Below are 144,179 nucleotides of genomic sequence, written 5' to 3'. Positions count from 1 at the left end.
GTCAGGCTATGCATAGACTACAGGAAACTGAACCTCCAAACAGTAAAGGACTCATACGCCCTGCCCAACCTGGAGGATTCCTTTTCAGCACTGACTGGGTCCAAATGGTTCTCAGTGCTAGATCTCAAATCTGGTTATTACCAGATCGAAATGGAAGAAAAGGACAAGCACAAGACAGCATTTGTCTGCCCGCTGGGGTTCTTTGAGTTCAATAGGATGCCTCAAGGAATAACAAATGCGCCAGGCACATTCCAGCGGCTTATGGAGAGGTGCGTGGGAGAGTTGAACTTGAAGCAAACCCTCGTCTTCCTGGACGATCTGATCGTTTTCTCTTCAACGCTGGAGGAACACGAGGCGCGACTCATGCGAGTCCTGAGCAAGCTGAACGAGTATGGGCTAAAACTATCACCCGAAAAGTGCAAATTCTTCCAGACCTCCGTAAGGTATCTAGGCCACATAGTGTCTGAGAAAGGAGTCGAAACGGACCCAGAAAAGACAACCGCACTCACCACCTGGCCAAAGCCAACCAAGCTAAAAGAACTGAGAGCATTTCTAGGATTCTGCGGGTACTACCGTAAATTCGTCAAAGACTATTCCAAGATAGTGAAACCCCTCAACGCACTTACTGCCGGATACCCTCCCATGAAGAAGCATGGGAAAGCTACAGTGACCGCCGAGAAGTATTACGACCCTAAAGCTCCCTTCCATGACAGATGGACCCCAGCGTGCCAGACAGCTTTCGACGCTATCATAGAAAAGCTGACAACTACCCCTGTTCTCGGTTTCGCCGACCCCGAAAAGCCGTACATATTGCACACAGATGCAAGCGCACTAGGTCTCGGCGCCGCCCTTTACCAGGAGCAGCAAGGACAGAAGCGTGTCATCGCGTATGCAAGCCGCGGATTGTCAAAATGTGAAACCAGATATCCTGCCCATAAATTGGAGTTCCTTGCCTTAAAATGGTCGGTAACTGAGAAGTTCCAGGATTACCTCTACGGACGACCATTTGTTGCTGTCACTGATAGTAACCCCCTGACGTATGTCCTTACCACGGCTAAGCTTGATGCCGCAAGCTACAGATGGTTATCCGATCTATCTACCTTCGACTTCCAGCTGCAATACAGAGCTGGGAACCAGAATCAAGACGCTGATGGGCTGTCCCGGCGACCACACAGCACACCAGAGGATGACGCAAAATCGATAAAAGAGATGGAAAGAATACAACAGTTTGCGAAAAGACACCTCCCGGAACCAGAACACACAAACATGAGTGAAGACATCATTATAGCCATCTGCGACAGACACTTAGTTCGCGAAGTGATCGACAACGGTTCTACAGAGACACCATCGAGCCGTGCATCGGTGGGATCACTTGCCCTCCACCCAAGTGCAATCCCAGACAGCTTCCAAGGAGAGGATCAGCTGGGTGGCCTACCCGTCGTTCCGCTGATAACTCCTGCCGAAATGAGAGAAAAGCAAAGAGCCGACACCTGTATCAGTCAAGTACTACAGCTAGTGGAGGCAGGGGAGAAACCTCCTCCACCGACACTCAGAAAGGAAATCCCAGAACTTTACCTTCTACTAAGAGAGTGGAATCGGTTAGAAGTATTGGACGGGGTCCTGTACAGGAAGAGGCAAGAAGGCGCACAGACCCACCATCAACTGGTGCTGCCGGAAGACATGAGACCTATGGTCTTAAAAAGCCTTCACGATGACATGGGCCACATGGGCGTGGACCGAACCCTAGACCTCGTCCGGAAGCGATTCTATTGGCCCAAAATGGCAGCTGAAATAGAGACAAAGATCAGGACCTGCAACCGATGTGTACGGCGTAAGGTACCACAAGAGAGAGCTGCCCCGTTGGTGAACATCACGGCCACACGACCACTAGAGTTGCTGTGCATGGACTTTCTCAGCCTGGAACCAGACTCCAGTAACACAAAGGACATCTTGGTCATTACGGACCACTTCACGAAATACGCAGTAGCGATCCCTACCGCCAATCAAAAAGCGCGGACAGTCGCTAAATGCCTGTGGGACAACTTCATTGTCCACTATGGTATCCCGGAGAAGCTCCACAGCGACCAAGGTGCGGATTTCCAATCCCGCACAATTAGAGAGCTGTGTGAGCTGGCCGGCATCAAAAAGATACGAACTACCCCGTACCATCCAAGGGGAAACCCAGTAGAACGCTTCAACCGGACCCTGCTTAATATGCTGGGCACCCTGGAGAATAAGAAGAAGAGCCATTGGCGAGACTACGTCAAACCCCTAGTACACGCCTACAACTGTACTAAGAACGACACTACTGGATTCACCCCGTATGAACTGATGTTCGGGCGACAGCCAAGATTGCCTGTGGACATAGCCTTCAACTTACCTGTCAACTACAAGCCAGGCTCACACTCGCAGTACGTCCGCAGTTTGAGATCGCACCTTGAAGCAAGTTACAGAGTAGCTACAGAAAATGCGCAGAAGACGGCGGACCGCAACAAAGCCAGGTTCGACAAACGAGTTGTTGAGTCTACCCTGCAGGAAGGGGACAGGGTTCTCGTCAGGAACGTCCGCCTCAGAGGAAAGCACAAGCTAGCAGACCGGTGGGAAGCAGATATCTATATTGTAGTGAAACACACTGGACATGTCCCAGTCTATGTAGTGCGACCTGAAACCAGAGATGGCCCACTACGAACGCTCCACAGAGACCTACTGCTACCTTGCGGCTTCCTTCCTACTACCCCTGTGGAAGATGGACCTCCTGTAAAGGTCAAAGCTAAGCGACCAAGAACTCGACAGAACCCAAGAGAAGAAAGCTTGAATGAATCGGAGGGAGAGGACCCAGATGATGACTATCTTGATCTCCCTTATCACTATGACCAGGGAGGTCTAGTGGTGGAAACACGACTCTTTCCAGTGTCCACAGTCGAGCAAGACCCCTCAGACGGAGTCATTATTCCAGAGGGAGCGCCAGATACAGCGGATCTGGAAACTCCCTTACCTGATATGGATCCGGAAGAGGACAACCTACCCGACCAGACCTTACCAGTTATGAGTTCAGAGGAGAACAATACTAGCATGAATGAACTGGAGACCGAACCCGATGGACCGGGGAATGTCCACAACGATGTGGAAAGAGAAACCGAAAGAGAGGTCATAGATGAACAGCCAAGAAGGTCGACAAGACATAGGGAACCTCCAAAAACCCTGACTTATCACCGACTAGGAAACCCAATAGTGACGATAATCCAGTCAATATTACAGAGTCTAAGCTCAGTAATCGCAGACTCTTTAGGTGACTCTGACTCCACAGAACCCCATAGGATTGTGATGATGTAGTCCTGGGGTAATATGCACAGGGACGTGCATTAGGATAGAAGGGGAGAATGTAACCTCGGGTTCAGATTCATAACTAGCATAGGAACATAAATAGTTAATGTTAGTAGGTAAGAACTTTCTAGACAGTAAAACATTCTAGGCCCAGACTCCCCAAAACCCCATAGGATTGTGATAATGTAGTCCTGGGATAATATGCACAGGGACGTGCATTAGGATAGAAGGGGAGAATGTAACCCCAGGTTCAGATTCATAATTATCAGTTACATAAATAGTTCCTGTTTACCATGAGGTCCCACTTCCTGTATATAGCGTATGATGTCATGATTTGAAGGTTCTGGAACCTTTGTGATGTCATCCTATGATGTCATATAGAACATTCCGGAACCTCTTGGTTTCCTATATATTCAGCCAGCTCTCAAGCAGCCAGCCTCTTTCTCCTCAACCACTGGACCCGCAACATCACCCAGACGGACCGGACTAACCAACCGACTGGAAGCCGCAAGTCTCCACCAGCACCCCGGAGCAGTCCAGACCACCCCTCACCAAGCGTGCTCAGCTGGATAGATACCCGATGGCGAGCCAACCCCGGAACATTTGATAAGACTAATGGCAGCCTGCTGTGAATACCCATGAGGCTCACCTAGTGCTCAACTATTGCTACACCACTAGTCCGGTAGGATTGAACTGAACGAGACTACAAGGACTTCCAAGGGAGGCAATCCCGTTCACCTTATGTTGTGATATTGTATTTTGTATTTGAATTGATTTAACTGGATATGTGGATATAGATATTCTGCCATTGTATGATGTTATAATAGAACCTTCTAGAACATAGAACCTTCTAGAACCGGTTGTGGTGATGTCATAATAGACCTCGATTATCGCCGAATCACTTCCTGGTTTAAAGAGTTAACGGGCCAATTCACCTAATAAGGTATTTGCATTCCCTGATAAACTAATATAGAGTTACCGATGATAACCTCAGAGACGTCTGAATGAACCCCAATGTGTTGATCCAATCGACCTAGGCCTTGATATCGACCTAACCCTCCCGCAAGGAAAGGTTACTGACCTAATCTAAAAGGGATACTTCCAAGCATAAGTTGTACTTTACGTACGTATATATTATTACTGTTTATCTAGCGCGCTTTTAATTAAAACACCGGTTATTGTTATAACTCTGCCTCTGGTCTACAATTCTTTTAATTGTGTATATTACTCCTTGTCGCATTCGAACCTAGAACTGTGCCCGTGGCAAACAGCTGTTACTGGTATTAACACAAGTGCTACACATGCACAACATACATGACATCATGACATTTATGGCATAGGGACATACAGGTATATATTACTGTTACATTTGTGACATATATGATATGAAAATATACAGTACTGTTACCCATAGATCCTAACACACATATATATATATATATATACACATACATATGATGGGGAGGAGACTGTACATTAGGAGGGGGTAGGTGGGTGGTAGAAAATAAATACATAGGGTGGGGTGAAGCTCTCACTCTCATCGAACATCAACACAAACGTGTCCTTGTTTACATCCGTGAAGAGATTTTTTGGATGTAAGAAGCCAATCAATAAATAAAGCCAATTTTTTTTTTTTTTTTATGTCCGTCGGTTAGTGCACTTTTTAATTACTGAATAGAGAGCCTATTAGGATGCTAGATCCTAATGTGAAACACTATGCTGTTAGTAGAACCAGGTTAACTGTGTCCTGGCTGTAGTAGAACCAGGTTAACTGTGTCCTGGCTGTTAGTAGAACCAGGTTAACTGTGTCCTGGCTGTAGCATTGTAGAACCAGGTTAACTGTGTCCTGGCTGTTGTAGAACCAGGTTAACTGTGTCCTGGCTGTAGTAGAACCAGGTTAACTGTGTCCTGGCTGTTAGTAGAACCAGGTTAACTGTGTCCTGGCTGTAGCAGTTTGGTTTGTTAGAACAGACTGTAATCTTATGCTTATGGCAGATCAATCAGCATGGATTGTCTGTAAACTTTAATACATGGCAGTTTGGTTTGTTAGAACAGACTGTAATCTTCACTTGCTTATGGCAGATCAATCAGCATGGATTGTCTGTAAACTTTCACTTGCTTATGGCAGATCAATCAGCATGGATTGTCTGTAAACTTTATGCATTGTTGTCACTTGCCATATCTTGCTATGCTCGCTCATGCCTGTATTTTGTATGTCCGTTCTATTTTATAATTTTTATTTTATTTTATTTAATTTTTATTTTACTATTTTTAAACTGAATCATTTTAAACTATTTGTGTTACTGAAAACTGTAAGCGGAGAGCCTATTGGGATGCTAGATCCTAATGTGAAACACTGTGATTCTACCTGTCTATCTTTTTATGCTCGCTTATGCCTGTATTTTTTACTGTTGTGAAGCACTTTGAACTGCAACCTCTGTATGAAAAGTGCTATACAAATAAAGTTATTATTATTATTAATCCAAACCTGGCTATGTAGGACGTTTTGTCTTTGGCGCATGTTAATGTCTTAGCGATTTCCGAGTCAGGGAACATAGCACGGAATACCTCTCCTAGTCCATCAGCCAGTGTAGGACTGGTGCTTTGCGACTGTTGAGAAACCACAGTACCTCAGCTTCAAGCGTTGGCGTGGAGCCGAATGTAGCAGAGTGCCGAGTGCAGATGATATAATTGGTGTTGCAGGTGGTAGTCCTACCTGAGATGGCACAGCTGATGCGGAGGCAGGGGCCGAAAAGAAATGCGAAATACTAGTTTGCAGGCGGGTTTTGCAGAGGTATCGGTATGCTTAACGCTCAGCATGTGCGACTCGACTGCTTTTTTTTTTTTGCAGCGGGCCTCGTAATGGTCTTTGACTGGCACAAACAGTGGATTGTCGAGCCAGTTCTCGTTAAATTGGCACTTTCCCATATTAACGAGCAAATGCTAAACTAAACGTAACGTTAGCGTTATCGCTTCCGCTTCGCCTTGCTAACGTTAGCTAGACTCCGTTGCTGAAATAGTTCCCGGCCAACATAAGGACCTCTGTTGGTTCCGCCCCATTCCGGTCTGCGTGATGCTACAACACGGTAAATAAAAAGTCCCGACTTTATCTCCCGTTAACCGTTTTTCCCCAGATTTCATAATAAAACATAAGATGACATGGCATTTTCCTGTCTATGGCATTTTTAAGACCTCTGAAAATGGATTTAAGACATTTTAAGACAAACTAAGGCCTTAATTATTGATAAACAAATTTAAGACTTTTTAAGACTTTTTAAGGATCCGCGGACACCCTGTGTATTGTACCCATTCTGCATCTGGTAAAAAAATTTCAATCAATCATTCCAATAATACACAGTTGGATGTGTTAGTTGGTTGGATGCACTTCAAGCTGCTTCCACATGAGGCAACTTCTCTCAATCATTCCAATAATACACAGTTGGATGTGTTAGTTTGGTTGGATGCACTTCAAGCTGCTTCCACATGGAGGCAACTTGTCTTTTTTGTAGTTGTGGGAACTACTTTTTCTGGCGGATGGTTTTTTCAATAAATCTTCAATTAATGTGTGTTTATTGTATAGAAATAAGGTTGGATGAATCTGGCAGTTGTATAAAAGCTTTACACCACTTGTAGTCGTGATTTGTGACCAATAAACCATGCCTAGGGGGGTCTAACGACCCTCGGCTGCGCCTCGGGCCTAACGACCACCCCTAGGCATGGTTTATTGGTCACAAACCACTCCTGCGCGTGATGTAATGCTTAATTAAATGTGACCTAACCAGACAACAGAAACAAAAGCTAAGACAACAGTTTTGACTGATAAAGTGACCATATTTATTTTTCCAAATGAAAATTCACAATCGGTCAACAGCTTGTGGTGCATCCAACCTAAGACGCTCAAAGCTTTTTGTTCTTCTTTTTTCAAAGCGGAGCCTTGAAAAAGAGGCTTTGAGTGGACACATCACCACCACAACAAGTCACCTGCGGCATCACCACTGCACCACCTCACATCACCACCACAACAACGGGTCACCTGCGGCATCACCACCTCACATCACCACCACAACAACGGGTCACCTGCGGCATCACCACCGCCACGGTGTTGGGGGCCCGCGACGACGGCGCGAGCACGCTTGTACCTATTGACGAGTTGTTTGCTAAATTAAAGAAGTTTGACAAATGACCCAAGGGCTCAAGCCGCTAGCTTTTAAGCAGTCCTTGGTGGTGCAAATTAACCTGGCTACTATGGAGGAATAAGTGACTGCGTATTCAACCAAGGGTTGCGTCACAGCCACGAAAGGGGCTAGCTTTGCTTAGCTCCTCGCGTCGTCGTGGGCTTCTAAGTTAACACAATAACACACCGTCGTGGCTGTGGTGATGCCGCAGGTGAACCGTCGGGCTGGATGTATTGCAAGTTGTTGCCCTTTTCCCTCCTTGTGGAACTTCTGCATTGCATTTATTACAAATAGCAAGCGATCTTTTTCCTCTGAAACTCCGAGTACCGACGCGGCCATCTTTGTTGTTAACGTTAACTTGCGTGGCTACGTCACAGCCAAGAAAGGGAGCGCTGGATTTGTGTAAAACGCCCTGTTCCTAAACCACACGCTGTCAGTCGTAGCACAGTACTGACAAAACGGGAGGAGCCTACAGTCAAAACAAACGCACTTCATTCCAATTCACCCACACCGCATTTTTTTTTTACCAAAAGATATATTATATTATCGGAGCTATTAATAACGTTATCGGGTTTATCGAGATGACGTCATAATTGCTGATATCGGCCCGATAATTATCGGCCCGATAATTATCGTGCATCCCTAATTATATCAGACAATGCACCTACAAAAGCAGATGATTACAATTAAATTAGCCAACTTGGTAACACATTAGTCATAGCAGCATAGGCATAGCCTTATTAATGTTTTGTGTGGCGTCGCCGTCATGTACAACGATACTTACGTTTTTTAGGTGATTTGACAAAGTTGTTGTAGAGTTGTGATATGCCATTTTCTTCTGGCATATCTGGCACTCTGCTTTTTGGGCATTGTCTTTGCATATTTTAAAGTGTAACCACACGTCTGATGACTTCTTCGTCGACATGTCTGCTGCACATGTCCTTGTTGTTTTCAACACAGATAATCTCTAATAATTCTTTTTTTATGTTCGAAGCTCGTGCCATCAAACGAAGCTTCGAAGTATTTAATACTTACCTACTAATCTGCCCGTCGTTTATCAATGACTTGTTACTTTGCAGTCAACATTGTCAAAACGGATTTTTTTTTTTTTTAATCGCTTCATTTGCGTTTTATAGCATTTTGAAAAGCCCTCGTTTTCAAGGAAAATATATAGATTCCGTGATAAACAGCATTTACTGGAATATTCTGGCATACACAAAAAACGTTTTTCGGCCTATTTATGAATCATTTTCAAATAAACGCTAGATTATCGATAGTATATGTGTACTTATGCACGCTATAGAAGCGGGCTGAAATAGCGATTCTCTCATTTCCTGATTGCGCACACAGCCACACACACACACACAGGGCAAACGCTTATATCTCTGTGAAAATACTCTGATTATCCTAAGACTGGTAAAATAAATTCCTTACCTCAGATCCGATGTTATCCAAAAAGATTATTCCAATTCCTGATCGCCATTCCAAATATCGATTGCGTTTATTGATTCAGCATTGGTCGATCACATGGATTCTTCAGTTGGCTTGACGGCAAAGTAAAATGAGGAAACTGGCCCGCCCCCCCCCATCAGTCTATAGTAATGGGGTGCAGTTACACAGGGAGAGACGATAGGGGGCGGTATCTTCCCAATTGAGCTCAGAGAGAGTCTGCAACACTAACCTGAGGCTCGATTGATGAAATATGAATTCAAATCGCCAATAAAAATAAAAATATGACAAACAAACGCTATATAGCGTTGGCGGGCACTCAGCGGTCGGCATGAACTAACGACAAAACGCGTGGCTGGCACTCAAAGTGTTAATAAACCAGCTAACGTTAGCTAGCAATCTTTCTTTATCACAATATCATTTTATGTTCTTTACCTGTAACGTTATTTCACACTCCCGTTTTTTTTCATCAGTCTCTTGTTGTGAAACTGAACTACGATTTAAAATTATTCTAATCTAGTTGACGTGGTCATGATTTAACACTTTGAGAGCCGGCCGTGTTTTCCTATTTACCCCCTTGAATGCCACCACCCACTTCAATGATAGCGCTCTCATATTTGCAAACGCATAAACAATGTCTTAAATTATGGCTATGTGTCTAATCTGGCCGTCGCTTATCAATGACTTGTTTGCAGTCAACATTGTCGAAACGGATTGTTTTTTTTTAATCGGTTAATTTCCGTTTTATACCATTTTGAAAAGGGCTCGTTTCTTGAAACTTCCAGAAGATTTCAGAAGATTCTGTGATGAACGTCCTTTACTGTAATACACAAAACACGTTGTCATTTTTCGGCCTATTTATGAATAGTTTTCAAATAAATGCTAGATTATCGATAGTATATGTGTACTTATGCACGTGATATAGGCGGGCTGAAAAAGCTATTCTCTTATTTCCTGATCTCGCACACACACACACATATGGCACACGTTGATATCTCTGTGAAAACAGCTCCGGACTTCCGGTTTTGAGATGGGTGGATCAGGGTTTCCGTTAGAAAAAATTGTTACCGGCCTCAGTGTCCGGTAGATTTCAATCTACCGGTCAAATGAGAGAAATTCCGGTCAGAGTTTATTGAGCTTAAAAACAATTGATAGGCAAAAAAGAATGACAACAAAACAAAAGAATGACATCATCAAGGCATGTAGATTTATAATATTTTTACTTAAAACTAGGCTACTTTTGCGTATAAAGTCATTATATTCCAAATAAAATAAGTCCCGAGACTCGTGCTGCTGCCGACTTTAAATCAAATAGGTGTCTGTGGGCAGTCGCCCGACATTAATAAACAACAGTCTGTTATAATCACATTTTTATGAGCTAACGAATTCCGTTATATTGGACATTTGTATTAATTATATCAAGCGAAGAACTGAGAAATTTGGCAGAGAGAGACGGCAACATTATCGTGGGTTTGCGTGACGACTCTCTCTCTCTCCACCTCCCAATGACTTATTTGCGAGAGTACGTCGATGCAGAGCAGCAGATTCAGCTGTTATTGGCTCTTTTCTGGGGACCGCACAGCAGCGCCCCCCACCCAACATTGAATTGAAAATGGCTGAATTGGAGTACTGCTGGAGTCAGCGTTTCCGTTAGCCGTTAATTACCGGTATTTGACCGGCAAAATCTGTTGAAGTCCGACATATTTAATCTCTCCGGTCATAATGTCCGGTGAAAATAATTCCCTCTAAACACAATTAGATTATTTGAATTGTATTAAAATAGGCTAAAATTAAATAGCCTATGCGATTAACGAAACAATCATTACATTTGTCGTTGCTTCACCAAGCAGCCGGTCTAATAATGACATCCTTTTGTCAGCGCGAGCTGGCTGCTGATATATTTACGTGAAGCATGGCTTGGCAGGGTGCAGTACTCCAATTCAGCCATTGGCAATTCAGCTGTTGGGTGGGGGCGCTGCTTGACACCGCTGCTCTGCTTTGCCTGCTCCATGCTTCACGTAAATATATCAGCAGCCAGCTTGCGCTGACAAAAGGATGTCATTATTAGACCGGCTGCTTGGTGAAGCAACGACAAATGTAATGATTGTTTCGTTCATCGCATAGGCTATTTAATTTTAGCCTATTTTAATACAATTCAAATAATCAAATTGTGCTTAGAGGGAATTATTTTCACCGGACATTATGAGCAGCACCAAGTCGTTGGGAGGTGGAGATATACATCACGGCGCAAACCCACGATAATGTTGCCGTCTCTCTCTGCCAAATTTCTCAGTTCTTCGCTTGATATAATTAATACAAATGTCCAATATAACGGAATTCGTTAGCTCATAAAAATGTGATTATAACAGACTGCTGTTTATTAAGGTCGGGCAGACTGCCCACCGACACCTCAAGTCGGCAGCAGCACGAAGTCTCGAGGGACTTATTTTATTTGGAATATATTAATGACTGTATACGCAAAAGTAGCCTAGTTTTAAGTTAAAATATTATAAATGCCTTGATGATGTCATTCTTTATATAGGCCTATCAATTGTTTTTAAGCTCAATAAACTCTGACCGGAATTTATCCCATTTGTCCGGTAGATTGAAATCTACCGGACACTCAGACCTGCAAAAAAAAATTCTAACGGAAACCCTGGCTGGAGTACTGCATTGTGCTGCTGCTGCTCCGGCTCTGCAGCTTCACAAAAGTTCACACACCCAGCACTAAGCTCTCGCTGACAACGTCGTTGTCATTATTAGAAGCAACGATGAAACAAATGTAATGATTGTTTCGTTCATCGCATAGGCTATTTAATTTTAGCCTATTTTAATACAATTCAAATAATCAAATTGTGCTTAGACTCAGGGAATTATTTTCACCGGACATTAAGACCGGAGAGATTAAATATGTCGGACTTCAACAGATTTTGCCGGTCATATACCGGTAATTACCGGCTAACGGAAACGCTGGGGTGGATAGGAGACCATTGAAAGAGCTCCCGGTCAAAAAATATCGAGAAAGGGAAGTAAAACCGTCTAAAACAAAATAAAAGGTGACAATTCAAAGATATAAGAGAAAAGGAAAGATGTCCACGAGAAAAAGTGAGAGAAATAAGACCCCAGAAGACGTACAAACACCGGAGGAAAGATCTAGACACGAGGAAATGATGGAAGAAATAGCTCAGGCGAGCGTGACGCAGGTAGGCAGGGACGGAGACCCCGTGGAGCCCGCCTGGTTAGCGAGAATACAAGCGATCATACTGATGGCCAGGAGCTACAAGCTAAGGCTAACCAAGAGCTACTAGCTAATGTGCAAGCTAACGCAAAAGCTATCCAAGCTATGATAGATAGCGTACAAGCTGACACGAGGAACATACAAGCTGGCGCAATGGCTAACCAGGCGAACACGCAAAATATTCAAGACAGCATTGATGGATCAAGGGCCGGCATCCAAGCTGAAATGCAGAGCGCGTTGGCTAGCCAACAGGCTAGCGCAGTAGCTAACCAGGAGCTACAAGCTAGCAAACAGGCTAACGCAATGGATATCCAAGCTAACACGCAGAACATCCAGGCAGGGCTGTACGCTAAGCTTTTTCACTAGGGGCACACTTGCCCCTAAATGAGAAATTTAGGGGCAAAGAATATTTTTTAGGGGCACATTTTTAAATAACTATTTTACCATTATAGTAGGGCTGGGCGATACGGCCTCTAAATGATATCGCGATATTTTGACATGCATCAAAAATGCTTGATTTAACCCTTTGATGCATACAGTCAAAAAAATATGACAAAAAGACGAGATCTCTCGTCGCTGGCACTCAACGGTCGGCATGAACAAACGAGTTATGCCGTCGTTCGCACTAAAAGTGTTAAGAATGGTTGTTGTTTTTGTTGTTGCTGCTGCTACTGCTGCTGGGGATGTGAACGGAGGGGCTTGTCTCGCTTCGCCAGTTTCTGAAAAAAATTCGTCAAATTGGTTACTAATGTGAAAGATCGGATCGGGAAAGATCGGTATCGACAGATACTCAAATCACATGATCGGGCTCGGATTGGGAGCAAAAAAACGCGATCGGGACATCCCTAGTATCGGCAGTGTATCGGCCGATATGACTCATAGACGATCGGTATCGGTGGCAAAAAAGCGTGATCTGGGCATCCCTAATTCTCACTAAATATAATAACCTAAATATACAGCTAAGCCCCATTGTATTCTGAAATGTAGACGTTAACAGTGTATGCAACTAAGCAAATAGAAATAAGGTATAACTTATGAGTGCTTTGGCTCCTATAAATACAGTACAGCTCAATACACACAATTGTTAAGGGGATGCAGACCAGAGAAAGACTTTCGTCTTGTCTACATCAGGGTCCCCCATTTTCAATTCATCATTACATATGACATACATGACATACAGGTTCCATCCAGACATTTAAGACATACCAGATCTACAGAAATACAGCACTGTTTAAGAGTACAAAGCCTGGCACATAGACCCTGGCGTTGGAAACTGTTTAAGAGACAGAGTTTCTAAAAAGTATATACATTTGAGGGGGAAGAAACTGTACATTGGAGGGGGTTGGGTAGGTGGGGTGGGGACTGGTGGTTACGGTAACATCAGTTTAACAAGCTAATAATCACCCATTTTGTCTCTGCAGTTTAGATGAGAAGAAAGGGCTGCCGATGGGGGACACATACGCAATCTCTTTTTGGCTGGTAAAAAATCAGTTTGGCTGGTAAAAGAAAAATCATCTACCCGCCAGTTGGCTGGTAAGCCAAAAAGTTAGTTTCCTCCCCTGATCGTCAACATACACCTCATCCCAGTTGTAGTTTGTAAGGTCCATCTTTAAGGCCTCCATTCTTTCTGGTGTCCTAATTCTTACACATTTACAAGAAGGTTCACTTACATCAACTGAACATTTTACCTTTAAATTATGTAATATCACAAAAATAGGAAGATGATATCACTTAAAAACAAACCACTTGTTGCTTGGCCATGAACATTCGTAAAGATGTTATCAATAATCATTTGATTATTTTTTATTATTTACGTTTTAAAACTGTTCGGAGTCACAGATATCGCAGGCGCAATAGAACGGGAGCGGCCGGGGATTCAGGTCCTATTTGTCGAGTTTTGGGCAGAAGGACACCATCTTTTCAGGCCTTATATGGAAGACCTACCACTACCAGCACACCAAGTATTAGTCCGCAGGCCTTCTGGTCATATTTTCCACTCAAAAAGCTTGTTTCGGAAGTACTGTGGTGAAGTAAGAATTTCCCCCAGGAAGCCCTGCTTTGTTTTGAGGTAAGGTTAGCTGCGAGCTAACGCTTCACTAACGTGAACACAATTGACGTATTTATTTCGCAAATGCAGTGTTTTCAAATAGCCACATTGCTGTATTTAGTGTATTCATTAGTGGGTCATATTCGTATATATAACATATTTCATTTTATCAACCTAGAATTGATAGAGCTGAGAGCCAGGGAGAGCCACGGTACTTCTCTACCCAGGAAAGATGCTTCTACAGCGGCATAGAGTATGGAGGAAGACCCTTTTTATCTTCCGAATTTAATTTCAACAAGTTCAAGTGCAACTACATATGAACCATAATAATACAAATTATGATGATAATCATACACTTATTTTATATAATTTATATCATCAAGCCCTAGTTGTTAGCTTCAAAATGGTACCAAATGTGAGGTACTTTGAAATACCCAGTAACTAATAATCTATCACAAACCAATGCAAGTTCATGTTCAGGGATTTCCTAAATGGACCAGAGGACTCCATAGTTAAGTTAACGACAAAAAAAGCCAGCGGTGGACCGACATAACAAACGCTGTCACTGTTTACTTGTGTAAGGACATGGTTCCTTTTCAAACTGTCGATCGAAAGGGCTTTAAAGACATGGTCAAAGCACTGAATCCAAGATACGCGTTACCTGCCCACAGACACTTGAGAAAAGGTTTTGCATTTTTCGATTGCAGTTTTGCACAATAAATGTTCTTAAAAAAATACCTCTGTACTAGGGGTGGGAATCATCAGTTTCATCACGATACGATACGATATCGATTCTTTGGACAACGATACGATATTTGCCGATATCACAAAGTCTGCCACGATACGATACGATACGATTCAATTCAGGTGCCTGCGATCGATATGAGGCGATATTATGTGCCCATTTAACACAATCAGTCACATTTAGATCAACTAAAAAAAGGCTACGGAAATATCAATTGATGTATTTATTTTTGAGCTCTTCCAGACATTTAAATGAAAAACAATCTATTGTTTTTAATACAAATAGACCTCCTGTTCACTTTTGTTTTTATATATTGAGCTTTAACACACACACAGACACACACAGACACACACACACACACAGTCCCCCACAGCCCCCACCCCTCCTCCTTCCAAGTCCCCTCTTCACTCTCCTGTTCTCTCTCACGGTTAGCTGCTTAGCTTTTAAGCAGCCAACGCGACGTTCATTTAGATATTTAACGCGACGTTGGCATAAAGGAATGGCGACGATGCAACGCCTGTTATATGCATTTGACCCGTTGCGGGGAAAAAACTGCACAGACTTATATCGGCTCGCAAAATAGACGCTCTGTAGTGCTTTACAGCAGACGCAAACACTGCTGTCTACACGGAGTTTCACAATACTGGGCGCCGGCGGATATGACTCGCAGGGATTTTCAAAATAAGAGTATCGCAATATGAATCGATCTTTTTACGTTGCGTCGATCCTATTTGATTATTGATAATAGATCGATATATCGATCTGGATCGATGTATTGTCCCACCCCTACTCTGTACTATGTGAAATATGTCCTAGTAATACCAAGAGTATAGTAATAGCTGCCATTAGGGCTGGGCGATATGGAAAAAAATCATATCGCGATAACGATATGATAATGTTATCATATTTCTCGATGATGATTAAGTATTATAAAAAAAATAAAAATAAAAAAAATTATAAACAACAGATGTATGTTTATTTTGCAGCAATTCTTTGTCGTTGCCGCCATATTTAGTGTTACATCCCCTCACACTCCAGTTCTCAGGCTGCAGCTGGTTTAAAAGCGAAAGTAAACCGGCTTCTCTGCTGGCTGTGGCTCCAGGGGAGTTGAACAGTTCTGGCTCTGCTAGTTTCTTTTCGATCTTTTGGCGCTTTTTTGGTGGACAAACCACCGCACATGTGCACCGTGACTGGAGTCTAGTTCTGCTAGCACACATAGCCTACTGTGTACAGACGGTTTCAAACTGTATTTTAAATTAGAAAGCAAACAAAATAAATGGACAAGAGAAAAAAAAATCTCAATTTGGTCAGTATTGTCATTTGGACAAGCAAAGCCATTACTTTAAGTTGCAGGCAAGAAAGACAAGTCTGTCCACTGTCTCTGGTTTTAAAACTGCCCTGTTGCAGGTCACAAAAAAAATATGGTCTCTATTGATCGATTTATGATAAAGAAAAGCAGATTGCAGAATGGGTACAATACAGTAAGGCTGGACGGTATGGTCTAAAACAGCGGTTCTCAACAGGGGTTCCGCGGCACACAGGGGTGCCGCAGAGAGCTGCCAGGGGTGCCGCGAGATGCCTGGCAATGTTTCTTTAAAAATATAGAATGACAACAGTCTTATTGTGAAAATCCTATAGCGGGTCTCATTCTTCGTCAAGGACGCCACAGCGTTAGCGATCTATTGTTGTGCATGTTTTTCCATTGGGTTTATCTTATCGGGGGGGGAAACCCTTGCGAGCACGGGGAGAACAGACGATCGCATCGCCAGGCGACGTCGGTCGCTCGCCGTGTGCAGACCACTTTATGGCCCCCAAGATGCCTCATGCTCTTGATTTGATTTGATTAATTATTTAAGGCTGTTACCTCTCTGTTGTTCAGGCTGTTACATCTGTTTAATTGAATTTAACCAAATCTTTAAAGATATTTTACTTGTCCGAAAGCTAAACTATTAATAAAACCGACAAGAGATTTGGACAATTATTATGATTTAATAACTTATACACAGTGCGTGTGCATTTGTGTGTGTGTGGGGTATATACTCAGGGTTCGAAATTAACGGGGGCTTGGGGCAAAATGCCCTCGAAAATTGACCAAATGCCCTCGAAAATCAGTTAAGGGGGGCAATAAAAGCCCCCGACAGTTTACTAATTATATAATTATATATATGCTCTACAGTGCAAGCATTTCCCCCGTATTTGCCCCTAATAATATGTGTGTGTGCGAACCGGAAAAATCATTTACTTGCAGAGTGAAGATTACAAAACAGCTCCGCTGTTAATAGTTAAGAAACTGAACTGAAATCAAGTTTTTGGGTGGAATGCTAGGAGGGAGGGAGGGAGGCGGGGCCCGCTGCGTGTTACATGGTGCTTGAGAGGTGCGAACACAGACAGACAGAGAGCTCTGCTCTGCTTGAGGACAGAGCGTATGCGGCCGCATGCTGCTGCCTATAGGAAATGCGCTGCAGTCGGCTTCTTTTTCCAGCGCCTTTCAGTTTTTTTGTGCAGCAGCACCCAGCGTTTAAAGTTGAAACTTTCTGAACTTTTCAGAGCGATGCACTGAGCGCATTTTCACACAACCAATCACAGCCTATCATATCTACCACTCTGTTTGTAACCCGACACCGGAGTTGCCTGCCTGTCTACCCACAAGAGACGGCACAAATACACTAATAACTACACGAATACACTAATAAAAAGCTAATAAAAAGCAGAGGGTGAACTGTGGTGTCAGGCAATAACTATATAATTAATATACAATAAAGTGTATTAAAATATGCTATATGTGCAAAACCGCGGCAGTAAAATACGATAAAAAGATGGCTGTCGCTAGATTTCTTTCTCTCTGTCATCTTGCTACAAGATGCGCTTCATCCCAGCACTACCGGCGCACTGCCAGCGTTTTTCAGCTGGAAATGTGAGCTAGGTGGACGCATGCCCTAAGCGAGCACTCAGAAGACGCTCAACGTTTGTCCGTGACAAGTAATATTGACGTACAGAGATTGAGAGTTTCCAGTGTGACACTGAGACAGGCACTTTCTGATCAGATGGAATAACGTTACTATTCGTTTGGGGAATATTTATATATATATATTTTTTTTTACTCGTCCAGTCGGACGAGTTAAATTGTATTATGCTTGTCCGGCAATTTTTTTTTACTTGTCCCGGACAATAGGACAAGCCATAACCTCTTCCACCGGAGCCTATTTTCTGAAAATCAGCCTAAAATATATACCTAGGTAAATGGAGTATTGCTCCACTTCTACAAGGTCCATTTGCATATTCTTGGTATCTAGGGACATCTACGGATCTCAGGGAATGTATTCACAGTGTCAGAAATATTGTGTCTATTACTAGGCTTGCTTAAATTGTGATGAAACAAAGGAGAATATGAATTATGATTTTTCTTTGCATCTTTGACACCATGCTAATAATGACCAAACATTAAAAACTGCAACTGATCTCGTTCAGTACCTTCTTGAGAGCATGTGTACAAGAAGTACACAGAAAATAGTACACACTATAGTACACATGCAGAGAGCCCTAACCTACTGCAGTACACACTATAGTACACACTCCAGTACACATGCAGAGCCCTAACCTACTGCAGTACACACTATAGTACACACTTCAGTACACATGCAGAGCCCTAACCTACTGCAGTACACACTATAGTACACACTACAGTACACATGCAGAGCCCTAACCTACTGCAGTACACACTATAGTACACACTACAGTACACATGCAGAGAGCCCTAACCTACTGCAGTACACAATATAGTACACACTACAGTACACATGCAGAGAGCCCTAACCTACTGCAGTACACACTATAGTACACTACAGTACACATGCAGAGAGCCCTAACCTACTGCAGTACACACTATAGTACACACTATAGTACACACGCAGAGAGCCCTAACCTACTGCAGTACACACTATAGTACACACTACAGTACACATGCAGAGAGCCCTAACCTACTGCAGTACACAATATAGTACACACAACAGTACACATGCAGAGAGCCCTAACCTACTGCAGTACACAATATAGTACACACTACAGTACACATGCAGAGAGCCCTAACCTACTGCTGTACACAATATAGTACACACTACAGTACACATGCAGAGAGCCCTAACCTACTGCAGTACACAATATAGTACACACTACAGTACACATGCAGAGAGCCCTAACCTACTGCAGTACACAATATAGTACACACAACAGTACACATGCAGAGAGCCCTAACCTACTGCAGTACACAATATAGTACACACTACAGTACACATGCAGAGAGCCCTAACCTACTGCAGTACACACTATAGTACACACTACAGTACACGCAGACAGCGCTTACCTACTGCTGTACACACTATAGTACACACTACAGTACACACACTACAGTACCAATCGCAATTTTAATGTGTGCAGTTTGGCAACTTGAGAGAGAGGGAGAGAGAGAGAGGCATTGTATGAATAAAAGGGGCAAAAGCTAAAGTTAAGTGAAGTGACTGTTACTTTTGTAGCAGTAGTTCAATGGCACTGCCTTTTTTGTTAGACCTAGTTGTTGGCTACAACTTTGCCACAGTAGGCATTAATCACAGTTAATACATAAAATGTCTGAAATCTCAAATCTGGCACTTTTTGGGAATAAAATATCCTGTTAACTTAAAGCTTGGTGTATTGTTTTTATTGACCTATAGTCCATTCATGCTGAGTGAATCAGTTCCCCCAGCCACATTTGTATAAAAAAAAATTGGGGGAATTAACTGATCGAAAATTAATCTAATCGAATCGAAATCGTGGTCAAATGAAGAGATTTCATGATGCATTGAATCGTTGCCTGAAGAATCGTAATCGAATCGTTGTGGGGTCAAATATTTACACCACTAGTACACATGCAGAGACCCCTAACCTACTACAGTACACTATCCCACTACACACTGCTACACATGCAAAGACCCCTAACCTACTACAGTACACACACTATTAATTGATTGAAAACTGTATTAACAGATTGCAGAATGGGTACAGTACAGCTCAATATACAATTGTTAAGGGAATGCAGACCAGAGAAAGACTTGTCTTGTTTACATCAGGGTCCCCCATTTTCAATTCATCATAAAGAATTGATCCCACTACACACTACAGTACACACTATCCCACTACACACTGCTACACATGCAAAGACCTAACCTACTGCAGTACACACTATCCCACTACACACTGCTACACACTATCCCACTACACACTGCTACACATGCAGACACCCCTAACCTACTGTAGTACACACTATCCCACTAGTTTCACTGTGAAATACACCAGAGATTCACTCTGAAATACACCAGAGATTCACTCTGAAATATACTGTGAAATACACCAGAGATTCAATCTGAAATACACCATAGCTTCACTCTGATCACTTTAGAATAGTGTGAACACTGAGAGATACAGTGGATGCTTCACATTCTTGGGGCACTCTTTGTACCTCTGGTGCACCAACACTTAGTGAACCAGGGAGGAGGAGGGACTGGGAAAACGTCAGTAAGCCTGAACAAATCGGTTAGATACATGAAGAATGTGGTCCCCCCCGCAACTTATTCCGGTCTATTGACATGGCTGAGAAAGGAACAGAATTAGAGGAAGGAGAGGACAGGAGATCTGGGAAGTACTTTGAACTGGTCTAACGTTACAGATTTTCACTGTACACACAAGACTGGGGTCACAATAAATAAAATAGTCTCTCTGCATTATGGAGAGGCGTATTTCGTTTAATCTTCAAATGCTGTAAACTGGATTGTATACTGAAGATATGAAGCAATGGGGTCACGGCTTGGCTCAGAGATAATCATTTAAGGCTTAGCCTTGATTGATTGAAAACTTTAAACAGATTGCAGAATGGGTACAATACAGTACGGCTCAATACAAAACAACTGCTAAGAGGATGCAGACCAGAAAAAGACTTTTGTCTTGTTTACATCGGGGTCCCCCATTTTCAATGCATCAGGACATTTATGACATACAGATATACAGAACTGTGTAGTAAAAATATCATTAAAAATATATACATCCGAAGCGGTAGAAACTGTACATTGGTGGGGGGGGGTTTGGACATTTACAGGGGCCAGTTTCTAATTGCAGCCACTAGTAGGTGCTCTTTGAGAGCGGTTTTGAAGGAGGGTAGGGATTCACATTCCTTCACGGTTGTGGGGCGTTCCACATTATTTTACACAGGTATCCTTCTGTTGTTTGCTAGCTGACCAAAATGACAAGAAGGGGTCACGGCTCCCCCTCCCACCCACCCCCTCCTATGTACAGTTTCCTCCCCCTCGTATGTATTTTCTGTTAGGATCTCTGTTTAACAGTACTGTATATTTGAATATCCTGTGTATCACAAATGTAACAGTACTGCATATCTGTATGTTGCGTATGTCATTATGAATTGAAGATGGGGGACCCTGATGTAAACAAGACGAAAGTCTTTCTCTGGTCTGCATCCCTTTAAACTATTGTGTGTATTGAGCCGTACTGTATGTACTGATTCTGCAATCTGTTAATAAAGTTTTCAATCAATCAAGGAACGATCACAATAAAATGTAGAGCGATGGAATGTGTCCCCCTGTGTGGGCGGGACCTATCTGCACCTCAGGCCCCATTTAGACGAGCGTTTTGTGAATAGAAACCGCAAAAGTCATCTTGCAGTTTCACTTTTAATTTTACGTTTAGACGAGCGTTTTGGGATGGAATTCTGCGTGCAGACGACGCTGTAACGACTCGAGACGACGGAGCCCCACTGTCACACGATTGGCGCATATGTCACATGACGTGCTGTGAAGACCCGCCCTACTCTGCCTCTGATTCGCAGACTGTGGATGGGGAATGTGATTGCACCAAAGCAGAGTCACTCACAGACAGTGGGTCCACTCACGCCGCGGGACAGATTCTTGTGTATTTAACCCTTTCACTGCCACACGACAGCCGGTTGTGTGATAGTAAAGGGTTAACCTTCTGTCGTGTGGCAGTGAAAGGGTTAAGTACTGCCAATGTAGCCTTCAGGTGATCTCCGTTGATATAAGTCAGACATACTTGCTTTGTTTACGTCTCGGCTACTGGCGCATACCTGCTACCTGTGATGTAAGCAGTATGCGCGACCAGAGCCGTGACAACCCTTTCGTCATCGTTTTATCAGATTTATACGTTTTAACAGTTTAGACGAGAGCGCAAAGCTTTTGCGTTTCTAGGAATTCCACCCTGGAAGGTAGTCTCACTTTTTTGCGGTTTCACCCCATAAAAACGCTGTTTCCGTATAAACGAAAAGGCACATCCAAAAAAATATTTTTGCGGATTCACCTGCTAGCGTTTCCGTCTAAACGGGGCAGTCTCTGGCCTTTCAGCCCCAGAACCCCCCCCCCCCCCGCTTCCATGCTCTCACCCCCTAGAGGTGCTTGGCTTATCATTCTAAACACCTCCGCCACCATGCAGACCATAATAAACCATCCCCCTCACCAACCATCCCCCTGTAATCAGCACAAGCTGAACAATGGCGGCAGACAAAAGACTGCTGGCTGTGATTCAGGCTGGTCGGGATGAGATGAGCATTTCACCATCATCATGAGTTATTCTGCTGTTCAGGAGAAACGTTGTTCAATGATGCACCTCTATGGTTTTCATATCACACCATGAAGCGTTGGGTAACTGGGTCTAGTTCATAGACTTGGCCAGGATCCTTAAGATATGAATGTTGTGTCTCAAAGAGGTCAAGTAGCACTTTTATTTGTATACAAGTTGTGACTAACTTACACATCTACTAGCTGGCTAACGTTGGTAACAATACTTCCAGTGAAACGTGAACATGTGATCACACTCTTCAATGAGTGCAGATGAAACATAACTAATAACTAGCTGCTCCGCTCGTCTTTGTTCCAAACCTCAGAGACAAACAACAACTCAGGACAAGAAGCTAGCAGCCGTTAGCCGCACAGCGTTAGCTCGTTAGCTAACAGAACGTTATCTACAAGGAATATTGCTACAGTCTCACCTTGAATGCCTTGGTTGAATCCGCAAACAACGTTTAATAATCCCCACAGAAATGTCCAACAGAACACACTTGTTTACTTCTTGTATTTCGCACCTCGTCTTCAACTGGACTGGCGTCACTGATGCGAAGAGGAACTCTGGCGGAGTGAACGAGTACCGACTAGTAGGGTATATCTGCAGAGCCACAGAGGATTAGGGTATATCTGCAGAGCCACAGAGCCCAACGTCTGGGCGGGGCTTCGTGGGATGGACGGGTTTGAGGCGGGGCTTCGCGACCAAGATACCCATGTACATGTCAAAATACTTCCCAAAGGTCAGTGAATACCACCATAGATATATATAGAACACTAGATAGCTTACCCGCGCTGCCGGCCAATGGAGAGCGACGTCACTGAACCGCCGCCATCTTACCCCAGTCAGCCTTGAGTGAGAGTGAGTGAGCTGCACAGACAAAATTACTCATAACTCCCTGAAATATTGACGGATTTACAAACGGTTTGGTTTATTACAAGCATTATTAACGTGGCTATGATTCAAGCGGTTTGTAAAAAAAAAAAAACTTAAAAAAAAAACATTTTTATAAGTATGCAGTATCATAACTACATATTTGATGTTTATTGCAAACCAAACCGTTTGTAAATCCGTCAATATTTCAGCGAGTTATGAGTATTTTTGTCTGTGCAGCTCACTCACTCTCACTCAAGGCTGACTGGTGCAAGATGGCGGCGGTTCAGTGACGCTGGTGACTCCGCCTTAAGCTATCTAGTGTTCTATAGATATCTATGAATACCACGATCACAACACCAGAGGGAGTTCCACAAATCATGTAAAACCCAGATTCGGCTCAAACAAGGGACTAAACACGTTTAGCAATTATGCCACATCAATGTGGAACGCCCTACCCAAAGGAATCACTACCCACTTTCAAAAACACTCTCAAAGAACACCTACGGGAGACTGCAATTCGAAACTGGCCCCTACAAATATCCTAACCAAGTTGTACAATAAAGACCAAGCATGGCTTTGTCAGTATTCCAATGTACAGTGCCCCCCCCCTACCCCCCCCCCCACCTCCAATGTACAGCCCCACCCAACACCACCCCACCTACCTACCCAACCTCCTCCAATGTACAGTTTCTATGTCAAATGTATGTCAGTATTCCAATGTACAGTGGTGGTGCCAGGAAAACAGCCTCTCCCTGAACGTCAGCAAAACAAAGGAGATGATTGTGGACTTCAGGAGGTCGGGGGTCAAGGACTACAGCCCCCTCAGCATCGACGGGGCACCGGTTGAGAGAGTCAACAGCTTCAAGTACCTCGGAGCCTACATATCCGAGGACTTGACATGGACCACACACATTAACAGTGTGGTGAAGAAGGCACGACAACGCCTCTACTTCCTCAGGCGCCTAAGGAAGTTCCAAGTCAGCCAGAAGATCCTTAAGAACTTCTACTCATGTACAATAGAGAGCATCTTGACCGGCAACATCACCTCCTGGTTTGGGAATAGCACTGCAAAAGACCAAAGCAGACTACAAAGAGTGACACGTTCAGCCGAACGCACAATTGGAGGGGGGCTCCCCACCCTCCAGAACATTTACTACAAGCGTTGCAAGGGCAAGGCTAAGAGAATCATTAAAGACTCCAGTCACCCGAACAACTGCCTCTTCGAACTGCTGCGGTCAGGCAAGCGATACAGGAGTCTCAAGGCGAGCACAGAAAGACTCAGAAGTAGCTTCTATCCCCAGGCCATCAGGCTGCTAAACGAACAATGAATGAACACTACACAACAACAACCACCAAACGCACATAGCACACACATCCACACGCACACACTCACTTTAAACAAACACACTGTAGCACCCACTCCACACACTTTATAGCACACACCCACTTTAAACAAACACACTGTAGCACCCACTCCCCACACTTTATATTTATGGATGAAGGATTGCACTACAACTCGTACACCTTACTGTAAATTGTACCTAAAATTGTACCTCATCCCATTTCTGCTTTGCACTAGATAGTACTGTACATTAGTACACTGCATAGTATTGTGTATTGTATATTATATGGTAACTCAGAACATTGTACATATGTCTATACCGAACACTGTGACCTCATTTTCTTCTTCTAAATTCATGCTATATTATGTTATTATGTTATTTGATACTATCTTGTCTAGCACAGTCTCTGGAGCGTAACAGTAAGAAGCATTTTGTATGAAAGTATTCTGTACTTCTGTATGACAACTATTAAAGAACTTGAACTTGAACTTGATATGGGATAAAAACCATTTCTCCCATAAGCAGTTTATGAAACTTCCATGGTTGTACTTAGTACTTCTTAGACTACCTGTACAAATTATATGAAATATTTTTACTGTGTACTTTTTGAGTAATTTGAGTTTCAAAGTCCCCAGAATCAGCATTTTCAACTAACTTTGATGTGGGATAAAAAAAGATTTTCCCATAAGCACTTTATGAAACTGCAATGGTTGTACTTAGTACCTCTTAGACTACTTGTACAAATTATATGAAATATTTTTACTGTGTACTTTTTGAGTAATTTGAGTTTCAAAGTCCTCAGAATCAGCATTTTCGACTAACTTTGATGTGGGATAAAAAAAGATTTTACCATAAGCAGTTTATGAAACTGCCATGGTTGTACTTAGTACCTCTTAGACTACTTGTACAAATTATATGAAATATTTTTACTGTGTACTTTTTGAGTAATTTGAGTTTCAAAGTCCCCAGAATCAGCATTTTCGACTAACTTTGATGTGGGATAAAAAAAAGATTTTCCCATAAGCACTTTATGAAACTGCCATGGTTGTACTTAGTACCTCTTAGACTACTTGTACAAATTATATGAAATATTTTTACTGTGTACTTTTTGAGTAATTTGAGTTTCAAAGTCCTCAGAATCAGCATTTTCGACTAACTTTGATGTGGGATAAAAAAAGATTTTCCCATAAGCACTTTATGAAACTGCCATGGTTGTACTTAGTACCTCTTAGACTACTTGTACAAATTATATGAAATATTTTTACTGTGTACTTTTTGAGTAATTTCAGTTTTAAAGTCCTCAGAATCAGCATTTTCGACTAACTTTGATGTGGGATAAAAAAAGATTTTCCCATAAGCACTTTATGAAACTGCCATGGTTGTACTTAGTACCTCTTAGACTACTTGTACAAATTATATGAAATATTTTTACTGTGTACTTTTTGAGTAATTTGAGTTTCAAAGTCCTCAGAATCAGCATTTTCGACTAACTTTGATGTGGGATAGTAAAAATATTTCATATAATTTGTACAAGTAGTCTAAGAGGTACTAAGTACAACCATGGCAGTTTCATAAAGTGCTTATGGGAAAATCTTTTTTTATCCCACATCAAAGTTAGTCGAAAATGCTGATTCTGGGGACTTTGAAACTCAAATTACTCAAAAAGTACACAGTAAAAATATTTCATATAATTTGTACAAGTAGTCTAAGAGGTACTAAGTACAACCATGGCAGTTTCATAAAGTGCTTATGGGAAAATCTTTTTTTTATCCCACATCAAAGTTAGTCGAAAATGCTGATTCTGGGGACTTTGAAACTCAAATTACTCAAAGTACACAGTAAAAATATTTCATATAATTTGTACAAGTAGTCTAAGAGGTACTAAGTACAACCATGGCAGTTTCATAAAGTGCTTATGGGAAAATCTTTTTTTATCCCACATCAAAGTTAGTCGAAAATGCTGATTCTGGGGACTTTGAAACTCAAATTACTCAAAAAGTACACAGTAAAAATATTTCATATAATTTGTACAGGTAGTCTAAGAAGTACTAAGTACAACCATGGAAGTTTCATAAACTGCTTATGGGAGAAATGGTTTTTATCCCACATCAAAGTTAGTCGAAAATACTCATTGTTCTATAAAAAGGACTTTGAAACTCAAATTACTCAAAGTACACAGTAAAAGTAGTTAATATTATTTGTGCAAGTAGTCTTGAGAAGTATTAAGTACAAACATGGCAGTGTAATAAACTACTTATGAAATAATAGAAATGAACCACATGCCATCCTTTACTTTGAAATCCTCACCGGAAGTGTTCCTCAGTGGAATTGTCTGTAGCTTTAGTGGTCGAATATACTGCGCGTCCTATTGATTCGATGTTCAATAATACTGCACATACGAAACGTCCTATTGATTCGACTAAACGTCCTATTGATTCGATGCGCATTCAATGTCATATTAAGTATTTCTGTAAGATCTACTTGTGAGACTGTGTTCAAAAGTCACGTCGGTTCATTACAACAGCGTCCCAGGGTTGTTTGAATGCATTACCGTAAACCTGGAACTAATCGCGCACTCGAAAAACAAGAGCGGCTGATTTGACCACGCAAAAGCAAAAGACGGCTCACTTGACCGCAGTAACAAGATCGGGAGGCTAATTTGAGACGTGTCTGGAGGTCACTCCGGGCTCCTTAAGGTGACGGTTTCCGCCTCCTCATGTCTTCATTCCGTGAAACTCTTCTCTGTTCTTCAGCTCAGAACGCTGTTAAAGTACAATAACACACTCCCTCCTGAAGAGAAACGTTATGCAGCATGAATGTAGTGAGTATTGATAACTGATGTTAGTATTTTATATAGTATGAATGTGCATAGCGGCATGGCAGGAGCACTCATACAAGGGTACTACGACTATGCTTGCACCTCATGGTACCAAAGCACCTCAAAGGCGCTAAAAATAAAATTACAAACATCTCAAAACAAACTGGTCAGACTACTGCTTGACCTTACTCCTAGAACCCACCTCACCCCTGCCCACTTTGACAACCTAGGATGGCTTAGAGTAGACCAGGGGTTCCCAAACTTTTCAGGCCAGGGCCCAGAAAATAAGGCGTCAGAGAGCCGCGGCCCATTGTACCGGATCTCCTCTCTGGTAAACAAGAATACCCTGAGGACTCTGGCAGGAGCACTCATTCAAGGGTACTATGACTATGCGTGCACCTCATGGTACCAAAGCACCTCAAAGGCGCTTAAAACAAAATTACAAACATCACAAAACAAACTGGTCAGACTACTACTTGACCTGAACCCCAGAACCCACCTCACCCCTGCCCACTTTGCCAACCTAGGATGGCTTAGAGTAGACGACAGAGTACAGCAACTTGCAATGGGCCTGGTCTACAAGATACACTATACGACCGGGGTGCCCATGTACATGTCAAAATACTTCCCAAAGGTCAGTGAATACCACAACCACTACACCAGAGGAAGCTCAACAAATCATGTTAAACCCAGATTCGGCTCAAACAAGGGACTAAACACGTTTCGCAATTATGCCACAACAATGTGGAACGCCCTACCCAAAGCTGTAAAGGAATGTGAATCCCTGCCCACATTCAAAACCGCCCTTAAAGAGCACCTACGGGAGGCTGCAATTCGAAACTGGCCACCGTAAATGCCCAAAACCCCCACCACCTCCTAATAGACAGTCTCCTCCCCACCGCATGTATATATTCCCTCCCCGCCGTATGTATATTCCCCTCCCACCCACCCACCCCCTCCTAATGTACAGTCCCCTCCCCATCATATGTATATACTCTGTCAGGATCTAGGGGTAACAGTACTGTATATTTGAATACCGCCTATGTCACAAATGTATCAGTACTAAATACCTATATGTCCCTATGCCATAAATGTCATGTATGTTATGTATGTCATAAATGTCTATATGAATTGAAAATGGGGGACCCTGATGGAAACAAGACAAACGTCTTTCTCAGGTCTGCATCCCCTTAACAATTGTATGTATTGAGCCGTACTGTATTGTACCCATTCTGCAATCTGTTAAATAAAGTTTTCATTCATTCATTCATTCATTGCACATCGTCAGGCTTTTTTTTTTTTTCTTTTTTTGCCAGGTGACCGATTTTTTAAGCCAAATATCACTTCAATCCTATTAAATTAGTTCAAGTTAGTTATTCATTTATATGTGCTATTTATGAGAGGGCTAACTTGTTGCAAAATAATAATGATAATAATAATAGCCTCATTAAAATACTATTGTTGCTTCGGTTGTTTTCAGTGTTTTATGTGCATAATCTGTTATTTAGTTTGAAATGTTCGTTGAAATAAGTAGATTTTTCGTTTTTGTTTATTTATTAAGTTAATATAAAACCATATAGTCACATTTTAGAATACAATAGAATAGAATTTTAGAATACAACTAGAAACACTGTCCTGGCCTGCTTCTAAGTTCAGTGGTCTGACAAAAAATAAATAAAAAATAAAATAATTTTTTTTTTTTTTTTTTTTTTAATCATCTCGCGGCCCACCCGTGGCTGCTCGCGGCCCACCTTTGGGTCGCGACCCCGACTTTGGGAACCACTGGAGTAGACGACAGAGTACAACAACTTGCAATGGGCCTGGTCTACAAGATACACTACACGACCAAGGTACCCATGTACATGTCAAAATACTTCCCAAAGGTCAGTGAATACCACGATCACAACACCAGAGGGAGCTCCACAAATCATGTTAAACCCAGATTCGGCTCAAACAAGGGACTAAACACGTTTCGCAATTATGCCACATCAATGTGGAACGCCCTACCCACAGCTGTAAAGGAATGTGAATCACTACCCAATTTCAAAAACACTCTCAAAGAACACCTATGGGAGACTGCAATTCGAAACTGGCCCATGTAAATGTCCTAACCCAACCCCCTCTAATGTACAGTAAATGACCAAGTATGGTTGTCAATATTCCAATATACAGTTTTGCTTGTACAGTTGTACAGTGTTCCCCCACCCACCGAACCACCTCCAATGTACAGCCCCACCCCACCTACCCAACCTCCCCCAATGTACAGTTTTTATGTCAAATGATACTCTTTTCTGGACTCTTTTTGTATCACAAACAGTACTGTATTTGCAAATCTGGTATGTCATAAATGTATAGATGTAGCAGTACTGTATATCTGTATGTCATGTATGTCATATATGTCCTGATGAATTGAAAATGGGGGACCCTGATGTAAACAAGACGAAAGTCTTTCTCTGGTCTGCATCCCCTTAACAATTGTGTGTATTGAGCTGTACTGTACTGTACCCATTCTGCAATCTGTTAATAAAGTTTTCAATCAATCAATCAATCAATCAATCAACAATGGACATTGAAAAGAGACACTAATGCAGTAGCCGGTAGGGAAAATGTGACTATGATTTATATGTTTTGGAAAAACTACCAAGAGGAATTTTGGAAAGAGAAATGAACGATTAGTGTCGATTATTAATTTCAATATAGAATATTCGTTGACAGCCCTACAAGTACAATTAGTTACTGTACACTACATCACCCCTGAGTGGTGAACTTTCCTCCACTGTACCGAAAACCCGTACCGAACCTTGACTTCAAAACCGAGATACGTACGTGATTGTACAAAGTGATGTCTTCCAAGATGATCAGAGAGGAAATATCAGTTTGATGGAGGAGGTGTCTATTGTTGTTCTGATTGGCCAATCAGTTCCAAGCAGCTAAATGCTCAACTCTTGTCTCTCTTGTATAAGAACAGGGCTGTTTTCCAGACTGAAGAACTCATTCAACCATAAAGACGGGATAGTCTGCTGGTTGACTTGAACGCCTCTCTGTGGCAGAACACATTGTCTACTGGACCAAGACTTTCTACTGGAAACCATCTGGATCAAAACCTGCTTCTGAAAACAGATCAGACTGTGGACACCACAATATCTGTAAGTACAATTATTTATTAGATTGTTTTCATGTCATTGTAGAGCCCAGGGGTGCAGTGGTCATGCCACGCGGTACCACGCCGTCCCAGCACTTTTCTGAGCAGAAGTACGCGCACAGATGTGCACGTGCGCGCACAATGTTTCACAATTTTCACTTGACTCGTCGTCCGTGCGCCAAGTACCGGTACTCAGCTATCACCTAGTCTTTGCATAACAATAGCATAGCAATAGCATAACAAAGAACGAGAAGAGCAAAACCAAAATACAAGCCCTGTACCAATTGGTGGGGGATGCTTGAGCTGTGGAACAAATGGTCCCGACTGGAAGGATCATTAAGTTGTGCTTCAGAAGGAAACTGTCCTTCTGTAAACTGTAAGTTAGTTACATTGTTAATTTAGTTTGTATTTACTTTTCTAGTTTAAGTTAATTCAATTAAAGAAATTGTAACTACAATATTGTATCTATCTACAATTACATTTAAAACATTGTTTGTTTTTCAACCATATCTGTTGACAATATAATTTCTTTATATATTGAAGGCTACATCCTGCTACCTTTTTTCAGCTTCTCTATTTCAAGGCAATATTTACAAAAACTAAACTAAAACTAGTAATTTCCTATACAAACATGTTTCCTACTATTTATGCATAATAATCATCTGTTCTGTGCGCACGCGAGGGAACATGTATGCGTGGCGTCATTTAAACGCATACAGGCACTTCTGATATTACGACTGCACCCCTGGTTGTCTAACATCATTGCAGTGTGTGTAAATTGACCGTCGGTCATCATAGCTAACCGGTGTGGTGTTATGTTATATATATATTATATTTATATTAACCCGTGTGGTGTTATGATATATATTATATTATATTATATATATTAACCGGTGTGGTGTTATGTTATATATTATATTATATTAACCGGTGTGGTGTTATGATATATATATATTATATTATATATATTAACCGGTGTGGTGTTATGTTATATATATATATTATATATATATTAACCGGTGTGGTGTTGTGTTCATGTGTGTGTGTGTGTGTGTGTGTTAATATGACACAGTAGTCCTACAGGCCACCGTACTGGGGGTCACGGACGCCTGTAGCTGTTCCCCAACCGTTCCTACTTCCGGGGTAGGCCTGATTGGCCCCGACAGGCACGTGACCCGCCGCGGCCACGCCCTGCGGCAGCCCCAGGAGCAAGCGCGCTACTGCTGGAGTTCGCTTCGCCTTTCACATCGCTGCCGTTGGCGAAAGCAGGATGAGAGGCGAGAGCGTAGATTTCGCTGTGTATCATTTAATCATTTAACATTTGAAAGGCATACATTGTTGTCATACAGAAGTACAGAATACTTTTATCCAAAATGCTTCTTACTGTTACACTGTTAGAGACTGTGCAGTGCACGGCTTTAGTCTCACTCGAGTGAGGAAGACCGCTGGTTCTCCAACATACAGCGGTGTGCTCTTCAGAATGTACCGGGAGAAACGTTTACTGTACCCCGCAGACATAATAAGCATATAAGCAGTGCTTACTAACGTTATTAGTTACGTTATTTCTGACCGAATTAGTCATTAATTTGTCTGCTTTCGCCAACGGCAGCGATGAGAAAGTCGAAGCGAACTCCAGCAGTAGCGCGCTTGCTCCTGGGGCTGCCGCGGGGCGTGGCCGCAGCGGGTCACGTGCCTGTCGGGGCCAATCAGGCCTACCCCGGAAGTAGGAACGGTTGGGGAACAGCTACAGGCGTCACGGACAGGTACCGGGGTCAGGGGTCAGCAGAGTAGTAGACCCGTGTTGGAGCTACGCAGCTAACGACATAAATATACTCACAACAAATGCAGAGGACTCACTGTATTTATACTTGTGGAATAACACCACAACCGGTAGACCCTCCTCTATATTATGGCCAGTCCTGTCTTACACTACCAGACATCTTACTCTACCCTTCAGTGTAATGCAGCGCAGGTTGGGCTAATGCTTGGTAGAATTAGGTATTTAGTAGGGATGGGTACCGAATTCGGTACTTTTGAGGTACCGAACCGAAACACGTCGGTACTACCGAGTATCGAATCAAGTGAGAAACCGAAAAAAAAATTAAAAAAATTAAATTTTTTTTTTTTATTAATTTCCTTTTTTTACCTTTTTTTTTTTTTTTTTTTTTTTTACTTTTTTCTTTTCATGTCAACGTTCACAGCACAATATATGCTTACCTAGGATTTTACTTGATTCAACAACAAAGAAGTCGGAGCAATGACAAGCCAAAAACTGTCGAAATTGTAGTTATTTGAAGTTTGGATTTTTTTTTACGACTGAGGTAGGTAAATTACATTTCTTGAGACTAAAGTACCGAAAAAAGGTACCGTTGGGTACCGGTATCGATTCACAGGTACCGGTACCGGTATCTGTTCAAATGTGAAAGGTACCCATCCCTAGTATTTAGCTAACATTACTTGTAATATTAGATGGCTAGCTAAGATCAATGTGTTGTAGCCAGGGGAGCAGCAAGCTAACGCCAAAAGCGGACGTTGACTTTCTGACTGTTTACACTTTAGGGTCACGTACACAACATGCAGACAGACAAGCAGCTGAATGAATGAATGAAAACTTTATTTAATTGTATTAACAGATTGCAGAATGGGTACAATACAGTACGGCTCAATACACACAATTGTTAAGGGGATGCAGATCAGAGAAAGACGTTTGTCTTGTTTACATCAGGGTCCCCCATTTTCAATTCATAGTGACATTTATGACATACACAACATACATGACATCATGACATTTATGGCATAGGAACATACATGACATACAGGTATATAGTACTGTTACATTTGTGACATATACGATATGCAAATATACAGTACTGTTACCCATAGATCCTAACAGAGATTATATACATATGATGGGGAGGAGACTGTACATTAGGACGGGGTGGGTGGGTGGGAGGGAGGACAAATATATACATCCGGTGGGGAGAAAATATATATATACGTGGGGAGGAGACTGTCTATTTGGGGGGGGGGGTTGGACCTTTACGGTGGCCAGTTTCGAATTGCAGCCTCCCGTAGGTGCTCTTTAAGAGCGGTTTTGAATGTGGGTAGGGATTCACATCTTTTTACGGCTGTGGGTAGGGCGTTCCACATTGTTGTGGCATAATTGCTAAATGTGTTTAGTCCCTTGTTTGTGCCAAATCTGGGTTGCACATGATTTGTGGAACTCCCTCTGGTGTTGTGGGCGTGGTATTCACTGACCTTTGGGAAGTATTTCGACATGTACATGGGTACCTGTGTGGTCGTGTAGTGTATCTTGTAGACCAGGCCCATTGCAAGTTGCTGTACTCTGTCGTCTACTCTAAGCCATCCTAGGTAGTCAAAGTGGGCAGGGGTGAGGTGGGTTTTAGGAGTAAGGTCAAGCAGTAGTCGGACCAGTTTGTTTTGTGATGTTTGTAATCTTGTTTTTAGCGCCTTTGAGGTGCTTTGGTACCATGAGGTGCAAGCATAGTCGTAGTACCCTTGAATGAGTGCTCCTGCCAGAGTCTTCAGGGTATTCTTGTTTACCAGAGAGGAGATCCGGTACAAGAATGTAGTTTGTTGGTTGACTTTTTTGATTACATTGGATGCCATGCCATGCTAAGGAGGCAGCGCTAGAAAGCAGTAGTTTGTTTACAAAGATGTGTAAGAGAGGAGCATAAAACGTATTCGAGGGATTCCTATAAAGGGAAGAGGAGAGACGGCAAACTGAAATGACCGGATCTGTAGTGGGGCTTTCAAGTCCACTCCAGTTCAGGCTCTTCAGGTGGCGATGGGGAGATGCCCTTGGAGATTAGGAGAAGGCAGTTAATGGCAAATTATTGGGCGAGTCTGCAGGGACATGGGGACTCTCACCCGACTAAGGGGGTTCTGAGGGACTGCTGGGAGAATGGGAAGGGTAAGAAGGAACATTTTGGCCGGGTGGGGCCGGGTGGGGCAGGGAGTGGCGGTGGAGTTTGGAGTGGGGGGTCTTAATATAAGCCCCTCGGTGGTATATCCAGCCGTGGCTCCGTGGATGTTAGAGTGGCCTGAGGTGGATTGGAGGATGATGGAAGTGAAGAGGTCAGGGGAGAGGGTGGAGGTGGTTAGTGCTTGTGAGGGATTGATGCGTGAATCGTATGGGGACTTTACAGCGGTATATACAGATGGTCGAAGGATCCGGAGACTGGGGTGACAGGGTTTGGAGTGGTGGTCCCAGGGAGGGGCGTGGCGGTAAGCAGGAGGACTACGAACGGTCTGGGTGTGTACACGGTTGAGATGGTGGCTGTGCTGGTGGCGCTGAGGTGGGTGGAGCAGGCTCGGGTGGGGAGGGTGGTGATATGTAGTGATTCAGCTTCGGTGTTGGCTAGCCTGAGGTCTTTTCGATCCAGTAGCCGGCAGGATTTGCTGTATGAGGTTTTGATGAGTGTGACTAGGTGTGTGAGCCGAGGGAAAGAGGTGAGATTTTTGTGGGTCCCGGCGCATGTAGGAGTGAGGGGAAATGAGGATGCGGATGATTTGGCAAAGGGGGCCTTGAGGAAGGGGGCGGTGGAAATGCAGGTCAGGGTCAGTAAGGCTGAAGCGAAGGGGATGATTTGGGAGAGGGCAGTTCAGATGTGGCAGGAGAGATGGGAGGGGGGGGTAAAAGGGCGTCACTTCTTTCAGGTCCAACGCAGTGTTAGGGGTCGGGAGGGGGGTAGTTTGAGAGATAGGAGGGAGGAAATAGTGTGGATGAGGTTGAGGCTGGGGCACTGTGGGTTTAATAAAAACCTGAAGCTGGTGGGGAAGCATCAGAGTGGGCTCTGTGAGGGGTGTGAGGAGGAGGAGGAATCAGTGGGGCATGTACTGTTGGAGTGTAGGGCTTATACGGTGCGGAGGAGAGAGATGGAGGGAAGATTGAGGGAGATGGGGGTTAGGGAGTTGGGGATATCGGAAATACTGAGTGGGGGAGGGGGAGATAAGGCGAGGGTGGTGATGGGTTTTTTGAGAAATGTGGGGGTGTATGATAGGGTTTGATGGAAAGGGTCAGAGTTGGAAGTTAGATAGAAAGTTGAATTATACGTGATTCAGAGAGTGGGGTATATAGTATAATGTAGATGGAGGTTGACAGGGATGGTGAACAGTGTGGTTGTAGGAAGTTGTTTTGTAGGTTAGGTAGTTAGACTAGGGGTTAGAGAGGGGAGACTGGATGACTGGCCTGATCTCCGGGTCGGTAGGTGCCGGTAAATGCCCGAATTATGGTGGCCGTCCGCCGTAAAACTCCAAAAAGAAGAAGAGAAGAAGAACAGATCTAGAATGTAGAGATTGTGTAAAGAATGGACTAATGCTAACTTGTGATTCTGAACATAATATAATACATACACTATATACTATATAGAATGTAGAGATTGTGTAAAGAACGGACTAACTGCAGCTGCTGGAGAGATATGTGAAGTATTTGAATGGACTAAGGAGCAGTATGAACTAGAGTAGAGTTTGGTCGCCACCTTGAATGTTCCGACGTCTGAACGTGAGATGAAGAAACACTAAGTAAGTTTGTTAAATCACCAGAAGGTATTTTGGACTATATTCTTACACCACTTATCAACAGGGATATGCTTTGAGGTTACATTATTTCACACTTTTCTACCATTTCTATTTCCATTCTTACACAAACTTGTTAAGGGGATGCAGACCAGAGAAAGACGTTTGTCTTGTTTACATCAGGGTCCCCCATTTTCAATTCATAGTGACATTTATGACATACACAACATACATGACATACAGGTATATAGTACTGTTACATTTGTGACATATATCATATGCAAATATACAGTACTGTTACCCATAGATCCTGACAGAGATTATATACATATGATGAGGAGGAGACTGTACATTAGGAGGGGGGGGGGGGGGGGGGGGGGGGACATTTACAGGAAGGCTTCAGCACAATTCCTATATCTTGGGGTGAGAGGTCAAGGGACCAGTAAATGCCAGTTTATCCCCTCACCAAAGTTTTGCCTAACTTGGGAACATTATTTAGCCCCCTTCCCTCATGCTTGGTACCAATGGATTCCTTAGGTGGTCTCGTCTCATATGATGCCAGTAGCATTGGCGCCCCACAGGTTTCTTGAGGGTTAAACTGTTCACAACAATTTAGGATCATATCTGTTCTTGCATGAGGCCCAATGATTTGTGTGAAACGTATTTGCAACCAAATATTAAATATGATGACTTTATTTAGATAAAGTTAATTTATCCAATTACTTTTAGTCTCCTAAAACGGGGGGACTACTGTATGTATAAAAAGGGGCTACAATTCCAACAAGGTTCACCTGATATGGATGTGAACTTTGGATGATGTCTGCACTTTAACCTCAAGGTCATTGTTCCATTTAAAATCCAATGTGCTGGAGTACAGAGACAAAACAGCTAAATGTTTCACTGGACTGAGACTTACTGACATCATATGGCATCATATGAGTGTGTTGTTGATGACGGTATTGTAAAAACCATACCTTTCAAGATGTTACTGAGTTGCAACTAGGGGGTGGTCCTGAGGGGCAGTGCAAATAAAAGCAAAAAAGCCATTTGCTGTAATTTCCTGCAACTTAAAAACATAATTTCAATAAGTTCAGTAATTTCCAAAGTAGTTATTTAGTTGTATAAGGTTGCACAATAGTTTAACACGACACACGAAAGCGCACGCACACACAGTGGAACCAGATGACTGAGCAAATCACATAATAGACAATGATGCGTGTTATGGAAAATATTAAAGGACAAAAGATGAGCCGTTTTGTAATCATTCTGAGTCGTTATTAAAAAATAGACGTTTATTTCACTGTGGCCACAATGAAAGGACAGTTTACAGACAGATACATCATGTTCACACACTAGCGTCTGACCATAAAGTGACAAAGAGCTCTGGTCAGAACGTACATTATACACAGAAATAGACGTAACATTATACATCAGATATGATGATGAATAGTAAATAAAAATGGTTCCCAGTTACGGGAAGTAATAGCACAACCTTGCTTTGGCTGGCTGGGAAGATAACCTTGGTACTATAATAATAATAATAATGCAGGACCTGTTCAGAGGTCTTTAATTGGCATGCAATTATCCTCAATGTTAGCGGTTAGCACACACGGTTAGCACACACACACACCGGAACACACACGCATGCATTGTTTTTTGTAGGATCGCCGATGTGATTCGTCTCTGCACTTAACCCACTTTCTGACCTTTTAAAGAGACACACACACATTATACTAGCTGGCCATATTGAACCAGTCAAGCTGTACAAAGATAAAATGATAACACAGATCTATAATGACATGATCATATTTCCTACGACATGCGTCTGTTTCTAAGCTGGCCCGAAGCTTTCACGGCAGATTTCTTATTTGTATTCATTTCTTTAACACATGGTGGCGCTGGTGCACTGTCATAGTGGTGCTGCACCCCTATACCTTGTTTAGGGAAAGCACTGCCTTTGCATGGATCCATGACCAGCGTAAAGTCGTAAACCTTAGAAAACTGAATGCTCCAGCCCTACTTTCTTGGTTCTAGCTTAGAGGAGAAATCTATTCTAGACCCATTTGTCCAGGACCATAGAAATAACATCTATTTCACGATATTCATTCCTAATTTAGACCCATTTTATATCCCATACCTACTAAAGTTTCAAGTTTTGTTTAATTTGTCACATATAGGTAGGCCTACAGTATACACATTATAGTGAAATGCTTGGTTCTGTATGACCCTCCTGAGATTGTGCTTCATACAGTAATACAGTAAGTGTAAAAGAGTAAGGATCAACTCTATAGGCTACATATACCACTGGCCAAGCATGGCTTAGTTACTATATTTATACCAGCAAGACTTATTACCATAGTATACAGTATTTATCAAGCATGGCTTACTACCAATTATTTATACAAGCATGACTTACTACCATAGTATATATTTATACCAGCATGACTTACTACCATAGTATATTTTTACCAGCAAGAATTACTACCATATAGTATATTTATACAAGCATGACTTACTAGTTACTACCATACTATATTTATATCTGTTCCACCTTTTATACCTTTATCACTCTATAGCATAATTATACTGTACATACATCAGTCTCTAGCATATATTACCAGTAGCTTGTTATATATTTATATCACATTTAATCACTTGTACATTGTATATTGTTAATGCACTTTACTGTTACATTTGCACTCTGGTTAGATTCTTGCCATTGACTTGTGCTGTGACAGTACATTTGAATCTAATCAAATCTAATTTGTCCAAGATCATAAAAATAACATCTATTACAGGATTTTAATTTGAACCACTTCTTTATATGTTCGGATTAATGTAAAATGAACTGACGGTTCCTCTTATCGTCCCCAGAGATTCCTGTGAATATGGCCTCCCCTTGTCACCCCTCACACCTCGGTTTGAGAGAACCATCTAGCAGCCTCTCTGACTCCTCCAGAACACAAAAACACAGCCATGCAAGTGTTGATGTCAAGCTGGAAGAGGATGAGGAAGATGCAGACTACTTTGATACAACATCACAAAAATACAGCCATGCAAGTGTTGATGTCAAGCTGGATGAGGAAGATGCAGACTACTTTGATACAACATCACAAAAACACAGTGATGCAAGTGTTGACGTTAAATTGGAGGAAGATGGTGAGAATGCAAACTACTTTGATACAACATCAGGGCTGTGTGAGGAGAACACTTCACAGCCTTTCTGACTGCATAACAACCCCATACTCTTTGATGCAGATGACAAAGTGGTTCCACATGCAGATGAAGATGACGAGGATCATGGCCATGGGACAGCAACACCAAAGCTAGGTTATGGAAGTAAGTGGATGAATGGATTGCTTGATTGATTGATTCATTACAAACAGATTGATTCATCCGAAACAGATAATCGACGCTTCTTCCAGTCCCCTCAGTCAATGCAATAGTATCCAGTAGAGATGTTCCGATACCATTTTTTCCATTCCGGTGCCTGAGATTCCGATGCCTGAGATTTGGGTATCGGCCGATACCGAGTACTGATCCGATACCAGTGCATAAAAAAAAAATATATATATATATATATATATATTATATGAATTATAATAACTGTATTTGTATAGCACTTTTCATACAGAGGTTGCAGTTCAAAGTGCTTCACAACAGTAAAAAATACAGGCATAAGCGAGCATACAAATAATACATTTAAATACAAAGAGATGGAGAGGTAGCAAATCACAGTTCTTCAGTAATTATAAAACTTTTATTAAATTATTTTTACAGATACTGTTTTACATATACTGTTTTTTTTGTAATAACTAGAAAGTAATGGTATTTATTCAACAACAGGTGATTGTATAGATTTGTATCATTAATTGACAACTGTGCTCAATGAGTTAGGGCATTTGCCATGTTGTATGGCAAAACACATCATGGGAATACTATGACTAGCTTGTGGTGATTAGACATAATTCTGTTGTTGGGACATCCGGGTTGTACAGTAGGTAGCGGTATGCGCCTTTCTGTGGTTGCGACCCGCCATTAATCCCCATAGAAGAAGAAGAAGATGTTGTTGGGACATTGTACGTTGTTGCTATCCTGAAGGCACTGGTTCAGTTAGCGAGTAACGAGACGGGTGTATGTTGTGAATTTAGATGCACAATAAATATTCAACATTCTCTTTTGAGACTCCGCCTCAGACTCTTATCCTTTGGCACTTGGAACTTGCTGTACATTGCTTGCAGTTCTGCAGCCATTATTGCTGGATTATGAATAGCCCCAACTTTAGCCAAGGCACCGTTATCAAGCTAAGCTAGCTGACCTAGCTCGTCTTCCCCGCAAGGTTTTCACATTGATATTTGATCACGTTAGTCAGCTAACGTTAGTCAGTAGCTACTTGGCTTGAATATGATTCACCGTGGGTGCATTATTGTTGATAGACGGCCAGTGTCAGGTCCTGGAGAAAGGACAGGGGATCATCTGATTTGATGTAACGTTAAAGCGGATGTTGTTCCAACTAGCTAGCTTTTCAGCGAATGCTATAATAACACCGGCAAGTAGGGCTGACCTTCGAAGCTTGTTTTGGCAATCGAAGCTTCAGGGCCGAGCTTCGATTTTAATTCGATGCTTTGAAAAATAATTATAATAATATTAATTATAATATTTTATTTTTTTTATCTTATGTTGTGGGACTTGTACAGCACTTTGGTAAACTTTGTTGTTTTTAAATGTGCGCTATAAATAAAGTGGATTGGATTAATTAATTAAGTAGCCCCTTTCGTGACTGTGACGCAGCCAACAAGGTTTCACTTGACTGCGCTGCCTGGGTGCAGTGGGGCTGCTCTCACAGCCAACGACATGACATTACATAATTATGTTGCAACCTTCGTCTATCAAGCAAACAATTATATTATATTTAATTTATAATTTATAATTTGTAATTATATCAGACAATGCACCTACAAAAGCAGATGATTACAATTAAATTAGCCAACTTGGTAACACATTAGTCATAGCAGCATAGGCATAGCCTTATTAATGTTTTGTGTGGCGTCGCCGTCATGTACAACGATACTTACGTTTTTTAGGTGATTTGACAAAGTTGTTGTAGAGTTGTGATATGCCATTTTCTTCTGGCATATCTGGCACTCTGCTTTTTGGGCATTGTCTTTGCATATTTTAAAGTGTAACCACACGTCTGATGACTTCTTCGTCGACATGTCTGCTGCACATGTCTTGTTGTTTTCAACACAGATAATCTCCACATGCTTGTTGTAGAGAGGTGGAGTCTAGGCGCCGCTTACTTTTGTTTCATTGGAATGGAGGCGCAAGATTTGAGGCAAATTTAAAAAATAAATGTATGTTCGAAGCTTGTGCCATCGAACGAAGCTTCGAAGTATTTAAGACAGCCCTACCGGCAAGCAAAACACATCCGAGCTCCCCGTCACACCGCTCTGTCGGCACAATGGAATTTAAGAAAGTGTATCTGCTGTTTAAATGACAAAACAGCATTGACACTCTCATTCACGGTCGATTAAAAAAAATATTAATTTTATAATCCTCACTCTCCGCAGGAGATAAAATTACGTCATATGGGATCGGAAGCTAGACTTGACGCATACTCACCGATACCGATACCAGAATTTTAGGCTGTATCGGAGGCATTTCCGATACTGGTATCGGTATCGGAACAACTCTAGTATCCAGATGCATGCCCCAGAAGTAAAACGTGGACCGGAGTTATTTTTTCCATGCACTTTTTCAGCCAATCCAATCCAATGATGTGCAATACCATCCGGGAGACGATAGGGGCCGGTATTTGCCCTTTTCGAGCTCAGAGCCATTCCCAATGATAACGTTAGGCTGGATGGATGAAAAATGAATGGATATTGCTAATAAAAGAAATAACGATAAAATAATGAGGACTCGTCATTGGCACTCAACGCATGGTGAGTTAAGATGAGAAATCTCGTCGTTGGCACTCAATGTGTTAACATAAAAAAAAATTATTGGACCTTTGTTTAAAAAATTATTCTCATTGAGATCTTTTTTTTTTTACAAGAGCGCCCTGGCCAAGACAGGCAACAGCACAATTAACAGTAGGGATGCCCCGATCACGTTTTTTGCCACCGATACCGATCACCGATTGTCGTGAGCCATATCGGCCGATACCGATCCGATACCGATCGTTTTTGATTAAAAAGAAATAAAAAATTATTTTATATAAAAAGTTTTTTTTTTTTTTTTTTTATAAAATATATATATTATATAATTAGACTTGTACTTGTATTATCTGCGAGACATCGCCACCACGCAACAAGTCAAAATGCTCGCTATCTGCAAACAGCTCCACTGTCTGTGTGTACTCTAGTAGCCTCCAGCTCCAAAAAGGATTCTCCGGCGCTGCAGCGGGACCCTATTGGTAACGTTATGCTTTGGTCATTTCACATTCAGCAAGCCCTCAGCTCGAATACGCATTCAATCAATGTTATAAGACATTGATATCAGGAGCTATCTGTAGCTACTGCTAGCCGGCTAGATGACGTTAAGACAACTATTTAGTTCAATCGGACATTTCGTTTTGAACTGTGAACTAACGTCAGCTAACGCAAGCTAACGCAAGCTAACGGAGATATCAACATGGACTACTAGATTTCCTGGGGCATTTGTTGATATCCGGAGCTATCAGTAGCTAGCCGGCTAAATACCGTTAGACAATGCCTACTAAAAGTGAATAGTTGACTGGGTAATTTTGTTTAAACAGTAACGATAGCTAGGTAGCTAACGTTAGCTCAGGTCGAATGCACTATCTAGACTCAGCAGAGGAGGTCCGCCTCCTCTGTGTTTACAAACTCTACACGGGTACGGGCGGGGCTAGGGAGGAGGAGCAGTTTGCAGGTCCTGTGCGTCTGAGACAAGCGAGTGAGATATCCACTTGATCAGTTTCCGCGATCGGCGAATATGACTAATTATCGGAATTCCCCGATCGCATATTTATACTGATTATCGGCCGATACCGATCGGTGGCCGATCGATCGGGGCATCCCTAATTAACAGGGTTGCAGATATTTCATTTCAACCTTTATTTAAAAATCGTAAGATTCTGAGGTTTCCCTCATTTACAGAAATGATGATCGTACAAATGTAAACAGTACATAATAGAAAGCAATATTCACAGAAAATGAAACACAAGAGTAATAATAATAATAAAAGATATTTTTTTTTTTTTAAATCAGCTAAAACAGTTACAGGTAGTCAGGCAATGGTCTGAACACATGTTTAAACATACTAAGAGAAGGGAGAACCACCAAATTCAGAGAGAGATGGAGGACCTTTCAAGAGTTAAGAGGCATCAAAGGAAAAAGCTGATTTCCCTAGATCAGAACAAACTTGAGGGACCCTAAGAACCATCCAATCATTAGATTGAATAGGTTCCAATATTCCAATCTAGCCTTGAAGAGATATAAACAGGGTGGTGCTTACCAATATAAATATTTATTTATTTCAAAATAAATAAATACCAGTGTCTTTTCTTTTGCGCCTTTCTGCAAGAGAAGGCCAACCCACCCTATCAGGACACAATGGTCAGTATCATATCTGTCACCATTAATAAACCTAAGACCTGAGTGATATGCAGAATCCAGAGGTTTAAGAGCTGATGCCGCAGCATGCCTATAAATTACATCAACATATTCCAAAACTGATAAGAACAACAATTCTTTTATCAAGATTATCCACATGGAACTTAAATGTAAATTTCTCGTCGAGCCACAGGCCAAGATATTTATACTCTGTGACTCTCTCTATACAAGAGCCACTGACTGTAGATACATGCACATTATCAAAGTCAATATGTCTGGCTCTTGAAAACATTTCCCATTTCGCTGGTCGCCCTCCGGCTTTGTTTACCTAGGAGTATTTGTGACACCCACCTATGATGCATTGTTTAAGGCCAACTCCCCCCCCCTCTTAGACACCATAAGGGCAGACTTGGTTAGATGGGCCCCCTTACCAATCTCCTGGCTGAGTAGGATAGCACTCGTCAAAATGAACGTACTCCCCAGACTATACCCTCTCCAAATGATCCCAGTGCTGTTGACAAACAAGGTTATCAAGGTGCTAGAAGGCTGGCTAAGCTCATTCATTTGGGCCAAATTACAGATGGATAGTGAAGATGGGGGTCTAGACCAGGGGTCAGCAACCTTTTTGACATGGAGTGCCTGTTTGAAATATAGTTGTAAGTAACTAGTGTGCCTCAACAATATTCCATGCATCGTAATTTTTTTTCTCATAATCAGGTATTTTTTATGATATTTTTTACATTATTACATCATTATTGTTATTGTTATTATTAACAATATTATTATGATGGTTGTATCAACCCTAAATCTGAGTTGGGGCGGGGGGGAATGCAATGCAGACAAACGGCTGCATACAGTGCAACCATTTCACTCACATTTGCCCATACATTTTTGGACACATCACACACCATCGGTGTGTGTACTGTACGTGTGCTGTCATAGCTCCACCTACAGGCCTAAGGGAGAACACCAGGAGAACACCAGGATGTGAATGGAGGGTGAATGTGAGGTATATCGTGTAAATAAGTTTTGATTGATCGCAAGACTACACTGTAAAAAAATGTATTATAATAAGTTACCAGAACTTAAAAATATTGAGTTCAGTTACTGTGCATTAAGGTTTTCAGTTTTCAATCCATAATAAGTAGGGATGTCCGATATTATCGGCCTACCGATATTATCGGCCGATATCGGCATTAAAATGTGATATCGGAAAATATCGGTATCGGTTTTCATTTTTTTTTTTTTTTTACATTTCTATAGAAATGATGTCCGATATTATCGGCCTACCGATATTATCGGCCTACCGATATCGGCATTCAAATGTGATATCGGTTGATATCGGTATCGGAAATTAAGAGTTGGACAATATCGGTATATCGGTATCGGTAAAAAAGCCAATATCGAGCATCCCTAATAATAAGTTAACAGAAAAATACCTAATAAAACTATGTTTATTGTCATTGTTTTAAGAATACAATTTGACTTGGTAATACTCAAATCTTTAGTAAAAAAATGGCTTTTAACACTTTGATCGCCATGGTTAAATTCATAATTTATCATTCCTCGTCAGCTCTATTTGTCTATGGAGAAGTTCCCCTTCTTTGCAGGGCTATAACTTTTTAAATTGTATTGCTAAATTGACATTATTATGGCCCATTCAATGTCCTATATATATTGTTCAGTGTGTAGCAACGTTATACTTTTTCATTCACATATTCATACTAAAATACGGTCTAAAGTATAAGTATGTTTTTATCGTTTTCTGTAGCTTTCTTCAGAACGTGATTTATAGCCCCAAATGCATTATATGGATGATGAAATACAGTTTGATAGCGATCGGTGCCAGATATAAAATTTCAACTGGAGGTGGTTCTAGAAGTTACTACTTATCATCTGATGTTGACCGGATGGGCGGGGGGTCGTTTATAATTCCGTGGGAAACGTTAGATGATTCAACTAGTGTGGGTCATATGATCACCAGAGCAGTTTATATCGAACACGGTAATAATACACGCTAAAACTTACCCCAGTCTCCTCGGGCCGTTGGGCGATCAGCTTGGAGTAGACAGTTTTTGATTATGGGATGTTGATCCAGATGAACCATTTCCAGGTTGTATAATACTATATACGTCCAAATAACGTTGTTTATTGAGTTAGGGCGAGCGATTGATTATCCAGTGTGTCGAGATAGAGTCCTGCTAACGATCGCGAGTGCCCGAACGAAATATGGATGAGCACTTCCTGTTTGGCGAGTCACTTCCTGTTGGCGATCTGCCGATCGGCCACCAGATGGCGCTCTTGAACCGCTAGAGAGTTGAGTGGAGCTCACCAGTATATCTCAGGTCCCCGGAGGAGAAATATGATTTCGATCACAGATTTTTGAAATATTGATATCAAAGACGAGTTACGGCGTCTTCGGCAGAATGAGCATGGCTAGGAAAGACGTCCTACGGCGTTTTCGGCGACCATAGTGTTAACATGTGCAATGTTTAATGAAATAGAAAAATAAATAATAAAATTTGTTGATTAATTCCACTGGTCCCAATGGTGACCGTAATAATGTTTTTGTTATAAGGCTCTGCAAATGTTACTGAATGATGTAGCAATGTATTTCCAGCTAAATTGAAATAATAAACAAATAAAGGGTCTCAATTAAATATGTGGTAGTAAAAATAACCTGTGGGAGATTTTCAACAAGATAAATGCGACAACAGTGCAAAATATTTCACTATAATATTTCAAAGCAAAAAAATTATATATATATATATATATATATATATATATATATATATATATATATATATATATATTTTTAATATTTTTTACTTCTGCCCCCTGTGCCTATGAAAATTCCCCCGCGTAGGGTTGCCTACCCCTGGTCTAGACCTACCTAATATTAGACATTACCAACTAGCAGCACATAGGGTACTTGTCGACTGGTTCAGATCAGACCCACTGTCAATCTGGCTGGACATTGAATCCTCACAGTCTTAAGTCCCTCCTATGGAACCTACTATTTATCAAAGACTTTAAGTCTGTTGGGAAAATATGCTCCAACCCCATCACACTATGCTCCGTCAAGGCCTGGAAGACTGTCCGTAAGGTGGAGGGCCGAGCCAAGCTGACCTCCCCTCTTACCCCGATCCTGACTTTAAGCCAGACCAAATTTGCGGCGGCTTCAAGGCCTGGCATAAGCAGGGCATAACTGATCTTGTCCACCTGTTTGATGGCCAGACCCTAATGTCCTTTACACAGCTGCAGCAGCGGTATGGCCTATTGAAAGCGGAATTTTTTAGATACCTACAAATTAAGCAGTTTATCACCAAGGACACCTCACTTTTAACTAACAGCTCCACCTCGCAGGTGGAGAAAGCCCTCTCCTTGCAGATCCCCAAAAAACAAATATCTATCTTCTAGGGGTGGGACGATACATCGATCCAGATCGATCTATTATCAATAATCAAATAGGATCGATGCAACGTAAAAAAATCGATTCATATTGCGATACTCTTATTTTGAAAATCCCGCGAGTCATATCCGCCGGCGCCCAGTATTGTGAAACTCCGTGTAGACATTACAGCAGTGTTTGCGTCTGCTGTAAAGCACTACAGAGCGTCTATTTTGCGAGCCGATATAAGTCTGTGCAGTTTTTTCCCCGCAACGGGTCAAATGCATCTAACATGCGTTGCATCGTCGCCATTCCTTTATGCCCACATCACGTTAAATATCTAAATGAACGTCGCGTTGGCTGCTTAAGCCAAGCAGCTAACCGTGAGAGAGAACAGGAGAGGGGAGAGGGGACTTGGGAAGCAGGAGGGGTGGGGGCAGTGGGGGACTGTGGGGGAGTGTGTGTGTGTGTGTGTGTGTGTGTGTGTGTGTGTGTGTGTGTGTGTGTGTGTGTGTGTGTGTGTGTTACTGAGGATGGACAGATAATGTTGATATTTAAACATGAATACATAATAAATGTATTCATGATCATCATGCAACATAAAACAATTGTAGGAAGTTTAGGAGAGGAAGGGGTTTTAGCTTGCGTGTTGTGAGTTCCAAAACATTTTACTTAAAGTTTAAAGCTCAATATATAAAAAGTGAACAGACTGTTCAATCTGCTGACATTTGCTGCTAGGAAGAACATCCTGTTGTTTTGGATCAAGGACGAGGTCCCATCAAAGAGGTCATGGCACAATATCATAATGGATGCATTCCCTGTGAATATATCACGTGCATGCTGCATTCCAAGTTGGATACTTTTTATGAAATATGGGACCCTTATCTGTCACATATTGGACCTGCGCTGTCCACCACTGTACTCGCCGGATTTCCCCCTTACCCATAACCTCCCAATAGACCAATGCTGCCTTGTTTTGTCTGATTGTGCTGGCATTGTTGACAAGGGAACCGTAACTGATGCGAAGGTGCTTACATATACACGTACACATGCACACGCTCACGGCCACACATATACGCATGCACACACATAGAACACACGTCACTCACACACATGCAACATGCAAGCGTAAATTACACAGGCATATCCAACATTCACACATAAAACACGCACATAGGTAAGGCACACGCACACATGGGTAGGTAGAACACACATATATATAGCACACATAGATAATGCACACACATAAGAGCCACATTTATTATTATTTTTTTTATTTAATTTTTATTATTTTACTTTCTTGTTTGCCTGTCGTGTGCTGTTATTATTGTTGTCGTCGTTGTTGTTATTGTTACTATTATTATTATTGTTAATGTTATTGTATTGTGATGTCTTGTTCTATGTTGAAAAATGGAAAATAAAAACATTTATAAAAAATTAAAAAAACAATACATTGGACCATGTCTACACCAACATATATACTTCCTGTGTATCACTTGTGTATCACAATTTAAATCAGAAAATGTTCCATGTTGACTATTTCTGACTATTGACAAGTTTTTTTCCATTAACTAAAAATAGACAAAAATTTCATCCGTTTTCGTTGACTAAATCTAGACTAAACGAAAAATAAATGAAGATGACTAAATATGATGAAAACGAAAAAGGAGCACTTGACACATGACTAAGACTAAAACTAAAATGAAAATAGCTGCCAAAATTAACACTGCTGGGCAGTGATCTCTGATTCCCAACTCAAATACTCTGCAAGCTGAATTATTATTACATCTATTTTAGAAAATCGGATCAATTGAGGTGGATTTAGCCATGTTTTTCAGGTATGGCCTGGTGGGTTCAGTAACCAGCTGGGAAAGATATACATTACCTCTAATCTCCTTAAAGTAGTTAGAGGCATTACTTAACCAATTAACATTAAAATCACCAAAGACAATCATCTCAACGTCTGAATAATGGAAAGTAACTCTGCTAGTTTATCAATGGAGCTGATGTCAGGTGATTCAGTTAACACTAAAATATCAGAATCAATCTGAGGGACCAGAATCTTCAGATGATCCATATTTTGTTGTTTTACCAGACTCCTTACATTTAAATTAATTAGTCCCAGGCTTTTCCTATGTTTAAAAGAGTGTGGACTAATAAGGCTGATTCAGGTGATAACACAGTGGCATGAAGGAGGGGGAGGGGTCCGCGCGTAGGGCGTGGGATGTAAACAGTCAATCACGTGACTGGACAGCGTGCTGTAAGTTAGCCACTAGCATACGGCTGCTGTTTATCTGCGTTTATCTGATCATCTTCAATAATAAAACATATCATCTTTCAGAGGTTTATTCAAAAGTGAACAACAAACAGGAAAATAATAAGTTGCAATGGGGAAATTATACATTGCACCAGGCAGAATATACAGTAGCGTGGAGACGCCAAGACATTCTGCCCAGAACAGAGAAAACAAGCGGCTTATCGTCACTAAGCCAATGAAATGGCTTTTCAGAAAATAGTATCAGACCAAACAAGGACAGGCTTTTATTTAAAAAAAATTATAGCAGACTTAAAAGAGGGTCTAGAATTTCAACAGTTCTTTGTTTTTAGAACACAGACTCATCTCCTGCCACAACTGTCCATATGAATTCGATGACATTCCCTATTTGAGCACAAATAGAATAGCCTTTTGTTAGCAAAAAGAGCCAAAGTCTCACACTAGCCAGTCTGTTTGGATGGACTCTTGTCAGTTCTAAAAAGCGAGGAACATTCCCAAAACAGATTCAAATGTCAATGAAAGCCATGTTCTGAGCACTGGAGCCAGGTGTGAAGACTGAGGATTCTACTCAACAGGCCAGTGTGGGAATGGGACCAGAGATAAAAACAGACTTTCCACATTAACTTAAAAAGTTAAGAAGAACAATATTTGGTCAGCTCAGATTGCTGGCGAGCTAGCATAGACTGTAAACATAACGAGCATAGACTGTAAAAGATGAGATACTCATGTACATGTCTTACTTTATAGCCTTATGTAATAGAAATGTCAAACCTTTGGCCAATATCTCATCAAGTGGAATCAGATCCATTCTGGAGGAAAGCTGGAAACCTTTTCCTTCTCCTCTGATGTTACTGGAGGAGGAAGCTTTATGACAACTTGGTAATAGATCTGACCAACTGTAGTCGATACAGATCAATCAAATGTAGCTAGTATCACCCTGATAGCGATATTGGGTATATGATCTGTGCATCCCTATATAGGCCTATTTGTTCAACATGTTACTTACCTGGCAAGAGTGTAGTGTTTGTTACTTTCAAAAGTAATGGTTACAACAAATTACATTTAAATTCTTCTTCTTTCTAGACTCTGTTGCCTTACAACTGTTTATCTGTGAAGAGGAGGTTCCCCCTGAGCAGCAGGAGAGGAGCCCCAGTCTGGACCAGGAGGAGCCAGAGCCCCTACAGATGAAAGAGGAACAGGAGGAACTCTGGACCAGTCAGGAGGGAGAGCAGCTCCAAGGTCTGCAGGAGGCTGATATCATGAAGGTCACATTCAATCCTGTCTCTGTGAAGAGTGAACATGATGAAGAGAAACCTCAGTCCTCGTGGTTTAACCAAATCAAGGACCCAGATCCCCTACAGATTAAAGAGGAACAGGAGGAACTATGTCAAGATCTAGAGGAGTCTGATCGGTGCAAGATGATCTTACTTCCTGTGAAATATGAAAACTATAGTGAGAATACTCTGTCCTCACAACTCAGCCAAACCCAGGACCCAGAGCTACAGATTAAAGTTGAACTACATCCAGGGCTGGAAGAAGCTGATCGCTCCAAGATCACAGTAGACCCAGTGAAATGTGAAGATGGTGAAAAGAATGATCAGCCTCTTCAAACCCAAAGGGAGAGAAACGGAGAAGCATACTCTTTACCCAGCACTTCAACTGAACAGATGAAAACAGAACCTGATGCTGAGGACTGTGGAGTATCAGAACCAGCCACTAACCTAGATCCAGCTGGTGATTTAGAACCAACTAGAGATGGCCAGCTCCTCTCTTCAGACTGTTCTGGAAATGAGACTGATGACAGTGATGACAGTTCTGAAACTGAGACTGATGACCGTGATGATGACAGTTCTGAAACTGAGACTGATGACAGTGATGGTGACAGTTCTGAAACTGAGACCAATGACCGGGATGATGACAGTTCTGAAACTGAGACTGATGACAGTGATGATGACAGTTCTGAAACTGAGACCAATGAGCGGGATGATGACAGTTCTGAAACTGAGACTGATGACAGTTCTGAAACTGAGACCAATGACGGTGATGAATGGAAGGAGACTGCAGGGCCAGGTTTGATGACTCTGAAACCAAAGAAGACACAGAAAATACAAAGTTTGTCTAACAGCAGTCCTGGGTTCAGAAAGAAGGGAGATCTGAAGATGCATATAAATAAGCATATTGGAGAGAAACCATTTAGTTGTTCAGTTTGTGGGAAAGGGTTCAGTATGAAGGGAGATGTGGAGAGACACATGATAACTCATACAGGAGAGAAACCATTTAGTTGTTCAGTTTGTGGGAAAGGGTTCCGTAGAAAAGATGTTCTGAAGGCACACATGATAACTCATACAGGAGAGAAACCATTTAGTTGTTCAGTTTGTGGGAAAGGGTTCAGTAGAAAAGAAAGTCTGAAGGCACACATGAGAACTCATACAGGAGAGAAACCATGTAGTTGTTTAGTTTGTGGGAAAGGGTTCAGTATGAAGCACGATCTGAAGAGACACATGATGACTCATACAGGAGAGAAACCATTTAGTTGTTCAGTTTGTGGGAACGTGTTCAGTCAGAAAGGATCTCTGAAGATGCACGCAATAACTCATACAAGAGAGAAACCATTTAGTTGTTCAGTTTGTGGGAGAGGGTTCAGTAGAAAAGAAAGTCTGAAGGCACACATGAGAACTCATACTGAAAAAAAAAACATTAGTTCAGTTTAAGCTCAGAGTAGATACAAGATACAAGAGTTTTATTTGTCACGGCATACAGGTATACAGTGAAATGCGGGGGGTCTCGCCCGCAACGATGTGCATAATACAAGTAATAATAATAAGAGTCCAACCAATAGAGCGACATAGTGCAATAAACAAGTAAACAAAGGCATATCGGTATCTGTACATGAGCTATTTACAGAGCATGGTAGGACATGCTAGTTCCTGTGGCAGTGCAGTACACTGTTAGCTACGAATGAGGCATTGGGTCTTTATGTACACTGCTATACAATGCTATATTATACAATCTCAAGCTATACTATTCTTAAAGTGACCTTTCCTTCTGTAAAGTGTCCATAGTGTGAGCGTGTGCAGCGTGATGACAGTTTACGCCCCCGAAGCAAGATGGCGCCTGTGTCGGCTAGTCTCCTGCTTGTTATTACTCTGCTTCTATGTATCTTCTGCCGGGACGTCTCCACTCTATTGGTTTATGATCGACAAGCTCTTTTAAACTTAAGAGCCTTCAGCGAAACGCTTTCATCACATTGTTTGGGCGAGAAAGTGACAAGTCTCCCCCCGTTCTCCTGAACATCCCTGCTCACCTACGACGCCCTCCCTGTGCCTCCTTACGTAAAAAACGTTACAGGAGAAGGGGAAAACGAGGCGGTGTACACGTCAAAATCAAGGCCTACCTGCTGGCCTCCTCGTCCATGATCAACGTCGGTCCCCTCTATGATGGATGTTATCTCCCTGCAGCCCAACGCTCTTTGCTCCCCAGAGACCGCTGGCTCTGTGCTGTTTCCCCCGAGCCCCTGCTGCCACTTTCGGGACCGGGACTGTCTGCCGTCGCCCCCTCGCCTGGCCCTGCTCCTCTTGGGCCGACGCGGGACCCCCCGCATCATCGCTGTATTCCACGGGCCCGCAGGCCGAGCGGTGGTGTGTGTTTTGATGTCCTTCGGCGGCTGGAGCGCGCCCCACCGCCGGCTAGCCCAGAGCTAAACTTCCACTTAGCCCTGTTGAATGCTAGGTTGATAGCCAACAAGACGTTCATTATAAACGATTTCTTCACCTCCCGTGGCCTGGATTTCATGTTCATTACCGAGACGTGGCTCCAAGTTGGCGAGCTACTGCCGCTCTCCGAACTTCTCCCCCCCGACTGCACTTTTTTCAACACCCCTCGCCCCTCGGGCAGAGGGGGTGGAATAGCCTCGGTGTTCAAATCCACTCTCCACTGCTGCCTCTCACAGCCGGCAGCGAAATACGCTAGTTTCGAAGTTCAATCTTTTGAACTAAGCTTGTCATCCGTCGTGTTCTGTGCCGTCATATACCGCCCGCCTAAATACAATAAGGACTTTTTAAATGACTTCATGGACTTCCTCTCCGGACTGATGGTTAGATACGATCACATTCTCCTATGCGGCGATTTTAATATCCATGTGTGTTGCCAATCACATCCCCTGTCGCGAGATTTCCTAAATCTCATTGACTCTTTCAATCTCACCCAATCTGTCACAGCACCAACGCATGAAAAAGGACACACACTTGATCTCGTCCTGTCATTTGGACTATCTATCAATATAATTGATATATGTGCTGCTGCTTTTTCTGACCACTCGCCTATTGTTTTCTCCACTAAAATCCCTTGCTCTGCTATTTCCCCTCATGTACCTACAAAAAAATCCTGCACGTTTACCTCTGACACTGCTGCCCACTTTTCTGATGCCTTCTCCAGCTCCCCAATATGTGTCTTAAATGCAAACAGTATCCCAAATATCGATGACTATCTCTCCATGTTCAACGAGTCATGCACCGATATTTTAAATACTGTAGCACCTTTTAAAACTAAACGCATAAAACCCCTCCCCACACCCTGGCTAAATGAATCCACGCGTACTCTTAGATGTGCATGTAGACGTGCCGAGAGGAAATGGAGGAAGGACAGTTTGCATGTCTCCTTCCAAATCCTACACAGCGCTCTGTCCATCTACCAAACGGCTGTCAAAATTGCAAAAACAACTTACATTTCTAACCTAGTCACAACAAATTCAAATAAACCCCAGGCCTTCAAAGTCCTAAACTCCCTCATCAACCCCTGTGCCACTCCCTCTGTCGTACCTTCATTAGCTCTATGTGAAGGCTTCCAACACTTTTTCATCAGTAAAGTCTCTGCCCTTAGATCTCTCTCCCCCCTGCCCCCCTGGTCCAGCCCTGGATGAAGAAGCCCAACCTCGATCCCTCTGTCTTTGCCAATTTTAGACCCATCTCACAATTACCATTTTTATCAAAAATCCTGGAGCGCATAGTCTACATACAGCTACAATCATTCCTTGAACACAACAACATCCATGATAAATTCCAATCTGGCTTTAAACCACGACACAGCACTGAAAAGGCCCTCCTCCGTGTCTTAAACAACCTGATTTCAGCTGCTGATGCAGGTAACTCATCCCTACTACTACTCCTTGACCTCACAGCCGCCTTTGATACGGTAGATCACCACATCCTCTTAGCTCGCCTCGAGCATTGCGTAGGCCTTAGGGGCCCCGTCTTAGACTGGTTCCGGTCCTACTGGTCAGACTACTGCTTGACCTTACTCCTAGAACCCACCTCACCCCTGCCCACTTTGACAACCTAGGATGGCTTAGAGTAGACGACAGAGTACAGCAACTTGCAATGGGCCTGGTCTACAAGATACACTACATGACCAAGGTACCAATGTACATGTCAAAATACTTCCCAAAGGTCAGTGAATACCACGATCACAACACCAGAGGGAGCTCCACAAATCATGTTAAACCCAGATTCGGCTCAAACAAGGGACTAAACACGTTTCGCAATTATGCCACATCAATGTGGAACGCCCTACCCAAAGCTGTAAAGGAATGTGAATCACTACCCACTTTCAAAAACACTCAAAAAACACCTACGGGAGAATGCAATTCGAAACTGGCCCCTGTAAATGTCCTAACACAACCCCCTCCAATGTACAGTAAAAATGACCAAGTATGGTCTTGTCAATATTCCAATGTACAGTTTTGCTTGTACAGTTGTACAGTGTCCCCCACCCACCTCTCCTACCCAACCTCCCCCCCCACTCCTACCCAACCCTCCCCCCCCCCCACCCACCCAACCACCTCCAATGTACAGTACCCCCCCCCCCCCCACCTACCCAACCTCCTCCAATGTACAGTTTCTACGTCAAATGTATATACTCTTTTTTTCTGGACTCTTTTCGTATCACAAACTACTGTATTTGCAAATCTGGTATGTCATAAATGTATAGATGTAGCAGTACTGTCTATCTGTATGTCATGTATGTCATATATGTTACGATGAATTGAAAATGGGGGACCCTGATGTAAACAAGACGAAAGTCTTTCTCTGGTCTGCATCCCCTTAACAATTGTATGTATTGAGCTGTACTGTACTGTACCCATTCTGCAATCTGTTAATAAAGTTTTCAATCAATCAATCAAAACTTAAGTAATAGGACCTTCTCTGTCCAACTTGGTGACTTCACTTCCTCTGTGGCCCCCCTCACCTGCGGGGTGCCCCAAGGCTCGATATTGGGTCCCACTCTCTTCCTCCTATATATACTCCCCCTAGGCCAGATCTTGGCAAAACATAACATCTCATTCCATTGCTTCGCCGATGACGTGCAGGTCTACCTCCCCTTAAAACCCACCCAAGGGAAAACATCAATAACACCACTACTTGACTGCCTGGCAAAAATCAAGTGCTGGATGTCTGAAACCCTGACATTAAATGAAGGGAAAACCGAGGTAATTGTTTTTAATAGTGCCCCCCCGACCCCCCTCATTGACGCATTTGGTCCCCTGGGTCCAAACCTCTCCACCTCTGTCAGGAACCTCGGGGTCATCTTCGACAGCAATTTTAAATTTGACAAACAGGTCAGCGCCGTAGTCAAAAACTGTTTTTACCACCTTAGACTCCTGGCGAAGACAAAGGCATACTTCTCCCAAAGTAACCTAGAGACGGTGATACATCCCTTTGTCACCACTCGCCTTGACTACTGCAATGCCCTTTACACAGGCATCGACAAATCCTTGCTTCGCCGCCTACAACTGGTGCAGAATGCAGCCGCGCGCCTCCTCACCAAAACAAAAAAACATATCATATATATAAGAACATATCAGCCCAGTTTTGGCCTCGCTCCACTGACTGCCTGTCCGCTTTAGGATCGATTTTAAATTAGCCCTAAATGTTTTTAAATCACTAAATGGCACGGCTCCTCCCTATCTGTCCGAACTCCTGCACCGCCACACCCCCCACGATCCCTCAGATCAGCTGACCAGCTGCTACTGGTGGTGCCTAGAACTAGGCTCAAGACTAGGGGAGACAGAGCTTTCTCCACCGCAGCGCCTAGACTGTGGAACAGCCTCCCCCTCAGCATACGGACCACCCAGGCTTTTAAATCACTTTTAAAAACCTACCTGTTCTCCTTGGCCTCCCCCCCCCATTTAATCACCACTAGACCCCTGGCCCTTCTATCCTCTTTGTTTTACTGTGTCCTACCTGTTTTTATTACTTTCATTGCTTTACTATGTTTTTAATCTTATATCTTGCATCATATTATTTTGTTTTTATTACTTTCATTGCTTTATTATGTTTTTAATCTTATATCTTGCATCACATTATTTTGTTTTTATCAACTTGCCTGTGAAGCACTTTGGTGCCAGCTGCCGCTGCCTGGAAATGTGCTATATAAATAAAATTGACTTGACTTGACTTGACATGAGTGTGTCATGTGTGCTCATGTTAAAGTGGCTGCTAGTGTGTGAGCGTGTACAGTGTGTGTGTTGTGTGTGTGCTCATGTGTGCTTGTGCGTGGAGAGTTCAGTGTTCATAGTTAGGGAATTTTAGCAAGATGTTTGGACCATCTGTGAAAAAATTTATTACCAATAGCTTTCTTCACCAAAGTGTTCCTATAGGTGTCTACTAACACCTCTCAATTTATTCAAACCCAAATCCTCTGGGACAATTCTGGAGAGCCAATCAAAGTTAAGGAGCCCAGGGGGCTTGGGCGAAAAAAATGTAAATCAAATATTAACGTGTGGGGTGACTAACTAGGGGTTTTCAGGGGTGCTGAATCTATTCCAACCATTAGTTTTGAGTAAGAATGGCTCCCTGGCCATAAAATATTGGTATTTTATATATATAGTATAATATATTTTAAGCTATAATGTACAGCAAAAAGGGTATAATCAACGGTATGGGACTGAGGTGTTGTTGGTTTGATTCACGCGCATATATGTTCCCTCGTTGCGCACAGAACAGATGATACAACTTGTCTCATCCTTCCAGTCGGGAGATCAAGCAACCCCCCACCTACAGGGCTTGTATTTGGTTGTCGGTATCCTATTATTATGCAAAGTCTAGGTGATAAGTGCCGGCGGCCGGGGTATACGGGCCGACGAGTCATTTTTGTGTCGTCGCGCCGTATACCGTGGCCGGCACTTACCACCTAGACTTTGCATAATAATAGGATGCGCATACTTCGGCCTCAGTGACGAAGCCCAAACGTCGTTTGACCGCGTATGCCCAGCACTGCACCCCTGGGGTTGCGAATGGTACTTCCTGTCCCATCGAATTACATTGTTTTCAGCAACTTTTCTCCTGTTATTTAAACAACTTTGTCGTCACAGAGAGGTAATGAAACGTTTGTAATATTATATTATAGAATGTATTTAATAAGCAAACGTTTGTCAGCAGGGTTTTCGGGCTGTATTTCATGTAAAAACGTTTACTGTTAGTTTCCTTGCTCAGTCAGCATTAGCCTTCATTAGCTAACAGAAGCTAGTGGTTAAACAGGCCGGATTAGCTTTGAGCTAACTATCTTTCCCGACCCATGTATTCATTCCATTCTAAACATAACGTTAGTTTACAAAACATGACCTGTCTATATAACGTTGAGGAACAAATTATAAAGTGTGTGGGTGTGTGTTTTGGTGAACATTGGACTGCAAACAGAAAATGCATCACAGTTACAGACAGTAGCTAAATAGTTAGCTGCCCTTCTTTCTCAAAACGAATTAATCACTAGTTTCCAGAGCTGATGTGATAGTAACATGGTCGTGGTGTGAATTACCTCTAAGTGAAAGTATTTTTGAATGACACTACAGTAATAAGGATGGCAAGTGTATGATGGCATGTACAATAATGCTTAGTACAGATATGTAAAAGGATTATATGCAGGTATACAGCTTATTATGCTGCATGCATGTATTTTCTCCTGTTTACCTGCATGTAATGCTATCTGTAATGCTATCTGCAGGCTATCCACCAAGCTCACCAAGTCAACTGTACTTCTATATGCAAGACATTGTACCTAAAAGAATGCAGCATTCTTTGTGTGATTCTCAAAATAGACTGATTCTTTATGAAAATCTAATCATTTCACATCTCGTTTTTGCATACAGGGACCTGCTGTGCGTAGCATTCAACATCCCACTGTCCAGAATCCCTGCTCCAGAATGAAGAAAGGCACTGTGAAATATATGAAGCGGGTGGCCAGTTCTCACAAGTTTTGTTCAGTCCCTCTTTGCTAGAGCATTCATTCAACATCCCTGACCAGCAGCATGGCTCTTTTTTTACACCAGATGCTTAGAAGAGCTACCAACGATGAAAGTGACGGATGTCCACAGGATTGTAAAAGCGAGCAATACAATTATAGTACAGTAGAAAAGTAAAAAAATAAAATAAGCAGTGTAAACAATATCATTAACTCTGAATATAAGAATATGAGCCAAGTAAACAGTGTAATCAAAGGTGCAGATGAGTTATATTATAAATTACAATAAATATGGTCAATAAAACTTAGAATTCTAAATATATACTAGTGAGTAAGTAAAGTATACAGTATACACAGGTGCAGGTTACATAAGGTAGGTACCCTAACTGGCATTATACATCATACGCTATACGTTGTAGTCCGTGAAGTTTAGGTGGTAAGAGTCAGACACACTTAGTGATCAGACATTCCTAGTTCTCGGGTTCTGCTGCCGCTAGTAGATTGTAAAGATGATACTGATTTGGCTCCTCGGGCAGGTAAACAGTACACCTGGGATCACTGATGGAAAAGCCCCCCCCCCCCCCCCCATCTTCAGCTGGGCTTTGGAACAGCCAATATCCAAATACCCTTATCGGTGCATTGCTTATTGGTGGTGCTGTTAAGCTGGGGAAGGTAAGTAGCCAACTGCAAGCCATTTTAACGAGTTTGGAGAATAATATAGGAGAATGTGTGCTGGGCCTGTCTGATATTGTGGTAGTTTCTGAGGTGGAGGACATGATAATTTAAATCCCCCCTTTATCAAGTTCTAAGCTATTGCTGTATATACCATATATATTTATTCTCACCGCATATCTATCCACACCTGTTTGTACTTACCTGCACGTAGTCCTTTTACATATCTGTAGATACTATATCTACTGTATATCTGTACATATCCTACTCTTACTAGTTACGCTGCTGGCCAGTATGACTACTACCATACTGTCTTTACACCTGTATCACTGTACATATACTACAACTCTGTACATATATCCGATTAGCACTACACTCAGTAGTACTCATTTGTATATTTTGTATCCAGTTTAATCACCTGTACATTGTATATTGCTGTTTCACTTTACTGTTACATTTGTGGCATCTGGTTGGATGCCAAACTTCTTTTTGTTGTACTGTACTTGTGCTAATCTATTGAATCATAGGCTACAGGAGAGTTTCAGTTGTTTTCTGCCAAAATACCCTGCTTAGTGGGAAAGACATTTTTAGAGCAACGTATGGCTAGCTGCTATTTTCCCCAAGACAAGTGCCTGGTCGGGTAAAGTAATGGTCCAAATTGGAAAACACACAGGCATTGTCTGGGGCACAATCTTTGACCATATTAGAAGTTCCCGGCACAAAAGTTCAAAGGGCAATAATGGGCATATCACATGACAGTAGCGTGGCCTACTAACATGTTTTCACCGTGGTCTCGCTCATGTGAAGTACGGCTGCACGATTAATAGTTTTTTTTTATCGAAATCGCGATTTGGAATGATGCAATTATCAAATCGCAACAAAAAAAACAATTTTTTTTATTTATTTAACCAGGATGTCCCATTGAGATACAAGATCGGTTTGGGAGGTAAGGGGTTTTAGATTGTGTGTTGTGAAGTTTAAACTTCAGAGAGGGAGAGTAAAGTACAGAAAAAAAGGTACCGTTGGGTACCGGTATCGATTCCCAGGTAAAAAGAAAAATTGTCAGGCTCTGTGTCCTGAAAAGTTCAAATCACTCTTAGTTAATTTTTTTTTTTTTTTTTTTTACGTTTAATTAATTTATCATCTCTCTATATTAACGTAACTAGCTGTATTCATATCAATCGAAATAACGTTCATCTCTCTATATTAACGTAACTAGCTATTCATCAATTGAAATAACGTATTGTATTGTTTTCATCTCTCTATATTAACGTGATTCCATCAACACATAGGTAATATGCTCTTGCGCGTGACGCGACTTTGGGCTTCATTATTCAGCCACATGCAGGAGTTTTTAGATCACAGGCTGGTCATGCATAATCTCGCCCACCAGACTCTTCTACCGAATTGACTAGGTTGCGCAAGTCAATCAATAGATTACACTTTCTGTAGGCCTAACACTCACCTACTCATTCTAGATGAAAAATTCATTAAACGTAAAAAATAAATATTTAACTAAGAGTGATTTGAACTTGTGACCATAGGCTCCACAGCAAGCTGACGAACGAGTTGAGCTAAGTGCATCAATGTTAAAACTGAGTGACGAATGCATAATTTAAACTTGTGCCAATTGCGTGCGTTTGTCTAAGTATTATTATTCTAAGTATTATTATTATTATTATTATTATCTACCGGCGTGGGGGCAAAACCTGCGTGTGTGCGAGGGCTCGCGCATTATTATTATTATTATCTAGGCTCGCATTATTATTATTATCTAGGCTCACGCGCATGCGCACGCTCATACCGGCGGCGTGGGGGCTAAACCTGCATGTGTGCGAGGGCGCGCGCATAATTATTATTATCTAGGCTCATGCGCATGCGCGCGCTCATACCGGCGTAGGGGTGAAACTAGCGTAGATCAGTGGCCAATCAGAGCAACGCGGAAGGACAAGCCAGTTGCCGAAAGCATAGACGCGGCTAGCCCCTTTCGTGACTGCGAGCGAGCCTGGGTCTCTACCGCAGTCACTCTCACCTAGACTGCGACCATTTTCAACTTAAGGTACCAAGTACCGCGCGGGGGGATATACAATGAATGCATGTTGATTAGAACCTTGACGTAAGTGCTATTATATATATATATATATATTATAATAATAATAATAATAATAATAATAATAATAATAATAATAATAATAATAATAATATATAATAATAATAATATATAGCTACGGTTCATTCAGCCCCCCCCCCCCCCCCCCCCCAAGACCCGCTCTCCTCCACGAGCTCAAAATACCGGAAGTGTTGCGGTGGTCTATATAGAGGAGCACGTGGCGACACCAAAACGTCCTTGTTATGAACAATAAAACAACTATAAAAGAAGGAAGGGTCGTCTCGTCACCCTGTACCGCGTGGACACACATTGGTGCCACGTCTGGACATGTTCAGTTCGGCCGACATTGAGTTGAATGGGATCAGCCATCTCCTCGTTTATGAGCCGTCATAAATAATAATAATAATAACTTTATGTATATAGCACCTTTCATACATGGATCGCAGCTCAAAGTGCTTCACAGAAAATGGCATAAAATGAACATAGGCATAACATTTGCATACATGTTGACAGAATAAAAGCAATGCATAAAGTGCAGACATAAGAATAGGTATAAAAGACAATAAAAGTAGTGCAATGTAGAAAGTGCAGACATAAGAATAGGTATACAAGACAATAAAAGTAGTGCAATGTAGAAAGTGCAGACATAAGAATAAGTATACAAGACAATAAAAGTAGTGCAATGTAGAAAGTGCAGACATAAGAATTGTTTTGTATTTTATGTTCGGTGTGGATGAAGATACCTTTCCATCCACCCTGCTGGGAGAACAGTAGTAATAATAACAAAGTTGTTTGAATTGGATTTGCATTGAATGAGGGATGGGCTGTGTATTCACCTTTTACACTGAATTTGAGTGGGTTTTTGAGGGTGCTAGTTTCTTGTATTTATTATTTATTTCTTTGGTTACCACCAAATACGTTTACCAAAAGTGCCACTGGAACAGAAATCGTGCTCTGAAATCCTGCGAGGTGTGAGTTGTTGGAGGAAGACAACACTACAGCTGTGGAGAGAAAGGTTTTTTTATTTATTTTATTTGATTATTACTTTTCCCCCCCTCCTTTTTCCAATTTTTCTCCCATCCCACTGTTAGTCGTTATGCCAATTCCCAACCCCCTTCCTGGTTGTTGCGCACTCCCCCCTACTGTTGGTCCGGGAGGCCGGAGACTGTCACAAAAGTGTCACATGCTATCCTCCGACGCATGTGCAGCCAGCCGGCAGCCAGCCTGGCCGCGCAGATTCTCACCGGGAGAGTGTAACGTGTGGAAGGTCACACTACCTCCCTCCAGATCCTACCCTCGCTGTGCAGGCGCCCCGACCGAACTGTAGGGGTCGCTGTCCACAACGCCCAGGACCCACCCATCAGCTTTCCCACCCCTAACACTGCCAATTGTGTTAGTATGAACGACCAGCCAAGCTGATAGCATCGCCGAGAGCTGGATTCGAACCCAGCGTCTCCAGCGTTGATGGCGAGCGCCTTGCCCACTACACCACCTAGCTGCCGAAAGGTTTGTTGTTAAGAATACAGCTAGCTTAGCGTTATCTAAAAGATAAAAGCAGTTAGCTTAGTGTTATCTAAAAGATCAAAACAGTTAGCTTAGCGTTATCTAAAAGATCAAAACAGTTAGCTTAGCGTTATCTAAAAGATCAAAACAGTTAGCTTAGCGTTATCTAAAAGATAAAAACAAAAGGTTTGTTGTCAAGAATACAGCTAGCTTAGCATTATCTAAAAGATAAAAACAGTTAGCTTAGCGTTATCTAAAAGATAAAAACAGTTAGCTTAGCGTTATCTAAAAGATCAAAACAGTTAGCTTAGCGTTATCTAAAAGATAAAAACAGCTAGCTTAGCGTTATCTAAAAGATCAAAACAGTTAGCTTAGCGTTATCTAAAAGATAAAAACAGCTAGCTTAGCGTTATCTAAAAGATCAAAACAGTTAGCTTAGCGTTATCTAAAAGATAAAAACAGCTAGCTTAGCGTTATCTAAAAGATAAAAACAGCAGTTCGTTTTTGTGCATTTCCAAATTGTGCCAACAACATGTCGCCCACTTTGCGTAGCACTCATAGATTATTGATACGGACATGCCATTCCATGAGCGGACAGACCTGTTGTAGACAGAGTGGCGGTAATGAAATGAAATTATTAACTGACCGTTTTGACTGACGATACACATTAACCCTTTGGGTGCTGTTCACATAGTTCTACGTTTCTGTCGCCCGAAGGTTGAGTGCCGGAAACGTAGAACTACGTTTTTCTCACAGTATTTCTTTTATTCGCTATTCCCATTCATAATTCAGCGGGGCACCTTGTGCATACTGTTCCGAGTGTGTCTGAGCTGGCAGACGGTCTCATACCACCCTCTAATGCCTTCGGCCACTATTGCACTCCATTAGAAACGGTGTAGTTTCTTTTCTCTACCGAGCTGCGGCGTGGGGCGGGTCCAAAACACTCTGGCAAAACACGCGCTTGTAGGGATGGCTTGGACAACTGACCCCGCCCACCCGTTCATGTGCAATGCCCAATAACGTCGGAGACAGGATCGCTGTGGATAACTGGAATGGCGATCAGATAATTGGATTCTATTTTTTGCATTACATCAGAGACCAGGTAAGGACTCTATATATCCAATCTTGCGTTGATCTGATCTTTTTTTCTACCGCGATTGAAGCTGTGTGTGTGTGTGTGTGTGTGTGCGGTTTTATCGTTGGTGGCAAGAGGGGGGGGGGCGCACCGGTCTAAACCACATTTCATGTATGCACGAGGAAGGATAATAATGATAATCTAACGTTGATTTCAGGAAGATTCGATAATCAGGCAAAAAATGACAATGTGATAAGTGAATTACAAAAAAACGCTATTATCGCGTCTTTTTCCTGGAATTACTCAGAAGCACCCAAACTATATTCATATTCAAAACGGTATAAAACGGAAATGTACGGATGAAAAAATTATCAGTTTTTTGCACGTTGACTGGAAGCAACTCACTGACAATGGACAGCGTTATTACACCCATATCTATAATATAAAATATAGGTTTAGCTCTACAAACTACAACTACGTTTACATGGGGTTAATAGCGGCAAGGCCAGATGCACTTCCCGGAAGGGGCGTGGCACTCAATGTGTTAAGCATCAGGTACATTGCTGTGCATTGTTGTCAGTGAGCATTATTTGAGTAATTCGACAGTGGCTCGGGAGGTACAGCAGTCGTCTGGTATGGTCGCCTCCGCCGTCGGTGTGTGAATGGGTAATATGTGAGGAACAAATTGTAAAGCGCTTTGGATAAAAAGCTGCTATACCATTTATTTACCATTTACTGGATCTGGGAAAACAGTACTCGTGCCCATCCATACTTCTAATACATCAGGGTCCAGTAGATACTACAGCTGATCGAACAGAGGAAACACTGAGACTCAATTAAATTTCATTACCTTCACCTCACTTTTATTTTTGATTATATCTTGTTTTATCCAAAAGCAAGATATTGTATCCACCTGTCGAGGACAGCGACTCCTACAGGTCGGTTGGTGCGCCTGCGCAGTAGAATCAGGAAGCGACGAGGGCGGCCTGTCCCTCCCACGCAGACCCTTGCCGCTGAGAGATCGCGCTGTGCAGGTGAAAAGATGCGACGGCTGCCTCCTCGAGTACCGGAGGGGACACGTGATGCAAGGCTTCGTCCACATTGCAGCCGGCTTGTGGGAGGCATGGCCTAACAGCGTTCGAGACAGGGGAGGGTAGAATTGGACAATACGAAATTGGGGACGGGAGAAAAATTTAAAAATGGGGAGAAAAAGTAGATAAAAAAACAATAAAAAAAACAATACATCTACAGAGCGTTTAGAAGGTTTTAAAAAAGATTTAAAAAATGTATGATTTAAAAAAATGTGCAGGTCCAAAATGAATGTTGTCGTTTACATGTTGCATGTGTTCCCTTCCCTACTTCCCATGTCCCCCACGTGGAATGCGCCTGATTGGATAAATGACATGATGTCACTCTAATGCAACATCTAGTGCCTGAATGTGATCTATAGCACCTTTAAACGAGAATCAAGCTAAATTATATAAAAAAACAAATCCCTTTCAACTCCATACCTCTGTCCAGTTTGTACAGCCCGGGTTATTTGAGGCATCGAGCTAAAGGGAAATCAAGAGATCATCGTTTGACATAATTATGCATCTTTGTGGTGAAACACAAAACTCTGAAAATAAGACTTGAAGCGTAAACAGAACGAAGCAGCAGAATGAGACGTGTTCACGGGTTTATTGAACAATTTCTATGGAAGAACCAAACCAAACGAATTGTTATTCAATATACAACATTTCTAAAGTGTTAAAAACACATGTGGAGGATCTTTAAGGTTTGTTTTAACCTGCTCGGACGTCCAGACGGATGGGGTTTGTCCATAGAGATGTATAGAGTGTGATGTCATAGAGATGTATAGAGTGTGATGTCATAGAGATGTATAGTGTGATGTCATAGAGATGTATAGAGTGTGATGTCATAGAGATGTATAGAGTGTGATGTCATAGAGATGTATAGTGTGATGTCATAGAGATGTATAGAGTGTGATGTCATAGAGATGTATAGAGTGTGATGTCATAGAGATGTATAGAGTGTGATGTCATAGAGATGTATAGAGCAGCGATTCTCAAACTACGGGTCGCGATTGGCAAAAAAAAGTGCGAATTGGCAAAAAGAATAAAAAACTCTGATAGAGTTTTCCACCCGGCAGCTGTGTGTATTTGCCATGTCTCGCCCCTTCATCAACGGAGGCCGACACACAGTATTCCAATACACATCTCACTACATCCTGTATAATCGTGGGAGGGGGCCGGGGGTCTTGTCTTTTGTGTGTAACTTGGACTCGCGATGAAATGGACTCTGCACATAACCAACACTGAAGTGAGGTGGCTATCTCGAGGCGGAGTATTAAATCACCTTTTTTAACTCAGAGAAGAAGCGCAGATTTTCCTTGCAGACAAAAACAACCCATTGGCAGAGAAATGTGCTGATAATGAGCTGGATTACGAAACTCCGTTAGTGACAGTCCAGGTTAATCAGCGGATATTTTTGGGTAATTCATCTTTCGTGTGATGAGCCACTGAAAGTCAAGTTCACTGGACAGGCCCTCGCAAAGTTCTGGATATCAGTCCGGAACGAGTACCCAGTGTTGTGTAATGCTGCGCTGAGAAAGCGTGTCCCCTTCTCATCAACATAGTAGAAGCGGATCTCCGCCAAAGCGCACGTGAGTGCATTTTCTTTTAGCCAACATATTTTGGCTAAATATGCCTCGTTTTATAAATGTGTATACGGAAACAATTCTGTTGCTTTTGTTGATAATATGAATTAATTTAATTGATAACATAGTGCTGTAATTTCATTTTCTAATAAATATGCATGATCAAGTTCAACAACGTGTGCTTTTATTTTGATATTCCTTATTTCCACGTTGAAATAACGTTGGTGGGGTCGCCAAAAAAAATCCTAAATAAAATGGGGTCGTGGTATAAAAAAGTTTGAGAACCCCTCGTATAGAGTGATGTCATAGAGATGTATAGAGTGATGTCATAGAGATGTATAGAGTGATGTCATAGAGATGTATAGAGTGAAGTCTGGTTCATCGAAATCATCATTATCTGTCCAAAATCCCTCACCAGCCACACCCAGGATTTCACCCTAAATATTGATGGTACCATTGTCACCCCCTCCACTCACGTCCGTAACCTTGGCATCATCCTGGACTCCACCCTTTCTTTCCTCCCCCATGTGAACCACATAACCAAATCGGCCTTCTATCACCTCCGGAACATTGCTCGTCTTCGCCCCTCCCTATCACTCTCCGCTGCTGAAACACTGGTTCATGCATTCATATCATCAAGACTAGATTACTGCAACAGCATCCTCTACGGCTCACCAAACACTATTCTCAATAAACTCCAATATGTCCAAAACTCTGCTGCCTGCATGCTCACCTCCACCCGTCGCTCTGATCACATCACCCCTGTCCTCCACGACCTCCACTGGCTTCCAATCAAATACAGGATACATTTTTAAATACTACTCATCACATTTAAATCCCTCAACAACCTTGCCCCTCCCTACCTGTCCGACCTCCTCCTCCGTCACACGCCCACCCGTCGCCTTAGGTCTGCAGATGCCAACCTCCTAACACCTCCCACGACCAAGCTCCGGACCTGGGGCGACAGGGCCTTTGCTGCTGCTGCCCCCTCCCTCTGGAATACCCTCCCCAGCCATATACGTGATGCAAACACCCTGACATCTTTTAAATCAGCCCTCAAAACTCACCTTTTCAATCTTGCTTTTGACCTCTAATTCTGTCGGTTTTATTTTATTTTATTTTGTCATGTATTATTTTGTTCTGTTTTGTTCTGTTTTTTGTTTTGCCATAGTTTGTCTCTCCTGCCCATGTAAAGTGTCTTTGAGCACCTGGAAAAGCACTATATAAAATAGATGTATTATTATTATTATCGAGGCCCCGAAGGTCGATTTGGTTCTTTTATGTGACTGTCGGCTCACGTGGCCCAATCTGAACAGTCCTACAGCAGTAAACACCACCCACCTGGAACTCCCCGCAGATTAAAACAAACTGGCTTGAGCCACAAACTTACCGAACAGGACCATGGTATGTGTGGTGATATTTTGTGTAGAATAAGCTATTAATTAAGCATTACATCACGCGCAGGAGTGGTTTGTGACCAATAAACCATGCCTAGGGGTGGTCGTTAGGCCCGAGGCGCAGCCGAGGGTCGTTAGACCCCCCTAGGCATGGTTTATTGGTCACAAATCACGACTGCAAGTGATGTAAAGCTTTTATACAACTGCCAGATTCATCCAACCTTATTTCTATACAATAAACACACATTAATCGAAGATTTATTGAAAAAACCATCCGCCAGAAAAAGTAGTTCCCACAACTACAAAAAAGACAAGTTGCCTCCATGTGGAAGCAGCTTGAAGTGCATCCAACCAAACTAACACATCCAACTGTGTATTATTGGAATGATTGAGAGAAGTTGCCTCATGTGGAAGCAGCTTGAAGTGCATCCAACCAACTAACACATCCAACTGTGTATTATTGGAATGATTGATTGAAAATTTTATTACCAGATGCAGAATGGGTACAATACAGTACGGCTCAATACACACAATTGTTAAGGGAATGCAGACCTACTTTCCATATAACTTCATTCTTAGATGCTTCTATATAAAGTAGGTAAAACAAATTAAAAAGTCTTCTTTGCCCTATAGGAAAAAAACGTTTTCTTCGCCCTATTCTTTTATTTATTTTTTTAAACCTACTGTAGAGGGCCTAAACTTAACCAGTTGGAAACCAAGCGTACAGTAATAAAATTAGCAATCAATCAATCAATCAACTCAATAGGCCATGCTCACTTAGAACAGCGCAGCACCCAGCTCTCTGACTATCCCCCGCGTTGCAGGCAGAGTGTGTGTGTGTGTGTGCGTGCGTGTGCGTGTGTGTGTGTGCGTGTGTGTGTGTGTGTGTGTGTGTATGTGTGTGGGGGGGGGGGGGGGTTTGTGTGGCGGTGGGTGGAGACTAGAGCGAGCGCTGACAGTCGAAAGGAAAAATAAATTGAAAAAAAAATCGCAAATTAATCCATCAATCAATCCGCGATTTTTCTTTTGTTACAGAATGATTCAAGACCCATCAATTACATCATCCAACATTGTTTAAACGACTAAGACATTCGCTGTGACAGAATCGCTTGATATTTAGTCGTTTAGTCGCCATTAACATATCCATTTGTAAAGATTATTGGCCACCTTCTTGTGATCCGGCGGAGTGATGTGATGTGGGTCGGTTGTGGGCGGGTCCTGGGCCAGCAGCGTGGATTGTTGCCAATAAAGACGTGTTAATGGCCAATCAGAATCGAGAAATTTGCATGCCGTTGTATAATGTCACTTAATTATTTTATGGAAGGCTTCAGTTATCCGTTTTATGAATCCAAATGACACAGATATGTTACAAACAAGTTAACGGGGAACTACGCCTAACTTCACAATTCATACATGTTATTCCTCTGGTCTAAGACAGACAGTACACAAAAAGTTGTGTATGTCGTAAACGAAAACACTCCTTTTCTGGACACTTTTGTATCACAAACAGTACTGTATTTGCAAATCTGATATGTCATACATGTATAGATGTAGCAGTACTGTCTATCTGTATGTCATGTATGTCATATATGTTATGAGGAATTGAAAATGGGGGACCCTGATGTAAACAAGACGAAAGTCTTTCTCTGTACAGTGTTGTTTGTACAGTTGTACAGTGTCCCCCACCCACCCCTCCTACCCAACCCCCCCCCCCCACTCCTACCCCCCCCCCCCCCCCCCCCCCCACCCACCCAACCACCTCCAACGTACAGTCCCCCCCCACCCCCACCTACCCAATCCAATGTACAGTTTCTATGTCTAATGTATATACTCTTTTCTTTCTGGACTCTTTTTGTATCACAAACAGTACTGTAATTGCAAATCTGGTATGTCATAAATGTATAGATGTAGCAGTACTGTCTATCTGTATGTCATGTATGTCACATATGTTACGATGAATTGAAAATGGGGGACCCTGATGTAAACAAGACGAAAGTCTTTCTCTGGTCTGCATCCCCTTAACAATTGTATGTATTGAGCTGTACTGTACTGTACCCATTCTGCAATCTGTTAATACAGTTTTCAATCAATCAATCAATCAATCAATCAATGGTCTGCATCCCCTTAACAATTGTATGTATTGAGCTGTACTCTACTGTACCCATTCTGCAATCTGTTAATAAACTTTTCAATCAATCAATCAAAGTCCAAGCCACGACGAAGCCCCGCCCAGACGTTGGGCTTGCGGCTCTGCAGATATACCCTACTCGGTACTCGTTCACTCCGCCAGACCGGAGAGAGACCGCCAGAGTTCCCTTCGCATCAGTGACGCCAGTCCAGTTGAAGACGAGGTGCGAAATACAAGAAGTAAACAAGTGTGTTCTGTTGGACATTTCTGTGGGGATTATTAAACGTTGTTTGCGGATTCAACCAAGGCATTCAAGGTGAGACTGTAGCAATATTCCTTGTAGATAACGTTCTGTTAGCTAACGAGCTAACGCTGTGCGGCTAACGGCTGCTAGCTTGTTGTCCTGAGTTGTTGTTTGTCTCTGAGGTTTGGAACAAAGACGAGCGGAGCAGCTAATTATTAGTTATGTTTCATCTGCCACTCATTGAAGAGTGTGATCACATGTTCACTGGAAGTATTGTTTCCAACGTTAGCCAGCTAGTAGATGTGTAAGTTAGTCACAAGCTGACTGGTTGTATACAAATAAAAGTGCTACTTGACCTCTTTGAGACACAACATTCATATCTTAACGATCCTGGCCAAGTCTATGAACTAGACCCAGGTACCCAACGCTTCATGATGTGATATGAAAACCATAGAGGTGCATCATTGAACAACGTTTCTCCTGAACAGCAGAATAATTCATGATGATGGTGAAATGCTCATCTCATCCCGACCAGCCTGAATCACGGCCAGCAGTCTTTTGTCTGCCGCCATTGTGCAGCTTGTGCTGATTACAGGGGGATGGTTGGTGAGAGGATGGTGTGGGGGATGGTTTATTATGGTCTGCATGGTGACGGAGGTGTTTAGAATGATAAGCCGATAGGGGGTGAGAGCATGGAAGCGGGGGGGGGGGGGGTCTGGGGCTGAAAGGCCAGAGACTGAGTGCAGATAGGTCCCGCCCACACAGGGGGAAACATTCCACCGCTCTACATTTTATTGTGATGGTTCCTTGATTGATTGAAAACTTTATTAACAGATTGCAGCATGCAGTATAATACAGTACGGCTCAATACACACAATAGTTAAGGGGATGCAGACCAGAGAAAGACTTTCGTCTTGTTTACATCAGGGTCCCCCATCTTCAATTCATAATGACATACGCAACATACAGATATACAGTACTGTTACATTTGTGATACACAAGATATTCAAATATACAGTACTGTTAAACAGAGATCCTAACAGAAAATACATACGAGGGGGAGGAAACTGTACGTTAGGAGGGGGAGCCGTGACCCCTTGTCATTTTGGTCAGCTAGCAAACAACAGAAGGATACCTGTGTACAACAATGTGGAACGCCCCACAACCGTGAAGGAATGTGAATCCCTACCCTCCTTCAAAACCGCTCTCAAAGAGCACCTACGGGTGGCTGCAATTAGAAACTGGCCCCTGTAAATGTCCAAATCGCCCCCCCCCCCACCAATGTACAGTTTCTACCCCTTCGGATGTATATATTTTTAATGATATTTTTACTACACTGTTCTGTTTAAATGTCCTGATGCATTGAAAATGGGGGACCCCGATGTAAACAAGACAAAAGTCTTTTTCTGGTCTGCAACCTCTTAGCAGTTGTTTTGTATTGAGCCGTACTGTATTGTACCCATTCTGCAATCTGTTTAAAGTTTTCAATCAATCAAGGCTAAGCCTTAAATGATTATCTCTGAGCCAAGCCGTGACCCCATTGCTTCATATCTTCAGTATACAATCCAGTTTACAGCATTTGAAGATTAAACTAAATACGCCTCTCCATAATGCAGAGAGACTATTTTATTTATTGTGACCCCAGTCTTGTGTGTACAGTGAAAATCTGTAACGTTAGACCAGTTCAAAGTACTTCCCAGATCTCCTGTCCTCTCCTTCCTCTAATTCTGTTCCTTTCTCAGCCATGTCAATAGGCCGGAATAAGTTGCGGGGGGGACGACATTCTTCATGTATCTAACCGATTCGTTCAGGCTTACTGACGTTTTCCCAGTCCCTCCTCCTCCCTGTTCGCTAAGTGTTGGTGCACCAGAGGTACAAAGAGTGCCCCAAGAATGTGAAGCATCCACTGTATCTCTCAGTGTTCACACTATTCTAAAGTGATCAGAGTGAAGCTATGGTGTATTTCAGATTGAATCTCTGGTGTATTTCACAGTATATTTCAGAGTGAATCTCTGGTGTATTTCAGAGTGAATATCTGGTGTATTTCACAGTGAAACTAGTGGGATAGTGTGTACTACAGTAGGTTAGGGGTCTCTGCATGTGTAGCAGTGTGTAGTGGGATAGTGTGTTCTGTAGTAGGTTAGGGCTCTGCATGTGTACAGGGGGGGAAATTTAAGCCCGCCACCCGCCAGGGGCGCTCAGTTTTTACCTTTGGCGCTTGCCACTGAGAAGTCTGCCCGCCGTGTGGCGTGTAGACGTGTAGTTCATAACGATACTCTTATTTTGAAAATCTGTGCGGGTCTCATTTCCGTTCCAAGCGCAGCTCCAGTCATAATATCGATGGCTCCGGCAGTTAGCAACATTCGGTTCGTATGATACTCTTATTTTGAAAAAAAACGTGGCAACGAGTCATATCCGCCCAGCCCTGCAGCGGGATACTATTGGCTTCTGCTGCTCGTATCAACACAGAGGCAGTCTGCTCTAGTCTAGATCGGACCTCCATGAGCTACCGTTACTGTTTAAACAATGACCCAGTCAACTATTCACTTTTAGTTTAATACATGACGAGGCATTGTCTAACGGTATCTAGCTGGCTAGCTACTGATAGCTGCTGATATCAACAAATGCTCCAGCAATAGTCGACTCGAGTGCATAATACCTCCGTTCCCTCGTTAGCTAGCTCACGTTAGATCTATATGTCCCAGTAAACTAAATTGTCTTAACGTTATCTAGCGGGCTAGCAGTAGCTACAGATAGCTCCTGATATCAATGTCTTATAACATTGATTCAATGCGTATTCTAGCTGAGGGCTTGATGAATGTGATTTGACCAAAGAACCGTAACATTATACCAATATGGCCCAGCTGCAGCGCCGGAGAATCCTTGCATGCTGAATGTAGAGTATTAGTATAGGGTCTAGCTGCAGCGTCGGAGAATCCTTGCTGGAGCTGGAGGCTACTCAAGTATACACACAGACAGTGGAGCTGTTTGCAGATAGCGAGCATTTTGACTTATTGCGTGGTGGCGATGTCTCGCAGATAATACAACTACAAGTATGCTTATATAATATATATTTTATTTAAATTTCTTTTTTATATAAAATATAATTTTTTTAATCAAAAAAAATTGGCAGGTAAGAAATATGCTTGGTGGGTAGATTTTTCCCATCTACCCGCCACTGGCCGGTGAGTCAAAAAGTTAATTTCGCTCCCTGCATAGGTAGTTAAAAAATAAAATAAAAAATTATATCCTGTTTTTTGTTTACACAATTGGTTTTCGATTAGTCGACTAATCGAAAAAATAATCGACAGATTAGTCGACTACCAAATTAGTCATTAGTTGCAGCCCTACACTGTAGTGTGTACTATAGTGTGTACAGCAGTAGGTAAGTGCTGTCTGCGTGTACTGTAGTGTGTACTATATTGTGTACTGCAGTAGGTTAGGGCTCTGCATGTGTACTGTAGTGTGTACTATATTGTGTACTGCAGTAGGTTAGGGCTCTCTGCATGTACTGTAGTGTGTACTATATTGTGTACTGCAGTAGGTTAGGGCTCTCTGCATGTGTACTGTAGTGTGTACTATATTGTGTACTGCATTAGGTAAGCGCTGTCTGCATGTTTACTAGTGTGTACTATATTTTGTACTGCAGTAGGTTAGGGCTCTCTGCATGTGTACTATAGGGGAAGGATTACATACGAAGACGTTAGTAAGTGATGATAACAATCTGATACGAATCCTCTCGATGTCTCTCTTTCATAGAATAATTTGTGATATCTGTGATGCTCAATTGGTATTTTTAATGGGAGTCCATGAGCCTTCAAACATTTTAATAACTGAGTAGAAATAATATGGAACTGGTGAGGTTACATTTTTTATGTATATCATGATAGCTACAAAAACCCTGTTTGTTGAAAACATCTCCCAATGTATGTATGCCCTGCTTTTCCCATTTGGGGTATCTGATAGGTCGTTTCCCAATAAGGAGTTCATCGTTATTGAATAGGGGAGTATGGCTATGCCAATTATGTTGGTTAGTATATTTTTTGTGTGTTTCTCGCCATAATTGAATCACATGTGTAATAAGAGGGCCAAATTTCACTTCGCATTGCTTAATTGATAGTTTGGTGTATACTATGTCCTGCAGTCTATGTGGTGCTACTATCTTTTCTTCTAAGTTTCTCCAGGATACTGATGCTTGGGAGTCAAACCAGGTTGTCAGTGGTCTTAAAGAGTACACTTTTAAAATAGTGGTAAAAGTCTGGGAATGCTAATCCACCGTCGGCTTTGTTTCTCTGTGCGGTGAATCTTTTTATTCTTGGAGGTTTATTATACCAAACAAATTTATATGCGGTGGAGTGTAATTTTTTCCAGTAACCATCAGGAGGGGGTAGTGGTAACATTGAGCTAATGAAGTTGATTCTAGGTAAGACATTCATCTTAACTATTGATACTCGGGCCTGTACTGAATTTGTAGGTTTGGACCACCTGTCAAATTGATCTTATCTTGGACTTTTGTGTAATTGCACTTCACAGTTTGGTTTATAGTAGGGAATACCTCAACTCCTAAACATCTGAAGTGTTTTACCATTGGTATTTTTCCTGGAAGGAGTATATTCTTTGCAAGGGCGTTAAGTGGTAGGAACGCCGACTTTGGCCAATTTATCCTAAATCCCGATAGATTGCCAAAGTCATCAATCAACTTGAGAAGATGAGGCATTGAGGTGGTAGGGTTTCCCATGAACAATATTACATCGTCCGCATATAAACTAATATGATGTTGTGTGCCCTTGATTGAGATTGGTTCTATGGATTGGGATTGTCTTATATACTGTGCTAAAGGCTCTAATGATAAAGCGAATAGTCCGGGACTAAAAGGGCAACCCTGTCTGGCGGAGCGCGATACCGGAAAAATTCCGGAGGTAATTATACCTGTTGTGATCATGGCCGATGGGTCTTTGTATACTACTTTTATCATATCAATGAATCCGTTTCCTAACCCCATCCTTTCTAGTACTGCCCATAAATAAGACCATTCCAACCTATCAAAGGCTTTCATCGCATCCAGGGACAGCATTGCTATAGGTGGGTTGACATCCTTACTGGCATCTAGCACATGTAGTAACCGTCTTATATTATCCGTGATCAAGCGGCCTCTTATTAGCTTGTTAAACTGATGTTACCGTAACCACCAGTCCCCACCCCACCTTCCCAACTCCCTCCAATGTACAGTTTCTTCCCCCTCAAATATATACTCTTTTTTTTAGAAACTCTGTCTCTTAACACTTTGAGCGCCAGCCGTGTTTTCCTTTTTACCCCCTTGAATGCCACCATCCACGGCCAATGTTAACGTTACTATCGCCTTATTCGCCTAATCTATGTTTTAAATGATGGCTATGTGTCTAATCTGCCCGTCGCTTATCAAAGAATCATTTTCCAGTCAACATTGTCAAGGCAGATTGTTTTTTTATCGCTTAATTTCCGTCTGATAGCATTTTGAAAATCACCCGTTTTCGGGGAAAAAACAACCCATGCCTATGATAATCGCCTTTTACTGGAATATTCCAGAACGTTGTCATTTGTCGGCCTATTTATGAATCGTTTTCAAATAAACGCTAGATGATCTATAGTATATGTGTGTGCACGCACGCTCGTGCTGTGCGCTGATAATCGCTGCTCTTATTTCCTCATGGCTTTTACAGTCAAAACAGCCATATCACATAAACGCTTATATATCCGTGAAAACGAGTCTGATTATCCTAACACTGATAACATAGATTCCTTACCTGAGGTCAGATGGTATCCAAATGGTTTATTCCAATTTCCGATCGCCATTCGAAAAAATCTATAATTGTATTGATCCATTGTGTGTACAGTATAACCCATATTCGCCGTGGCTCAGAGGCTCCAGAATGAACTCTGGTAGACCCCGGCTGCATCAGTGAGAAGTAAAATGTGGAGTCAGAAATCCGTTCTCCCATTCACTTTCATTGAGTCCATTCCAAAAGGGTGATTTACCATCTGGGAGACAATAGGGTGCTTTTTTCACATCTGAGCGCCGGCGGTCCCTGGATCTCCAACGGTGTGATGCAATATGATTTCAGATCGCAAATAAAAAATAAAAAAAAACGAGAATACTCGTGACGTGGCATTCAACAGTCGGGGCGTAAACCCGAGAATAGCCGTGAGTGGCATACAAACTGTTAAACAGTTTCCAACGACATGGTCTATGTGACAGGCGTTGTACTCTTTAAACAGTGCTAGGCCTGCCACGATAACACATTTTGCTGGGCGATTAATTGCCCCCGAAAATATCGCGATAAGCGATATTATTGCGACCGGTTAGAGAATTTTTTTTTTGGAGAAATTTATTTCCCAAAACTTTTATTTTGAAGCCCACCGCTCCGTCTTTTCCGGTGTTTAAGACTTTTATTTTGAAGCCCACCGACCGGACCGGAAGTATTGTTGTGATTTTATCAGGTACTTTTTGGGTACCAGAAAAGTCACGTGAAACACTGCAGACCACTGAATAGAGACGCGTCTCTAGGATTTCATAATCATTATGTTTGCAGCAGGCACAAGTGCAATAAACAAAGGATACAGTCACTGTGTATTCTGCCTCATTTATTGATTAAACAAAACCGACATCAACACAATTTGCCACCGAGCGGAGAGTTTCGCAAAAAGATCGCTGACTTGTTAAGGCTTGTTGTTAGGTTAGGTGCTAATGTTGTGCTAGCGTTTTAGCATGGCTATCGTACATAGCGTGATCAATATAACTCGCTATTGATTGTTTGTATGAGTAACGTTAATGCTAGTAGAATAGACACAACGTGAGGTAATCACCATCCATTTTAAACCGGTTATTACCTAATGCTAACGTTAGCAAATAGACGCGACTGGTAACGTTACAGCTTGTTAGCCTAATGCTCATTAACGTTAGCATAGACAGCCTAGCTAACGTTAACGCTTGTAGAATAGACACAGAGGTAACGTTAGCGTTAGCAGAATAGACACAACGAGGGTCTCGTTAATGTTGTTATTGATTGATTGATTGAAACCTGTGTTTACTCTGTTTGTATGAGTAACGTTAATGCTAGTAGAATAGACACATTGTGACTGACAAGGGGCACTGGGTCCGCCTCATTAAAACAAACGCGCAAATAGCAATTAATCGCGCCCGTCAAAATCATTGCATTCATTTTAATTATCGCGGCAATTAATCGATTTATTGCTTATCGCGGCAGGCCTAAACAGTGCTGTATTTCTGTAGATCTGGTATGTCATAAATGTCTGGATGGAACAGTACTGTATCTGTATGTCATGTAGTATGTCATATATGTAATGATTAATTGAAAATGGGGGACCCTGCTGTAAACAAGACGTAAGTCTTTCTCTGGTCTGCATCCCCTTCACAATTGTGTGTATTGAGCTCTACTGTATTGTAGGGGTGGGATAATACATCGATCCAGATCGATATATCGATCTATTATCAATTATCAAATAGGATCGATGCAACGTAAAAAGATTGATTCATATTGCGATACTCTTATTTTGAAAATCCCCTCGTGAGCATATCCGCCCGGCTGCAACAACAACAGTAGCTCAGCGCAGCTCAGCGTGTGTAGACGTTAGACAGCATTGCTTCAGAGTCCGCCTATTTTGCCCGAAATAAGTGCCTGTTGTTTTTTTCCCCACAAGGGGTCAAATGCATCTAACATGCTTTCCATCCTCGCCATTCCTTTATGCCCTAGTCGCGTTAAATACCGAAATTAACGTTGCGTTAGCTAACTAAGCTAAGCTGATAGAGCGATAGAGAGAACAGCCGAGGTCCACTAGGGACTGGGAAGGAGGGGGGGTTACTGCATTCTCGAGATAGCCCCACTAACAGGATCTGGCCGGTACTGCACCTTCTGACTCCCAATATGCCTTTTCCAGCCAAAATACAGCGCTGTGATAGGATATTAATATCGAGAAAAAAAAAGAAAAACGAACCAAAAACAGTGAACAGGAGGTCTATTTGTATTAAAAACAATAGATTGTTTTTCATTTAAATGTCTGGAAGAGATCAAAAATAAAAATGTCAAATGATATTTCCATTGCCTTTTTTTGTTGTTGATTTAAATGTTACTGATTGTGTTAAATGGGCATATAATATCGTCTCATATCGATCGCAGGCACCTGAATAGAATCGTATCGTATTGTGGCAGACTTTGTGATATCGAAAAATATCGTATCATTGTCCAAAGAATCGATATCGTATCGTATCGTGATGAAACTGGTGATTCCCACCCCTACTGTATTGTACCCATTCTGCAATCTGTTAATAAAGTTTTCAATCAATCAATCATAACCACCGTAGCTGGCGTTGGTAACGGTTAGAAAAGTTAGCTAGCTAACTTGCTGGTCGGGGAGCCCAGCCCAGCATCTAACGTTTGTTTGCAAGCAAGCTACAGGTTGACTAGCCATAGATGGCTTACCCGCGCTGCTGGCCAACGGGGACCAACGTTGCCACATGGTGGCCATCTTGCAAGCGTAGAGCAGACCCACTCATAACATGCATGTCTATGGTGCATGTACTCTCGCAAGATGGCCGCTGCTGAAGTACGTGGGAGACTCCGCCTTGAGCCATCTAGTGTTTTATATCTATGACTAGTAGCTGCACCGGGAGCTGCACACAGTGCTGCGGCGTCTGCTCCTCCGCCAGCCCCTCCCGCACGCATGTAAACACGGTATCTAGCCGGCTAGCTACTGATATCTCCTGATATCAACAAATGCTCCAGCAATAGTCTAGTACTAGTGTATGATACCTCCGTTAGCTCACGTTAGCTTAGCTCACTGTTCAAAACGAAATGTCCCATTCAACTAAATAGTTCACTGAGGCGTTGTCTTAACGTTATATAGCCGGCTAGCAGTAGCTACAGATAGCTCCTGATATCAATGTCTTATAACACTCATTCGATGCGTATTCGAGCCCCGGCTTGCATCGCAGTCACAAACGGGGATAGCTGAGGGAGTAGGGTATATCTGCAGAGCCTAGGGTATATCTGCAGAGCCGCAGATATACCCTGCTGAGGGCATACGGAATGTGATTTGATAAAAGCAGAGTATACACACAGACAGTGGAGATAGCGAGCATTTTGACTTGTTGCGTGGTGGCGATGTCTCGCAGATAATACAACTACAAGTACAAGTATAATTATATAATATATATATTTTATAAAAAAATAAAAAAAATAATTTTTTTTAATCAATAAAAAATTATCGGTATCAGATCGGTATCGGCCGATATGGCTCAAGACGATCGGTGATCGGTATCGGTGGCAAAAAACGTGATCGGGGCATCCCTAGATGGAACAGTACTGTATCTGTATGTCATGTAGTATGTCATATATGTAATGATTAACTGAAAATGGGGGACCCTGCTGTAAACAAGACGAAAGTCTTTCTCTGGTCTGCATCCCCTTCACAATTGTGTGTATTGAGCTGTACTGTATTGTACCCATTCTGCAATCTGTTAATAAAGTTTTCAATCAATCAATCAAAACCACCGTAGCTGGCATTGGTAACGGTTAGAAAAGTTAGCTAGCTAACTTGCTCGTCGGGGAGCCCAGCCCAGCATCTAACGTTTGTTTGCAAGCAAGCTACAGGTTGACTAGCCATAGATATATATCACTAGATGGCTTACCCGCGCTGCTGGCCAACGGGGACCAACGTTGCCACATGGTGGCCATCTTGCAAGCGTAGAGCAGACCCACTCATAACATGCATGTCTATGGTGCATGTACTCTCGCAAGATGGCCGCTGCTGAAGTACGTGGGAGACTCCACCTTGAGCCATCTAGTGTTTTATATCTATGACTAGTAGGGATGCCCCGATCGATCGGCCACCGAACGTTATCGGCCGATAATCAGTATAAATATGCGATCGGTGATCGGTGATAATGCTTTATTTTCGCCGATCGTCAAAACCGATCTCACTCGCTGAGTTCTGTCTCAGACACCGGGAGCTGCACACAGTGCTGCGGTGTCTGCTGCTCCGCCAGCCCCTCCCGCACGCATGTAAACACGGGTCTAGTCTAGTGGGACGGGACCTCCGTGAGGCGCTAACGTTAGCTACCGTTACAAAATGACCCAGTCAACTATTCACTTTTAGTTTAATACATGATGAGGCATTGTCTAACCGAACGGTATCCAGCCGGCTAGCTATTGATAGCTCCTGATATCAACAAATGCTCCAGCAATAGTCTAGTACTAGTGTATGATACCTCCGTTAGCTCACGTTAGCTTAGCTCACTGTTCAAAACGAAATGTCCCATTCAACTAAATGGTTCACTGAGGCGTTGTCTTAACGTTATATAGCCGGCTAGCAGTAGCTACAGATAGCTCCTGATATCAATGTCTTATAACACTCATTCGATGCGTATTCGAGCCCCGGCTTGCATCGCAGTCACAAACGGGGATAGCTGAGGGAGTAGGGTATATCTGCAGAGCCTAGGGTATATCTGCAGAGCCGCAGATATACCCTGCTGAGGACATACGGAAATGATTTGATCAAAGCAGAGTATACACACAGACAGTGGAGATAGCGAGCATTTTGACTTGTTGCGTGGTGGCGATGTCTCGCAGATAATACAACTACAAGTATAATTATATAATATAATTTTATTAAAATGAAAAAAAAATTATATAAAATAAAATAAAAAAATTAATCAACGATCGGTATCGGCCGATATGGCTCAAGACGATCGGTGATCGGTATCGGTGGCAAAAAACGTGATCGGGGCATCCCTAATGACTAGCTACCTAACGGTACCTTGGTAGCTAGCGTTATGTTTAGCTATGATGTTATGTAAAACAAAACAACTTACTCGCACATCCAAGTAAAATTGGAGAAGGGTCGCCCTTGCTTTGCAATTCCGTGGGCACTGCGGAAAAGAATGGCCATTTTCCGCTGATTAGCATGAACAGTCAGAGATGCCAGGACAGGCTGGGCTTTGGCTCTGGCGATTATCACACTATCACCGTGTGATTTGGACGTCTCATGGAATTTTATGCTTTCTAACTTAATTGTCGAGCATCCAGCAATAAACGAGTTTCGTTTATCATTTTGAATGTGCACAACACACCGTGCAGTTCATTGTACCCTGCTTAGCCCGATACTCCAGCCACGTTCTCTCCTCACCAGACTCACTGTATCGCCATTTCTCAACGTATTTTCGAACATACTTCGTTTTTTTTGGACCTTCTCTGTCGTGTCGCTGGTAGATGAACTCGGTTCTTCTGTCTGGGGCTGGACATCTTCTGTCCTCCTTTTTTCCTGGGGGCAGTGGGGGCTGCACTCGCCAATCATAAAAAATTCTCTCATTTGGCAAGTAAAGTGGCCTAATTTCCTCCCCATGGTGTGTACTGTAGTGTGTACTATATTGTGTACTGCAGTAGGTTAGGGTTCTCTGCATGTGTACTGTAGTGTATACTATATTGTGTACTGCAGTAGGTTAGGGCTCTGCATGTGTACTGTAGTGTGTACTATATTGTGTACTGCAGTAGGTTAGGGCTCTCTGCATGTGTAGAAGTGTTTAGTGGGATATATCATGTGCCGGTATGACATTTGATGGTATGATACTGATGGTATGATAACATTGGGCAAAAATACCGCGCTTTCACGTTATTCGAAAAAAAAAATTGTTTCCCCATTGAACAAAACATATTTCATTACAGTGCACAAACACGCACAATCAGCTTTTCTGTAAGTGTTATTTATGAATGTGTGAAGAGACTGTCTGTATTACACACAGAGGGAACTGTCTGACCACTTTAAATTTGTACTAAGTACAACTAATAAGTAGGGGTGCACCGATATATCGGTCGGGTATCGGTATCGGCCGATAAGTGCCTTGTTGACTGCCATCGGCCTATCGGCCGATAAGCTCAAATGTGCCGATGGCAGTAGCCGATAAATATCCATCAATTTGTGTCGCGTCAATCTGGTCCACACATTCAAACTTTGAAAAAAGTTTCAGTCAAGCGACCTGCACAATGCCGCCCCCACACACACACGCTACTGCATCAAAGTTACTACTTATGATTAACAAAGGCATTCGTTTTGTGGCATTAACGGTATATAGTTACACGTTCAATAACATCAGCGTATTTACCGGACCATAGCAAGCATTACACATTCATATCTCAGTTCCTACCTTTGCTCAGAGAGCCCGTACTGAGTTGTACCCATTCTGCAATCTGTTAATAAAGTTTTCAATCAGACAAATGTATAGAAAAGCTTTTATTATAACATTCGTTGCAGTAAAATCATTATGCCTCGTTTGGTCATCCTGCGGAGCGCTGGTAGTCTACTCGTGGCCGCGGGGAGCTAAAGTTATTAGCACCGGTAGGTTTGTTGTTGATCTCTCGCTGCAGATCGATAGCGGATTTCCCGGAAGTAAAAAACGAATAAGCGCTTGCCGATTGGTGGTAAGAACGGCAGGGGCGGGTGCAAGCGGTGTGTCGTAATTGGCAGAATCGACTGTCAATCAAAATTGTTCTGTTGCATTGCTTTGGTTGAGAGATAGTGCTCTCTTATTAAAACTAATAAACAAGTCTTGAGCAAGACAAGTTAGTCTGTTATGAAAGCCAGTGAGTATTGTATGACTCGGACTTCAGCAATAATCATGACTCATGAGTAGGCCTGCCACGATAACACATTTTGCTGGGCGATTAATTGCCCCCGAAAATATCGCGATAAGCGATATTATTGCGATCGGTTAGAGAATTTTTTTTGAGAAATTTATTTCCCAAAACTTTTATTTTGAAGCCCACCGCTCCGTCTTTTCCGGTGTTTTAGACTTTTATTTTGAAGCCCACCGACCGGACCGGAAGTATTGTTGTGATTATCCTAAGCAGAAACTATGAGCCGACAACATGTCTCGTCCGGTTCTGTTTTCGAGCTAATGATAAAACAAATTGTTGGTGAACAACTAACTTTCGGTTAGTTTTAACGTTAGCTACTAACGTTAGATGCAGCTACTACAGGCAATCAACGATGAGGAGGAAGCGTCAAAGCAGTATATAATAGAATAGCTGTGGTGCGTAAGCACTGCAGCACGACTCGAAACTACCGGAGTGTTATAATAAATTAATTCATGTTTAACTTGTCCCCGTGTCCAGTCCTTTGACTAGCCCCACCCGTTCATTGTAAACAATGATGCATGTAATTGTATTAACGTTATTCTGTGTTGTACTTGTAGCTATGCTATACGTTGTATTTCGTTTGTTAGCTATTTAGCTAATGTTGTTAGTAGGGGTGGACGGTATAAACGGTATACGGTATAAGTAAGGGATAATGTATAGCTTTACTCGGTCATTGTCGCAAAATAATTGACCTTCACTCCGTTTAAAACACCTCGGCGCGGCGCCTCGGTATTTTAAACTCCGTGTCGGTCAATTATTTTGCGACAATGACCGAGTAAAGCTATACATTATCCCGCTTATTACATGGCTAACTTACTAACAATATACCTAATTCATTTGACAAATCGCAGTTCTGTGGCTCTGTCAGCCCAAATAAAGTGATTATTATTATCGCGAGCAGCAGCCTCTGTTCTGGCTCCGCTGTGTTCAGGCTCCGCTCGTTGCTCCGCCCCCTGTCATCGCCGGCAGCACTGAAACAGTGTGTGTCAGTGGGCTTGATTGCGAACAGCTGCGCTCTGCGGTCATTATTGAAAAATCTGCGGTCATTATCGAAAAATAATGACCGCAGTCGGGGGGCTGTTGACCAATCACAAGCAAGCATTTCGGCGAATGTGAAAACACCATGTAATAAACGGTATTAATTTGCTCTACGGTATGGATTTTGACTATACCGTGTAACCGGTACAGCAGCTCTAAAATAGCAATGACGTCATGTAGGCCTGCCACGATAACACATTTTGCTGGGCGATTAATTGCCCCCGAAAATATCGCGATAAGCGATATTATTGCGACCGGTTAGAGAATTTTTTTGAGAAATTTATTTCCCAAAACTTTTATTTTGAAGCCCACCGCTCCGTCTTTTCCGGTTTAAGACTTTTATTTTGAAGCCCACCGACCGGACCGGAAGTATTGTTGTGATTATCCTAGCCGACAACTTGTCTTGTCCGGTTGTGTTTTTTAGTTTTAACGTTAGCTACTAACGTTAGATGCAGCTACTACAGGCAATCAACGATGAGGAGGAAGCGTCAAAGCAGTATATAATAGAATAGCTGTGGTGCGTAGGCACTGCAGCACGACTCGAAAACGACCCGTTATAATAAATTAATTCATGTTTAACTTGTCCCCGTCTCCAGTGCTTTGACTAGCCCCACCCGTTCGTTGTAAACAATGATGCATGTAATTGTATTAACGTTATTCTGTGTTATTCTAACGTTACACTACAAATAACGCTACTTGGTTAAAAGGAGCAACACTATTGAGAAATGTATTAAGCTATATGTGGCGTTGCTACTGCCCCACGGAGCTCCCGTGCTGTGCTCTGTAGTAACGCCAGCGGCCAACCCACACGGAGAGAGACTGCAAGGGGCACTGGTTCCGCCTCATTAAAACAAACGCGCAAATAGCAATTAATCGCGCCCGTCAAAATCATTGCATTCATTTTAATTATCGCGGCAATTAATCGATTTATTGCTTATCGCGGCAGGCCTAACGTCATGTAACCACAGCGCGACTATTTCAATCGCATTTGCCCCTAAAAATAGATAGAATTAGTCATAGATAATAGATATGTGCAAACTGGAAAAAGTTATTTTGGAGGCTTCGCGCAGTGGGCGTGTCAACACGCAATTGTCATTTCATAATAAACACATATCACTGCGGCGCACAGCAAGTTTCAATTTCAGTTCCTGGCATTTTTAACCAGTGGAGAAAGGTAAGATATTTCCCTATCGTTTTTCTTATATGAATTATTCTACGTTAATAAAACATACCTGGTGATCAACTACAGTTTGCTGTAAACATTACGATATGTGTGTGTAGTGTTATTATGATAACGACGGCAGCAGCGGGAGCCGGGAGGACGGCTGCAGCAGTGGATTTGCGAATAGCATGCAGCCGCAGAGCCAGGGGCTCTTGCAGGTCTGGTCACAGGCCCGTCAAACAGCGCCCCCCATCACCATTTTGTGTGTCAAATTGTTGACACATGTGTCAATTTGTTGACACGTGTCAATTTGTTGACACAATTGTCAATTCTTAAAGCTGAGGATGAGTGGCACCTTTGTCTCAATTCTTATTCAATTCAATTCGCTCTGCGGCTCTGCAGCTACATATGCTTCTAGCAAAATCCAGCCCCGCTGTTTGCAATGGGAGCAGGAGTCTCGACTCGGGACTTATTTTATTTGGAATATAATGACTTTATACGCAAAAGTAGCCTAGTTTTAAGTTAAAATATTATAAATCTACATGCCTTGAGGATGTCATTCTTTATATAGCCTGCCTATCAGGCAAAAAAAAGTATTCTAACAGAAACACTGATACCGTGATATATACCGTTACCGTCTATGCTTCAAATTATACCGTGATATAAATTTTAGACCATACCGTCCACCCCTAGTTGTTAGCATGGAATGAGAATCAAAGCTCTATCTTTCATCTTTATTAACAGTCCAGTTTCTCCGGGCAGTAGCGAGTAACTACTTGGGTCTAAAAATAGCTAACGTTACACTACAAATAATGCTACTTGGTTAAAAGGAGCAACACTATTGAGAAATGTCTATGTGGCGTTGCCCCACGGAGCTCCCGTGCTGTACTCTAGTAACGTCAGCGGCCCGCCTCCCAACACGGACAGTGACAAGGGCCCGGGGCACTGGTTCCGCCTCATTAAAACAAACGCGCAAATAGCAATTAATCGCGCCCGTCAAAATCATTGCATTCATTTTAATTATCGCAGCAATTAATCGATTTATTGCTTATCGCGGCAGGCCTACTCATGAGCATTATAAAATAAAAACACACATGGCATGGTGGAATTAATACCATAAACATATTTCTTGATGTTTCCTTTTTTTAAGTAAGTAAAGAGGCCTATGTTCATATCGGTGAGCACAATTTGTAACACAAAAAGAGACGTGTAGCCTATTTATTTATTTAATATTTTATTTATTCATTTTATTATTATTATTTTATTTGTTGCCATGCCTAAAATAATAGTTAAGCATAGGGCAATTTTCTTTTCATAAACAATAATAAATTTTTTTGTTATATGGTTATAATAAAAGCTTTTCTATGCATTTGTCTGATAGATTGATTGAAAAATGTATTAACAGATTGCAGAATGGGTACAATACAGTACAGCTCAGTGGACTTTCGGCTTTTTTACATAAGGGTCCTCCATTTTCAATTCATCAAAACATTTAGAGACATACAAATATACAGTAGTTTCATAAAAAATTAATAAAAAAGTATATATATATATATATATATATATAAAAATAAATTATAATTTAGTATCGGTATCGACCGATTGTGTTAGTTGAACAATCGGTATCGTGGCAAATTTTCATATCGGTGCATCCCTACTAATAAGTACAGAATAAAAAGTACTTCCAAATAAACGTTCATGATTATGAATATGTAGTAAGGAGGGCTGGGCGATATAACGATAACGATAATTATCGCGATATATTTTAATAATCTATCGAAAAAAAAAATCTTTTTTTATTTATTATTATTATTATTTTTTTGACCTGCAACAGGGCAGTTTTAAAACCAGAGACGGTGGACAGACTTGTCTTTCTTACCTGCAACTTAAAGTAATGGCTTTGCTTGTCCAAATGACAATACTGACCAAATTGAGATTTATTTTTCTCTTGTCCATTTATTTTGTTTGCTTTCTAATTTAAAATACAGTTTGAAACCGTCTGTACACAGTAGGCTATGTGTGCTAGCAGAGCTAGACTCCAGTCACGAGTCACGGTGCACATGATGTGCGGTGGTTTGTCCACCAAAAAAGCGCCAAAAGATAGAAAAGAAACTAGCAGAGCCAGAACTGTTCAACTCCCCTGGAGCCACAGCCAGCAGAGAAGCCGGTTTACTTTTGCTTTCAAACCAGCTGCAGCCTGAGAACTGGAGTGTGAGGGGATGTAACACTAAAGATGGCGGCAACGACAAAGAATTGTGGCAAAATAAACTCTGTTCTGGCTCCGCTGTGTTCAGGCTCCGCTCGTTGCTCCGCCCCCTGTCATCGCCGGCAGCACTGAAACAGTGTGTGTCAGTGGGCTTGATTGCGAACAGCTGCGCTCTGCGGTCATTATTGAAAAATCTGCGGTCATTATCGAAAAATAATGACCGCAGTCGGGGGGCTGTTGACCAATCACAAGCAAGCATTTCGGCGAATGTGAAAACACCATGTAATAAACGGTATTAATTTGCTCTACGGTATGGATTTTGACTATACCGTGTAACCGGTACAGCAGCTCTAAAATAGCAATGACGTCATGTAGGCCTGCCACGATAACACATTTTGCTGGGCGATTAATTGCCCCCGAAAATATCGCGATAAGCGATATTATTGCGACCGGTTAGAGAATTTTTTTGAGAAATTTATTTCCCAAAACTTTTATTTTGAAGCCCACCGCTCCGTCTTTTCCGGTTTAAGACTTTTATTTTGAAGCCCACCGACCGGACCGGAAGTATTGTTGTGATTATCCTAGCCGACAACTTGTCTTGTCCGGTTGTGTTTTTTAGTTTTAACGTTAGCTACTAACGTTAGATGCAGCTACTACAGGCAATCAACGATGAGGAGGAAGCGTCAAAGCAGTATATAATAGAATAGCTGTGGTGCGTAGGCACTGCAGCACGACTCGAAAACGACCCGTTATAATAAATTAATTCATGTTTAACTTGTCCCCGTCTCCAGTGCTTTGACTAGCCCCACCCGTTCGTTGTAAACAATGATGCATGTAATTGTATTAACGTTATTCTGTGTTATTCTAACGTTACACTACAAATAACGCTACTTGGTTAAAAGGAGCAACACTATTGAGAAATGTATTAAGCTATATGTGGCGTTGCTACTGCCCCACGGAGCTCCCGTGCTGTGCTCTGTAGTAACGCCAGCGGCCAACCCACACGGAGAGAGACTGCAAGGGGCACTGGTTCCGCCTCATTAAAACAAACGCGCAAATAGCAATTAATCGCGCCCGTCAAAATCATTGCATTCATTTTAATTATCGCGGCAATTAATCGATTTATTGCTTATCGCGGCAGGCCTAACGTCATGTAACCACAGCGCGACTATTTCAATCGCATTTGCCCCTAAAAATAGATAGAATTAGTCATAGATAATAGATATGTGCAAACTGGAAAAAGTTATTTTGGAGGCTTCGCGCAGTGGGCGTGTCAACACGCAATTGTCATTTCATAATAAACACATATCACTGCGGCGCACAGCAAGTTTCAATTTCAGTTCCTGGCATTTTTAACCAGTGGAGAAAGGTAAGATATTTCCCTATCGTTTTTCTTATATGAATTATTCTACGTTAATAAAACATACCTGGTGATCAACTACAGTTTGCTGTAAACATTACGATATGTGTGTGTAGTGTTATTATGATAACGACGGCAGCAGCGGGAGCCGGGAGGACGGCTGCAGCAGTGGATTTGCGAATAGCATGCAGCCGCAGAGCCAGGGGCTCTTGCAGGTCTGGTCACAGGCCCGTCAAACAGCGCCCCCCATCACCATTTTGTGTGTCAAATTGTTGACACATGTGTCAATTTGTTGACACGTGTCAATTTGTTGACACAATTGTCAATTCTTAAAGCTGAGGATGAGTGGCACCTTTGTCTCAATTCTTATTCAATTCAATTCGCTCTGCGGCTCTGCAGCTACATATGCTTCTAGCAAAATCCAGCCCCGCTGTTTGCAATGGGAGCAGGAGTCTCGACTCGGGACTTATTTTATTTGGAATATAATGACTTTATACGCAAAAGTAGCCTAGTTTTAAGTTAAAATATTATAAATCTACATGCCTTGAGGATGTCATTCTTTATATAGCCTGCCTATCAGGCAAAAAAAAGTATTCTAACAGAAACACTGATACCGTGATATATACCGTTACCGTCTATGCTTCAAATTATACCGTGATATAAATTTTAGACCATACCGTCCACCCCTAGTTGTTAGCATGGAATGAGAATCAAAGCTCTATCTTTCATCTTTATTAACAGTCCAGTTTCTCCGGGCAGTAGCGAGTAACTACTTGGGTCTAAAAATAGCTAACGTTACACTACAAATAATGCTACTTGGTTAAAAGGAGCAACACTATTGAGAAATGTCTATGTGGCGTTGCCCCACGGAGCTCCCGTGCTGTACTCTAGTAACGTCAGCGGCCCGCCTCCCAACACGGACAGTGACAAGGGCCCGGGGCACTGGTTCCGCCTCATTAAAACAAACGCGCAAATAGCAATTAATCGCGCCCGTCAAAATCATTGCATTCATTTTAATTATCGCAGCAATTAATCGATTTATTGCTTATCGCGGCAGGCCTACTCATGAGCATTATAAAATAAAAACACACATGGCATGGTGGAATTAATACCATAAACATATTTCTTGATGTTTCCTTTTTTTAAGTAAGTAAAGAGGCCTATGTTCATATCGGTGAGCACAATTTGTAACACAAAAAGAGACGTGTAGCCTATTTATTTATTTAATATTTTATTTATTCATTTTATTATTATTATTTTATTTGTTGCCATGCCTAAAATAATAGTTAAGCATAGGGCAATTTTCTTTTCATAAACAATAATAAATTTTTTTGTTATATGGTTATAATAAAAGCTTTTCTATGCATTTGTCTGATAGATTGATTGAAAAATGTATTAACAGATTGCAGAATGGGTACAATACAGTACAGCTCAGTGGACTTTCGGCTTTTTTACATAAGGGTCCTCCATTTTCAATTCATCAAAACATTTAGAGACATACAAATATACAGTAGTTTCATAAAAAATTAATAAAAAAGTATATATATATATATATATATATATATAAAAATAAATTATAATTTAGTATCGGTATCGACCGATTGTGTTAGTTGAACAATCGGTATCGTGGCAAATTTTCATATCGGTGCATCCCTACTAATAAGTACAGAATAAAAAGTACTTCCAAATAAACGTTCATGATTATGAATATGTAGTAAGGAGGGCTGGGCGATATAACGATAACGATAATTATCGCGATATATTTTAATAATCTATCGAAAAAAAAAATCTTTTTTTATTTATTATTATTATTATTTTTTTGACCTGCAACAGGGCAGTTTTAAAACCAGAGACGGTGGACAGACTTGTCTTTCTTACCTGCAACTTAAAGTAATGGCTTTGCTTGTCCAAATGACAATACTGACCAAATTGAGATTTATTTTTCTCTTGTCCATTTATTTTGTTTGCTTTCTAATTTAAAATACAGTTTGAAACCGTCTGTACACAGTAGGCTATGTGTGCTAGCAGAGCTAGACTCCAGTCACGAGTCACGGTGCACATGATGTGCGGTGGTTTGTCCACCAAAAAAGCGCCAAAAGATAGAAAAGAAACTAGCAGAGCCAGAACTGTTCAACTCCCCTGGAGCCACAGCCAGCAGAGAAGCCGGTTTACTTTTGCTTTCAAACCAGCTGCAGCCTGAGAACTGGAGTGTGAGGGGATGTAACACTAAAGATGGCGGCAACGACAAAGAATTGTGGCAAAATAAACATACATCTGTTGTTTAAAAAAATAATTTTTAATTTTTTAATTTTGTATACTCTATTCTTTTTTTATCGAGTGATATGATATTGTTATCATTATCGCGATATAATTTTTGGCCATATCGCCCAGCCCTCAATACGTTTTGTTAATGTAATCTACTTGCACAGATGTATGTTATATAGCACATAATTCACCCACCCTATGTGTTGGGGATAAGGGTTCCGCACGGACCATATTGTTTGTTACTTTCCTGTCTGCACTTTCCTGTCGGCAACAGAGTGTTGACGTTGATGTTTAATAAATGTTTAGCGTTGTCTTTCGACACCCCGCCTCAGACTCCTATCCTTTGGCACTAGGGCTGCACGATTTTAGGAAATAATCTAATTGCGATTTTTCGGACAGATATTGCCATTGCGATAAAATTAGCGATTATAAATCTTTTTTTAAGCAGCACCACAGATGTTTATTGTAAAATGCGGCTTGCATCTGGCCTACGCGGTTGGTCTTTTCGAGCCTGAAAATGTTTCTTTTTACCTGGGAATCGATACCGGTACCCAACGGTGCCTTTTTTTCTGTACTTTACTCTCCCTCTCTGAAGTCTAAACATCACAACACACAATCTAAAACCCCTTACCTCCCTCTCCCAAACCGATCTTGTATCTCAATGGGACTTCCTGGTTAAACACATTAAAAAAAAATTTAATCCTCTCTTTCTCCGATTTTTCTCTGTTTTTCTCCCCGTCCCAACTTTAGTCGTTGTGCCAATTCCCCCCCTCCCCTACCTGGTTGTTGTGCGCATGTTCTCCTACCGGTCGGTACAAGGGAATCCTGAAGTCATCCGTGTGCTTCCTCCGTCACACGCGGCGACAGCCAGTGACTCTTTTTTCATCTGGCAGCGAGGACTCTCATTGGTGAAGTGTAACGCGTGGGAGGTCACGCTGCCTTCATCAATTCCTGCCTCCGCTGAGCAGGCGCCCATACCTGACCTGTAGGCGTCGCTGTCCACAACGCCAGTTCAAGTTTCAAGTTTCTTTAATAGTTGTCATACAGAAGTACAGAATACTTTTATACAAAATGCTTCTTACTGTTACGCTCCAGAGACTGTGCTAGACAAGATAAGTATGAAATAACTAGAGCTGGGCCGTTAACGGCGTTAACGTGCTGCGTTAACGCTATACTAGTATCGCGCGATAATATAATTAACGCATTAATCTAATTTTTTTTTTTTTTTTTTTTTAACCTTTATTTACCCAGGGTAGGTTCGCTGAGCACAGATGCTCTTTTTCAGGAACGCCCTGCTTCACATTCACACAGTTCCATTCACACCTGGGAGCTGCCCAGTACAACCACAGTTGACACCATTGGCCACTGAGCAACTCCACTTGAGCAGTTGATTCATGCCATGTCACATAGTTCAAGTTTGAAATGATTCTTTCTGTTTTGCTCCTGAGAGTGCTAGATACTGTACTGTACTGGTAATATTATTTATTTGTGTTAACTTCTGAATAAAACAACTTATTAAACACAAGTACATCTTATTGAACATTATTTTGATATTTCATTACCAATTATCATAGCAAAACAGCTTTTTCAAACAGTCTGTAATGCATTTTGGAAACGGGAGATGGGCTCATGGTGTAATGGGCCACCTGGCCTGAGAAACATAAGGAGGAAAGAAAAAGTAAGGACTTACTTCTGGTCATTATTTGGGTAGAACACACATATTTTGAATGCCTTCGGCAGTTTTTTTTTAAGTTTTTTTGAGCCATTTTAATCTAGATTAATCTAGATTAAATCCAGGATTGCAGATAGATTAATCTAGATTACAAAAATTAATCTATACCCACCTCTAGAAATAACATAGTATAGCATGTAAATTAGAAGTAAAAAAAATGAGGTCACAGTGTTCAGTATAGGTACAATGTTCGATGGAATAGACGTTCGATGGAATAGACGTAACTGAGTTACCATATAATATACAATATACTAGTATGCAGTGTACTAATATACAATACTATATAGTGCAAAGCAGAAATGGGATAAGGTACAATTTAGGTACAATTTACAGTAAGGTGTACGAGTTGTAGTGCAAATCCTTTATCAATAAATATAAAGTGTGTTTAGGTGATCTAAAGTGTGGAGAGTGGGTGCTGCATTGTGTTGTTTGTTTAAAGTGAGTGTGTGTGTGTGGATGTGTGTGCTGTGTGCATTTGGTGGTTGTTGTATAGTGTTTATTGTTCGTTGAGCAGCCTGATGGCCTGGGGATAGAAGCTTCTTCTGAGTCTTTCTGTGCTCGCCTTGAGACTCCGGTATCGCTTGCCTGACCGCAGCAGTTCAAAGAGGCAGTTGTTCGGGTGGCTGGAGTCCTTAATGATTCTCTTAGCCTTACCCCTGCACCGCTTGTTGTAAATGTTCTGGAGGGTGGGGAGCCCCCCTCCAATTGTGCGTTCGGCTGAACGTGTCACTCTTTGTAGTCTGCTTCGGTCTTGTGCAGTGCTATTCCCAAACCAGGAGGTGATGTTGCCAGTCAGGATGCTCTCTATTGTACATGAGTAGAAGTTCTTAAGGATCTTCTGACTGACTTGGAACTTCCTTAGGCGCCTGAGGAAGTAGAGGCGTTGTCGTGCCTTCTTCACAACACTGTCAATGTGTGTGGTCCATGTCAAGTCCCCAACATTGATATTGTATTTTCCCCAACATAGATATAGTATTTTCCTCAACATAGATATAGTATTTTCCCCAACACAGATATAGTATTTTCCCCAACATAGATATAGTATTTTCCCCAACATAGATATAGTATTTTCCCCAACACAGATATAGTATTTTCCCCAACATTGATATTGTATTTTCCCCAACATAGATATAGTATTTTCCTCAACATAGATATAGTATTTTCCTCAACATAGATATAGTATTTTCCTCAGCATAGATATAGTATTTTCCTCAACATAGATATAGTATTTTCCCCAACACATATAGTATTTTCCTCAACATAGATATAGTATTTTCCTCAACATAGATATAGTATTTTCCTCAACATAGATATAGTATTTTCCTCAACATAGATATAGTATTTTCCTCAACATAGATATAGTATTTTCTCCAACATATAGTATTTTCCCCAACATAGATATAGTATTTTCCCCAACATAGATATAGTATTTTCTCCAACATAGATATAGTATTTTCCTCAACATAGATATAGTATTTTCCTCAACATAGATATAGTATTTTCATCAACATAGATATAGTATTTTCCTCAACACAGATATAGTATTTTCCTCAACACAGATATAGTATTTTCCCCAACACAGATATAGTATTTTGCTGGCTTGTTGCAGTGTTCTTCCTTGATACATTGGTTGTATATCTTTTTACTGTCCAGAGTCGTCGGAGGAGGATGTGGAAGCAGACGATGAGAGCGATGAAGACTGGAGCTCACATAGTGGACTTGCAGCAGAAGAAGAGAAGGGAGGGCGGGGGTGAAAACTCAGAAGATGAAAGAGGTAAAGAAGAGGAAGAGGAGGCAGGAAGTGAAAAAGAGGAAGGTGAGAATGACGTGCAATAGGAAAACATTAAGTCTAAATTATATCCTCCTGAGACCCAGGGGGAAAAAGTGTTGTCACTTGTATTTTTTGGGGATAATTTAAGTGTTTGTGTGCTAAAGAACACGGAACACAAGATTCTTTTTTATATTTTATTTTAACGATCCTGGCCAAGTCTATTAACTACACCTAGGTACCCAACGCTTCATAATGTGCTATGAAAACCATAGAGGTGCATCATTGAACAACATTTATCCTGAACAGCTGAATATGCTAATTCATGATGGGTGAAATCAGGGAACAAACTTAACTTTTTGACTTACCAGCCATTTGGCTGGTAGATTTTAAAAACTACCAGCCATCCAGATTTTTTACCAGCCACAAATCCAATTAGTATTTATATTGTAACGTTTGGCCACTTTAAATCATTGAACAGAGAGAGAGAGGTAGATAGAGAGAGAGAGAAGGCAGGCCTGAAAACCTACCTGTTCAAAAAGGCCTTTGACTATTAGCTTTTTATTTAAATTTTATTGCGCTTTTGTTTTTAAATTGTCTGTTTATACTATGTTTTTAATTAACTATGTTCTATTTTTATCTTATTTTTATTCTGTATTTTATTTTATTTGTTTTACTAATAACTATTTTATTTCTATTTTTTTTAACTGTTTTAACCATGTAGTGTAGCACTTTGGGATCCCAGTGAACAAAAAGTGCATTACAAATCCAATCTATTATTATTATTATTATTATTATTATTATTATTATTATTATTATTATTATTATTATGTGTGGCTGCCGCCCTGGCGGACATCTGTGCTCTACTGAGTGCACCTTTCTAGTCTAGAGAGAGAGCGCTGATTCCCCGTAGCTGAACAGGGTTGCATTTTGTCAACACAAGTTGGAACCCTGAAGGAAGCGATATAAGGTAACTAATTGCTCCGCTAATCGCTCATGTTGACCCCGCCCCCAAGTCGCTCTCCGCTCGCTCACCTTGAATCGAGCGCTCCCCGCGCCACATCTCTTGGCAGATTTTTTTTTTTATTTTTTTTTTGGAGCATGGTGTAAATTAGCTCAAACTACAGCAGTCTACACCCCCTGGGCCCCTTAACAATTGTTTGTATTGAGCCGCATTGTAATTGTACCCATTCTGCAATGTTAAATAACGTTGTTTATCCATTCACTAGCTCTATTAAGCGATGATAGCTAGCCTAGCCACAATGCTATGGTCGCTGCCACCCTTAGGGGTCACGCTGGAGCTTTGAACCCGTCGGCGGACAACAAAAGAAATTAGAATCCCTCTTAAATGCTCAAAAAGGACATATTTTCAGAAATCGATAAAAATTGAAAAATGGCCATTTCTAGTGCTTTGACATGTAAGGTATACGTCCCCCAACTTGCTAAACCTAATACGACTTGTAAATACGTTTAATTCTTGCTAGATGGCATGATTGTAATAATCTCCATTTGCGATAAGAACTACATTGCGTCACGAAACGCACATACATGGACTGGTATCAGAGCCTACCCCCCCATCCAAATTCTAAACATAATAATGTATGAATTATCTGTTGCAATAATATCCACGGGACTCGACTTTTTGCAGTCGTTTCTCCTCCTGCGTGAGGAATCTGAGGACATTCGCGGACATTCTCTCGGGAAAAAAAAAAAAAAGCTTACATACACACACACACACACACTCTCGCTCTCTCTCAATTCAAATGGGCTTTATTTAACATTAACTACTGTATGGCAGAGTGCGTCTGTGTATACGAGGTATGAATGATCACTGGCTGCTGTGTGACAAGTTTGCTCACCCGCGCTGTCGCGCTATATAAATCCAAATCATTATTATTATTATTATTAAACACGGACCGCTTTAGTTGACAAGCTTACATAAATTTCGGGTCATTTCATAATAGCAGTGTGGACCAGCTCTGTAACCAGCTCTGTAACAACTAGGGATGCCCCCCGGACCCCGGTTTTAAACGGGAACCGGTACTATATTAGAAAATACCGGAGTATTTATAAGCTCTGATGTCCTCGGTACTGCTATCGATACTCTAGAGAAATTATTATTATTATTATTATTATTATTATTATTATTTAAAAGTTTCGAACGATCCTCTCTCTGTCTCTGCACGAGAAGCGAGCCGCAGCCAGCGAGTCAATTATTACACACACTCCTCGCGAGTCGCTCGCTAGTGCTACACATAGACATACGGGTACTACATACGGGTACTCCTTAATGAAAGTGCTCCCCGACGCCCCGTGCTATAGCGCGCGGCACACAGACAGCAGCTCTGCATGCACTGAGTCGTGATCATGGCGGATAGAGCGAAGCGTTCTAAAGTATGGATATACTTTACAAGGGTCAATGCCGACAATGCACGTTGCCACAAGTGCAACAAAACATTTGCCAGTAAGGGTGGCAATACGAGCAAATCAATTTATCAAAACATCTGTTGGCAAAACATGATATTAGTGTGCAGAAATGCGCGTATTCGACTGCCTTGCGCGCAGTGTTCCATCTGCATACTGCAGCCGTAAGCCAAGATACGGAGTTGCCTAGGCTAATAACGAATTATTACAAATAGGCTAATAAACAAAACAATTGTTTAGCTACAAATACTACAATCTAAACTTTTTATAGATCGTCAAGCTGAGGCGTCAGCCACTATGTCCCAGCCCAGTGAGCCCAGGGCCACCACACATCCTCCCTCTACCTCCCTCCACCACCCAAAGTCCTTTCTCCCTAGCAGCTAGAGGAAGGATGACAGAGGATAGGGTGAACGAGTGTCACAGTTCTGTTAGCCTTTTGCATTTGTTGTTTATTATAAAAAGTCTATAATTCAGAGTCAGACACATTTAAAACATTGTTGCTGCTGTTGCTGAAGAAATTATATTAATTTATTATATTTATTTATAAAGTTATATAAAAGAACATTGCTGCTGCTGTTGCTGAAGAAATTATATTTATTTATAATACTTATTTATAAAGTTGTATTTATAAATAATAAAGCAATGTTGATTCTGTTCTTAATTAATTGTCTTTTTTTCTTGCAAAAAAATAACCAAAAAGAACCGATAAGAGTATCGATAAAGTACCGAACCGTTAAGCAGTATCGATAAGAGTAGTAGTATCGATAAAATCCTAACGATACCCATCCCTAGTAACAACGCATCTCGCTAGTTGACAGCTTACGCATGATGTAAAAATTGCAACGTTTCAACTAGAAAGGTAGGCTCAGTAGAGCCCAAATCTCTACCAGACAGGAGCTTTTTCTCTCTCTCTCTCTCTCTCTCTCTCTCTCTCTCTCTCTCTCTCTCTCTCTCTCTCTCTTTCTCTCTTTCTCTCTTTCTCTCTTTCTCTCTTTCTCTCTTTCTCTCTCTCTCTCTCTCTCTCTCTCTCTCTCTCTCTCTACAAACTTTAGACCTCAGGGGGTTAACGTTAGCATGTAAGCTAACGACAACAACAATGGCGTCAAAACCTTTTCTAACAGAATGTGAGTGACAAAGCCTGAACAGGATATCACAGGTTCACCCTTCTCATTGGTTGAAAATGGCCTTTATGTTTGTACATCGCCATCTGTTGCTTTGGCATTGTACTACATGTATATTACAAGAAGCGGTAGATGCAGTGTATTTTGTTAGCCGCCAGGTGGCGGGCAGACCTTAAATTCTAATCGCCAAAGAATAAATCTACAAGCCAGTGGCGCTGGGCGTGTAACTATTTTGTACCCTGGGTGAAATGCTCATCTCATTCCGACCAGCCTGAATCATAGCCAGCAGCCTTTTGTCTGCAGCCTTTTGTCTAAATTATATCCTCCTGAGACCCAGGGGAAAAAAGTTGTCACTTGTATTTTTTGGGGATAATTTAAGTGTTTGTGTGCTAAAGAACACGGAACACAAGATTATTATAATTTTTTTTCCCCCACTCTTATTATTATTACATAGAGCTAAATAAATATGAAACAAACATACAGTAAGTCCTGATGTGCACTACAGTGTACATTAATCAATTAATGTTTTTCCTCTGAAAATAAATATGTTTAACTCTGACAACTCTCTCAAAATGCTCCATAGCTGTTTACTTACTAAAAACTATCAAATTATAACATTCAAAAACATTTTAAATAGGAATATCATGCTTATCTTTATTTTCTCCGTGCAATGTGCCTTTTTTGTTGACAGCCATTTTGAAAAGGCAAGTTTGCATGGTCACAACCCAACATATGATATATCATTGTAAAGCTACGGTAGTCCTCTGTAAGGAAAGTCGGGACTCAATAGAGTGACATGTATAGTATTAGAGGAATCAAGCTAAACCTAATGTGCACTACAGTGTACAAAAATGAATTGCTGGGTCCAGGGCTGTACGAAAACTTTTTTTGCACACAGCGCTGGTGCTACAGAGGTTGATAGTTTTGTAGCACAGGCCAAAATCTTGTAGCACGAGAATAAAACGTATCTAAAATCTCTCAAAACAACCACAAGTAGTGCAGTTCATTACTTAAATAGGTATGTGACTGGCAAAGGACATCTTGCATACAGGGCACACAAAATCCAAACCTTAACAAGAAATGTTTTCAGACAAACATTTTCTCTTTATTTGCCCATAATGGTAATTTGCAGGGACATAACTGTATACAAGACAACAATATGTTACACTTCAAATTAGCAGTGTAAATCTGTTTAAATTAGTCATACAATGTTTTTTTTATTGCTTGTAGTACTTGAATGAGATCATCACACATACCATTGCATTAATCAGGAGTACAAGGAACTCTGCATACCTTTTGTTTCACAATGAAAAGTGCTTTATAAATAAAATGAATTATTATTATTGTAAATAACCCCATGAAAGGTTTATTATTTGTATGGGTAATTACATGCTTAATATTTGTGATGTTACTGGTTTCAGTGTGTGCCTAAAGTGATCAATGTGTTGGGCGGTTTATAGAGATCTATGCCAATTAACACTCGGTGCCAAAAACGAGTTAAGTCGTTTCTGGGCCCATGTCGTTCAGTGCCAAAAACTACTTAAGTCGTTTCTGTGTCGTTTTTCAATATTTGTATTCATTATCCACCCAGGGAGCCTGTTGTTACCATAGGGAATGAGTCTGAGGTCGCTAAAGTGCAATACCGGCCGCATACAGCTAGACGGTGGTATTGAGCACCCATTGAAACCTTGTATCCTGGCCTGTGTGTCGATCTAATGGGTCCGGCTCATTTATTTGTTTTGCTCAAGCTCACCGGTTATAACGGTCGGATTGAGAAGAATCAAATGCTCCTGATGCATGATATGTGGTGGATTATGTTGGCGATACGATGGACATCACTACTTGGAATCACGATCAGATAATTGGAATATTCTTTTTGGGGCACATCCTAGTCAAGGTAAGGGCTATATGATATCAATCTTGCATTGATCCAAGCATCTCTTCAGCTCGATCCGAACGTGTGTCTGTAACGTTAGTCCACAACGTTGGTGGCGATCAAAGCATAAAAAAACTACCCCCCCCCCTTTCATGCATTCATGATGAGATATAATACCTATGATATAGATTTGATTTGAGAATAATGGCGGGTCCAGGCAAGAAACGACAACGGTTATAGTATAATACGGCTATAAGGCTATTCCTCAGCATTTCAGGAATGACCCCAGACCGATCTAAAAACATACTTATATTCACCACGGTATAACGCGTGAATGTATGCATGGAAAACTTATCTCTTTTTAGCATCTTGACTGGAAGAAAGTCACTGGCAAATGACCATAGTATTGTATCCATAGCTATAATATAGAATATAGTTATAGCTCTACAAACAAGGTGACGGATTCCTATCTATCTAGCGTTGGCATTTCTACAGAGGGCTGCGTCTAATGGCTGGCACTGAAAGTGTTAATGTTTAAATGTATATCTGGGACTTTTATTACAAGAATTGATGGAGGCCTACTACGGTATGTGTATATGTGACCTTTATTTTGAAAACCGCGTTGCGACGCAACCGTGTTTACGCTTGCGCTTTTGACAGTGAAATGTTCAGTTCAACTTAGCTTGAAGGAAAGACGCTAATCAAAAAAAATGTATTAGAAATATTGTGTCTGTTACTTGGCTTGAGTAAATTGTGATGAAACAAAGGAGAATATAAATTATGATTTTTCTTTGCATCTTTGACGGTGAATAACACCATGCTAAAAATTACCAGACATGAAAAACTTCTAGTTTAGCCCCTTGAGATCACGTGTACAAAAAAAAATTAAGCAAATTAATAAAGGGAATATGATTAAACAGAAGGTTTTGTAGATACAGTACTGAATTCTGCCATCCGGACCAATGCAATTTGAAATATTATTATAGAATATAGAATAGCAGGCCTATAAATTACTTTATTATAGCCAATTCGCACATATTTAGTATCACCAGGCATGCATAAGAAAAATAAATAATAATAAGCAGGAAGTAATTAGCGTGAAGAAAGCTAGAGGCCTTTGGGAAGTGTCGTTTTGAAAAATTCCAATGCTCATTGAAAGCTGTGGATGTCCTCTTCTCAAAATGACTACATTTTCCATAATTCAGTGCGGGCCGCTTATTCAAAATGGCGGATCTCCGCGACCACAACAAACACATTTCAAAACTAAAATCTCACCAATAACACTTTAACCTATTGGTAAACAAATGTATTGATGAAAATATACATTATAATTGCTGTTGTGACATGGTTATGATGTTTATTCTTGAATATGCTTGAAAAAAGAAAAGACGATAATTATGTCAGACAGCCTTGCATCACATGTCCCCTCCGATACATGTGGAGGCAGCCTGTCACATCTTTTCACCTGCCAGCACGGACTCTCATTGCCATTGGCGAGGTGTAACGTGTGGGAGGCTCACACTACCCCCGCCATTTCCTGTCTCTGCTGTGCAGGCGTCCCCCAACCGACCTGTAGGAGTCACTGTCCACAACGTCCAGATTACCACCCATCGACTTCCACCCGCCAACTCTGCCAATTGAGTTAGTATGACGACCGGCCCAAGCCGGAGTCGAACCCGGTGTCTCTTGCGTTGGTGACGAGCGCAATGTCCGCTGCGCCACCCAGCCGCCCTAATTATAATTTTGTTATAATTAGTTCTTATTATTTTCTTAACTGACAAGCTGAAGATGGTAATGCTTCCCTTTACAGGCATGCATTACTTCTTCATCTTTCATGTGCAATATTGTTTTTTTCTTTTTTCTTTTTGTATGATGTCTTTTTTGGATGATTGTAATAAGTTAGGTGGTTGTATTGTGTATATACTGAATATGTGTATGTGTGCGTGTGTATATTTTGTGTATATAGTTTGTGTGTATGTATGTGTATACATGTATGGTATACATGTATATGTCCGTGTGTGTGCGTGTGTATGTATATTTGTATGTGTATATATTGATATGTAGGACTTCGGACCCTAGGAAGACTAGGTGGTGCCATTGGCATCAGCTAATGGTGATCTTTTTTAATAAACAAATAAAAATATGACGCTTCTCTCAGTTTCAGAAAAGGACACCGACTGGTTTGTAATCCAAGGTTATGAGGAGCTTGGAGAGAAGAGTGGAGCTAAACTACAGACAAGACTCATGGAAATCCCGCTCAAGAGATTGTCAGCGGTAAGATGGGGAAGAAAATATTACATTGGGAGTTGTTTTGCATAATCCATTTGCAGATTTTATATATAAACTTTTACATGATAAAAATATAGATATACTGTATTTAATTTTTGTATTTCATTTTTTATTTTTATTTTTACTTTGTGTGTGTGTGTGTGTGTTAAGGCTGAGCCCGAACCCTGTTTTTAGGGTTTGAACGTTCGCCAGGGTTTATCGAACGAACGTTCGAACGTTCGTTTTTTTACATTTTTTAATAAAAATTTTTTTTATTTAAAAAAAAAATTTAATACTTTTTTTTTTTATTGTATTATTATAGATCCTACGGAGGGCGGCATTGCATAGTCTATTGGTGAAAAACATGTTCTTTACAGTGGTGGCTGTTGATGTAAACATGTAATTAAACAAAGCACTCAGAAGAAAATAAACAAGCTACTGCATCAAAAGTTACTACTTATGATAAACAATAGCCCTTGCAGTCACGTAAGGGGCTAGATAAACAAAGGCATTCGTTTTGTGGCATTAACGTTATATAGTTAGTGTTACACGTTCAATAACAGGTATTCATTCTTGGTCGACGGGGAGCCGGGAGGAGAGGCGCACGCCTCGGCTCCTCAACAGACCCGTCGGACGGGCTCCCAACACGCCTGCCGCCCGTCCACCCTACCACCGTTCCGAGGTAGACAGTGGACTGGTCTGTTGAGGAGCCGAGGCGTGTGCCTGCTGTTGTTTCCAACGCAACCACCTCCCGCCATGAAGCTCGCGCTCCTTGGCCGAAAAAGGCTGGTATTCATTAATGATCCTTCTGCAGGTTCACCTACGGAAACCTTGTTACCGATTACTTCCTCGGCGGGGAGCTAACTACGGTTCCCCGGTAGCTACGGTAAGTCTGTTGACGCTTCTCGCAAGCAGATCAATGGCGGCATTGCCTGAAGTAAAAAATGAATAAACGCTTGCCGATTGGTGGTAACAGCAGAGGCGGGTGCAAGCGGTGTGTGACGTAATTGGCAGAATCGCCTGTCAATCAAAATAGAGCTCTGGTTGAGAAATAGTATCCCGCTGCAGCCCGGCAGACCATACTTGAGTTTGAGTCGAGCGCCTCGCATTCACATCACCTCAACCCTGTGCGCATCCTTTATTTTTTTTCACCGAACGTTCAAACCTATTAATTAAAGTCCGAATGTCAGCGTAACGAACGAACGTTCGAACGTTCGGGCTCAGCCTTAGTGTGTGTGTGTGTGCATGGGGCCATTGGGTGGGGCCGGGGGACAAATACACTGGAGGAAAGGAACCCAGCTCAGCACTGCCCAAATTATATCATCACTATTGCCTGTTTGAAGGATATCATCCTCAAACACATACACCACCTACACGCCTATTCTCAGTCCTTGCCCCACAATGGTGGACAGACGAATCCCATCCAATCTTTCGCCGTCAACTAAAGACGCACTTCTTCAACCATTATCTGAAATAAAATAAAAAAGATCTAACCCTAACTAACCTTACTGTCATGCACTTGTCCTAATAAACTAACCTACACTGTAACACGCAACACTTTGATGAATATTGTTACTCAGCTGATAGAGTTGTATAGAGTTGAACATTCACTGATAATTGGTCTGTAGTGGAGTCTACAAGGTCTACATTGCCGGACCATGTAGAATCCGGACCTTGTAGACTGACATAATTCTGTGCATAGTTTAGTCTACACAGGCCATATTTCAAATAATCAAAATCTTACTTCATTCATCTTAAACATTCTTGATTTGGGGGATTGGTAGTTCCCATGAAATCTGAAGTTGTTCAAATGACAACAGCGACCCACCTTGAATTAAATCACACAGCCGTGTTGTGTTGGCTGCGTCATAGTCACGAAAGGGGCTACTTAATTCATTAATCCAATCCACTTTATTTATAGAGCACATTTAAAAACAACAAAGTTTACCAAAGTGCTGTACAAGTCCCACAACATAAGATATAAAAAAAAAAAAAAAAAAAAAAAAATGATATTAAAAAAAAAGAAAAAGAAAAAATTAATTAAAGTTTTTTTTAATTCGAAGCTTCGAATTAAAATCGAAGCTCGGCCCCGAAGCTTCGATTGCCAAAAAAAAATCGAAGGTCAGCCCTAGTATGCTGATAGAGTAAACTATTATATGAATATGAATAGGAATATGATATAAGGTATACACTGGTCTGTCCGCGAGGATAGCGATAGGCTATTAATGCAATGAAAACATATTATTTAATGTTTTCATAAGCGTAAAGATACAACAGCTAGATTAATGATCAAGTTAGTTTACTGTGCAGGGTTCGTAGGGCTGTGCATTGTGCTATTATATATGCGCAAGTTACTGTTGCATAATGTAGGCTATGGCTGCTATTATATGTAATTCATATAGGCTACCTAATGGTATATGATTTTTAGAGGCATCTATTTTGTTGTCGGTAATACCGACAACAAAATAGATGCCTCTAAAAATCATATTATAGCCAATCGAACACAACTAATAAAGGCATTCATATTACAGCACGGTTATAATGACACACAACCAACGCCAAACAGTGGTCAACGAACGGTCTTTATTAGTATTTTGAGCTGTCCAGGCAGAATTGCAGCAATGGTCTTAGGGAGCCGTTGATATCTGACATCACCGTGTACAAGTCAGCCTTTTGTTTATCCCATAACACGTGTTGTGTCTTCTTGGTTCGGCAGCGCCAGGAGCACCTCAGTGAACAATCTCCCGTGAAGTTTCTCACAGTTCCGCTCGGGTCAGTCCATTATTTCACATCCCATGGGGGGTGTTTCATGACCATATATGGATAATCATGCATGTTGTGAAGGGCCAGATTAAAGCTGAGAATCTACATTTATTGTTTTATATACATTGTATATTATTTATATATACACGGTATATCCCTTTAAGCCTGGGTAATCATAGTAATATTCGCTCTCCTTATTGGATAACGCCCTCGGCGCCAGACCGCAAGCCCCCAAAGTCAGGTTCAAAGACGAGCCCGGGCATGTCACAACATGCCCGGAGACAGCGTATTGATTCGAGACGAGAACTGAGGTTCGGGACTAGATAACCACTTAAGTATATATGCTGCGGCAGGTGCGAACAGTAGCTGTTCATCCCGATTCAACGTGTAGTGAAGTGAGCAGCAGTGCGTCTAACAGAGCGTTGAGAACCACGTGTGAATTGAATAGTAAAGTGTCAGATTAATGCAGTAACGTCAAGTTCGACTTAGTTTAATGTGAAGTAAATAGTCGTTAATTTATTGTGTATCGTGCCAACCACAGTTCGTTCGTGTGTAGCATTACCCAGCGGTTCGTTCGTTTTAGCTAGTGGACCTTAGCCAGTGCGCGTGGACTAAATACATTGGTGCCAGCACACGAGGAGGCCTAGTCGGAGAACCTGCTGGACATGTGCACAGGAGAACCGCCGGCGGCGATTGCAGAACCATTACTGGTTGGATTATATTGATTGTGGAACGTATTACCCGGAGAAGAGCATCGTTAATCTCCACTGTCGTTTGGGATTTAACCTCGTGAGGATCTACATTCGGGCTGGCCTCATGGACCGAGGCTAGCTGGCTATCATCGTTTGCTATCGAGCATTGGATTACAGTTATTGCTTTTGTTGCTGAGCGTTGGATTACAAGGACTGGCTTCTGTACGTGAATCCCCTTCTTCTTCAATTGATCAGACTGAGTATCCGAACATTCCTCTATCCTCCAGACCTTACAACTCTGGGAGGAACCCAGTGTCTCCAGGCGGTACCAGCGTTGCCCTCTATAATTGCTATTATACGCCAGGCGGCGCTAGCCTAGTACCCATCGTAGGAATCATTATATTCCCAGTGACTTATGCTACTGACTGACTTTATGCCTATTCTTCGCCATACAAGCGCGACCCTAATTCTCATTCTGTAACCAATTATTGCATAATAATAAATACCCTCAAATACTATTTCTTTGTCAATGCCGTGTTATTATGAGTGTCCACCATATATTCGATACTGTCTGGCCAGTAATTAAAGTACATACCTAGCAGTGGTTTAATCTATCACAATCTTTAATACAGTCAGGGTTTTGTAACCCCTCAGTTACAATGCACGAGCATTGACGGTAGAACAAAGAGGTATTTATCAACACGGAGGAGCGTAGGACCTGTGTACGCACGGTTGATAAATCCCAATATTTCTGTGCATGCACACATTCTAAATTCTGTGCTTATGTATGAAAATAGAATACTTTCTAAGAAAATTTGATAAATGAGGGCCCTATATTCTATAATAAAATTTCAAATTGCATGTGTCCGGATGGCAGAATTCACAACAATGAGTGGAGCAATCTTCCATTTACTTAGGTATGTATTTTTTTGTGGATTTTCAGAAAATAGGGCTTAACTCATTCCCCGCCAACAACGAGTTTACTTTTTTAGCATACAACATATGGATCGGGTTTAATTTTTCCTTGTTGGGCAAGGCGAACGGTTCTGCGCGTCAAATATCCCCGATCCATATGTTGTGGTGGATTATGCCGTGGAGCAAATGGACATTGGATGTACCAGATGGCGATCAAACAATTGGAATATTATTTTTGGAATACTCCCGGTCACAGGTAAGTACGATTTGACGTAAATTTTTGCTTGATCCTGCAATGCTTTTGTACCGATCTGGCTGATAAGCGTTTTTAGTGTTCAATACGAATGCCGTTACTGACAATCAATTAATCAGAAACGACCCCCCCCCCCTTTCATGCATTCATGATTGAACATAATACCTACTGTATAGATTTGATTCGTGAATACTAGTGTGTACAGGCATGAAACGCCAACGCTTATAGTAGAATTTACCTATATGGCTATAACTCAGCATTTCATGAATTACCCTAGACCTAGACATACTTATATTCACCACGGTATAACACGGGAACGTATGGATGGAAAAATTATCTCTTTTTTTGCATCTTGACTGGAAGAAACTCAATGTCAAATGACCATAGTATTGTATCCATGGCTATAATATAGAATATAGATTTAGCTCTACAAACAAGGTGACTCACTCCCATCTTTTAAAGCGTGGCACAGGGCCAAGGGAAATTTGCTTGTTTATTACAAGCATTATTAACGTGGCTATGATTCAAGCGGTTTGTAAAAAAAAAACATCTTTAATTTTTTTTTTATAAGTATGCAGTATCATAACTACTACTGAGACTACTATCTTTGATGTTTATAGCAAACCAACCCGTTTGTAAATCCGTCAATATTTCAGCGAGTTATGAGTATTTTTGTCTGTGCAGCTCACTCACTCTCACTCAAGGCTGACCTGGGCAAGATGGTGGCGGTTCAGTGACGCTGGTGACTCCGCCTTAAGCTATCTAGTGTTCTATATATATCTATGAGTACTACCACAGGGCCAAGGGAAATCCCGGCGGTCAATGAGTTAAGAGGTTAAGAGAACAGCCAACAGCCATTTGTGGCTCTGTAGCTCAAAAAACGGGCTATTGTGTTATCAACTTCATTAATAAGACATAGATTGAAAAGTATCCGCCCGATTTGTACAAGTGATGGCTTATTTTGTAGGTAAGAATTGTACTTTGATATAATGTAAAGAAAAATAAGTAAAAATTAAGCTTGCTTAACTCATTCCCGGCCATTGGAATTTCCCAGCCTGTTTAGCCACGGCCAGCTTTTCATTACACACTTTCACTGTGCGTCATGTTGTTTGTAGAGCTAAATCTATATTTTATATTATAGCTATGGATACCATGGTCATTTGACAGTAAGAAACTTCTGTTCAAGATGCAAAAAAGAAAAAAAATCATCCATACGTTCCTGTTTTATACCGTGGTGAATATGAGTGTTATTTCGGAATGATCTGGGCTAATTCCTGGGAGTCTGGTTATAGGCTGCAGCGTGTATTATACTAAATCCATTGGCGTTTCGTCCCTACACACGCTACAATAAAAAAAAATCAAATGTATATGATGGGTATTATGTTTCATCATGAAGGCATGAAAGGGGGGGGGGGGGTCATTTCTGATTAATTGATTGCCAATAACGGTTACAATAACCGTTATTACCACAACATATGCTGATCAGTGGGATGGCTATGAAAACAATGCACGATCAAGCTGAAATTTACGTAAAATTGTCCTTACCTGCGGCCGGTAGGATTCCAAGAAGAATATTCCAATTATTTGATTGCCATCTGGTAGATCATATGTCCATTTGGCCCACGACATAACCCACCACAGCATATGGTTTGGGGGCCCTGAAAACTATTCAATCCGATCGGGTGAAGCCCTAGGTTCACCATTAGTAGTATACACACTAGGGCTGACCCCTATTAGTCGATTAGTCGGCTAATCGGTCGAAAGGAGCCATAGTCGACTAGCCAACCTCTTAGTCGAATACAAAAAAAAAACAAATAAAAAACAGAGGCACTGAAAGAGGATTTCACCCACCTAATGAACACACTAGACTAGACAAATATCAAGATGTATCCATCAGTGGACCAATTGCATGCTTTTGCAGAGGACAAGAAGCCTTCAGTCGACTCCTTCAGACATTAAGCACCCCCCACAGCCCAAATGGAATTATAAAATTAAAAAACAAATATATATATATATATATATATATATATATATATTTTTTTTTTTTTTCGACCAATAGTCGACTAACAGCTCATTTTGGCCAATCATAGTCGACCATCCAAATCCTTAGTCGGGGACAGCCCTAATACACACACTAGATAGATAGAGGTTTAGATATTTAGATATATAATAGTATAGTAATATAATAGAGAGAGAGAGAGAGATTTATAATAATTATAATATTAATTAACTGTACAACTGTACAAGCAAAACTGTACATTGAAATATTGACAACCATACTTGGTCATTTACTGTACATTAGAGGGGGTTGGGTTAGGACATTTACAGGGGCCAGTTTTGAATGAGCGGTTTTGAAAGTGGGTAGAGATTCACATTCCTTTACAGCTTTGGGTAGGGCGTTCCACACTTACATTTAGTCATTTAGCTGACGCTTTTATCCAAAGCGACTTACAAGTTCTGTACGACAAGACAGCAAGAAGGGTACAACTCTATCAGCTGAGTAACAATGTTCATCAAAGTGTTGCATGTTACAGTGTAGGTTAGTTTATTAGGACAAGTGCATGACAGTAAGGTTAGTCACGGTTAGATTTTTTTATTTTAATTTTTTTATCATTTCAGATAATGGTTGAAGAAGTGAGTCTTTAGTCGACGGCGAAAGATTGGACGGGATTCGGCTGTCCTAACTGGGATGGGTAGTTCACACACACACACACACACACACACACACACACACACACACACACACACACACACACACACACACACACACACACCTACACACAGACAAATCGAAGTAAAAAAAAAAAAAAAAAAAAAAAATTTAAACTTCGATTTTTTTTTTAATGTTCGAAGCTTGTGCCATCGAATCGAACGTTCGAAGCTTCGAAGCATTTAAGACAGCCCTATTGCCTAGTGCCCCTCACAAACACAAGCAGAGCCACCAGACAGAAACCACACTGGACTAAATCAAATTATAAGGAAACAGAGAGAGAGAGAGAGAGAGAGAGAGAGACAGACTGTTGGGTTTTATCTCAGTGTTTTATTAATGTTGGCCAGTTTTCAATTACTGCCCTTGGAGTAGATTCACGAATGCAAAACACACAAAATCTGACCTCTTCATTGGTGTACTTCTCTCTTCTCCAGGTACAATTGCTGCATTGCTCCCCAACAACAAACTTAAAGACACACCAGCGCATGCATACAGGAGAGAAGCCTTACCACTGTGACCAGTGTGAGAAGAGCTTCAGTACCTCTGGAGGCTTACAGATACACCAGCGCATTCATACAGGAGAGAAGCCTTACCACTGTGACCAGTGTGAGAAGAGCTTCAGTATCTCTGGAAACTTAAAGACACACCAGCAGCGCATGCATACAGGAGAGAAGCCTTACTACTGTGACCAGTGTGGATCACGCTTCAGTACATCTGGATGCTTAAAGACACACCAGCGCATCCATACAGGAGAGAAGTCTTACCATTGTGACCAGTGTGAGAAGCGCTTCAATACTTCTGGAGGCTTACAGATACACCAGCGCATTCATACAGGAGAGAAGCTTTACCACTGTGACCAGTGTGAGAAGAGCTTCAATACTTCTGGAGGCTTACAGATACACCAGCGCATTCATACAGGAGAGAAGCCTTACTACTGTGACCAATGTGGATCACGCTTCAGAACCTCTGGAGTCTTACAGACACACCAGCGCATGCATACAGGAGAGAAGCCTTACCACTGTGACCAGTGTGAGAAGAGCTTCAGTCAGTCTGGAGTCTTAAAGACACACCAGCGCATGCATACAGGAGAGAAGCCTTACCACTGTGACCAGTGTGAGAAGAGCTTCAGTACATCTGGACGCTTACAGAAACACCAGCGCATGCATACAGGAGAGAAGCCTCATAACTGTGACCAGTGTGAGAAGAGCTTCAGCAGATATGACCACTTAAAGATACACCAGCGCATTCATACAGGAGAGAAGCCTTACCACTGTGGCCAATGTGAGAAGAGCTTTAGAACCTCTGGAGACTTACAGAAACACCAGCGCATGCATACAGGAGAGAAGCCTCACCACTGTGACCAGTGTGAGAAGAGCTTCAGTCAACTTTCACACTTAAAGACACATCAGCGTATTCATACAGGAGAGAAGCCTTACCACTGTGACCAGTGTGAGAAGAGCTTCAGTCAGTCTGGAAGCTTAAAAACACACCAGCGCATGCATACAGGAGAGAAGCCACAAGCCTTACTACTGTGACCAATGTGGATCACGCTTCAGTACATCTGGAAGCTTAAAGCAACACCAGCGTATTCATACAGGAGAGAAGCCTTAAAGACAGTGGGGGAAACATTTAATTTGATCATTCAATTTAAAAGACACAGCAGCACATTCATACAGGAGAGAAACTTACACCAGTGAATACATACAGGAGAGAAGCACCAATATATTCCAGTATATTCATTCAGGTGTCAAACCCTAAAATCGTGTAGAAATCTGCTTAAAAACTCAAAAGTGACCTGAAGAATCGAGAATCCCAACCTTCCCAGCCAGGACAAACTGGACCTCACCAGGCGATCTGTACCTGACCAAAGCCGAAATGGGTAAGCGAGCCGGTTCTATAGGTCCGGTAAATAAGGTGGTAAGATTCCAGGAGGACCCACCAGAAGAATACGTGATGGCATGGCTGAATCCAGGAGACCCCCCTCAGCCAGGGATGTTGGAGTGGTACCAGCAGTATGATAGCCCAAAGTCCCCAGACCAACAACCATCACCCAAGAGACCAAGGGTGATGGTAGAGAATAAGGTGAGTGAACCAAGGTACAAGAAGACCAGGACCAGGTGGAACTGGGCCCGCAACTCAAGAGAAGAGGGGCGGAACAACAGCTGTCTGAATCATCGGACAGTACTCTAGAGATGGATCTTCATCCCACAGATCCTAGAGTGCAGCCTGAAGCCGTAAGACGGGAGCTCTACTCACCCTTCCTACTAAACTACAGCCCACCATTGGCCCCAAGTTATAGCCCAACCGAGGGATGGCTGACAAGAAACCCAGAATCAGGTGAGATGGAGAAAAGTGTGTTTGGTCTAGGAGAACTGCAGACTCCTTCCTCAGACCAGAAGCAGGACCAATCCTTCGAACCCTTCCAGAGAAGAAGTGGGACCTCGTTCAAGGTTGGTGTGATGTAAGCCTGATACCATTCGAAGGACCACCAGAGGATACAGAGGGAGTGGGCGAGATGGCGTTGGAAATGCTGATATGAGAGATGGCAGATGGGATCCTGGAGATGGAGCAGGCCCAGGGAGACCAAGCAGAAGGAAAAGCAGATCAAGATGATTGATTCAGCGCCACCAATCCTGGGGATCCAGGAAGGGACGGAGAATGACGAGATTCCAGATACTGGAAATACATGCCCCAGATTATGAGATTCCAGAAGATATACTGGAAATACACGCCCCAGACCATGACTGTCAATGGACAATTTGTTAAAGGACTGGTGCTGAATACAAAGTAGGTACCAAGAAGAATAAATGCAACAAATACTAGCGAATATATTAGCGAATACTAATAATCAATGTCATGTATGACTGAAATGAAATAATTGTATTATAATCAACATACACAGAAACATGATTATAAATGTATTATAATCAGCATACACAGAAACATGATTATAATAAAGACAAAACCGTATCTACAAGGGAAGTGTGATACTGAAGGAAAAATAAATGAATAAAGTGTACCGTGTGTAACATGATTCAAGCAGGCAGGTTGTGACTGAGTAGGGCCGTAACTGCATGGAAAGAATGACTCGTGCTGGAAATGGCCCACAGAAAAAGGGACTCATGCTGTGTCTGGGCAAGAACAGATGGGAGGTAATAAAGGAACGTTCTAGTAAGATTGGTCAGGACTAAAAAAGAGAGTTATTGGTTGAGCAGATAAAGGAGGGAGGACCAGGGGGATCGGAAGACCTATATAAAAGGCTGTTTTACTAGTTTTAGGCAGAGCGCTGGGATCGGCTCTCAGGGTAAGTTGTCCTCTGCCTGAACCAACCAGATGAGGATCGGAGGATTGCACCACACACTATGGAGACTTTGAAGGGATCGTTAGCAGCTCCGACAAGTACCTGAGTGAGTATACGAGGCTCCATTGGTCAGGATTGAGAGCTGCGGGTCGAACTGAGTGTGTTCACAGCTTACTTTCCTGTCTTGTTTCAAGTCGGGATTGCGGGCACGGGGAGGCACTCTCGACCCAGGTAAACCCTTGGACTCCCTAGCTGAGTGCGAGGCTATAATTCTCCTCTGGTCCATCGCTCTCCCTGCTCGACCGAGGGCATTGGCCCACGGTCAGACTCCCTGTACTGGGCATCAGGCTTTTTGGTGGAATACATCATCTGAGCTGGATAAGGTCGATCTGATCAGTCTACTAAACTCCCCCAGAATGGTTATATACTCAGTCACAGTTTTATGATTTTAATTTGTTTACTCAATTTTTTCTTTTGTTTCACAATGGGTCCTGACAAACCAATTACATAATCCAACATATCTGTAATGAACTAACATATACCAGTTGACTATCTTTTTTGGAGGATTTGTTCAAAATATATTCATACTTCCATTTGTCTATCTATGGCGGACTCATTCAGAAAATGTAATTCTGTTGTGGGAGGGATCTGGGGTCACGTGGAGTGTGTTATACGAAATAACAACGGCTAACTTGACTGTTTCAGCCAATCAGAATCAAGATATTTGCATGCCATTGTATAATAAAAAATACATCATTGGATTTAAAGAGATTGTGTGGAAATTCTCTCTTTTACCCCAAGAAGGGGGTTTTCTGGAAGGTGATCGTAAGGGTTTAGGTAAGGTGCATTTTAACAGGTTCTGACGAACATTTCCCTGACTGTGAAACTATACTCATGGTTAAAGCTTTTCCAACACGCCTCGCAGCTTAAACTAGGGTTACCAGATCCCAATAAACCAAATGTGGGACAAAGGGTATGTTTGTGAGGGACAATGTGGGACACCCCCCAGCGCAGCCCCCCCCCCCCTTTTTTTGTGGACTGTCCCTGTCCCCTCCTTCAAGGCTCATCCGCCACTGTCCTCATTAAAATGACCACAAGCCTAATATGTTTTGCCCTTATTAATTTTCTTTTATTTTCCTTTTGTCTCTAATGGGTGTTAAGTACTCAAAATAAATAAAATCACCACCCAGACTTACAATCACTTATGATTTATAGCTAGGTCTGGACCCCCAGTCTTATCACACACATGCATTGCACACATAATGACCACCCAGACTATGCATAATGACCACCCTCACAACGGTTCTTCACTCTGCTGCCCTCCGGGAGGAGAATGAGGAGCCTCCGAGCTGCAGGACCAGCAGACTGTCAGGAAGCTGAACTCTCTCCCAGCTCTTCCCTCCTCTCTTACTCTGCAACCACAGAACCTGGACTAAGACCCCCCCCCCCCCCCCCCCCACTGACACACACACACACCCAGCTCTCCCCCCTCTCTCTTACCTGCCTCCACAGAATCTGGACTCCTCTCTTACTCAGACCCCCACAGACTCTGGACTACCCCCCCCCCCCCCACTGACACACACACTGCCACTTTACTACCATTATTTTGTTTATTTATTTAGTGTACATCATATTAGTTTACTGCCATATCCATAATCTCACTGCCACTTTACTGCCATTATTGTATTATATTTGACTGCCATTATTTATTATGCATACTTACTACCACCACTGCTGCTAAAGGTTTTGCACTAAGTTCTTGTTTACCTCTATATTTACATTCACTCATACATTGACTTTTTTTTAGCTACTGTACATTGTATATAGTCCTGTATACTGCCCATATGTTACTTTATGTTTATAGTGTACTTTATGTTTATATTAGATCTTGTTCTTTATATACACCGTGGGAAGGGGGAAATGCAATTGCATTTCTCTGTATGTCTTGCACATTACGAGAGGTGACAATAAAGCTGACTTTGACTTTTGACTAACAAAAGTAACTCACCAAAACAACTCACAAGTCCAGGGATTCACACTGGCACTGGGCGTTAGCGTGGATGACAACCAATCATGCAGGACATGGTCTCAATTTGCGTGACGCATGAAAAGAGACAGAAATGCTGTACAATCACGCGCAATGCGTGACGTCTGGCCACTGAAGGATGTCTATGTTTTTCAATGTGTATATAATGTAAAATATTGGTGGGTATATAATGTAAAATATTGGTGGATGACAGCATCTACTCATAGTCATCTCAGAGGAGGAGGATAACAGAGAGAGTGTGTGTTAGGAGCTGACTAACCCCAGCAGATGAGGCTGTGCTGTTATCATCAACAGCCTATAGCCACAGCGTTTGTTTGGGGTAAGTCAACATCACCGCTGCCATAGTGATTTGGGTCAAAAGACAGCGTGTCACATAGCAACGAGAAGAGGGGCCGGGCCTGTCGTTGCTATGGCGAGAATGTTATAATGTGAGTTTCCTTCCGGGGAAGTTAGACTGAGCTACGACTCTCCGGGAGGAGCTCGGTTGGGTAAGAATCTCTACGCCTCGCAGCTTAAACACTCCGGGAGGAGCTGGGTTGGGTAAGAATCTCTACGCCTCGCAGCTTAAACACTCCGGGAGGAGCTGGGTTGGGTAAGAATCTCTACGCCTCGCAGCTTAAACACTCCGGGAGGAGCTGGGTTGGGTAAGAATCTCTACGCCTCGCAGCTTAACCCTTGTGTGCTGCTTATTTATTTATCTTATTTTGGTGTTAACAAAAACTCTGGGTCCGAATGGACCCGGTGTGTAACTCTGTACCAACCACCCCAAAAAATAAGGATTATTATCCAGTTTTGTTTTGTACTTCATTACTAACTTATTAGCTCATCATAACCAGTACCCATATCAAACATTATTTTATATGGCCCAATGACACGATATACATCTTTTTTCAATCGAAAATAGGATTATATTCACTCATGCTGTTCCCCATATTGAAGAAAATGGGTAAATATTTATGCAATCTGACTATAACAGGCTAATATATGAAGACACTTTATTGAGTAAACTGCTTTGTGGGTTTTAGAACTGTATTATGGAAATAAATCAAGGAACAAAACAATTACACCTCCCTATCGCTCTGTTCCTCCTCTCCCTCTCCACCTCCCTATCACTCTGTTCCTCTCCCTCTCCACCTCCCTATCACTCTGTTCCTCCTCTCCACCTCCCTATCACTCTGTTCCTCTCCCTCTCTCCACCTCCCTATCACTCTCTTCCTCCTCTCCACCTCCCTATCACTCTCTTCCTCCTCTCCACCTCCCTATCACTCTCTTCCTCCTCTCTCTCCACCTCCCTATCACTCTCTTCCTCCTCTCCACCTCCCTATCACTCTCTTCCTCCTCTCCACCTCCCTATCACACTCTTCCCCCTCTCCACCTCCATATCACTCTGTTCCTCCTCTCCACCTCCATATCACTCTGTTCCTCCTCTCCACCTCCCGATCACTCTTCCTCCTCTCCACCTCCCTATCACTCTTCTCCCTCTCCACATTCCTATCACTCTGTTCCTCCTCTCCCTCTCCACCTCCCTATCACTCTCTTCCTCTTCCTCTCCACCTCCCTATCACTCTGTTCCTCCTCTACCTCTCCACCTCTCTGTTCCATCTCTCCCTCTATCACTCTGTTCCTCCTCTCCACCTCCCTATCACTCTGTTCCTCCTCTCCCTCTGTTCCTCCTCTTCCTCTCCACCTCCCTATCACACTCTTCCTCCTCCACCTCCCTATCACTCTGTTCCTCCACCTCCCTATCACTCTCTTCCTCTTCTCCACCTCCCTATCACTCTCTTCCTCCTCTCCACCTCCATATCGCTCTTCCTCCTCTTCCTCTCCACCTCCCTATCACTCTTCCTCATCTCCCTCTCCACCTTCCTATCACTCTTCCTCCTCTACCTCTCCACCTCTCTGTTCCATCTCTCCCTCTATCACTCTCTTCCTCTCCACCTCCCTATCACTATGTTCCTCCTCTCCCTCTCCACCTCCCTATCGCTCTCTTCCTCCTCTCACTATCCACCTCCCTATCACTCTGTTCCTCCTCTCTCTCTCCACCTCCCTACCTCCCTATCACTATGTTCCTCCTCTCCCTCTCCACCTCCCTATCGCTCTCTTCCTCCTCTCCCTCGCCACCTCCCTATCACTCTGTTCCTCCTCTCCCTCTCCACCTCCCTATCACTATGTTCCTCCTCTCCCTCTCCACCTCCCTATCGCTCTCTTCCTCCTCTCCCTCTCCACCTCCCTATCACTCTGTTCCTCCTCTCTCTCTCCACCTCCCTATCACTATGTTCCTCCTCTCCCTCTCCACCTCCCTATCACTCAATTCCTCCACCTCCCTATCACTCTCTTCCTCCTCTCCACCTCCATATCGCTCTTCCTCCTCTTCCTCTCCACCTCCCTATCGCTCTCTTCCTCCTCTCCCTCTCCACCTCCCTATCACTCTGTTCCTCTCCCTCTCCACCTCCCTATCACTCTCTTCCTCTTCTCCCTCTCCACCTCCATATCGCTCTTCCTCCTCCCCCTCTCCACCTCCCTATCACTCTGTTCCTCTCCCACTCCACCTCCCTATCACTCTGTTCCCTTTCCCTCTCCACCTCCCTATCACTCTCTTCCTCATCTCCCTCTCCACCTTCCTATCACTCTTCCTCCTCTACCTCTCCACCTCTCTGTTCCATCTCTCCCTCTATCACTCTCTTCCTCTCCACCTCCCTATCACTATGTTCCTCCTCTCCCTCTCCACCTCCCTATCGCTCTCTTCCTCCTCTCCCTCTCCACCTCCATATCACTCTGTTCCTCCTCTCCCTCTCCACCTCCCTAGCACTCTGTTCCTCCTCTCCCTCTCCACCTCCCTATCACTCTCTTCCTCCTCTCCCACTCCACCTCCCTATCACTCTGTTCCTCCTCTCCCACTCCACCTCCCTATCACTCTGTTCCTCCTCTCCCTCTCCACCTCCCTATCACTCTGTTCCTCCTCTCCCTCTCCACCTCCCTATCACTCTGTTCCCTTTCCCTCTCCACCTCCCTATCACTCTGTTCCCTTTCCCTCTCCACCTCCATATCACTCTGTTCCTCCTCTCCACCTCCCTCTCTCGCTCCTGCTCTTGTTCCCATGAAGGGGGGTGAAGTGTCTAGTCAAATATGAACCTTACATTACATTTAGTAATTTAGCTGACGCTTTTATCCAAAGCGACTGTACGACAAATCATCAGGAAGGGTACAACTAAACAAGTTGAAAGTACTAAACTCCTTGGAGTGATGCTGGATTGCACTCTGTCTTGGTCTCAGCATATTAATTATATTGTTTTAAAAATGGGAAGAGCAATTGGTATTTCCAGGAAATGTGCTTCTTTTGTTGCCCGTTTGATAATGGTTGAAGAAGTGCGTCTTAAGTTGTCGGCGGAAGATTGGACGGGTTTCGGCTGTCCTAACTTGGGTGAGTAGTTCATTCCACCATTGTGGGGCAAGGACTGAGAATAGGCAACTTCTCTTTGATGACCCTCCCGGGGCTCGGAAAGGAGTAGGTCTGAGGCGGTCAGAAGATGCAGAGCGTAGGGGTCTTGAGGGTGTGTAGTTAGAGACCATTGACCGGAGGTAGGCGGGAGCGGTTCCCTTTGCCGCACGGTATGCTAGGTCGAGGGCCTTGAAGAGGATACGTGCAGCAATGGGGAGCCAGTCCAGGTCCCTAAGAAGTGGGGTGACATGGGCCGACTTCGGTAGGTTTGAGATCAGGCGGGCCGCTGCGTTCTGAATGAGTTGAAGAGACTTGGTGGCAGTGGCCGGGAGGCCAGCGAGCAGTGCGTTGCAGTGTCACTGACCTCCTCCACCCCTACACTCAGTCACGGTCCCTGCGATCCACGGACACTGGTCAGCTCTCCATCCCCCGAACCAGACTACGGACGTTCGGGGACAGAGCTTTCAGTGTGGCAGCTGCCACCCTCTGGAACTCCCTCCCCGCAGAACTCCGCACCACCCCAACTCTGGACTCATTTAAAAAAAAAAACTGCTCAAAACCCACCTCTTCAACCTGGCCTTCAACCCCTAACTTTCTCACTTTATATGTATATGTTGTGTCTGTCCACTATGTTTGTTAATTTGTTATCTCCCCCCCCCCCCCCCCCCCCCTTATGTAAAGCGACCTTGGGTCCTCTGAAAGGCGCTATATAAAACAAAGTATTATTATTATTATTATTATAGTAGTCGAGGCGGGAGATGACTGTTGATTGGACGAGGAGTTGGGTGGCTTCTTTTGTCAGGAAGGGGCGGATCCTTCTGACGTTGCTCAGGAGGAATCTGCAGGTTCTGGTTGTCGCTGCGATGTGAGGAGAGAAGTTCAACTGGTCGTCGAGGACAACACCAAGGTTCTTGGCGGTTGAGGATGCGGTCACAGCTGCATTCTTGACTGTGATGGAAAGGTCGGTCAGGGGGGAGGATTTGGCCGGCAGGTGGAGCAATTCTGTTTTGCTTAGGTTCAGTTTGAGGTGGTTGGTCATCATCCAGGCGGAGATGTCGGACAGACAGGCCGAGATCCGCTCAGAGACGTGGATATCTGAGGGAGGGAAGGAGAGGAAGAGTTGAGTATCATCAGCATAACAATGATACAAGAAGCCATGAGACGTGATAATGTTACCCAGTGATTTAGTGTAGAGGGAGAAGAGAAGGGGTCCTAGGACCGAGCCCTGGGGGACACCTGTCCGCAGGGGGCCGGTGGCCGACAGGGTCGCTCTCCATGACACTTGGTAGGAGCGGCCATTGAGGTATGATGTCAGCCATGAACCTTGATTGACATGTGATCCACAGAGTTAGCTGTAGCATTTCTATGAATCCAATTGATGTCTATAGCCATTTTTCTATTGATTGAATTGATTGAAAAGTTTATTAACAGATTGCAGAATGGGTACAGTACAGTACAGCTCAATACATACAATTGTTAAGGGGATGCAGACCAGAGAAAGACTTTCGACTTGTTTACATCAGGGTCCCCCATTTTCAATTCATCATAACATATATGACATACATGACATACAGATAGACAGTACTGCTACATCTATGCATCTATACCGGGTCCGTTTGGACCCGAACACCACGGATGTAAAAAGAAAATTCTAGAAGAGATTCAGAATTTACTAAAATGGTAAACATGAGTGTTTTTGTGTTTTAAATACGCCTCACAGCTTAAACACTCCGGGAGGAGCTCGGTTGGGTAAGAATCCCCCGTCCTCCAGAGCGGACCCTTTGAACGGAGAGCTGCTCAGTAGTCTTGTACAAGGCTAATTACTATTGAACAATACTTAACCCCTTAACCTCTTAAGCCCTATTTTCTGAAAATCCGCCTAAAAATACATACCTAAGTAAATGGAAGATTGCTCCACTTCTTGGTATCTAGGGACATCTATGGATCTCAGGGAATGTATTCCCAGTGTCAGAAATATTATATCTGTTACTAGGCTTGAGTAAATTATAGAATAGAATATCACGCCTATAAATTACTAGGGATGCCACCGATACCGATCACCAATCGTCTATGAGCCATATCGGCCGATATCGATCATTTTTGGTTTTATAAAAAAAAAATTAAATATATAATTTTGTTTTTTATAAAATATATATATTATATAATTATACTTGTAGTTGTATTATCTTTTTTTTATCAGATTTTTTTATTATTCTTTACATGAAAACAAGACAAAATACAGTAACCATAATAATAATAAACAGAACTTCACAGGGAGACAACAGCAACAATAATACTAACAATAGAAATAACGAAAATTATAAAAACAGAGCATAACATTTTAAAACTTAAAGGGGTACTATCTTATAAATGGACTTTCCCAGTATTCAGCACCGTTTCCCGGCCATGTGGACTTATATTACTAGGAACTATGTCTCAAATTCTCATATTGGTGCATTCTTCCAATTCCCCTCACAATATTCACCCCCACTGAACTGAGTCATCTGAAAATGTGCATATCTGTGATGTTGGAGATTTCTCAGCTGCATAATAATGTGGCAGTTGCCACCAGGCCACACAGTGGTTGGAGCCCAGCCTCAAAACGGCCTAAGATCTTGAGGTAGAAAAATGCTGTTTTTGAGTACTTGACTAGAAATACAAAACAATTAACCTTCTTGGGGAAAAAAAGAAAAAAAACCTACAGATGTGTTCCATAGACTCACAGGAACCGTGTAAAAGTGCCCAAATAGTGAAAGAAATAGTAAAATAGCTCTCCCCCAATAAAATTACCCCAGTTAAAGTTAAGGAGGACAACACAAAAGACAAGACAAACAAGACATTTCCTCCTCCCCCTCCCACAAGACCGCCGGACTCCCCCGGACAAGCACCCCAACCCCGCTAGGTGTAAGATAGGTCCTATGAATATAATTAAAATTAATTTGCTGGTGATTGGGGTTGCGGGAGGACAATGCCACATTTGTCCAAACCTCTTCCCAGTCAAACTCGGGGTCCAACTCTGGGATATCCCCATGTCAGATTGTGTCCAATGATAATTTTTTATATGTGGATTGAATTAAGAGCGTATAAAAGTCTGAGACAAACCCTCTGGAGGTCGTCCTGTCCACTATGAGCCTGAGGAAAGGGTGTGGGTGCAAAGCTTGAGCCCACGGCACGCCATGAGCCCTCAGCACTGACCTTAGTTGAAGGTAAAGAAAGAAGGACTCGCCGGGAAGATCATAAAATTCTTTTAAGTCCTGAAACGCTCGAAGGCCGTTCTTATCATAGATATCCCCCAGAGTATGAACTCCCCTCCTTTGCCATTGAGGAATACTAACCGGTTTGTGCCCAACAAGTAGTTGCTGGTTATTAAAAATTGGAGAGTCCAGGTGCCATGGGCATTTAACTGCACACGACTTCTGTACATTACGCCATGTTTGGATCACGTGAGTTATGATCGGTCCATATCTTAGTTGGCACTTTGAAATAGGGATAGTGGAGTAATACCACATCCTGTAATCTTTGCGTGAGACCGCTGCCGCTTCTAAGGAGCGCCAAGATACTGCATCTACAGGGTCTAGCCAGCACATCAGAGGTCTCAGTGAAAAGGACCAGAAATAAAGCTTAAAATCAGGGATTGCGAGGCCCCCATCTTGTTTCCTACGTTGAGTGGTAGCTCTTTTGATTCTCGGGCGTTTGTTATTCCAGATAAACTTAGATACCTTCGATTGTATCTTGCGCCAGTAGTCTATTGGAGGGGGCAGGGGGAGCATTGAGCTAACAAAATGTATCCTAGGTAGGATGTTCATTTTGATTATGGAAGCCCGGGCCTGTAAAGAGTTAGGAAGGGACGACCATCTTTCTAGATCCTGGTGTATTTTATTATAAGTACCCGTGAAGTTGTATTTAGTAGTTTGATTTAGTGTGGGGAATATCTCTATGCCTAAGTATTTAAAATGTTCTACTATGGGGATATCAGCTGGTAGTTGCACCACTTTGGCCAGCTCATTAAGAGGAAGGCAGGCTGATTTGGTCCAGTTAATCTTAAAGCCTGACAATTTACCAAAGTTGTCGATTGTATCTAGTAATTTTGTGGCTGATTGGGAGGGGTCATTCATAAAAATAAGTAGGTCATCCTCATAGAGAGCAATTTTGTGTGGTGTATTATTGGTTATTATGGGGACGATTTCCTCTGATTGCCTAATAAATTAGGCCAATGGTTCGAGGGAAAGCGCGAATAGTCCGGGGCTCAGAGGACAACCCTGTCTAGAAGATCTGGAGACTGGAAAAAGTGTGGAACAGTTTTTGCCTGTCAGTATCATAGCCGACGGAGAGGCATACAGAACTTTAATCATATGAATAAAACGTTTACCAAGTCCCATAGCCTCAAGTACCTTCCACAGGTATGACCATTCTAGTCTGTCAAATGCCTTCATGGCATCCAAGGACAGAACTGTGGCCGGAGCTGTATTGTCTTTACTGTTATCGATTACATGTAATAGCCTCCTAAGATTATCTGCAGCCAGGCACCCCGGGATAAAACCAGTCTGATCACTATGTACCAGTACCGTCATAAACTTCTGCGTCATAAACTTCTCCAGTACCTTGGCAAACACTTTTAAATCGGCCCGAGAAGACTCAAGGGCCTATAGCTTCCACAGTCATTGGGATCTTTATCCTTTTTGAGAAGTAAAGAAATCAATGCCATGTTGACATCTCTTGAGAACTCCCCTTGTTCGATAGCGTAATTGATCATATCGAGCATCAATGGACCCAATTGGTCCCAGAATGCTAAATACACCTCGGGTGGAATCCCATCCCAGCCTGGTGCCTTACCCCTTTGCATTTCAGCAATCGTCTCCCTAAGTTTCTGTAAGAGTGATCGGTTTTCCCAGTTCTTTAGCCTCTTCCTCAGAAATGCGGGGTATTTCAAGCCCGCCAATGAACGACTCAAATTTTGAATTATCGAAATTTACCTCTGAGCTATATAACTGAGTAAAACTCTTTAAAAGTGTCGTTGATCTTTTTCGAATCAGTAGTGACTGTTCCCTGTCGTGTCTTGATCGAAGGAATATCCGAGAAATGATCATTCGAGCGTATTTTCATTGCCAGTAGATGGCTAGGCCTGGAACCGTGAAAGTAGTAATTTTGCCTTGTCCTATGTATTAAAAACTCAGACTGTTGTTTAAGTATGGAGTTTATTTCTTTTTTGACTATCTTGCGTTGTGTGTTTAGTCGTTCATTATAGTTAGCTTGCAAAGATGCGTATAGGTCTGCGTATAATGTTTCCAGTCCTTCTAGTTTTTTTGACCGGGATTTACGCAAATTGGAGGCGAAAAGTGTGACATGACTTCTGATAAATCCCTTTAATGCGTTCCACAGGACCCTAGGGTCTTCGACTGTGCCGACGTTGATCTGCAAGAATTCAACTAGTTTACTTCTGAACTCAGTACAGAAATCATCGCTTTTTAATAAGGTTGAGTTAAAACGCCATCTGGGAGCTCTTGTGGAGAGCTTGCCAAATGTTGCTATAAGGGAAATCCCCTTGTGGTCTGAGAGAGCTAGGGGAGCCAATGAGATGTCGAAATTATCAAAAATATTAGGGGACGCGAACGCATAGTCTATTCGAGAGAAGGTTTTGTGTCTGGCTGACAGGTAAGAGTAGTCCTTGAGGGCGGGATTGGATATGCGCCAGAGGTCTGCGAGCCCAGTGTCCTGGGCCCACATCCTGAGGGCCTTAGAGGACTGTTTTTGGTCATGTGTTTCAGAGGACCCGGATTTATCCATCTCCGCATCCCAGCACGCATTAAAATCACCACCCACAATGAGAGCGTATCCATTAAGTTCCAACATATTTTTTGTGATTTGTTTTATAGAACGCTGAATCAAATGTGTTAGGGGCATATAATGCGATTATTGCTATTTTCCTATGAGAAAACTCAACTTTTGCTATAGTAATCCTTCCCTCCTTGTCCGACCATACAGGCTGAGGATGAGGCGATAACATGATATTGTCGATTTGCTAGTCTTGATACATCATTTATCAATAAATGCATCTCACTAAGGAGAGCAATGTCAATACTTCTTCTCTTCAATAACCAAAGGACACTGGTACGCTTGTGTGGGGTGTTAAGGCCTGCTGTGTTCCAAATTAAGATATTCAATTTAGCCATGGTCGAATTTGTCTAAATGTGTAGAGAACATACCAGTGCAGCCAGGCTGAGGACAGAGGCGCTGATCCAGGCGGGCCCAGACGGTCAATCCCAAGAGTTCAGAGGAGGAACAATTACACACATACAGGACAACAGTACAGAAAACACAGAAATATACCTCCCAAATTACAACCCTCCCTACTTCTACTCCATACACTAACCCACCCATCCTAATATTAACCTTCCTATACCCACTCTCTAATCCCCTCCCTATCATCCATCCGCTAAGGATGGTCATCTTCCTACCATTTCCCACTGGAATCATGGATCCAATAAGACGCTTTTCACTCCGACCCCCTCTTTAGATAAAACCCTGATTAAACCCCCCACTAGTCTAAAAAACAAAACAATAAAGTTATTGGTCAAGGTGCAAGCATTTCACAGTCCCTCTGGTCAGGCACATAGGCTGGAAATGACAAAAATGCTATGTAAGAATAGGAGTAAACACCTTCATTAACTCGGAGGTAGTAATAAGCTATACCTGATACAACCTGATATTATATATTATATATATATAACCTGACATTCAATGACCTGGTCAAACCCAGTCTAAACAAAATAACAAGACCTAGAAACACAGCTAAACAGATCAACCGAAGGTATTACTAGTGAAAACAACGTGAACATTGGCCCTAATGAGCCAACCATAAGGGGAAAATTAGCTATTCATCATCATTAGGTGGCTTCTTCGTTCCGAAGGTTGCCTATCACTCTCCAACCCATTCTGTCCCCACTTCTCTCCAGCTCCGTGACTCCGCCTCTCACTCCGCTCCAATCACAGACGTTGTCTACCCAGCCTCTTCTTGGTCTTCCACTTCCTCTCTTTCCATCCACCTTCCCCATCACCACCTTCTTGAACATCTCCCCGCTGGTTCCTCTCAGAACATGCCTGCACAACTCCATCTTTCTCTTTTTCAACCTCTCCAGCAGCTGTCCTCCTTGCATATCCGCTCTTCTCAGTACCTCCTCATTCTTGATCTTATCCTTCCATGTTATCTTCAGCATCTTCCTCAGCGTCCACATTTCAAAAGAGTCTATCATCCTCTTTGCCTCTTCATTCAGCGTCCATGCTTCTGCTCCGTATGAAAAGACTGACATAACATACGTTTCCAAAATCCTGGTCTTCGTTTTCCAACTTATGTTTCTTCTCAATAATTCATTATGGTTCCAGAATGCGCCCTTTGCAATTCCGGTTCTTCTCTTAATGTCCATGTTAGCTCTTCCACCTTCACTGATCCAGCTTCCAAGGTACATGTACTCCTTCACTTGTTCAAGTTTTTCTCCATCCACCTGTATTTTACAAACAGTTCCTGGTGTTTTTTCAATGATCATTACTTTAGTTTTCTTTGTGTTTAGCGACATTCCATAGTTTTTGCATTCGACATTCAGCTTATTCATCATGTCCTGTAGATCTTCTTGACAGTTACAGACTATAGCAGTGTCATCCGCGTATCTTATATTGGTGATGTTCTCTTCACCAAGTTTTACTCCTTTCCCTCCTCTCAGACCTTTTTTCATCAGTGATTCACTGTACATGTAACTGACCGCCAAGGGTAAAGATGCCTATCATCTTTATTGTCAGTAAGCTTTAATTTACGTTGGTCTAGATGATCGACTTCTCTGTATTAGCTCAGAATACTGAGCTTTCTATTTAAGAAAAGAATATTTCAGAGCCGCTTGTGCATTTTCATTTCGTGTCCACATGGGGGCAGAGCTCGTCTTTCCTATAGTATAAAGGTCACAGCATCCTGTGTGTGACCAAGGCGGAAGTAACTCAGAGACAACGATGGAGCAGACAGCGAATTATGTAGAATATAAGGACCTTACTTCAGTAAATAACACCCCTTGGTAAAGCGGAATAAGGTACGTCGAACACTAAAATGTATTATTGTTATTATTATTATTACTGTTGTTGAAGAGGTCTATATTTATGTGTGTTAAACATGTAAAGTGGTGCACTCACTGATTAGGTTCTAATCAAAGGCACCTGCTGCCGAACAAGTAACGTTATTATTTATCATTATTTTTCCCTAAATGCCTTTATTATGGAAGACGAGTTCACCCTTAATATCTTTAAATTTAAATGTTTGTTTGAACACGTTAGGTGCTTTGTTGTGAACAATGTTGAACTGTGAACAATATAACTAATTGTGTATGTTTGTGTTTGACTGTCCTATGCAGTTTTCACGGTGCAAAACGGTGCAAATGGTGCAAACGGAGCAAACGATGCAACCGTCACTACCTGTACAAACACGGTGCAACGACAACTACCAAAGAAAAGCTACAGTACTGCTATGCTGAAATGCAAAAGAAAAAAGAGAAAATAAATAAAAGCACCTGTACGAAACATAACCGCATCTTTATTTCACCACCAAGCCGGGGGGCAGTTACAGTGAAAACGTACCCAACTCTGAAGAGTGAAAACTTACCCGACTCTGAAGAGGATCAACAGTGAGTAAACCCATACTCTGAAAAGGATAAACAGTGAGTAAACCCATACTCTGAAGAGGATAAACAGTGAGTAAACCCATACTCTGAAGAGGATAAATGTATTATGAAACCTCATTCTGAAGTGGATAAATGTGAAGTAGACCTTACTCTGAAGAGGATAGATGTTCTGAAGAGGATGGATGTATTATGAAGACTTTATTCTGAAGTGGATAAATGTACAATGAAGACCATACTCCGAAGAAAATACATGTATGTTGAAGACCTCACTCTGAAGAAAATACATGTACAATGAAGACCATACTCTGAAGAGAATACATGTATGTTGAGGACCTTACACTAAAGAAAATACATGTATGAAGAGAAGGAAGAATGAACCTACTGAGTTACCCTTATGCTGTCTGGTATCCATCCCAGCAATACCACGGACGTGTGGCAACTCCTGTATATCTAATTACCCTATGCTGTCTGGTATCCATCCCAGCAATACCACGGACGTGTGACAACTTCTGTATATCTAATTACCCTATGCTGTCTGGTATCCACCCCAGCAATTCCACGGATGTGTGGCAACTCCTGTATATTTAATTAACCCTATGCTGTCTGGTATCCACCCCAGCAATTCCACGGGTGTGTGGCCACTCCTGTATATTTAATTAACCCTGTGCTGTCTGGTATCCATCCCAGCAAGTGGAACTCTTGATGCCAGCTATTTATTGACATTTTAGATTTGTGTGATCAAATACAATGTCGGTCCAAGCAGACGATGCTGGCAACCTCTTAGAGATGGAACAGAACAGGACAGGTGCTCGCAAAAGAACTCTAACAGAGAAAGGAAAGGAGAATCGTGAGGTGGAAAATATGAAAAATTAGAAGGTATTTAACAAGGTTTACCACACCTGGAAGAAGATGGCAAAGGAAATTAGAGGAAAACTGAGAGCCTTCTGTCCGACAGAAGAACTTGGTAAATTAAAACAAGACATTCAAACAAGTTGTGACCTAGTATATAGTGTGTATGAGTCAATTCTATGCAATCATGCCACAACTCCAGAGATAGCAAATAAAATGGACGCCTGTATCCAGCTGACGACAGACACGCAGGAACTTGTTTGTAAACGATTAGAAACAAAGGAAGAAGATTGTAATGAACGACATGAAAAGGAGAGAGTGAGGATAGCACTGAATAAAGCGTCAAGCAGAAGGATGGAAGCTGAACTTGCAGCTAAAGAGGAAGAGGTGAAGGCCATCTGGGGAATACAGGCTCTGCAAACAAATCTCCTCAAACTAGAGGAGGAAGAGGCAGCCATGCTAACGGAAATGGAGCAGATGAAGGTGGAGAGTCGACGTAGGCTGGAGACGGAAAGGATGAAGCTACAGCAGCTACAAGCAGAAAATGAAGTTAAGGTAGCAGCAGCCCGAGTGAGGGCATACGGTTCTGGAAGTGATCAAGATAACAAAGAAGAAGAAGAAAACACTGATCATGAAATAAAAACTGCTCACCAAAAACCTGAAGATAGTGCTCTGCTACATCCAACATTCCAACGTCAAGCATCTCCTGGAGCAACTGTGAACCAAGAGGCCTTCAGTCTAGCCCAAGCAAGCGCACTAAGCAGGAACCACCTACCTAACCCTCATCTGGACAGACAAGGGAGTCAGAGCTTCGTACATAGAGTCGCAGTAAAAGAAATACCAGCCCCGTCTACAACAGATGTCCTGAAAGCCCTTGAGTCGGACTTCTCTGAAAGGAACTACGAGGACAAGTATGTGTCTCAAGAAGATGTTCGCTTCATACAATTTCTCAGTAACCACATCAGACAGAAAGAAGATGGACACTACGAGATGCCTTTACCTTTCAAGGGTAGCGGCCCACCATCTCTACCAAACAAGAAACGAGCCACTGTCCGCCTTCAGAAGAAACTAAAGACAAATAAAGAATATCACGAACGCTATAAGATTTTCATGAAGGAAATCATTGAGAAAGGTGATGCAGAACTGGACCATACAACAGCAAAGGGAGAGACTGCCTGGTACCTTCCTCATCACAGCACCTACCATCCCAAAAGGCCCAACAAGCTAAGGGTCGTGTTCGTCGACTGCTCAGCAAAACTATTCGCCACGCCTGAATCCCGAAAGTACCTTAAGTTCCTATGGTGGGAGGAAGGAGATTTGGGAAAAGAACCACCGGAAAACAAGATGACAGTTCACCTATTCGGAGCTGCTTCGTCTCCTGGATGTGCCAACTTAGGCCTAAGGTACATGGCACACCAACACAGAGAAGACTACCCATCAGCCTCAGCCTTCATTGAGAAGAACTTTTACGTTGATGATGGGTTAGCCAGCGTTTCATCAGTCGAAGAAGCCAAGAAACTAATCATCGAGGCACAAAAGTTGTGCAAACGAGGAGGCCTACGCCTCCACAAATTCAACTCCAACCATAAAGACGTCCTCGACTGTGTGAAACCCTCAGAAAGAGCCACAATCACTGACCCTCTCGATCTTAAGCTGGAAGTAACCCCAACTGAGCATGCACTTGGCCTTCAGTGGTCTATAGAAAACTACACCTTCAGCTTCAATGTCAACATGAAAGACCGGCCTTCAACCCGTCGAGGAATCCTCTCAATCATCGCCTCTCTTTATGACCCACTTGGGTTTGTTGCCCCATTCACCCTAAGCAGAAAACGCATACTCCAAGAACTATGCCGCAGAGGCATAAGATGGGATGATCCACTGCCAGATGACTTAAAGCCACGGTGGGAGGAGTGGAAGATCTGGCTATATAAATTAAAGGAATTTACAATCCCTAGATGCTACCACCCACATGACTTCGGCAACATCATCAGAACAGAACGGCATCACTGCGCTGATGCCAGCAGCATGGGGTATGGCGCTTGTTCCTACCTTAGGTACAAAAATTACAAAGAAACAGTGCACTCCAGTCTTGTGATGGCCAAAGCAAGAGTCGCACCCACAAAGGTCTCAAGCATCCCACGACTCGAGCTCTCAGCAGCAGTGGTCACAACCAGACTGAGTGTGTTGCTGAAAAGAGAACTGCAGATGAAGATCGATGAAGAGTTCTTCTGGACAGATTCACAAGTAGTTCTGGGCTCATCAACAATGAGGCAAGAAGGTTCCATGTGTTCGTCGCGAACAGAGTCCAACTGATAAGAGAAAACACTGATCCAAGTAAATGGCATTATGTCGATACAGCGGAGAACCCTGCAGATCATGCCTCCAGAGGCCTTCAAGCATCTCACATTCCTTCAACAAACTGGATGTCAGGTCCTACATTTCTCTGGGAGCAAGAAGTACATCCCAAACTGAATCCCTTCGCAGACCTACTCGTCGGCGATCCTGAGGTTAAGGCTGTCCAAGCTTTCACAACCAAAGTTAACAATTGTACAGACATTCTAATTCGCCTAAATCAGATCTCTTCATGGTCAAAGATCCTGAAAGTAGTTGCAAGAATCAAGAGGCTGGGATCGGGAAAAGTACACAACACCGAACTGGTGACAGTCGAAGAACGAGAAAGAGCTGCCAAAATAGTGATCAAGCTCGTCCAGCAGCAAGCCTTCTCTCAGGAAATTAAGAGATGCCAGGAAGGAGATGCTCTTCCAAGTTCAAGTGCTCTTCATTCCCTTGATCCAATTCTGCATCGAGAACTTCTCTGTGTGGGTGGAAGATTGAGACGCTTATCCCTCAGTCAAGAAATGAAACATCCCATCATTTTGCCAAAAGACAGCCCTATCACCAAGCTAATTACGGCCGAAGTCAAACTCAAATGGAAGAGCAGCAAATGGCTGAACTCCCTAAAGAGCGTGTGGAAGACTCACCGCCTTTCTCATACAGTGGCATGGACTGCTTCGGCCCATTCCTGATTAAAAGGGCACGGAAGGAGTACAAAAGGTATGGCCTGATACTAACTTGCCTGTCTTCACGAGCTGTCCACATCGAGATGCTTGAAGACTTATCAACAGACTCATTCATTAACGCCTTGAGATGCTTCATCAGCCTCAGAGGAGCTGTTCGGCAACTTCATTGCGACCACGGTACTAACTTCGTGGGAGCTAGAAACCAGTTTAAAGAAGCACTCAAACAATGTGATGCCAGTTTACTGGAGATCTTTCTAGCAGAGAAACAGTGTGAATTCGTCTTCAACGCTCCATCCGCCAGCCATGCAGGTGGTGTCTGGGAACGTCAAATCAGGACGGTAAAAAATGTGCTGAACGCCACTATCGCTCTGTGTCCAGGCAGACTTGATGACGCCTCCCTTAGAACACTCTTCTATGAAGCTACAGCTATTGTAAACAGCCGACCACTGACAGTAGATGGTATCAACGACCCTATGGCGCTAGAACCCTTAACACCAAACCATCTCGTCATGATGAAGTCTAAAATCGCTCTTCCACCCCCTGGGAGATTTGTTAAAGAGGACATGTATGCAACCAAGAGATGGCGCAGAGTCCAGTACCTAATCGAACAATTCTGGAGCCGCTGGAAGAAGGAATACCTCCTGAACATTTCTACACGCCAGAAGTGGCACGTACCACGGCGTAACCTCAAGGTGAACGACATAGTCATCCTCAAGGACAGTAACCTGCCAAGAAGCCAGTGGCAACTATGTCGAGTCGTCGAAGCCACTCAAGAGAGCGACGGTCTAGTACGTCGAGTAAAAATACAGACTGGGGAGCGAAAAGATCACTCTACCAGACCTTCAGTCCTCGAGCGACCGATCCAGAAATTGGTACTCCTCCTCGAGAGTAATTAGTATAGAGAAACTTGAATTGTATTATTTTGATCTGTTATGTGGAATCTAAAAGGAAATCCTGTATGACTAAATTAATTGTTTTGTGCTTATCCGCCATAGCAGGATTTGGTGGGAGTGTAACTGACCGCCAAGGGTAAAGATGCCTATCATCTTTATTGTCAGTAAGCTTTAATTTACGTTGGTCTAGATGATCGACTTCTCTGTATTAGCTCAGAATACTGAGCTTTCTATTTAAGAAAAGAATATTTCAGAGCCGCTTGTGCATTTTCATTTCGTGTCCACATGGGGGCAGAGCTCGTCTTTCCTATAGTATAAAGGTCACAGCATCCTGTGTGTGACCAAGGCGGAAGTAACTCAGAGACAACGATGGAGCAGACAGCGAATTATGTAGAATATAAGGACCTTACTTCAGTAAATAACACCCCTTGGTAAAGCGGAATAAGGTACGTCGAACACTAAAATGTATTATTGTTATTATTATTATTACTGTTGTTGAAGAGGTCTATATTTATGTGTGTTAAACATGTAAAGTGGTGCACTCACTGATTAGGTTCTAATCAAAGGCACCTGCTGCCGAACAAGTAACGTTATTATTTATCATTATTTTTCCCTAAATGCCTTTATTATGGAAGACGAGTTCACCCTTAATATCTTTAAATTCAAATGTTTGTTTGAACATGTTAGGTGCTTTGTTGTGAACAATGTTGAACTGTGAACAATATAATTAATTGTGTATGTTTGTGTTTGACTGTCCTATGCAGTTTTCACGGTGCAAAACGGTGCAAATGGTGCAAACGGAGCAAACGATGCAACCGTCACTACCTGTACAAACACGGTGCAACGACAACTACCAAAGAAAAGCTACAGTACTGCTATGCTGAAATGCAAAAGAAAAAAGAGAAAATAAATAAAAGCACCTGTACGAAACATAACCGCATCTTTATTTCACCACCAAGCCGGGGGGCAGTTACAGTACATATTAAGGAGTACAGGGGACAAGATGCATCCTTGTCTTACACCTTTCTCCACCGGGAAGTCTCTTGATTTCTCCTTTCCTATTCTAACATTAGCCTTCTGCCTCCAGTATAAGTTGGCAATTATTCTTCGGTCAGACCCTGGTATTTTGAATTCTTCCATTGTTCTCATCAATGTTGTATGTTCAACTCTGTCGAAGGCCTTCGTGAAATCGATTTTTTTCTATCTCTTCTAGACTAATTCCTGTGTCTGATGTTCTGTTCTGGTCTTTGTATAGTGTTTCCACATACTCTGCCCATCTATTGATTATTTTTTCCTTCTTTGTCTCTGACACCTTGGGTTGTTTTTTTCCTCTTCCTTGTTAGTTGTTGGATCTTGTTGTACATGAGAGGGTTGTGCTTCTTGTCTAGATCTTCAATTTCCTTGCATTTTTCTTTGTAATACTTCTCTTTTGCATCTCTACACATCTTCTGTACTTTTCGTTTTGCTCTGTATTCAGTTTTTCTGTCCGCATTCTTCATGTCTGTGTAACCGGTGTAGTAGGGTGTACTCTCTGACGGCGTTGTGTTAAGGACGACAGACATGGATGACTGTTGACGGACTTTATTTCCCTCCTGTTAGGTTACAAAGGCAACAATATGCAGCAGCATTAGGAACACGACATCTGCAGCACGAGCTCACGGAGTTCCAGGTGGGGCTGGCTCATAAGAATGACACATTTTAATATACAATTACATTGGAAAAATATACACAATTGAATACAAAACGGACACATGGGAGCTACTGTACACACATACCTGTTAGGTTACAAAGGCAACAATATGCAGCAGCATTAGGAACACGACATCTGCAGCACGAGCTATGGTTGAGAAAAGACGTGACTGCATTAACTCCATGTTAACAGTGCACGTGTGTGCAAACTTCCTACATGCTATTAAAGTGCATTTTACCCAGTCAAACCTCCCACAAAACAACTGCACAGGTACATATTAACAACAGTAGTTACATTACAAACTCGTTTCACAGTTTTAGGAATGTAACATACAATATTTAACAACTTTTAGACCGAAGTCTTTCACTGAACATAATAATTAGTGCTCACCTCACGGAGTTCCAGGTGGGGCTGGCTCACCGCGAGACAGCAGGCAGGATGTGTGTCCCGGAGGACAGGAAAAGTAAGTGTGTCGATTTCAAAATAAAAGCCTTAACTCTCAAAAGTGCAATAAAACAAAACGAAAGGAATGAAATCAACTTAAATCAATAAAATAAAACGTTTAGGAGTATTAGTGGAATGTATTAAAGTGTATTTTGTGATGGGGTGTAATTATCTATACAAGGCAACAAGGCACTTGTTACATTCACCCCACAGAATTACACCTACATCGAATAAAAAAAACTGCGCCTACCTCGTGTCACACTAGTCACAAGCTTACTATGAGAACCACACACTGCGGAACAATCCAACGATACCTGTCACCTAATAAAAGGCCAGGAGGGCACCAGGAGTGGCCAACTCCCACCATACCTCCAGGGATAACGACGGTGCCTTATACACCATCCAGCTACACTTGACCATACCATGACGAGGGCACATACACACAAATAAAACTGTTACTCCTTATTACCACAAAGGACACTGTATCAGGCTGTAAGCGCTATACACAACACTGCAGCTAACCTCACACACGTTTGATAGAGGCTTGCGGCTCGAAGCCCATCAAACTCTCAAGTTGGACCATTGTCTCTATCAGCCGAAAGACTGGCTTGATGACCCTACCGAACCTGGACGTGTAGTGTTCAGTGGTCTGTGGACCCTGGCTCTGACCAGGCACACTGACACTCATTAGCTCAGGAGTACGCCCTGGTTGTGTGGACACAACACTGTCATCATGCTGGACTACAGCAGGGGGGGAACTCGGTGGAGCAAGCAACAGTGGGGGACTGGCGGCACTTGCCACTGGAAGCTCACTCAGAGCAGGGGACATCCCCTGGGGGGAATACGGACGTAGCCCGTCATCCTCACTCTCCACTGAAGACTGCTCTTGCACCCATGATGCGGTGCGATCCCCATCTCCCATGGAAGGCTCTGCTGCCACACTGTCCACGTCTGAGGCGCTAGCTTCAGGCATGACTGAGAGGGAGGCTTCCTCTTGCACCCATGATGCGGTGCGACCCCCATCAGGTCCATTTCCCATGGAAGGCTCTGCCGCCACACCGTCCGCGTCTGAGGCACTAGCTTCAGGCATGACTGAGAGGGAGGCTTCACCAGGCGCACAGGTGTCGCTGTCCGCGGCTAGACCCTCATCATCAAATGACCCGTCCAAGGGGAGGAAGTTGACCTGAAGCAGGAGGTTTCTGTGGACTGTCTTCTCCCGCCCAGTCCGGTCTCTGATCCGATATATGTGGCACTGTGGTCTGGAAGCGATGACGGTGTAGACGTCCGGCTCCCATTTGTCCGCCAGCTTCCGCTTCCCTCTGGCGCCCTTGTTCGCCACCAGGACCCGATCACCCACCGAGAGGGGCAAGCCCTTCATCTTTTTGTTGTACTGGTCAGCCTGATGCCCCTGTTCCACTGAGGTGTGCCTCTGGGCCAACAGCATAGCAGACTGGAGATCGGCCGCCAGGGACTTCACATAGGCATCATAGTCACAGACCACCTCGTCCTGGAGCACATTCTTAAACAGCAGATCAACTGGCAGACGCGGGACCCTCCCGAACATCAGGTAAAAGGGGGCAAAGCCAGTCATCTCATGCTGTGTACAATTGTAGGCGAAGGTCAGGCTCTGGACCATCTGGGGCCATCTGTGCTTAGACTCCGATGGCAGGGAGCGCAGCATTCCACCCAGGGTCCGATTGAATCTCTCAGTGCCACCATTCCCCATAGGGTGATACGGAGTGGTCCGGGACTGCGTGACCCCTGCTAACTCCAGCAGCTCCGCCATCAACTCACTCTGGAAGTTCGCTCCTTGGTCCGAATGCAGGCGCTGTGGGAAGCCATACACACAGAAATAGTTGTCCCACAGCTTTTTAGCAACCTTCTTCGCGGTTTGGTCTTTGCAGGGGAAGGCGTGGGCCAGCTTTGTAAAGTGGTCAGTTATGACCAGAACATCCACAGACTTGTTGTTATTATCTTCAGCTGACCAGAAGTCGATGCACACCAGCTCCAGTGGTGCAGAGGTTATTATGCTCTCCAGAGGGGCTCTGGCCGCCGGCTCTGGAGTCTTGCTGAGTACGCATCTGGGACAGTTCCTCACATGGCCCCGCACATCCTTCTCCATGTCATACCAGTAGAAACGCTGACGTACGAGAGACAGCGTTCTAGGTTGACCTTGGTGACCAGCCAAGTCATGCACTCCAGACAGCGCCTCCGACTTCAAGGACTCAGGCAGAACATACTGGAACCTCTTGTGCCTGGTCATGTGGTCCTTCGTAACCCTGTACAATATGCCGTTCTGCATAGCGAGCCTCTCCCACTGCTTCAGCATCCTCAAGGCGGGCTGATCTTCATAGCAGCGCTCGCGTCTGGAGGGTCTGCGGCCCCTTTCAACGTAAAAGATGACTCTGGAGACGGTGGCGTCTTTTCGCTGGCGGGCCTGCAGATCGGCCAACGACAAGGAGGAGACTGCGTCGTGGTCGGCAGTGACAACAGTGGACAGGTGACCCGCCATAGATACTGCCCTGTGTCTTGGCGCAGAGTCCCAGTCTTCCTGGGAGGAAAGCACCGTGGAGGTCTCATCCGCCGACATGGACACATCAGCAACCGCACATCCAGAAGGGGTCACTAGAACTTGGGGCTGGCATGTCAGACGGAAGATATCCTGCACCCCCCTGTTCTCCACATCACACACCTGCTCCAGAAGAGCGGAGTAAGGCTCGGTCAAGAGACGCCGGCTGAGCGGCCTCACGAAGGGATCTCTGCTCAGCGCATCGGCCACTGTATTCAGCCTCCCAGGCACATGCTTGATGTCGAAGCAGTAAGGGGCCAGCTTGGACACCCAGCGCTGCTCGCATGCGTCAAGTTTAGGCTTGGTCATGATGTACGTGAGTGGATTATTATCAGTCCACACAGTGAACTTGTGACCCTTGAGCCAGTGACTGAATTTGTCACACACTGACCATTTGAGGGCCAGGAACTCCAGTCTGTGGGCAGGATAGTTCGCTTGACTGCGGCTGAGCGACTTGCTCGCAAAGGCGATTGGTCTGGCCTTCTCCTCCCCGACAGGGACTTGAGAGAGCACTGCTCCAATACCGTCCAACGACGCGTCAGTGGAGAGGATGAACGGCCTCTCAAAGTCCGGGTGAGCCAGCACTACACATTCGACGAGCGCCCTCTTGAGCTCCTCAAACGCAGTCTCACAGGCGGGAGTCCAGTCCTCAGGAATCAGCTTCCGGAACGTACCGGCTCTCGTACGACCAGCACTGGTCTTCCCTTTTCTCTTCTGGCCAGCTGTCAAGGCGAAGAGGGGCTTGGCTATACTGGAGCAGCCATGTATGAAATTTTGGTAATACAACACCATGCCGAGGAAGGATCTCACTCTCTTCTGAGCGGGAGTGCGGCCATCCGACTCCATCAGATCCTCTCTCTGGAAGCCAGAGATGACGGAGACCTTCTCTTGGTCGACAGAGACTCCACTGGCATCGACCACATGACCCAGGAACCTGACCGACCTCTGTAAGAAGTTGCATTTTTTCTGTGCGAGCTTGAGGTTGTTCACTCTGAGTCTGCAGAAGACCACCTCCAATCGCTTCAACGCCTCCTCCTCAGACGGCGCAAACACCAGCAGGTCGTCCAAGTAGCACAAGAGGCTGGAGTAGTTGAGGTCGCCAAAGATGCCGAGCATCATACGCATGAAAGATGCCGGACTGTTGCACAGGCCTTGCGGGAGTCTGTTGTACTCGTACAAGCCCAGTGGTGTTGTGAAGGCAGTGTACCGCCGGTCAGACACATGGAGAGGGACGTTGTAGAACCCTGAGGTCCGATCCATGGTGCTAAAGAAAGCGTTCCCACCAAGGGCAGCAAGGCAGTCGGACTGATGGGGCAACGGATGAGCATCTTTGACGGTCTTTGCGTTGAGCCAGCGGAAATCCGTACAGATCCTGAGGTCTCCATTCTTCTTCCACACCATGACCAGAGGTGAGGCATACTCGCTCATCGACTTGGAGATTATCCCCTTCACCTCCATCTCAGTCAACACCTCTCTCAGTTTGTGATAGTCAGCTGGGGGGACACGCCTAAAGGGCAGGCGGAACGGACGGTCGTCCGAGAGGTGGATACGGTGCACAAAGTCTTTGACCTTTCCACAGTCCAGCTTGTCCTTGGAGAAGACATCTTGATACGTCACCAGTAGGTCAGCTAGCCTCTTCTTCCCATCAGGAGACACCTCACATGACTTGATGTTCACGTCCTCCAGTCCACAGTCGGCCAACATCTGCTCAGCATCTAACGAGGAGCCAGGAGAGGCGGAGGAGCTGGAGACACCAGACTGCTGCTGACACAGGCCCTGAGTGATGGACAGATCTTCAACAGCAAGACAAGGTGAGACATCAGCCAGTTTGGCATTACGACGGAGCGTGATGGGGCTCTGTGTCGGGTTCAAGACCTTCATGGGGACCCAGCGGTCGCCCCACATGGGAGTCACCACTCTCCCCACTATGATGTTGCGAGGGGCCGACCTCGCTGAGGTGGGCTCCACAATGACTGTACTCCCAGGAGACACATGTGCACTGGCTGGTAGCTTCCCCCACACTAGATACTCCTGCTGAGGGAGGAGGGTAACCGCCTGGCATAGCTTCACTGTGCCTATCACCCCGGGCGGGTCTGGGCCCGACCAGCGGGAGGTGCAGCTTAAGAGCTCAAGGAACTTCTCACACTCAGGGTCTCTGTTTCTGCAGGACACAAGCTCCCAGTACTTTTCAGTCGACTTCAGCCTTTGGAGAACGGACTTGATTACATTAGTGCCAATTATAAACTCGTCTCTCTGACCTGGCACAACCAACGTAGGAACCACAAACTTTGACCCACAAACTTCAATCTCCAAATCATAGACACACTTTGGTCGAGTAGTCAAGCCACCACAACCAACCAGCACCACATTCACAGGTGCCGGCTGGACACGAGGGAGAACACCAGCGGTTTGTAACTTTTGTTCACCCTCCTCACTGAGCGTGCATGACATACTACCAGAATCCAACATCCCCCTCAATGTGTACTTGTCACTGACTAACACTGGAGCATAAAACAGTTCACTAGCTCCGTTCACTCTCTGTGACCCAACAAAGATGGCTGTTTCGTTTTCTGGAAGTAATCTGCAGCTGTTTACATAGATGGCTTCTAAGTCTGGTTCTCTCTCGAGGGTTTCATTCACTTTGCCCATACTATCCCTCTCATTGCATGGGCTGGCTAGTTTAAAGGGGCAGCATTGACAGGATGGGTCTGAGCGGGTCTGTTGGAGGGAGATGCTGATCCAGCTGATGGCTGGGAGATGCCAGGGCATGAGTCCTCATAGTGACCAGGGCGGAAACAGCGGTGGCACAGCCGATAGAGCATACAGTGTTGATAAGTGTTATGCCTGCTGTCTTGACACACTTCGCATGGGTCGTGCTGGTTGTGCGGGTAACTCTGCTGATTCGGTCTGGCCTGGTTGCGCGAATAACCCTGCTGACTCGGTCTGGCCTGGTTGCGCGAGTAACTCTGCTGACTCGGTCTGGCCTGGTTGCGTGAGTGGTATGTCTGCCCATTACTTGGCTGGATGTGGGAGCGAGACGGCTGACCAGGCTGAGCCTGTACTGCTGGGGCCAGCGAGGCCGAACACAGTGAGAGCACACGGTCTAACAAGTCAACCACCTGATGAAGGCCAGGGTCTACAGAGGGGGGACACGCCGGGGCAGGAGTCATTAAGATGGGTGTAGGAGGGCTGAGGGCCTGCGTTGCGGCTAAGACCCTGTGGGGCTCACCAAGCTGTTCATGAAAAGAGCCAAAGGAGGGAGGCTGCTGTGACTGCACAACAACAGAAGACTGCTGGGCCCCACCATACAGGACAGGAGGGGATGGGCCACCAGCCATGGGGCTCTGACTGCATGCCGAGATGTTAACCTGCTGTGCCCGTGAACTGGATCTCCTTTGGTCTCTCTGGTAACCATCTAGACGCTCCTGGACCTCAGCTGCAGTCCACTGCTCCACAGGCTTCAGCTGGAAGGACATAGCTAGACTGGGATCTGGGCAGTGCGTGATCAACATCATCACGACCTCGGCGCTCGCATCATCAACACACCGACCCTGGCGACGTAGACACTCATCTGCAACATCGATTGCTTTATTCAGCCGGACCCAGTAATCCATCACTCCCTCACTAGGCCTGGGAACCATGGCATAGAAGTCGGCCATGGGCATACTGGAGTATGTCAGCTCGCTGAAGTTACGCTTTAAAATGTCAAACACAGCTGCAGGGGTCATATTGGCAGACAACTCAGGCCGGCTACGCAGTGACACCTTCACTATGTCTCTAGCTTTACCAGTCAACCTGCCCATCACTAGATCACACAATTCTCTGTCGGTTTTACAACTCGCTCTAGACAGATACACTAGCATCATGTCTTCCCACTCATGTATGGAGACTGGCTCAGTGCGATCACCTCTGAAGAACGGAGGTGGTTTAGTCTCCGCCTGCACTATCACTTTCATCCTTGACATGTCTGCACACCCAGAAAAACATTGTGGTTGGGGTGCGGGGACCTGGGGCTCAGGGACGGGGACCTGGGGCTGATAACTGGTCTGGTGCATGGCATGCAGAGTAGATGCAATTTGTTCTCCTATCTGTATGGCAAGGTCTGTGACGAGGCTGCCTAAATCCTCTGACCTAGCGAGTTGCGGGGCTGCATCATTGCCATGCGTGATTGGAGTAGATGTGGCCACTGGCCCCACTGCTTCAAACACTGACTGGCGAACTGTAGACTGACTCAGTTCCACAGGTCTTCCCCTCCCACACATAAGAGCTGACTGACCCCTGCCATATACAGGCATCATACCCACCATCTCCAGATCTGGTGGTCCTGCTTCAGACATGTTCAAGAATTAAAAATAAAAATGCTTTAGAGGGCTATAAACAAAAGAAAAGTATGTGTGAATGTGTTAAATGGCCGCTTGTTACTGCTCAGACTTTAAACACTAGACTACACACGAATACATGTAGGCTACTGTATGGCTATCCATTCACAATTTACCAGAACAGATGGGGGGGGGGGGGAAATAATATATATATATATATATATATATATATATATATATATATATATATATATATATCTCATTACCAGCCAACCATATAAACAAATTAGTTCCCAATTATATTTACAGTGGGCATGTGTTAGATAGCAACACTTGTTACTGCTCAAACTTTGAACATTAGACCATAGGCTATCTATTCACAATACATAACAGATGAAAGAAAAAGAAAAAAAAATACAATGGTCTTGTACAACTAGTGTCGTCTCCAATTACTGTATCATTACAATAATATTTACAATTACAATCAATAGCATATTATTATCAAACAAAAACAACCAATATCACATATGCGCTTATCCTATGCGCACACGTTAACGTTCAACGTTGTACTCAGCACAGCCAGTTGAATGAAGAAGCGGCGTGCAGACAGCGTCCCCGGTGGACAGGCGAGCGTTGTCCGTTGTCCGAGGTCAAACGGCACCACGTGTAACCGGTGTAGTAGGGTGTACTCTCTGACGGCGTTGTGTTAAGGATGACAGACATGGATGACTGTTGACGGACTTTATTTCCCTCCTGTTAGGTTACAAAGGCAACAATATGCAGCAGCATTAGGAACACGACATCTGCAGCACGAGCTCACGGAGTTCCAGGTGGGGCTGGCTCATAAGAATGACACATTTTAATATACAATTACATTGGAAAAATATACACAATTGAATACAAAACGGACACATGGGAGCTACTGTACACACATACCTGTTAGGTTACAAAGGCAACAATATGCAGCAGCATTAGGAACACGACATCTGCAGCACGAGCTATGGTTGAGAAAAGACGTGACTGCATTAACTCCATGTTAACAGTGCACGTGTGTGCAAACTTCCTACATGCTATTAAAGTGCATTTTACCCAGTCAAACCTCCCACAAAACAACTGCACAGGTACATATTAACAACAGTAGTTACATTACAAACTCGTTTCACAGTTTTAGGAATGTAACATACAATATTTAACAACTTTTAGACCGAAGTCTTTCACTGAACATAATAATTAGTGCTCACCTCACGGAGTTCCAGGTGGGGCTGGCTCACCGCGAGACAGCAGGCAGGATGTGTGTCCCGGAGGACTGGAAAAGTAAGTGTGTCGATTTCAAAATAAAAGCCTTAACTCCCAAAAGTGCAATAAAACAAAACGAAAGGAATGAAATCAACTTAAATCAATAAAATAAAACGTTTAGGAGTATTAGTGGAATGTATTAAAGTGTATTTTGTGATGGGGTGTAATTATCTATACAAGGCAACAAGGCACTTGTTACATTTGCTCTCTTTTTCATCTCATCCAGAATGTCTTTCGTCATCCACTCTTGTTTCTCAACTTTTTCTGGTTTACCACAGATTATGTCTGCAACGCTTCCCAATTTTTCTTTCAGTTTTGTCCATAGTTCTTGTGGATCTTCAATATCTGCTAACTCTCTATTTTCTAATGTTTTGTTCACTTCGTTTCTGTATCGTCTCTTCATGGTTTATCCTTTCAGACTCTTCACATCCCATCTTTTGTGTGTCGTTTTCTTTTTCTTGATGGTTTTCAGTTTGATCTTCATTTTCATCACTACTGGAATATGATCTGAACCACAGTCTGCAGATGGTCATGCCTTAGAGTTTGTTATTCCTTTCTTGTATCTGTGGTTTATCATAATGTAATCAATTTGGTTTCTAGTGTTTCCATCAGGAGATCTCCATGTGTGTCTTGCAGATTTACGTTGTTCAAACCAAGTGTTGGTGACCCACAATTGGTTCTTCCTGCAGAAATCCACTAGTCTATCTCCTCTATCGTTTCTTATACCCAAACCAAAAGGTCCGACAACACCATCAACTTTTTCTTCACCTAATTTGGCGTTGAAATCGCCCATGACTATTTCCACATCTCCCCATTTCTTTTGGTCTTTCATCGCTCTCTCAATATTTTCATAAAGGTTGTCTATTTCATCATCCTCAGCTTCTCCAGTTGGTGCATATGCTTGTGTGATGCATACACTTGCTGGTGTTGCTTTCATTCTCAAGGTGATAATACGTTCCGATATCGTTTGATAACTTTCCGTGCTTTTTGCTGCTTTCTCAGTCAAAGCAAAAGCTACACCTTTTCTATGTTGTTTTCCACCCGAAGATATGATTCTAAATGATTGTCCAGTTGGTAGGGTGTATCTAAAGTCATCTTCTCCTCTCCAAAATGTTTCAGCAATTCCTAATATATCTATCCCCATGGTATCCATCTCTTGTAGGACATTCGCCAATTTTCCAGGTGTTCGCAGGCTCCTCACATTCCAGGTTCCCGCTTTCCAGAAGGTAGAGCAGTCACTTGTTGACGGTACAAAGGTACCTGCTCTCTCACACTCAATCCACCGGGTAGAGCAAATGTCTTGATTAGGGCAGAATTTTTTTTTGTTCTCTCTCTCTCTCTCTCTGTCTCTCTGTCTCTCTGTCTCTCTCTCTGTCTCTCTGTCTCTGTTAGTCTAATAGGCTACTAGATTACTAGGCTAATAGGCTGCTCGTGCTTACGTAACAACATCTGTCATAACGTTGAACTCAATAGTATTGATGACAGTCAAAGACACTACATACTATGACGGGTCAAAGGTCAGGACAGTACCGTCTATCCCTTTACGGTGTGTGTGTGTGTCTGTGCGTCCGTGTGTGTTTGTGTCGGGATGTCATACACCTATACTGTCAGCAGTCAAAGAGGGACACTTAGAATCCATGTGCGTCCGTTTTATTATAATTATAGTCTGTCTCAGTGAGCATCGTACGTTTCCTGACCACGTCTTGCAGAGGGGCCGGCCCCGCCTCTCTCTCTCTCTCTCTCTCTCTCTGGATAGCTCTTGCGCGCACAGGGAGGGGCTGGGGGAGGAGGAAGGAGGGGGGAAGGACACGTGGCACAGCAGGAGACAGGACATTGGAAGAGAGG

The 144,179-nt window shown here is 42.7% G+C and overlaps 1 protein-coding gene across 1 annotated transcript; it reads left to right on the top strand.

Moving 5' to 3' along the window:
• Nucleotides 1-70,524: 70,524 nt before the first annotated feature.
• On the top strand, nucleotides 70,525-112,000 carry LOC311231837 (uncharacterized protein; the record flags this gene model as incomplete). Its single annotated transcript, XM_084318458.1, has 5 exons — nucleotides 70,525-70,643; nucleotides 94,674-94,836; nucleotides 102,368-102,483; nucleotides 110,245-110,746; nucleotides 111,636-112,000. The coding sequence occupies exons 2-5, from the start codon at nucleotides 94,689-94,691 to the stop codon at nucleotides 111,998-112,000; spliced, it is 1,131 nt and encodes a 376-aa protein (XP_084174584.1). The 5' UTR covers nucleotides 70,525-70,643; nucleotides 94,674-94,688.
• Nucleotides 112,001-144,179: the final 32,179 nt, after the last annotated feature.

Source organism: Notolepis coatsorum (genome assembly GCF_963971535.1).
Source record: "Notolepis coatsorum genome assembly, chromosome: 7".
NCBI classification, from domain to species: domain Eukaryota; kingdom Metazoa; phylum Chordata; class Actinopteri; order Aulopiformes; family Paralepididae; genus Notolepis; species Notolepis coatsorum.
The sequence above is the reverse complement of the archived record's forward strand: the minus strand, read 5'-3'. Positions and strand labels throughout refer to the sequence as shown.